Genomic DNA, 144,179 nt, shown 5'->3' with positions numbered 1-144,179 from the left:
GCACCAATTAGGCCAGAGTCAAACTTCACATTAGTATTTGCTATCTTAACATGGGGGGTTGGTTGTCGGCAATGCAATATATGATATGATAGATGATGAACCAGGATGAATTCCGTTAAACACCCACTTTCAACTAGGCCTAATTTATAGCAAACATGGAAAGGCACGGACAGTTAATACATTTAACTGCACTTTTACAATTTATAATCAACATAAAAAAGTTGAACTCAATTTGTAGCCACCCCTCATTATTGTAGCATTTTCATTTTAGCTTGTTGGATAGCACACTCAAATATGCATATTGTGTCTGAATATAACACCGCTTGTAACTCAATGGGATACGATAACATTTCCAGGAAGCTGTTGCCTAGCACCACCATAACAGTGTAACGCAATGCAGGAAATATTGGGGGGTGCTAGTAAAGCCCTACAGACAGGCTGCAGCACAGCACATGGACCCAAACACATCATGGAGCACTCTAGAGTAGACAGACTATGGAGATTCCAGGCAATTAGAATAGTCCCAGCAGGCAAAACGGCTTGTAATGATCTCATGACGTTATTGTCAGGTTTTATACTGGTTGTGAAAGTATGTTTTGTAAACGTCTTTTTAGCAACCAGAAAATGACATCTTTATCGGGTTGGTAATTTGGTGACATCCTCTCAACCAGAAAACCAGTTTACAACCAGAAAGTTACATCATGATATGTGCCTGATTTTGCCTGCTGGGGTAGGGAAAGTCTTATTTTTCTTAGCTTATAGCTTGTAGAACTTTGCAGCAATGTTTAAACGGATGTGAAGAACAAAGGTTAATTTAACAGTGCAGTGACCACTGGGAGAACGCCTGGGTTTGCTCATATTCAGAAACATGCTGAGGTCTCTACTACGGCTACTCTTTTAGGCTTTTTTTTCTATAGCCTTTCTTCTCGTTGGCTTAGACTTTAACATTTCATACATTTTTGGGATGTTAGGGTGATATCATAGTATTATTTAAATTCTCATAATGCAAGTTCAGATTGTAATTAAAGCAGTTACATGATATAATGTATTTTTTATATGCACTTTTACCTTCTAAAATTGCATGAATTATTGCCAGCTTGCATAGACTTCCCAGAATTAGAGGTTGGAATAAATTATAATTATAAAATTGGCAGTATTGCGGTCTTTTTTTTATTGTCGAAATGGGGCCCTTGAGGTTCTGCACTGTCGTTTCAAGAAGTTGCAACAACAACTTTACAAAAAGCGTTATCAGGGACTTTTGCACCATGATATGGCTGTATTTAAATTAGGTCCATGGCATTGTGTGGTTGTTTTAGCAGACTTTCACTAGCAGCACTATTGCATTTCCATTTGGTGCCAAACTATTTTATTAGTGCTCAACACTGTCTTGCACATTCCTGAAGAACATCTTGACTCTAAGCAAGTGTAATCATCTCATTTGGAGGGGCTCCAAACCAAGGTCTTGCTAGACCAACAAATCATCCTTCCACATTCTGAGATGTTGTGCACAGTCAATGGCCCTTGAATGATTTTCACAGCACAGGAACTGTTTATTCTCTCTTCTTCTCTCTCGCTATCCCTCTCACCCTCTCTCTGTTACAGGTTGGAAGAAAGTGCATGTTCTGAGAGAACCAGCTGCACCAAGAGCCAGAGGTAAGCCTCTATCCCAAGTTTCAAAGAGCCCTGTCATTCCATTTAGCATGGCTACTATTAGAGAGGGATTCGCCAGGGGTGGCTCACATTACCACCACATGCCAGTTACTTAAACAGCTTGAAAACTTTACAACTTTGACATCGAGAGCAAAAACAAATGAGTAGAGTGATAACTCAATGATGCTGTTTTTCTGTTGTTGTTTTTTTCCTTTTGAAACAAATATCCAGATCTCCAGGTTGCCAGGTTAACCAAAAGGGCCCTGCAGATTTGGAGGAAGAAAGGGAAGGAGGGGAGGGGAGAATCCTGCTTTAGGTTTGTGACATCACATCCAGACCAAACAGGGCTGTGCATCTGGTTCTTGTTTAAGACTCCTTTTTTTTCTCCCCTACCCCTCCTCAATCTTTTCATTTTTCCCTCTTTGGAGAAAGTGGGAGGAGGAAAAGAGAGGTGGCAGTGCTCCAGGAGCTTGGGAGTTTGTTCCATCTCAACCTTAGTGTCAGTGCCACAGTTCCTCTGCAGAGTGATCGGGAGGGTGTCAGTCTGTTTCTGAAGTGCTGAGTTTCAGTGTGTGCCGATAACAAGGCTCCTCTGCAGTCTATCAGCCCCCATCTCCACCACGCTCATCTGCCTTCCTTCAGGGGGAGCTGGACAAGCCAGCCGCACAGAGAGGAAATACCAGGAGGATAATGAGCTAAAGGCCTTTGTCCTTTTGCAGATTTTTGTTTTTACCAAAGACTGTGGAATACAGCTATTTCAGCTCAGGGTAAGTGGTAAACTTGAACTTGTGTGTGTCTGAAACTGGCCATGGTAGTGTGCCTCATTATAACGTGAGCATGCAAGCACATCTTGCAAAGTCATAGGTTTTCTCTGAAACGTTGAGTTTTCGCTCATAAATATCAGACACCATGCGTTTGAAGGCAGAGTGATACCTACACTTAGAGGGGTTGAGGAGTGGAAGGTTTAGAGGTGAGCTGCAGTTACAGTGGGGCGAATGAGGAGTGCTTAAAGGGCAATTCAGTCACTTTTCAACCTCATATTCATCATCTCCAGCACCAAACCAGTGTCTACATATGTGGAAACAGTGCTTTTCTATGATCTATAGTTTAAAAGATATGATCATATAAATGTTTTGTGACATCACAGGGTAGTATAAAAAGTAAAAGACTGTGATTTTCAATCTTTATAGGCCAAGGGAGGGTATTTTCTTGCTCCCCACATCACAGCAAATAGTGTTTGAAAAGCACAGTTTTTAAAATGTTTTAACTTTTGATGTCATTGGGGTAGAACTTTTTAACTTTATATATTGTTTTCTACAAAACTATGAAATTCGACCGTTTTCACATATGTTGACACTGGTGTTGTGCTGGAGATAATGAAAATGAGTTTGAAAAGTGGTGGAGTTGCCCTTTAAAGATAGGGCAAAATTTTGATTTTTGCCTAAATAGACATACCCAAACTAATTATATAATTATTTTTCATGAGATGGCCAAAAACAATAACTGGTAATGTTGAATACCTTTCTGGTATTTAAAAATATATATTTAAATTGCTGAGGTGTACTCACTTTTGAGTACACAAGCTCAAGTACATAGTCCAAATATAATGAAAATATAAAAACCAATATTTTTTTTTGCTATTCAAAAAAAGTGGAGGAATAGGTCTTGAAATTACTGAAATGCTTTCTAAATATAGTAACATTCCAATTATAAATGATTTACTATAAGACTTCACCTTTCTTATAGCTGTAAAATAAATATGATCATACTTAGTGACAGTAAAATATTGGCACCATTTCATATAACTGACAGATATTTTTCTTCTAAACGTCCTCTGAGCGGCGCAGAGACACCATTCAAATGTGTTCAGATTCGTTAGAACTTCAGCGTTAACCACACATTAATTTTATCCATCTGTGACCAAGAGAAAGTGGTCTTGTTTAAATTCTGTGAAATTGAGTATTTTTTCATGTTGAGAGTTCTAGATCCGAATGCGACTATCACAGGATTCGCTAGACTAACACCTTTCATATGCCGTCTCCCAAGATGGGCTCCATCGCTCAGAGGAAGAGCAATACTATTATTTGTCTGGATAGGCCAGAAAATATGACACTCCCTATGCAAATGTGTGGAAACCTGGCACTTCAAGTCAGCTCCGCTGAGAGAGTGGTAGTGGAGAGCAGACAGGTGGGGCTTTCTGGCACTATAAGGCACAGGACCCTACAACGTTCACAGATCGCTTTGTACACCAAAATGTCAGTCGGAACGGATCCAGAACCGCTAAAATGCATAATCTCTGCAACTCGACATTGAGTGCTTGTTTCAAATTAGTTATCTTTTGCTCACTGTGGAAACACCCTGAAATACCAGTATCAAAGTGAAATCCAAGTGCAGATAATTTATCAGACCAGAGTTGTGAACATATAAGGAACCGCATTCCACAAAGTGGGGCAGTCATGTTCTCCTCCACAGAGAGGTTTATGACATAATTCCAATGTAGTGTTCATTTAAGGCTTTATTGGAGCCCTGTGTAAGCAGGTATATCAAAACAGCAGCACTGAATTAAAGATGTGTTCTCCAAGAAGCTCATGTCAAAGTGTCCCAGAGTCACTTGTTCATCGTTTGCTTTTTTTAATATGCATATTCTTTTAGCATTTGTCCATTTAGCGTAACATAAGCGGCCACCAATAGCTGTTTGTATAAATAAATAAACTGTATTCCAGAGTGACTTGACATAGAAACGTCAGGCTTACTGGAATAGATTGTGTCCCCACATTGGCGATTGAGCACCACCGATCGGTGGCGGTTGAGTGTAGGGATGTTTTCAGCTCAGCCCCAGCTCCAAACAACACCCTCTGTAGCGAATGGGTCAGTGGAAAGTATGAAGAAAGAGTGTTTTCCACACTACCAGCCAGATGGACTGAGAAACCTGGGGGAGTTTGGTCCTTCCATATGAAATCTAGAGTCGGGGAAAACCAGGTGTACATCATTAATCTTTACCCTCACCTCCATGGCTGTCCAAGTGTAGACACTGGAATTCAGCTCTGCCTTCATCACAATGTTTTATGACTTGCAGAGGGATATGATCAGAAAATAAAAAGAAATGTTTATTCCTTCCCCCTAGTGAACGCAGAATTGAGTTGCATTGAAAATAGTCATAAATACTTGTGTTATGAGCTACTGCACCATGACTCATTGATGTGGCCATTTCTATTATTTAAAAAGCAATATATTGTTGAAACTATATGTCAGTAGAGGCACGAAGAAAAAATTAAATACTGTATTTAAAAAGTGAAGCCAGTGAAGTTAGTCATGAGTATGTTTTTGTAAGTGCTCAATCTTTTCCATTTCACTCCCGAAAATGAACTCCCTACGCAGTTGTACTCCCACAGCCAGGATTTTTGGGAAGCTCTTATCATGAGACACTGGCAGAGTAGCATTAGGAAAAATCTTATTGAAGGAGTTGTTTTGTAAATCAGCCTAGCTATACTTTAGTGCTCCTCTGTGCTCTCCAACAAAGTCTCTGTTTTTTCCATGCTGCAGCACAGACATTTGGGGGGTTTTGGAGCCATTTTTAAGGCACATATGAAAGAGTTGTCACCAAGGGTAATTTATTTCAGAGTGAGCATTTTCTCCAAGTTTCATGACTTCATGATTTACTACAACTGATGCCATTACTCATCCAAACGGTGAATGTCTAGATGCATGTGTGGCTAATTAGTTCTTCCATCAACATTTTGGAACTCCATTAAACTATATTTAGTTTGTAGATCATGTGCTGTGCTTTTGTGTCTTGTAGAAAGAAGTGTCATTGTAATGTAAAGCTTTGCAGTCATCACAAAGTCTTGAGAAACCATATGCCAAGGCCTGTATTCACAAAGCATCTCTGAGTAGGCGTGTTAATGTAGGATGATCTCTAAAAGGCATAACTTGTTCTAGATTAGCTCTCCTACTCAGACGTTTGGGAATACGGGCCCAGGTTTTGACAATGTGCAAAGAACATGGAGTTTCTTGGTGATTATCACCTGCTTGAACATGATGGGACTGTTTCTTTGTATCATACTTTGTATGATTTCTCGTACAAACTTAGTTTGTACATAGCAATGGCAGGGTGTAAGGGTTCAAAGTCAGCCAGCCTGAAGCATTAGGATACACATCTGCTAGGTGTCAGACAGGCTAACAGGGACCAGCTGTGTGAAACTCGCCTGCCTGCCTGGCGCTTGTCCTCTTTTAACTTTCATTGATCCTTCATCTGCAGCACATACTGTATGTCATATCCTGCCAGATGGTGAGAGAGGCCTTTTGGCCTACGATTGGCTCATTCACAGGGGACAGACTTCAGGTGTTCTTAGTGGGCACAGTTGAGGGTAACGTTGAGAAATTGAATGCAAATGAAAGACATTTAATTGGGAAAATAGCAATGTCCATTCTAGACCCTCAATTTCTCCCTGAAACTTTTCTTGTTTTTATTTTCTGTTGTGCCAGCAGAGTACTCCTCAGAACTCATTGTAGCCGAGAGGCCTGATGAAAGATGGGGCTCCCTCCTAGAATTATAGGTTCTTTACAGTAAGATCATGTTTGGAGAGCTGCTGGTGTAGTGTTAATGTGTGAACCCCACGTTACATTGACCCTGCAGCAGGATTTGTGGGAGACAAGCAGCGGGTGGGAGCTAGGCCATGAATTGCACAGATCATGGCCTTTTAGTGTAATAGAGCCCAGTGGGGCCGCTTAGCTAAAAAATCGGAAACAATCGTGATTTTTTTGTGAAAAGCACAAAATTGTAGATGTAGATTTATGTACCCTGAAAGTTTTTGATATGGCGCCACCCTAGATTTGGCCCCTGGGGGGGGTGTGGCCGTAATTTCTCAAAATGGCCACCAACAGTAACTAGAGCTGTGTTCGAATACTCATACTACCTGCACTAACCATACTATTTGTGATGTAAATTGAGAATGCAATATGCATATTGTTCGTAGAATGTATATAGTTAGTATGCCAAAGTTCCCGGATGTTGTACTACATTCACCAAAATACGAAGTATACAAGCAGTGGACACTATTTCCGTGCTTTTAGGGCCCATAATGCAATTCTTCAGAAAATGGCTTCACAACATTTTCAGATTTGAAGAAAATGGCGGAAAATTTGCAGCCGAAGTCCGACAAGAGCGGATACAAATTCATTGCTTGAACTAATTATGACAAATGTTAAGAAAATATTGAGTAATGTCATAAAGTAATGACTTCAAAGAAGTTACGTTACACGTTATGTTGGCTGACAATTTGTTAGCTATGCAGCCTTACGAACCACATAGCATATCATTACAGCAGTTGCTTGCATGTACCGGTATGTCAGGCCTTTTTTGAGATAAACACACAAAATTTGGCACATAAATAGATTTATATAGCTTTAAAAAGATTTAGATATGGAGCCCCCAGAGATTTGGCCCATGTGGGCTTTGGCAGTCATCTTCTGAAATGGCCACAGACGGTGATACAATTTGCAGTTCAGAAGGCATATTTTGAGATTAACACACCATATTTGGCACAGAGGTAGATTTGGGTACCCTGAAAAGATTTGGATATGGATCCATCACAGATTTGGCCCCTGAGGGCCTTATCAGCCATTTTACTTAAAGGCTGTAGACTGTACCATTATTTTGCAAACCTTTAATCTACAAAAAGTCATCCCTATAATTTTTTGATTTTTAAAAGTAATATATTTCTGCCATATACAGTACTTCTTGCCCTGGATCTCCTGAAAACCAAATGGTTTAACAGTAACACACAGTATATTAAAATGAGTACAGAGGGAAATGTAACATTTCTAGGATGAGTGTAGCGGAGGGGAGTTGAAATGTTCTAGTGATGAGGTAGCCCTGCCTGCGACTTAAAACTACCCTCGGCCAAAGACAGAATATTTTTGGGGTCTAATGGTTAAGACGTTTGGTTACGGAGCGGAAGACTGGGCGGTTCACATCATACCTGTTACATGAGCATGTAAACAAATGGCTGCTAAAGCTACTTTGCAATGCCAATAGAGGAGCAAATTCAGACTAACTACAGCTGTAATTGGGAAAATATAGCAGCCATTAGGTTGGAAAAGTTCACAATTTCTGTGGAAAATCCTCTCAAGCTGTGTTTCAGTTAGAACTTTTTACTTTCAACTTATTTCATGAACAAAGGTATGACAACTTCTAATTCTGTAATTGGAACAAATTAAAGGCTATGTCACGGTTTAGTATAAAACCAACTCAGTGGCCTTGTGGTTAGAGTGTCTGCCCAGAGATTGGAAGGTTGGGAGTTCGATCCCCAGCTGAATCATACCAAAGACTGTAAAAATGGGACCCGATATGTCTCTGCTTCAGGGGCCACCATAGCATTAAGAAGATAGATAGCATCCTGCCCAGGGGGTGTACTTGTACAATTATCCGTTCCGGCTCGCAAGCCAAGGCTTGTTTACTTGCACAGTTTAGTACACCATGGACTTTTGGTGGTGACTGATCTGAGGCAGGATCAGGTAAAAGTGTACTTCCTGCACGCTAAGGTACTAATAATTGGGTCAGTGGAGCCAAATACAGCAACGGACAGAATTGTTAAATGGTGTTACTGTATGCGGTCATTTTGAAGAAATGGCTGCCACGCCCCCCAGGGTCCAAATCTGGGGTGTATCGATACCAAACTCTTTTCAGGGTCCATAAATCTACCTCTGGTCCAAATTTGGAGCCTTTAGCTTAAAATAGTGTTACCGTTTTGAAAATGTCTGCCACGCCCCACAGGGGCCTAATATGGGGTGGCTCCATATCTAAATCTTTTCACAACATACAGTGGGGCAAAAAAGTATTTAGTCAGCCACCAATTGTGCAAGTTCTCCCACTTAAAAAGATGAGAGAGGCCTGTAATTTTCATCATAGGTACACGTCAACTATGACAGACAAATTGAGGAAAAAAAATCCAGAAAATCACATTGTAGGATTTTTAATGAATTTATTAGCAAATTAAGGTGGAAAATAAGTATTTGGTCACCTACAAAAAAGCAAGATTTCTGGCTCTCACAGACCTGTAACTTCTTCTTTAAGAGGCTCCTCTGTCCTCCACTCGTTACCTGTATTAATGGCACCTGTTTGAACTTGTTATCAGTATAAAAGACACCTGTCCACAACCTCAAACAGTCACACTCCAAACTTCACAATGGCCAAGACCAAAGAGCTGTCAAAGGACACCAAAAACAAAATTGTAGACCTGCACCAGGCTGGGAAGACTGAAACTGCAACAGGTAAGCAGCTTGGTTTGAAGAAATCAACTGTGGGAGCAATTATTAGGAAATGGAAGACATACAAGACCACTGATAATCTCCCTCGATCTGGGGCTCCATGCAAGATCTCACCCCGTGGGGGTCAAAATGATCACAAGAACGGTGAGCAAAAATCCCAGAACCACACGGGGGGACCTAGTGAATGACCTGCTGAGAGCTGGGACCAAAGTAACAAAGCCAACCATCAGTAACACACTACGCCGCCAGGGACTCAAATCCTGCAGTGCGAGACGTGTCCCCCCTGCTTAAGCCAGTACATGTCCAGGCCCGTCTGAAGTGCATTTGGATGATCCAGAAGAGGATTGGGAGAATGTCATATGGTCAGATGAAACCAAAATATAACTTTTTGGTAAAAACTCAACTCGTCATGTTTGGAGGACAAAGAATGCTGAGTTGCATCCAAAGAACACCATACCTAATGTGAAGCATGGGGTTGGAAACATCATGCTTTGGGGCTGTTTTTCTGCAAAGGGACCAGGACGACTGATCCGTGTAAAGGAAAGAATGAATGGGGCCATGTATCGTGAGATTTTGAGTGAAACCCTCCTTCCATCAGCAAGGGCATTGAAGATGAAACGTGGCTGGGTCTTTCAGCATGACAATGATCCCAAACACACCGCCCGGGCAACGAAGGAGTGGCTTCGTAAGAAGCATTTCAAGGTCCTGGAGTGGCCTAGCCAGTCTCCAGATCTCAACCCCATAGAAAATATTTGGAGGGAGTTGAAAGTCTTTGTTGCCCAGCGACAGCCCCAAAACATCACTGCTCTAGAGGAGATCTGCATGGAGGAATGGGCCAAAATACCAGCAACAGTGTGTGAAAACCTTGTGAAGACTTACAGAAAACGTTTGACCTGTGTCATTGCCAACAAAGGGTATATAACAAAGTATTGAGAAACTTTTGTTATTGACCAAATACTTATTTTCCACCATCATATGCCAATAAATTCATAAAAAATCCTACAATGTGATTTTCTGGATTTTTTTTTCTAATTTTGTCTGTCATAGTTGACGTGTACCTATGATGAAAATTACAGGCCTCTCTCATCTTATTAAGTGGGAGAACTTGCACAATTGGTGGCTGACTAAATACTTTTTTTCCCCACTGTACATGATTGTTTTGCTAAGCTGCCCAACTACAATGAGGGATAGAACCAGTAACATTGTTATTGGTTACAACACGATACCAGAAGTCGTGATGGAAAATGTCTTTGGCATGATTCTTCTTCAACTAAATTAGCTTTGGGCTAATCGATCCACAAAAAAGTGATAGGGTTATGAAATGTGTGATTTGTTATAGGGGTCAGGGAAACCCACTGGGCAACATTGATTCAACCTTATGTTCATTTTGTCACTCTTTTTTTAGATTTAGTCTAATCTTAGTCATTTTGACACAAATATAATTAAGTTTTAGTCACATTTTTGTCATTTGAATAATGCTTTAGTCTAGATATTGTCAAAATGAAGAAAACAGTGGGACATTTTGGTCCTTTCATTTTAGTCACAGATAGAAATGTCCATGAATAGAGCCGATGTTATTCATTATTCAACATGTCAGAGAGGCATGTTTGTTCTACATAACATATTTCTATCTGAACGTTCCAAAACGTTGCATCCTGCTGAACGAGCCTTATGTTGTTAGCAATAGCTAGCTAATGAGGTAACATGACTGAACAAGGTGTAGCCTAATGGGCCGGTCTGCAAGTAGCATAGTTTTAGTACGGCCTGCGATATGCTTTATGAATGTAAAAGTGCTGGTATTTTGGGTAATAATTTTTTTTTGTGGTAATGAATGGATTCAAAACATTTTCTCTGAAGAAAAGATGGAGACTTGGCTAGTATGTTGGCTACAGAACCTGGCTACGAAATGCAGTGGAGAAATTGTGAGGGTTGAGCGAGACTACAAATTAAAAAACATTTCTATACTCAAGGTAGAGAAAAACATAGCTAGACTGTTGTTTTATTATTAAACTTAAAGCTACAATACTGTATGTAACTTTTTGGGCGACCCGACCAAATTCCCATAGAAATGTGAGTTATTGATCTTTCATTCCTGTTGAAAGCAAGTCTAAGAAGCAGTAGATCTGTTCTATGTGTTTCGTTTTCGCGTCTTTTACTTTCGGTTTTGTACACCAGCTTCAAACAAACAGTTGAATATACAATATTTTTGGTTATGGTAAATATATTTCACAGCGGTTTAGATGGTACAATGATCCTCTACACAATGACTGCTTGTTTTGTCACATAAACTGAAATTAGGCGAACTATTAGAATTTTATCAACCAGAAAATGGCGGAGCGATTTCTGCATAGTGCATCTTTAATGCTGCTATGGTTTTTTATTTTGTAAAGCAGCTTGTGTTTCTTAAGCAGGCAAATTGTATCTAACTAGAAGGCTGGTGGTGACTGGTTAGCTACGGGGAAGCAAGAAAGTCGCTTGCGTGATGTGTATAATCAGAGGCGGAGCCGAAACGGAGCCTGTCTGCCCACACTCAACGCTTGCTCCCCCAAAGCTTACTAGCTGATGAAGGCTGTGAGTGCCGGGTCCTTCCCACTGCTGAACAGAACTGCACTGCACATTTGTGCTGCTAATATTAATTGTGCGTATCACTGAAAAGCTCTCAATCTCTTCAAAAACTCTTGTCCAGTCCATTTAATAGTCCGATTTCAGTCACAGAGATAATTTAGTCTCGTCTCATTTTAATAAACTATTTTTTTCTGGGTCTATTTAGTCAGTTATAGTCTAGTCAATTGCCACTGAAAAATAGGTGTTTGACTCATATTTTAGTCACTATTTTTGTTGATGAAATTAACAGTGATTCAACCAGTGTGTGCTATTACATTTTTTTAAACATCTCCCACAGCATCCTGAAAAACATGGGTCGTCACTTTTTGCTCTCCACAATAGTGCAATTATCTCAAATTGAAAGCTAATTTGGGCAATCTGATTATGTCAGTAAAGTGTTCATGAAGATGAAGTATGAGCCAAAACTTGTAGCTACCCCAAACATCAGTTTTGTCCTAAAAATGGGTTTCACGGCAGAATGAATCACAGCCACTTTTGAAAACTGGTTTGTGAATGAAGACAACAATTGTGTTTTTTCTATGCTCACACTGTTTTTATCTCTATATTTAGCTTTTTGTGTTTCTGGCTCATGATGACCTGTGCAATAAGGAAATGAGTGTGCTCCATGTTTTTCTTAGTGGCAGCTAGGCAGAGTGGAAGCCATAGTGATGACATGATGACATGTTGGTCAGCCTAGCTGCCTCGGCAGAGACACTTCTCGGCACAGAAGTGGCTTTCGAGTGACCCTGAAAGGACTTCAGCACATGAATTTTGAGCACAGCCATCTAGCAGCTTATAAGCCTAATCTTTTCTCTCAGTATTTTTATTTGAAGTGGATAGGTAGATAGATGAGTAGGTTAGACAATGGGAAGGGTCTGGGCTTGTCCAGACTATGTAAGCTTTGTGCGCTTTGACTGGAGGCCTCAGAACACACTGTAGGTGTAGTATGTATTGTAGTTGAATACTGTACTGGCTGATAACCAGTATTGGCCAATAACAAATTAGACTTCTGTGTGATGACATGTATAGCAAAAAGCATGAATCACAAACCACTCATGTTTTCTGTTACCCATATTAGCGTTCAGTACAGTCAATTCATAGATCCTTTTTAGATTGTGTTTTTTGGACATGGACGGTTGAACAAAAGGTTGTCCAAACAGAAAAACAGCTTCCATCTCAAGGCCATCAGACTGTTAAATAGTCACCACTAGCCGGCCTCCGCCCAGTACTCTGCCCTGAACTTTACTCACTGTCACTAGCCGGCTACCACTGGGTTACTCAACCTTGCACCATAGAGGCTGCTGCCTATGTACAGTGCATTCAGACCCCTTAACTTATTCCACTTTTTATTACGTTACAGCCTTGTTCTAAAATTGATTACATTGTTTTTTCCCCCTCATCAATCTACATACAATTCCCCATAATGATAAAGCAAAAACAGGTTTTTAGAAAGTTTTGCAAATGTATTAAAAATACAAAACTGAAATATCACATTTACATAAGTATTCAGACCCTTTACTCAGTACTTTGTTGAAGCACCTTTGGCAGCGATTACAGCCTGGAGTCTTCTTGGGTATGACGCTACAAGCTTGGCACAACTGTATTTGGGGAGATTCTCCCATTCTTCTCTGCAGATCCTCTCAAGCTCTGTCAGGTTGGATGGGGAGCGTTGCTTCACAGCTATTTTCAGGTCTCTCCAGAGGATGTTCGATCTGGTTCAAGTCCGGGCTCTGGCTGGGCCACTCAAGGACATTCAGAGACTTGTCCCGAAGCCACTCGGAGCTCTATGGACAATTCCTTCTACATCATGGCTTGGTTTTTGCTCTGACATGCACTGTCAACTGTGGGACCTTATAGAGACAGGTGTGTGTGCCTTTCCAAATCATTCTAATCAATTGAATTTACCACAGGTGGACTCCAATCAAGTTGTAGAACCATCTCAAGGATGATCAATGGAAACAGGATGCACCTGAGCTCAATTTCCAGTTGAAGCTCGCATCCGTTACAAGACCATGGTGCTTGCCTATGGAGCAGTGAGGGGAACGGCACCTCCGTACCTTCAGGCTCTGATCAGTCCCTACACCCAAACGAGGGCATTGCGTTCATCCACCTCTGGCCTGCTGGCTCCCCTTCCTCTGCGGAAGCATAGTTCCCGCTCAGCCCAGTCAAAACTGTTTGCTGCTCTGGCACCCCAATGGTGGAACAAGCTCCCTCACGACGCCAGGACAGCGGAGTCACTCACCACCTTCCGGAGACATTTGAAACCCCACCTCTTTAAGGAATACCGGGGATAGGATAAAGTAATCCTTCTACCCCCAAAAAAAAAAAAACCGAAAAAAAAAACAAAGAAAAACATAATATAAAATAATAAAAAAAGAAATACAATAAAATAAAATAAATAAAATAAATAAATAAAAAATTATGGTTATCCCACTGGCTATAGGGTGAATGCACCAATTTGTAAGTCGCTCTGGATAAGAGCGTCTGCTAAATGACGTAAATGTAAATGTAAATGTAATTTCGAGTCTCATAGACAAGGTTCTGAATACTTATGTAAATAAGTAATTTCAGTTTATTTATTTTTAATACATTTGCAAAAAATTATATTATGGGGTACTGTGTTTAGATTGAATTTTTATTTAATTAATCAATTTTAGAATGAGGCTATAACATTACAAAATGTGGAAAAAGGATAGGATAGGCCTTGACTAGAATGCAGTATATACACATATGAAGTGGGTAAAACAGTGTGTAAACATTATTAAAGTGATCAGTGTTCCATGTCTATGTACAGTGCCTTCGGAAAGTATTCAGACCCCTGGACTTTTTCCACATTTTGTTACGTTACAGCCTCATTCTAAAATTGATGAAATAAAGTACAAAGTACTGAGTAATTGGTCTGAATACTTATGTAAATGTGATATTTCAGTTTATTTTTAATAAATTAGCAAAAATGTATAAACCTGTTTTGACTTCGTCAGTATGGGGTATTGTGTGTATATTGAAGTGGATTTTTACAAAAAAAATCAATTTTAGAATTAGGCTGTAACATTAAAAAAATGTGGAAAAAGTAAAGGGGTCTGAATACTTACCGAATGCACTGTATACTATTCTGTACTACGTATTCTTCAGCTATACTACATATTCTATCCATATATACACACACACACACCTAATATTTCTTAATTCCATTTGTTTACTTTTTTAGATTTGTATGTATTATTAAACATTACGTCACTGTTGGAGCTAGGAACACAAGCATTTCGCTACACCCACAATAACATCTGCTAAATATGTGTATGCAACCAATAAAATGTGATTTAATTTGAGGACCTGACCAATTCACCAGCATTGATGTTATCAACACTGACTGCTAGACTACACTGTCAACTGTGCAGTGGGGTCTGGATAAACAGAAGGCAAAGCGGAGTGTAAACAAGTCGTCCAGATTCTGCTCTCAATGCTCAGTGTTGCAGTTATGAGAGGGTAGTGTTTATGATTTCATTGCCTGGTATTGTGGATGGCTTAGATTCAAAACGCAACTGACCTAGGCTTTAGGTCTCTGTAAAAAGGGAGTCTTTCAACCCATTTGCTCTCGGGATACATTTACAATTCATTTAAATAGAATTGAGGACAGATTTGGTGTGATCGGATGGAAACTGGGTCCTGACATTTTTCCACAACCAGTGAGAGCCAGAATGGAAACTGTGTTTTCCAGGCCCTGGTGTGTTTCAGACTTGGGCCCAGATTTATTAGTGTTTCTTTAAAGTGCATTTCAGCCTTTAGCTCACCCTGATTGTAACCTTTTGAAAGATATAGGTGCTAGAGGATAGATAATCCTGTGTAACAAAAGTAGCCCCACTGTAAGTCTGTCTTCGCATTACCTACTTTGAGTTTCAGCTACTTTGTTTGCGCTCATCAGAATTTCCTCCTCATCAGAAATTTTTCCATGCTCCAGCAATATAATGCTTAATTAAATCAATACAGGAAACCCGAGTATTGGCATCAGCTGATATTGCACCACTTATATTAATCCCGCTGCCTTAGTATTTAGTCAATCAGGTTCTGCACACACATTATCTGACGGCTGCCGTGCGCTTTTGTTCCTGCCGCTATGCTATGGCTGTAACGTATACTTTAGGAGTCAGGAAGCCGGTGCAGAAGGGGAGTTTAATAATGAGAATAAGCAGATAAACTAAACAGGAGAAGCGTACTGAACGTGAACAAAACCAATACTGCCTGAAGACAGGCTACTGATGGCTAAATAAAGGGAGAGTAATCAAGGTAATGATGAAGTCCAGGTGTGCATAACGATGGGGAGCAGGTGTGCGTAATGATGGTTGCTAGGACCGGTGGTTAGTAGAACGGCAATGTCGAACGACGGAGAGAGGGAATGGGAATAGGCGTGACAGTACCGGTGGAGGAGTGATGAAGTGAGTTCTGGGCATATTCCGCCCAGGGAAGGAACCGGTCCTAGCAACCCACATTACGCATACCTGCGCCCCATCGTTTAGTTCTGGGGATATTCCGCCCACTCCTCCTGCCAGTCCTGGCAATGACTCCTTAGGAACCTCCCAAGCTCCTGGTTGGTCCTCTCCACCTTCCTGTTGGACTGAGGCCGGTACCCGGATGTGAGGCTGACCCCGACGTGAATTGGGGATCACGGTCGGAAACGATGTCCTCCGGAAGGCCATAGTGCCAGAAGACCTGCTGGAATAGTGCCTCAGCAACCTGTAGTGCGGTAGGTAGACCAGAGAGGGGGATCAAATGGCAGGATTTAGAGATCCTGTAAACAATGACCATAATGGTGGTAAAACCATCAGAATGGGGAGATCAGTTACAAAGTCTATGGACAGATGAGACCAAGGCCACTGAGGCACGGGAAGGGGAAGTAGTTTCCCTGCTGGAGTGTGCTGGGGAGATTTGGATACATACAGTGCATGAGTTGACATAGTGGGCGACGTTCTGGGCCACCAGTATTTATTGGCGAGGGATTGGATGATGCGGGTGATACTTGGGTGTCCAGCGGCGTGGGATGTATGTGCCCAGGTCAACAGCCAATCTCTCACGGTAGCAGGAGCGGGTTCCTTCTATAGAGCCTGGCGGATGTCCACATCTACGTCCCAACGATTCGGGAGGACAGATTGATAGGCTGGAGGGCACTCTCAGGTCCTCCGTTTTCCTGGTCCCCAGGCGGTGATTCTCATCCTCGACCAGGAGATGGTGGGGTTATGAAGTTGGAGCCACGGGAGGCCGAGGATGACTTTGTACGGGTGCGTTGGTGATGAGGAAGGGAAGGCTTTCCTGCTACATGGGTCCCACGGTGAGGGTGAGTGGTGCTGTGATGTGCGTAATTGTGCAGGATCCCAATGGTTGCGTATCCAGGGCTTGGACAGGAAAAGGAGAGGAGAGCGGGTATGAAGTTAAGTTCAGGGAGGAAGCGAGGAACTGGTCGATGAAGTTCCCAGCAGCACCAGAGTCCACTAGAGCTGTAGAGACAACACTTGAGGGACAGCCAGCCAGTGAAACGGGAAGCAGAAAGGGTTTGGCGGAAAACGATAATAATGGAATACTCACGCTCCTCTGCTCTAGTGGACCCCGGGTTGGGACGCACCGGACAAGCTGGTGCCCTTCCTGGCCGCAATAGGGACAGAGCCCCAGGTGTCTCCGGCGATGCCGCAGAGAGGTGTGTGGCCCCTACCTCCATGGGTTCAGGCTCTGCCTCAGGACAGCCAAAGGAGGGAGGCGAGTGACGAGGTGGACACCGGAGCTCCCGAAGAATGTTATCCAGACGGATGGCCATCGCGATGAGAGCGTCCAAGGATATGTTGTCATCCTGACATGCCAACCCCATCTGGACCTCCTCGCGCAGTCCACTGTGGAGTGCCGGCTCATTCTATCCTCTGGAGTCTGCCACAGTCTGAAAGGTGAGGGCGTACTCCGCAGCATTCTGGGCACCCTGCTGGAGTTGGAAAAGTTGCTCACCTCCCTCTCTGCCCTCTGGAGGATGGTCAAAGACTGCCCTGAACCTCTCATAGGAACCCAGCTCCTCCTCTCTCCCAGATGCCGTAGCCCACTCCAAAGCCCGTCTGGTCAGCAGGGAAATGACCGTGGCAACCTTGAACCTCTCGGTGGTGGGGGCTCCCGTCTGATAGGTGAAATAGAGGGAGCACTGGAGTAGGAAGCCACAGCATTTTGATGGAGTACCATCATACTTCTTCGTAAGGGACAGTCGGGCATTGCTGACCAGGGCGGACAGCTGGGTAGGCTGGGGGACCGGCTCACTGTGACGACCTGTGGAAGGAGGCCGTCAGTCAGAGGTATGGAGAACCTCGCTGGTGGTGTTGAGGCGGTGGAGAACGCGGAGGACCTCCTTCATGGTCGTACCCAGTAGAGCCAGCTGGTCGTGGTGTTGGTGGAGTAGATGACCCTGTTCCTCGACCGTCCGGAAGATGGTGTATTATCTGCTGCTTCCATCTTCCTATGGTGAGGGTGAGTGGTGCTGTGATGTGCGTAATTGTTCCAGATCCCAATGGTCGCGTATCCAGGGCTTGGACAGGAAAAGGATAGGAGAGCAGGTATGACGTTAAGTTCAGTGAGGAGGCGAGGGCCTGGTCGATGAAGTTCCCAGTGGCACCGGAGTCCACTGGAGCTGTAGAGACAACATTTAAGGGACAGCCAGCCAGTGAAATGCGAACCAGAAAGGGTTTGGTGGAAAACAATAATGGAATAATCACGCCTACCCTGAAAGATGGAAGGTCACGGGGCCGCCCCTCTGCTCTGGTGGATCCCGGGTTGGGACGCACCGGACACCGCTGAAGCTGGTGCCTCTCCTGGCCGCAATAGGGACAGAGCCCCAGCTGTCTGCCACGGAGAGGTGTGTGGCCCCTACCTCCATGGGTTCAGGCTCTGCCTCAAGACAGCCGAAGGAGGGAGGCGAGTGGCGAGGTGGAAGAAGAAGGTTATCTCCCGAAGAAGGTTATCCAGACGGATGGCCATCGCGATGAGAACGTCCAAGGATATGTTGTCATCCCAACATGCCAACTCCGTCTGGACCTCCTCACGCAGTCAACTGCGGAATAGAGTGAGGAGCGCCGGCTCATTCCATCCACTGGAGGCTGCCACAGTCTGAAAGGTGAGGTCGTACTCTGCGGTCTTGGCACCCTGCTGGAGTTGGAAAAGTCACTCACATCCCTCTCTTCCCTCTGGAGGATGGTTGAAGACCGCCCTGAACAGAGCCTTGAACCTCTCATAGGAACCCAGCTCCTCCTCTCCTCTCTTCCAGACAGCCGTAGCCCACTCCAACGCCCATCCGGTTTAGCAGGGAAATTACCGTGGCAACCTTGGACCTCTCGGTGGTGGGGGCTCCTGTCTGATTGGCAAAATAGAGGGAGGGACAGTCGGGCATCACTAACCTGGGCGGACGGCTGGGTAGGCTGGCTCACTGTGACGACCCGTGGTAGGAGGCCCTCCGTCATAGGCATGGAGAACCTTGCTGGTGGTGTCGCGGCGGTGGAGAACGCTGAAGACCTCCTTCATGGTCGTACCCAGTAGAGCCAGCTGGTCGTGGTGTTGGTGGAGTAGATTACCCTGTTCCTCGACCGTCCGGAAGATGGTGTATTATCTGCTGCTTCCATTATTTTTTCAGAGGCAGTATTCTGTAACGTATACGCTAGGAGTCAAGATGCAGGTGCAGAAGGTGAGTTTAATAATGAGAATAAGCAGCTAAACAAAACAGGAGAAGCGAACTGAATGTGAACAAAACCAATACTGCCTGAAGACTGAGGCTACTAAGGGCTAAATAAACAGAGAGTAATCGAGGTAATGATGAAGTCCAGGTGTGCATAACGATAGGGAGCAGGTGTGCGTAATGATGGTTGCCAGGTGTGCGTAATGTGGGTTGCCAGGACAGGTGGTTAGTAGACCGGCGACGTCGAATGCCGGAGAGAGGGAACGGGAGTAGGCGTGACAGTAACATATATGTCTGTTTTCTGCTTTCCCACCACCCACCCCCACCTCCACCAGTTTGGGCTCTGCTTTTGGTTTGGTCAAGGGGATTTATATAGCGTACCTTGCTCACTTCCTGCAATTATGATTATCTTAACATGATGCACGCTCTGGCAGTGTGCTACCCTAAAGGAGCAAAGCCTAATACCAAGACTAATGTAAGACTAATTTATTGCATATATTGTACTATTTTTCTAATAAATGGTTAAACGAATACATGGCGTTTCCTGTCTGAGCTGTTGTAATATCTCTTTGAGAGCTGAGCACTGATATACACTACATGACCAAAAGTATGTGGACACCTGCTCGTCGAACATCTAATTCCAAAATTATGGCCATTAATATAGAGTTGGTCCCCCCTTTGCTGCTATAACAGCCTCCACTCTTCTGGGAAGGCTTTCCACTAGATGTTGGAACATTGCTGCAGGGACTTGCTTCCATTCAGCCACAAGAGTATTAGTGAGGTCAAGCTCACTGATGTTGGGCGATTAGGCCTGACTCGCAGTCGGTGTTCCAATTAATCCCAAATGTGTTCGATGGGGTTGAGGTCAGGGCTCTGTGCAGGCCAGTCAAGTTCTTCCATACCCATCTCGAAAAACCATTTCTGAATGGACATCACTTTTTGCACAGGGGCATTGTCATGCTGAAACAGGAAAGGGCCTTTCTCAAACTGTTGCCACAAATTTGGAAGCACAGAATTGTCTAGAATGTCATATGCTGTAGTGTTAAGATTTCCCTTCACTGGAACTAAGGGGTCATGCCCGAACCATGAAAAACAGCCCCAGACCATTATTCCTCCTCCACCAAACTTTACATGTCAATGTTTGTCAATGGAGATTGCATGGCTGTGTGCTCAATTTTATACACCTGTCAGCAACACGTATGGCTGAAATAGCCAAATCCACAAATTTGAAAGGGTGTCCACATACTTTTGTATATACTGTATAGTGTATATCATATCAATTCTGTTTTATTTGTGTTACTTTTAGCAAAAAGGGTTCCAAAATGATTATTCAGCTGTCCCCATGGGAGCACCCTTTTTAGTTCCATGTAGAACACACTGTGGACAATCCGACGTCTGCATTGGCCGTGATTTATGGTGATGCAGCCTCTGCAGAAGTCAGGGCATTTACACTTCTAGAGCTTTGCATAGCTTTTGAGTAGAGCTTTTGTGAAGGAAGTTGTAAAGGAAGTTTGCGTTTATACAGGACCTCCCGCCCCCACCTACCGTCAACCAATCATGTCAATGTGGAGCTATACAGAGCATTGTTACAAAATTTGGGAGGCGCACAGCGATGCGGTACAGAGCTCAATTTTGCCTCTGCATGCATCCGGAGGCTCCGCAATTGCGTCACACCCTCCATACGGAACCTAAGGCCACATTTTCGCATCAAGCATAAATTGGCTCTAACGGTGTACTAACACTTTGCTGTACCTCTGTCTCTCGCTAGAGGGCACTGAAGCTCATTTGTTCCAGAACTAATCAAGGATAATTTGTTCTGACCCTGGACCTGTAATCACAACATACTCTTGAAGGATACTTACTCATGGCCATGGTGCATTAAGGTGCAGCAGGGGGGACATTTTTGGTGATAAAAGGAACACTCTGTTGAATAACAGGAGGTGGTGAACTTGTCCAACAGTGTTGAGGTAACGATGCAATATCCCAGTAAGCAAAATTAAGTTTACAAATAAGTATTTTAGGTTAGGTTCATTTTAAGTTCTGAATGAAGGTTAAAGACATTGAAAATACATATTTTGGGTCATTGATTCTATCGCCAAATTTGAACTACACATACATTCTCAATGTAAGCATTATATCGCTGTTACATTCCCCAACAAGAAACCGACAATTGTCGCTCAAACAGAAGGGGAAAATAACAAAGAGTCACTAACAACCAAAACAAAACAGGTAGGGCTTTCGAAGGGGTTCTCAAAGACACTTATGGGGGTGTCCACTGAAAGTTGCAACAACAAGAAATATGTGTCCACTACTAAATATCACCTGTGCCAGCACAGGTGAAACCAACAACTGACTAATAAGGCGACAGGTGTAACACATCCTGACCAACGAGGATGATTCCAATCAGGGGAAGCAACACCCAACAGAACCAACTTCGAAATCGAGCAAAACCCCAAAGCCTTCTTGCTACGACTGTGATATGTTGTTGTTTCTCTACCTTTGTTGAATGCATTGACTGTAAGCAAAGATCGTCTATTATAATGACAAGATATTTGAGTGACCACTTTAACAATGGAAATACATGTCCTTTAAGATGGAAGGCAGGCGGGAGGAGGTGAGATCAGGTGGGACCATTCTAGCCAATGAGAGTGCAGATACGCGTGTGAATAACAGGCCATAAAAATAGATAGAGGACTCATCTTTGTATCTGTGCCATCATAGCGTCCGTGACATCTCCATTTTAAAGTAGTCAATTTTCTTCTTAATTTTCTGATTGCTCCCAACTCATAGGGATCCCCACCCAGTTGGCTACTTTAAAATGGTGGTAGCCCTCAATGGCAATGTCCATGCTAAAATGGGTTATATGCATAATGAGTCCTATCTATCTCTACGACAACAGGCACAACTCCGATATAAAGTCGTTTTTTGGGTAAGTTGCAGAAATGCCTTGTGCTTCCACTTATATCAGTGCATACGTAGCAATCTAAGCCTCAAGTAGCAAATTAGCAATAAAACAATTTTGTTGACCAAATTCGACACTCTCTCATTAACTTCGTGGGCTTGTTTTAATGGGCAGATATTGGGTGGAGTAAAACCTCTCACCTCGTCTTTTCCTCTCTGCTGTAAGTTGCTATGGATAAGAGTGTCTGTTTTAACATTTACATTTTGGTCATTCAGAAAACACCTGCAAAGTATGCTGTGTATTATTCTAATGAGCTCCGTCCCCAAACAAGTACAAATGTGGTCGGTCCAGACCAAATCTGAACAAATCATAGACGTCTAGACTGTTTCAAAAGTATGGCACAGTTCAGTACAGTAGAGCAAAGTAAAGTACAGTAGAGTACGGTACAGTACAGTAGTGTTTTATTCAATAGAGTAGAGCAGCCTTTCTCAAACCCCGGGCCGTGGACCGGCGTCGGTCCGTGGAGGAATGCTTGCCGGTCTGCAGAATATTTGTCTTGAATATGATTGTTTTTTGGGGGGGTCTGGGGCATATTTAACTTGAACAAAATCCTTGCTGTAGGCCTACTTCCGCAATATGCTGAACTATGCATGCTGCAGTAAACAAATTTGTTGCCATGATGAAGTATAGCTACACCAAACGCACACACACACACACAAGCTAGCCCTGCTGCGCATCCTGCACACACTCTCACTCTCCCTGTTAGCTAACCAAACGGCCATAAGCCATGGCCTGCTCTAAGCAAAAGTGACTAGATTCGTATTTAAATGCAAAAGAAGTGGACCCAACAAATGAACCTGAGTCAAAAAAGTATCCTCCATTAACTCGTAAGTACAATCCATGCTATATCAAGTTTGGATTTGTTTCAAATGACAGCTGCACGCCAAAACTGGTCTGTGTGATACACTAGTTATACAAAAGTATGTGGACACCCCTTTAAATTAGTGGATTTGGCTATTTCAGCCACACCCATAAAATCAAGCACACAGCCATGCAATCTCCATTGCCAAACATTGGCAATAGAATGGCCTTACTGAACAGCTCAGTGACTTTCAACATGGTACCATCAGAGGATACCACCTTTCGAAACAAGTCAGTTCGTCAAATTTCTGCCCTGCTAGAGCTGCCCCGGTCAACTGTAAGTGATGTTATTGTGAAGTGGAAACGTCTGGGAGCAACAATGGCTCAGCCACAAAGTGGTAGGTCACACAAGCTCACAGAACGGGACCGCTGAAGCGCGTAGCACATAAAAATTGTCTGTCCTCGGTTGCAACACTCACTACCGAGTTGCAAACTTACTCTGGAAGCAACTTCAGCACAATAACTGTTTGTCAGGAGCTTCATGAAATGGGTTTCCATGGCTGAGCAGATGCACACAAGTCTAAGATCACCATGCGCAATGCCAAGCGTCGGCTGAAGTGTTGTAAAGCTCGCCGCCACTGGACTCTGGAGCAGTGGAAACGCATTCTCTGGAGTGATGAATCATGCTTCACCATCTGGCAGTACGACGGACAAATCTGGGTTCGGCAGATGCCAAGAGAATGCATAGTGCCAACTGTAAAGTTTGGTGGAGGAGGAATAATGGTCTGGGGCTGTTTTTCATGGTTCAGGCTAGGCCCTTTAGTTCCAGTGAAGGGAAATCTTAACGCTACATACAATGACATTCTAGACAATTCTGTGCTTCCAACTTTGTGGCAACAGTTTGGGGAAGGCCCTTTCTTGTTTCAGCATGACAATTCCCCACCATGCACAAAGCGATGTCCATGCAGAAATGGTTTGTCGAGATCTGTGTGGAAGAACTTGACTGGTCTGCACAGAGCAATGACCTCAACCCCAACGAACACCTTTGGGATGAATTTGAACACAGACTACGAGCCAGGCCTAATCGCCCAACATCAGTGCCCAACCTCACTAATGCTCTTGTGGCTAAATGGAAGCAAGTCCCCGCAGCAATGTTCCAACATCTAGTGGAAAGCCTTCCAAGAAGAGTGGAGGCTGTTATAGCAGCAAAAGGGGGACCAACTCCATATTAATGCCCATGATTTTGGAATGAGGTGTTCGACGAGCAGGTGTCCACATACTTTCAAATCAAAATATATTTTATATTTGAGATTCTTCAAATAGCCACCCTTTGACTTGATGACAGCTTTACACACTCTTGGCATTCTGTCAAACAGCTTCATCTGGAATGCTTTTCCAACAATCTTGAAGGAGTTCCCACATATGCTGAGCACTTGTTGGCTGCTTTCCTTCACTCTTCCATCCGACTCATCCCAAATCATCTCAATTGGGTTGAGGTCGGGGGATTGTGGAGGCCAGGTCATCTGATGCAGCACTCCATCACTCTCCTTCTTGGTAAAATAGCACTTATACAGCCTGGAGGTGTGTTGGTCATTGTCCTGTTGAAAAACAAATTATAGTCTCATTAAGCCCAAACCAGATGGGATGGCGTATTGCTGCAGAATGCTGTGGTAGCCATGCTGATTAAATGTGAATTCTGAATAAATCACAGACAGTGTCACCAGCAAAGCACCCCCAGACAATAACACCTCCTCCTCCATGCTTTACGGTGGGAAATACACATGTGGAGATCATCCGTTCACCCACACCGCGTCTCACAAAGACACTGCAATTTGAACCAAAAATCTCCAATTTGGACTCCAGACCAAAGGACAAATTTCCTCTGGTCAAATGTCCATTGCTCGTGTTTCTTGGCCCAAGCAGGTCTCTTCTTCTTATTGGTGTCCTTTAGTAGTGGTTTCTTTGCAGTAATTCGACCATGAAGGCTTTATTCACACAGTGCCTTCTGAACAGTTAATGTTGAGATGTGTCTGTTACTTGAACTCTGTGAAGCATTTATTTGGGCTGCAGTTTCTGAGGCTGGTAGCTTTAATTAACTTATCCTCTGTTACAGAGGTAACTCTGGGTCTTCCACGCCTGTGGCGGTCCTCATGAGAGCCAGTTTCATCATAGCGCTTGATGGTTTTTGCGACTGCACTTGAAGAAACTTTCAAAGTTCTTGAAATGTTCCGTATTGACTGACCTTCATGTCTTAAAGTAATGATAGACTCTCATTTCGCTTTGCATATTTGAGCTGTTCTTGCCATAATATGGACTTGGTGTTATACCAAATAGGGCTATCTTCTGTATACCCCCCCTACCTTGTCACAACACAACTGATTGGCTCAAAAGCATTAAGAAGGAAAGAAATTCCACAAATTAACTTTTAAGAAGTCACACCTGTTAATTGAAATGCATTCCAGGTGACTACCACATGAAACTGGTTGAGAGAATGCCAAGAGTGTGCAAAGCTGTCATCAAGGCAAAGGGTGGCTATTTGAAGAATCTCCAATATAAAATACATTTTGATTTGTTTAACACTTTTTTGGTTACTACATCATTCCATATGTGTTATTTCATAGTTTTGATGTCTTCACTATTATTCTACAATGTCAACAATTGTAAAAATAAAGATAAAACCCTTGAATGAGTTGGTGTGTCCAACATTTTGACTGGTAGTATGTGTTTATATATATATATATATATATATATATATATATATATATATATATACACACATACATACAGTTGAAGTCGGAAGTTTACATACACCTTAGCCAAATACATTTACTCTCAGTTGTTCACAATTCCTGACAATTAATCCTATTAAAAATTCCCTGTTTTAGGTCATTTAGGATCACCACTTTATTTGAAGAACTTGAAATGTCAGAATAATAGTAGAGATAATGAATTATTTGAGCTTTTATATCTTTCATCACATTCCTGGTGGGTCAGAAGTTTACATACACTCAATTAGTATTTGGTAGAATTGCATTTAAATTGTTTAACTTGGGTCAAACATTTCGGGTAGCCTTCCACAAGCTTCCCACAATAAGTTGGCAGAATTTTGGCCCATTCCTCCTGACAGAGCTGGTGTAACTGAGACAGGTATATAGGCCTCCTTGCTCGCACATGCTTTTTCAGTTCTGCCCACACATTTTCTATAGGATTGAGGTCAGGGCTTTGTGATCGTCACTCCAATACCTTGACTTTGTTGTCCTTAAGCCATTTTGCCACAAGTTTGTAAGTATGCTTGGGGTCATTGTCCATTTCGAAGACCCATTTGCGACCAAGCTTTAACTTCCTGACTGATGTCTTGAGATGTTGCTTCAGCATATCCACATCATTTTACTTCCTCATGATGCCATCTATTTTGAGAAGTGCACCAGTCCCTCCTGCAGCAAAGCACCCCCACAGCATGATGCTGCTACCCCCATGCTTCACGGTTGGGATGGTGTTCTTCGGCTTGCAAGCATTCCCCTTTTTCCTCCAAACATAACGATGGTCATTATGGCCAAACAGTTCTATTTTTGTTTCATCAGACCAGAGGACATTTCTCCAAAACGTATGATCTTTGTCCCCATGTGCATTTGCAAACCGTAGTTTGGCTTTTTTATGGCGGTTTTGGAGCAGTGGCTTCTTCCTTGCTGAGCGGCCTTTCAGGTTATGTCGATATAGGACTCGTTTTACTGTGGATATAGATACTTTTGTACCTGTTTCCTCCAGCATCTTCAAAGTCCTTTGCTTTTGTTCTGAGATTGATTTGCACCAAAGTACGTTCATCTCTAGGAGACAGAACGCGTCTTCTTCCTGAGCGGTATGACGGCTGCGTGGTCCCATGGTGTTTATATTTGTGTACTATTGTTTGTACAGATGAATGTGGTACTTTCAGGTGTTTGGAAATTGCTCCCAAGGATGAACCAGACTTGTGGAGGTCTACAATCTTTTTCTGAGGTCTTGGCTGATTTCTTTTGATTTTCCCATGGTGTCAAGCAAAGAAGCACTGCGTTTGAAGGTAGGCCTTGAAATGCATCCACAGGTACACCTCCAATTGACTCAAATGATGTCAATTAGCCTATCAGAAGCTTCTAAAGCCATGACATAATTTTCTGGAATTTTCCAAGCTGTTTAAAAGGCACAGTGAACTTAGTGTATGTAAACTTCTGACCCACTGGAATTGTGATACAGTGAATTATAAGTGAAATAATCTGTCTGTAAACAATTGTTGGAAAAATTCCTTGTGTCATGCACAAAGTAGAGTTCCTCACCGACTTGTTTTAATGACTCCAACCTAAGTGTATGTAAACTTCTGACTTCAATTGTACATATAAATACATATATATATATATATATATATATATATATATATCCTTTAAAAAATATATATTTTCCTTTATTACTTTCCAACCCCACCACCCCTCCCCTTACAGTGAGGGGAAAAAAGCATTTGATCCCCTGCTGATTTTGTACGCTTGCCCACTGACAAAGAAATGATCAGTCTATCATTTTAATGGTAGGTTTATTTGAACAGTGAGAGACAGAATAACAACAACAAAATCCAGAACAACGCATGTAAACAATTTTATAAATGTATTAGCATTTTAATGAGGGAAATAAGTATTTGACCTCTCCGCAAAACATGACTTAGTACTTGGTGGCAAAACCCTTGTTGGCAATCACAGAGGTCAGACGTTTCTTGTAGTTGGCCACCAGGTTTGCACACATCTCAGGAGGGATTTTCTCCCACTCCTCTTTGCAGATCTTCTCCAAGTCATTAAGGTTTCGAGCCTGACGTTTGGCAACTCGAACCTTCAGCTCCTTCCACAGATTTTCTAAGGGATTAAGGTCTGGAGACTGGCTAGGCCACTCCAGGACCTTAATGTGCTTCTTCTTGAGCCACTCCTTTTTTTGCCTTGGCCGTGTGTTTTGGATCATTGTCATGCTGGAATACCCATCCACGACCCATTTTCAATGACCTGGCTGAGGGAAGGAGGTTCTCACTCAAGATTTGACGGTACATGGCCCCATCCATCGTCCCTTTGATGCGGTGAAGTTGTCCTGTCCCCTTAGCAGAAAAACACCCCCAAAGCATAATGTTTCCACCTCCATGTTTGACGGTGGGGATGGTGTTCTTGGGGTCATAGGCAGCATTCCTCCTCCTCCAAACACGGCGAGTTGAGTTGATGCCAAAGAGCTCCATTTTGGTCTCATCTGACCACAACACTTTCACCCAGTTCTCCTCTGAATCATTCAGATGATCATTGGCAAACTTCAGACGGCCCTGTATATGTGCTTTCTTGAGCAGGTGGACCTTGCAGGCGCTGCAGGATTTCAGTCCTTCACGGCGTAGTGTGTTACCAATTGTTTTCTTGGTGACTATGGTCCCAGCTGACTTGAGATCATTGAAAAGATCCTCCCGCGTAGTTCTGGGCTGATTCCTCACTGCTCTCATGATCATTGCAACTCCACGAGGTGAGATCTTGCATGTGCCCCAGGCCGAAGGAGATTGACAGTTATTTTGTGTTTGCAAATAATCGCACCAACTGTTGTCACCTTCTCACCAAGCTGCTTGGCGATTGTCTTGTAGCCCATTCCAGCCTTGTGTAGGTCTACAATCTTGTCCCTGACATCCTTGGAGAGCTCTTTGGTCTTGGCCATGGTGGAGAGTTTGGAATCTGATTGATTGATTGCTTCTGTGGACAGGTGTCTTTTAGACAGGTAACAAGCTGAGATTAGGAGCACTCCCTTTAAGAGTGTGCTCCTAATCTCAGTTCATTACGTGTATAAAAGACACCTGGGAGTCAGAAATCTTTCTGATTGAGAGGGGGTCAAATACTTATTTCCCTCATTAAAATGCAAATCAATTTATAACATTTTTTACATGCGTTTTTCTGGATTTTTTTGTTGTTATTCTGTCTCTCACTGTTCAAATAAACCTACCATTAAAATGATACACTGATCAATTTTTTGTCAGTGGGCAAACGTACAAAATCAGCAGGGGATCAAATACTTTTTTCCCTCACTGTACATGAGGCCGAACAGCATTCCAACAGCAAATGCTACGTTGCCCAGATCCTGCAGCACCTTGACGCCTTCAAGGACAATCCCAGTGTCCTCTGGTTCCTCACTCGTGGCATTGTCTTCGATAATGTATATCCCCACAGTAGTGTCCTTAATGGCTGCCTTGGTGGACTCTTCATCCATGCCCTGAACAAGGCACAAAGGCAAAACTTGTCAATCATACAAAATGAATCATTCGTTTATTGAAGTGTTTATAGTTAGGGACTCTAGATTGCAAAAAGTATAGCTCATGAAGCATAAGAGCATGATACAGACAGAAATAAATTGTTGAGTATGTCTGACTTCAACTTAGGCCCTGGAACAAGTAGAGTGCCACTTTCAAGGTAAACTGAATTGGCCTGCTGAAGTTTTAGCTCAGCATCATAGGAGAATCGAGGCAAACAGAACAATGTAGGCCAAGAGGACCGTGAGCTAGTAGACTCTGGAGAAGACAGTACAGTGGGGGAAAAAAGTATTTAGTCAGCCACCAATTGTGCAAGTTCTCCCACTTAAAAAGATGAGAGAGGCCTGTAATTTCCATCATAGGTACACATCAACTATGACAGACAAAATGAGGAAAAAAAATCCAGAAAATCACATTGTAGGATTTTTAATGAATTTATTTGCAAATTATGGTGGAAAATAGGTATTTGGTCAATAACAAAAGTTTCTCAATACTTTGTTATATACCCTTTGTTGGCAATGACACAGGTCAAACGTTTTCTGTAAGTCTTCACAAGGTTTTCACACACTGTTGCTGGTATTTTGGCCCATTCCTCCATGCAGATCTCCTCTAGAGCTGTGATGTTTTGGGGCTGTCGCTGGGCAACACAGACTTTCAACTCCCTCCAAAGATTTTCTATGGGGTTGAGATCTGGAGACTGGCTAGGCCACTCCAGGACCTTGAAATGCTTCTTATGAAGCCACTCCTTCGTTGCCCGGGCGGTGTGTTTGGGATCATTGTCATGCTGAAAGACCCAGCCACGTTTCATCTTCAATGCCCTTGCTGATGGAAGGAGGTTTTCACTCAAAATCTCACGATACATGGCCCCATTCATTCTTTCCTTTACACGGATCAGTCGTCCTGGTCCCTTTGCAGAAAAACAGCCCCCAAAGCATGATGTTTCCACCCCCATGCTTCACAGTAGGTATGGTGTTCTTTGGATGCAACTCAGCATTCTTTGTCCTCCAAACACGACGAGTTGAGTTTTTACCAAAAAGTTATATTTTGGTTTCATCTGACCATATGACATTCTCCCAATCCTCTTCTGGATCATCCAAATGCACTCTAGCAAACTTCAGACGGGCCTGGACATGTACTAGCTTAAGCAGGGGGACACATCTGGCACTGCAGGATTTGAGTCCCTGGCGGCATAGTGTGTTACTGATGGTAGGCTTTGTTACTTTGGTCCCAGCTCTCTGCAGGTCATTCACTAGGTCCCCCCGTGTGGTTCTGGGATTTTTGCTCACCGTTCTTGTGATCATTTTGACCCCACGGGGTGAGATCTTGCGTGGAGCCCCAGATCGAGGGAGATTATCAGTGGTCTTGTATGTCTTCCATTTCCTAATAATTGCTCCCACAGTTGATTTCTTCAAACCAAGCTGCTTACCTATTGCAGATTCAGTCTTCCCAGCCTGGTGCAGGTCTACAATTTTTTTTTCTGGTGTCCTTTGACAGCTCTTTGGTCTTGGCCATAGTGGAGTTTGGAGTGTGACTGTTTGAGGTTGTGGACAGGTGTCTTTTATACTGATAACAAGTTCAAACAGGTGCCATTAATACAGGTAACGAGTGGAGGACAGAGGAGCCTCTTAAAGAAGAAGTTACAGGTCTGTGAGAGCCAGACATCTTGCTTGTTTGTAGGTGACCAAATACTTATTTTCCACCATAATTTGCAAATAAATTCATTAAAAATCCTACAATGTGAAAATGTTTTCCTCAATTTGTCTGTCATAGTTGACGTGTACCTATGATGAAAATTACAGGCCTCTCTCATCTTTTTAAGTGGGAGAACTTGCACAATTGGTGGCTGACTAAATACTTTTTTTCCCCACTGTATGTGATCTTGTTGCTACTGTGCTGTACTGTGCTGTCCAAACATAGACGTCTATGATTGGTTCGGATTTGATTAGGTCCGGACCAAATATCAACGTCCGTGGACATTGAAATCAAGCCCGCTTCTGACTGCACCAAAAAAAGACGGCTGGTCAGGACGGCGTTGTTCCGTTCTTAGTGGGATCAGTGATGACTTGCTCAGACTTAGCCAGAAATCACATCCTATTGAGGCGAGAGTGTTTTATCATCTGAAAGATACAATTATTTCCTTAAATGTCTTAATTTTCACACATAAAGAACAAGTGTGAATTCCCCAACTCCTGAATTTGCCCCCATTATTGCGTAACTTCCCTATTTTCCCATCTATACCAATACATTTCAAATGTTCTTAATATCCTCACACACACTTTTCTCACTGTAATCTGTGGATCATTCAGCTGCCGTCCGCTGTGAGTTGGCTGCAGTAGCAGCCAGAACACTGTGTGAGGGCACTTAGGACTGTAAAAAGAACTCCCCTGGAACTCAACTAAGGGCATATGACTCGTTCACCTTCATCATTAATGGTGGATACCTTCCCAGTCATGGGCCATGTATGCCAGCCGAAGCGATTTACTTTTTGGGGCCCTTCTGTTTGGTGACAACCTTTATTTGTCTAGGCGAGAAATTCCTAATTACAGAACAGCTCAGTTGCCAGTTGGGATTGTAAATATGGGTTTATGGTTGGATTTTACAGTGAAAGGGGGCTGAGGTTTGGTGTCACGCGGAAAACAGCTAAGTCTGTATGGTGCTGTATATAGCTCTTTCTGTACGTAAATGTCTGCAGCATGACCGTGACATTATCGATAGAAATTCCAGAGCTTAGAATACCTCTTGAGTGTGCTATGGTTCCCCACCATACAGTATCTATGCAGGCTTCCTATTTTTTTTTTACTATGGGGACAGTGATGGGTCGACAATACCAGCTCTGTGTGAATGGTGCTAAAATGAGACCCTTGGTGTGAATAGAAGTGCTCTGACAAGTTATCCACTGCTTGGGGGATCTAGTGATGTGTGTGTGTGTGTGTGTGTGTGTGTGTGTGTGTGTGTGTGTGTGAATCTCGGGTTGGTCAGCAGCCTACAAGGCATATGATTACTGTGTTTGTAAACACATTCTCAGAGATCCAATAAATTCCTGAGTTCAGCCAATTTGGCATATGTCCTTCAGTCATGCCATTTCCATGATGGTCTACTAGAATGCAGACCTGGGTTGAAATACTATTTGAAATAATTTCAGATACTCTATCTGTGCTTGATTGAGCTTGCCTGGCTTAAGGGACCAATAGAATAGTTCCAAAACGGTGAACACCGCCCATCTGGCACTGCAAGCAGGCTAGAGCAAACTCTCAAAGTATTTGAAAGATGTCAAATAGTATTTGAACCCAGGTCTGCTAAAATGGTGGCTGGATGACTTATCACTGGCAAGGAGAAGCCACGTGTGCATAAATCTTCTAAGGCCTGCAATACTGAGACGACAGCAGTCGCGCCTTCTCTTCATAATGACCTAGCCTAGAGACGCATACAGTCTTAGAAAAAAAGGTGCTATCTAAATTAAGTGGTTTAAATGTTTCAATTACCCCTTTAGGCTAATTGAGCATTAATAAATTGGCGACAGCTGTATGCCCTTAACTTATCTGTTTCATGTCTCAGATACACAAAAAAGGTTATATCTGGAACCTTAAAGGGTTCTTCTGCTATCCCCATAGGAGAACCCTTTGAATAACCCTTTTTGGTTCCAGGTAGAACCCTTTTGAGTTCCATGTAGAACCTTTTCACAGAGAGTTCCACATGGAACCAAAAAGGGTTCTACCTGGAACCAAAAAGGGTTCTCCGATGGGGACAGCCAATGAATCCTTTTGGAACCCTTTTTTTCTAAGAGTGTATTGTCACAACATCACAACTGTACCTGATTCAAACCACAGCAAGTGCAGTAATGTTTGTGAATGAGAGTCACATATGTTTAGCAATGATCAAATAATCCTAATACTGTACATACACTGAAAAGTGCAGGTGTCTTATTGTGCTGTCCATGTGAAACTCTCCCTGGTTTGACCTTAATGTTTCTTTGTAAAAATAAAGGCACAACTTGACTGTTCCGACAAATGTTTTTTTAGTCACAGAGAAAATGTCAGGTCTGCTGAGTGAAAACTTGAACATTGTGAAAATTCTTTGTGCGTTTACTGTGAACACTGAGGCTGTACCAGCTATAAGTTACAGTTTTAACAGGGGTCAAGTAGGCTACTTTGGCTATATGATCATAATGTAGAGTAGGCCTACCAGAGTGGTCTACCATCAAAAACAATGGAGAAAATGCATCCCATAACATTTTAACATGGAAATAGCTGTTCTATCATTCAGCCTACAGTAGCAGCCAATGTGTGGTGTTCAATGTAGGCCTACATTCCATGAGACTTTTGAAAAAGACATGCACGGCTTGATATTAACCTGTTTATCCACTCAGGAGGTGAATGAACATGTTGTGTTGTTTGATGCAAGAAAGTACTTTACAAAATAAAAAGCATCATTATTCCCATACCATTATTACAGAGAATCAGACAAATGATGCTACCCTCTGCCTATTGGCTACTTAGCTTATTCAACCCTGTCTCAAAATACAACACTGCCCCTTTAAGACAAAAAAAAAGTTATTTACCTGTGCTGTTGTAGGAAGCAATCACTACCCCATTGCTGACCACAAATTATCTATAACTGGGCTAATAACTCACTAACTAGCAAAGGATATTAACAAATGTGCACACGTCGCTACATGTAGCTCTCGCTTTGATCTCAAAATAAGCGCATCTACTCACGACTGCTCATGCTGTAAACACAGTCAAGTTCAACGTGAATGGCACAGATCCATTTATGGCAATGGTCTATTTGCATATAGGCCTACTGCAGCTCTGATTGGTTATGGCACACCAGTCTGTGTAGAGTACGGGCCTGAGTGTGCCTGTCAATGCAATATAATCCTACTAAGACGCGTTCTGCCTACAACAAAATCTCTTGCATAGTTAGTTTTGTTTCGGTATGTTGCATTGAAAGTGGCTAATATTGCGTTGATTCGATCACAATTCCCACAGTAAAGGGAAACGTTGTTAGGTGTTAACTAACGGGAAAACTCTGGAAAGTTGAGTGAAGTTCAATCTTGTGCTTCTCTGCATGGGCTGATATTTCTTCTGCGCAGCAGTCCCGGGGAGCTAGACGCAACATTGCACACACTTTTTCCCATTATGAATATGAATATTTGATTGAACGTTTTTGTCAGTGTGACCTTTTCATTTCACTTGACGTTACTTACCATCACAATAAGGGGGAAAGCTGACTAAATATAAAACACAAACCCCACAGTGAAACTGGACTTTCCAGTCCAACAACCCTCCTAAGTACACAACAGTAGATAATTACTAATGTGGACTGGCTGTGTGAACAGGTGGTTTAGATCATGCCATTCTAGGCTCTACAAGTCAAAGTTCGAGCTCCAGTTCAAGCTCAATATCGCCCATGCTGCTACTTATTTGGACATAGAGAAATGAGCACCAATGACAGCACTCTGAGAGAGACATAAGCTAGTTTAGTGTGGGTGTTGTTTTGAACCCTGAACTGGAGGTATTTGCTGGCAAGTGCCTGTTGTTGATGTGGTTAAGGGAAAAAGCCATTGAAAACTCCAATGTTAGACAGACTTGGCTAGCCCTAGCTGATGTTGTGGTAGCAGTGGATCACATATTTTTGCACATAGCTCCATGTGATGGTAGTATGAGGTATGTTTTTCTCCAATGGTGAGTTAAAGAGTAAAAATAACTCTAAACATGCTGTTGACATTAGGAATTTAACGTCAAACCATGTGACGACAGTGGGAAAGGGTGGAGAACAAAAACAAGGAGGAAAACAGATATATGGAGCAACTCCAGAATTCTGTAAGATTGGATTTGCTGGTGAAATGGATTTCATCTGAAATACTACTATACACTTAGTTTGCTTCAATTGCCCTGAGTTCTTCTTCCAAAAGTTCATATGGCAAGGACAGTGCAGACAAGCCTTCATTTTTTTGTCAAACTGATTTGGGATGGTATGTGCGTGTCAGAGTTTGTGTGAGTGAGTGGTCTATCCCAGACCCAAAGGCCACAACTTAATTTAGAGTTTTCAAGGAGCTTTATAATGTCCCTGTCAGAATGAAAATAACTCAGTCATTTGCCTTATACTGTAAGTTCTTTCATTTTTAAATGTATGCCCATTTCACAATGATGATGGAGGATTATGTTGCATTGTATTTGATTAATTAATACTGAGATTATAAAGCTTTGATGATGGAAATGTTAAAGGGAAACGGTCACATTTAGGACTCCTTCACAAAATTGCAACATTCATGTCTTCCATTGCTTTACCTACTGTGATGTCATATACATTATTTTCAGAATTATACCTGTCATAGATACTGTTACCTGTTGTGATGCTGAAAAGAATATAAACCTGCTATGACACTTCCTGTTCTATTTCATTTGCAGGTGTTCTTTTTGGTGCTTGGTAGAAGATGAGGAAACACCGGTTGTTACCGCTGTGCGCTCTTCTTGGCATCCTGTTCGCAGGACTTCTGCCCAAACTTGATGCCCAGGGACAGGAAGGTAAGCTTGACTCACTGTTTTTTTTCTTCAATTCAACTTGCAGGCCCTTGTGGTGCCCTCTCTTAGGCCCCTGTCAAAAATGATGTATTTGTCAGCCAAGCTCAGTATCGGTTATTATTTTGCACTTCAGATATCCATTGATCTTAGTAGCACCTGGAAGGCCTCATTATTTTATATTATTTTATATTTTTTTGGTACTTTTTACCCCTTTTTTCTCCCCAATTTTGTGAAATCCAATTGGTAGTTACAGTCTTGTCCCATCGCTGCAACTCCCGTACGGACTCGGGAGAGTCGAAGGTCGAGGGCCATGCGGAAGGCCTCATCTGTAACTGTGACCATCCAGGTTATTGAAAAATCTGTGGATCTGTACAAGTGCTGTTGAGGATCATCCTTGTTGTTTTCAGCACAAATAATTAAATTGACAAAAATGTCAGACATTTAACAAAATGTAAGAATGACAATGCTAATATTGTTGTTAAGCTAGAGTTGTATTTATATTTATGGGTTGAGGTTCCGCCTTTCTTGAAACAAGAAAAGTTTGGGAACAAGTCAAAAGTGTCTAGTTCCCTGCAGGAACTTAAAGGGCTTTTCATGGTATGAATGAGAAAAACTCAATATGAGATCTACTCAGGAATCACTGTAGCCTTAGAGCGCAAGTCCAGTGTCATGTTTTGGAGCCCTGGCCTCACAGTTCCGCCTAGTTTATGGTAGCATGTTGGCAGGTGAGGTGAGCTAAGGTGTACTGCCTTAATATTTTAGCACCAGTTGATAGGCCTAGTTTCCAGCTGTACTGTTGTTCGGTACATTAACAGGGTCGTGGTTACAGTCATACCACTGGACTTGCTCTGTCACGGCTCGGTGAGAGTCCTCAAAACCAGGTTTCTTCTTTTGAAGATTGCGCACAGGGCCTGGCTGCCGATATATACTTTCTAGTGGATTCATCCTGGAGCATGGGACAAGAGAACTTTGAGCACGTCCGACAGTTTCTGTACAGCGTGGTTAAAGCTCTGCACGAGGGTGGCGGTGGCAGATTTCAGTTTGCCCTTGTCCAGTACAGCGGCTCGCCCAAAACTGAGTTCCAACTGAACACATACCCATCTCCGCTGGGGGCCCTGGCCCATATCCGGGCCATGGCCTACCGAGGGGGCGGCACCCGCACGGGCCTGGGCCTGGACTTCCTCATCCGGGCCCATCTGAATGCGGCGGCTGGCAGCCGCGCTGGCATGGGTGTGGCCCAGGCGGTGGTGATCCTGACAGACGGGCGCTCCCAGGATGACGTGGCTGAGCCGGCGCAGGTGCTGCGGCTAGCAGGCGTGAACATGTTTGCGGTGGGAGTGCAGGACGCCGTGGACTGGGAGCTCAGGGAGATGGCTAGCGTGCCACAGGACGTACACGTGTTCAGCGTAGACTCTTTCCAGGCCCTGAGGGGTATTATCCAGGACTTAGTGGTGGGCTTGTGCGGCGCAGTCACCCAGGCCGGGGGTGCCCCCATGGCTGTCGAAGCCAAAGAAGTGCCTCGAGATGTGACAGGTAACAACAGGGGGCCTGTGTCACTACCATACTAATGCCCACATTATCATGTCAGAAGAAAGTAGCTGCAAATGTGTGGCCATGTCTGGATCGCGTCCTGTATTAACACAATTAAGGGGTATTTAACATGATAACCCTCATTTACCATCCACTGTCCGGCACCATTAACATCACTGTTTCTCATCATATTTTATTTGCCCGTAACACTATAAGATCACCACCCAGGTTTGCATGTTATTGACACTGAATGCTTCTCAGAAGAGGGCTTTTGATGGCACTGATGGCTGCTACGCCTCTTCCAAGACAGATTGACCAAATTTATAAAGCTTGCGCATGAACTGAGAACATGCCATCTCAGTCAATGGGAATATCCATTGCTTTTTTGATATGGTAAAGACATCACCATTCGTTTGCCAGTTTAGTTTGCTACATCAACATTGACTATGCAACAGTTACAAGCAGGATATTCAAACAATTCAACGTTCATGACAGACTGTTACAGGAGGATTATCATCTATTTACATGACACAGTAACAGGATATTCAATTCTATCATCTCTTTATTTGTCTATCTCTCTTTTCTTTATCATCAAATAAAGACAGATATGCAAAACACCTTCAGTCCATTATATTTGCCCTACAAAAATCACAACTGCTTTTGTCTCATTTAAACAAATCTCCATATATTAGACCCTTATAGCTTAGATCTTTGAAAAAGCGAATGAATAGCGGTGACAAGCTGTCTCTCCAATACGGCCTCCCGAAACACGGCGTGCAGCTTTTAACAATGGCTAACCACCCACCCACTGCTTGTGTGTCTTGTTTATGTTTGTTTGTGTTTAGTCTATGGTTTATCAGTAACTGTCAAACATGTGCATACTATTCTACAACTGAAACAGTGATGAACCTGCCTGGACTCATCCTTGACTTGCAGCAGAGCCTAGATCGAGAGATTTCAAGTTTTATCTAGCATAATATTGACAGGGCAAACACAGTGTAATATTAACAGGGCAAGTAAAAGATAACAGCTTAGCACAATGTACAATCAAATATTATAGAATAGTTATTTATTCTCTTAATTAACGGGAAGGGCTCTTAAGCATCAAGGATGGGCCACAGGGTCATGACTGGTACTCATTACTCTGAGGTCTGTAACATGAGTCTGCATGGAGTGGCTGAATTCAATGGAGTTGGCAGGAGGTTATGTTTAGGTTAATTATCATAGAACCCAAGCTGATATAAGACAGATAAAAAGGAGAAACTGACATTTTATGTTATACATGTTATACATATGTTAAAAAAAAACAATTTTAATATAATTATCATATTATGAGTATATTTTAAGTACAGTGCTACATTGGTAATGTTCTGTTGGGGTTGTTCATTTTCGCACTGAACTAAATTTTTATTTAAATAATCATAAATAACACATTTTGCAGAAAAATACATTTGTGGAGTATTTTAGCAAGCTACAGGGTCATGCTCAGAATAATTTGCATCCATCATCACTTCAGCCCAAGATCTAATCACTCCTTGGTTCAGCCTACATGCAGTATAATGTGCTTTTGTGATGTTTTTTTTAATGATTGATTGTGTTCATGAATGTTACATGCAATGATGTGCCAGCATGTTGTCTTTCTCTCCCTTTCTCTGTTTTAACGCTTTCACGTTGCATTTTGTTTCTGTTTTGTCTCTCTCTCTCTCCCTTTTAAGCACAAGAGTCAGCTGACCTTGTACTCTTAATTGACGGATCTGAGAACGTTGGAGAGGCCAACTTCCCCCGCGTGCGCGATTTGGCTATGAAAGTCATTGAGGGCCTCGATGTGGGCAGGGACACAATTCGGGTGGCTGTGGCTCTGTACAGCGTGGACCCAAAGGTTCAGTTCTTTCTAAATAACTATGACACCAAAGCCGCTGTCCTGGACGCTGTGAAGGCCCTTCAGTTCAAAGGCGGCGATGAGGCTAACCTTGGAGCCGCCTTGGAGGAAGTCGCTGAGAGGCTGTTGAATCCGGCATCAGGGGGCAGGGGAGAGGAGGGGGTGCCCCAAGCTCTGGTGGTGATCAGTGCTGGGCCGTCCAACGACGATTTCAGTGCGGGTGACAGGGCTCTAAAGGCAGCAAGCATTATCACGTTTGGCGTGGTGGTCGGCGGCGCGGCTACCGCCGAGCTGGAGACTATCGCCACAGACAAGAGCTTTGTTCTGACGGCCCCCGATTTCAGGGCAGTGGCAAGCATGGGTGACCAGTTGCTACCATATATTAACGGGGTGGCCCAGCGCACCATTGTCATTCAGAATGAATTCACAGAAGGTAGGTAACTTCAATGCAAGGTAGGAGTGGGTGCGGGGTTCATGGAAAAAAATATTTCGTGTGTCTTGTAGCTGATTCCATACTTGAGGTAAGAATAATAAATCGCTGACAGCTAATTTGAAGGGGTTATATGTGATACATTCATGACACCTTTATGAGTGTTTCAATAAGACATTTATTCAACATTATTCAAGAGACATTTTCTAAATGAAAGTCCCTTAGAATAGTTCTTTAGCTTGTTCAATTTACCGACGCAGTGCCCAACCCCCTTACACCACACACAACAGGCTGGTAGCAGCACAGGGTCAGCCTCAGAGCACTAGGTTAGCCGTTGCTATTGCTTTGCTCAAGGCCACAAATGGCAACAAAACAAATAGTAATTTAACCTTTTCACACGTACCAACAAACGGGTGTGATCACTCTACAGTGGTCCCTGCAGCGTTCCTCAACCCAGTGTGATTAGAACGCTTATTTAGAACGTCCAGTTTCGATTGATGCAACAGTCAGCATTTGAGCTAACCACACTGTTTTTTAACAGAAACATTTTGCACAAACACAGTCCTTACAAAGTAATGTCCTGAATGTGACCAGTTTATTTTTGGATGCAATGTTCAGACATTCACAGAAGTAGCGACAGCATACACAATCATCCAAACTGGAAAATATAGGCTACGTTAGTCCTAGCGCTAACTGAGGAAAGATTGACGTAACACAAGCGGTCATATTTAGATAACTCTCGGCTGTCAGAAACCACAATATGAATTAGCTAATAGCAATTACTATTTATAATTCATCACATCGCGGGTGAGCTCACCATTGATCAAAATAATTGAGCACACTTTCTAGAAATCGAAAGTAATCCGTCGATGGGTAGTTTGTGCACGCCACAATGTTTTTTCTTCTTCGCGTCAACCAAAGATAATAAGACGAGACAAGATGAGTTTGGTCTGTTTGCAGTATGCATGTTGAATGGGGTGTGTCGTCTACGATCATTCACTTCCCTTCATTCACTTCCGGAAGTTTACCCTTCATCTCATTATAACATCTTTGGTCTGACAGACGTTTACGTGACACCCAGAATGCATTGTATAATATCAACAAACATGGCGCCACACATAGATGGCAAATAGCTTAGCATTAGCTCATTGTAATCAATACAACCTTCAAAAAAGTATTTTACACAAATCATAGGTGTCCATTACAACCTATGCATTAATCAGAATGCATTATTTGTCACCAGTACTTGAAAACATTACAACTGTAAATACATTATGCTCCATACATACAGTTGAATTCTGAAGTTTACATACACTAAGGTTGGAGTCATTAAAACTTGTTTTTCAACCACTCCACAAATGTCTTGTTAACAAACTATAGTTTTGGCAAATTACTTGTGTGCATGACACAAGTAATTTTTCCAACAATTGTTTACAGACAGATTATTTCACTTATAATTCACAGTATCACAATTCCAGTGGGTCAGAAGTTTACATACACTAAGTTGACTGTACCTTTAAACAGCTTGGAAAATTCCAGAAAATGATCTCATGGCTTTAGAAGCTTCTGATAGGCTAACTGACATCATTTGAGTCAATTGGAGGTGTACCTGTGGATGTATTTCAAGGCCTACCTTCAAACTCAGTGCCTCTTTTCATGACATCATGGGAAAGTCAAAAGATATCAGCCAAAACCTCATTCAAAAATGGTAGACCTCCACAAGTCTGGTTCATCCTTGGGAGCAATTTCCAAACGCCTGAAGGTACCACGTTCATCTGTACAAACAATAGTACGCAAGTATAAACACCATGGGACCACACAGTCGTCATACCGCTCAGGAAGGAGACACGTTCTGTCTCCTAGAGATTAACGTACTTTGGTGCGAAAAGTGCAAATCAATCCCAGAACAACAGCAAAGGACCTTGTGAAGATGCTGGAGGAAACTGGTACAAAAGTATCTATATCCACAGTAAAACGAGTCCTATATTGACATAACTTGAAAGGCCGCTCAGCAAGGAAGAAGCCACTGCTCCAAAACCGCCATAAAAAAGCAAGACTACGGTTTGCAACTGCACATGGGGACAAAGATCGTACTTTTTGGAGAAATGTTCTCTGGTCTGATGTAACAAAAATAGAACTGTTTGGCCATAATGACCATCATTATGTTTGGAGGAAAAAGGGGAAGGCTTGCAAGCCGAAGAACACCATCCCAACCGTGAAGCACGGTGGTGGCAGCATCATGCTGTGGGGGTGCTTTGCTGCAGGAGGGACTGGTGCACTTCACAAAATAGATGGCATCATGAGGAAGGAAAATGATGTAGATATATTGAAGCAACATATCAAGACATCAGTCAGGAAGTTAAAGCTTGGTCGCAAATGGGTCTTCCAAATGGACAATGACCCCAAGCATACTTCCAAACTTGTGGCAAAATGGCTTAAGGACAACAAAGTCAAGGTATTGGATTGGCCATCACAAAGCCCTGACCTCAATCCAATAGAAAATGTGTGGGCAGAACTGAAAACGCCTGTGCCAGCAAGGAGGCCTAAAAACCTGACTCAGTTATACCAGCTCTGTCAGGAGGAATGGGCCACAATTCACCCAAATTATTGTGGGAAGCTTGTGGAAGGTTACCCGACATGTTTGACCCAAGTTAAACAATTTAAAGGCAATGCTACCAAATACTAATTGAGTGTATGTAAACTTCTGACCCACTTGGAATGTGATGAAAGAAATAAAAGCTGAAATAAATCATTCTCTCTACTATTATTCTGACACTTCACATTCTTAAAATAAAGTGGTGATCCTAACTGACCAAAGACAGGGAATTTTTACTAGGATTAAATGTCAGGAATTGTGAAAAACTGAGTTCAAATGTATTTGGCTAAGGTGTACAGTGGGGAAAAAAAGTATTTAGTCAGCCACCAATTGTGCAAGTTCTCCCACTTAAAAAGATGAGAGAGGCCTGTAATTTTCATCATAGGTACACGTCAACTATGACAGACAAATTGAGAATTTTTTTCTCCAGAAAATCACATTGTAGGATTTTTAATGAATTTATTTGCAAATTATGGTGGAAAATAAGTATTTGGTCACCTACAAACAAGCAAGATTTCTGGCTCTCACAGACCTGTAACTTCTTCTTTAAGAGGCTCCTCTGTCCTCCACTCGTTACCTGTATTAATGGCACCTGTTTGAACATGTTATCAGTATAAAAGACACCTGTCCACAACCTCAAACAGTCACACTCCAAACTCCACTATGGCCAAGACCAAAGAGCTGTCAAAGGACACCTGAAACAAAATTGTAGACCTGCACCAGGCTGGGAAGACTGAATCTGCAATAGGTAAGCAGCTTGGTTAGAAGAAATCAACTGTGGGAGCAATTATTAGGAAATGGAAGACATACAAGACCACTGATAATCTCCCTCGATCTGAGGCTCCACGCAAGATCTCACCCCGTGGGGTCAAGATTATCACAAGAACGGTGAGCAAAAATCCCAGAACCACACGGGGGGACCTAGTGAATGACCTGCAGAGAGCTGGGACCAAAGTAACAAAGCCTACCATCGGTAACACACTACGCCGCCAGGGACTCAAATCCTGCAGTGCCAGACGTGTCCCCCTGCTTAAGCCAGTACATGTCCAGGCCCGTCTGAAGTTTGCTAGAGTGCATTTGGATGATCCAGAAGAGGATTGGGAGAATGTCATATGGTCAGATGAAACCAAAATAGAACTTTTTGGTAAAAACTCAACTTGTCGTGTTTGGAGGACAAAGAATGCTGAGTTGCATCCAAAGAACACCATACCTACTGTGAAGCATGGGGGTGGAAACATCATGCTTTGGGGCTGTTTTTCTGCAAAGGGACCAGGACGACTGATCCGTGTAAAGGAAAGAATGAATGGGGCCATGTATCGTGAGATTTTGAGTGAAAACCTCCTTCCATCAGCAAGGGCATTGAAGATGAAACGTGGCTGGGTCTTTCAGCATGACAATGATCCCAAACACACCGCCCGGGCAACGAAGGAGTGGCTTCGTAAGAAGCATTTCAAGGTCCTGGAGTGGCCTAGCCAGTCTCCAGATCTCAACCCCATAGAAAATCTTTGGAGGGAGTTGAAAGTCCGTGTTGCCCAGCGACAGCCCCAAAACATCACTGCTCTAGAGGAGATCTGCATGGAGGAATGGGCCAAAATACCAGCAACAGTGTGTGAAAACTTACAGAAAACATTTGACCTGTGTCATTGCCAACAAAGGGTATATAACAAAGTATTGAGAAACTTTTGTTATTGACCAAATACTTATTTTCCACAATCATTTGCAAATAAATTCATTAAAAATCCTACAATGTGATTTTCTGGATTATTTTTTCTCATTTTGTCTGTCATAGTTGACGTGTACCTATGATGAAAATTACAGACCTCTCTCATCTTTTTAAGTGGGAGAACTTGCACAATTGGTGGCTGACTAAATACTTTTTTCCCCCACTGTATGTAAACTTCCGACTTCAACTGTACATACGTACATACTGTATGCTACTGTAGAAACCACAGCACGATATACAGAAAATAAGGCACTTAATTTGATAGGAACGCACACATGTCCGAAGTTATTATTTGTAAGGAAAATAACAAAGAAGGCAATGCGAGCACCAGCCAGAAAATGTGCCAATTCATGCAAGACTGCGCAAATGTCTGCATACTTGATCTGCGGAAACATTGGTGAAGTGCTTGGGCTCTCCTCGAAGAGAGAAGTTTGTCCGGGTCAGTAAAGCCTCAAACATAAATTGTCCGCAACACTGAAATGGGCTACTTCTATGTGAATTAATGAGGAGGCGGAACACACCTCAATTCAAACTGTTGTTAGAAAATACAAATTGTTAGAAAATTGAAACATAGCCTATAGATAATTAGCAGGCAGCGCGTGTTAACTGTCCTGTTGCATAACAATAACATTTTGGAACAGTGAGAGCATTCTGACATCACGTGCATAAAACAACTCATGCTGGGGCGACCATTCGAGATATTTGGAACTCATGTGTGAAAAGGTTAAAAGTGCAATATGTAGACAGCTCCGCCATTTCCTGATTGCTAAAATTCAAAAATGTTCGCCTGATTTCAGTTTGTGCCAAAACAAGCAATATAGTATAGTGTATATAGTGTAGGGAATCATTGTCATATCTAAACCGCTGTGAAATATATTTTCAGCTGTTTGAAGCTGGTGTATAAAACCGAAAATGAAAAGGCGCAAAAAGGGAAGCATACAAAATATTGCACATAGAGCGGATCTACTGCTTATCAGACTTGCTTTCAATGAGAATGACAGATTAACTCACATTTCTATCTGAAATCTGTCAGGTCCTACATAAAGCTGCATAATGGATCTTTAAATATCTAAAATATTTTTGTTGTGCTTGATTGAGCTATGCTGGCAGAATGGAACCAATGGAATAGTCCCAAATGTGGCACACAAGTAACACCTGCAAACATCTGGCTCACTTCCACAAGATGTCCTATTAGCCATTGTATTTGAACCGTCAACGTTCTACTTACTGGCCCGCCTCAAGGTTTGAAGCTACCTGACACACTTTGGTTCTCTGATTTTCTTTATTGATTTATCTATTTAGAATTTTTTTTTAAAGTACTGTAATGAAAATTGACTTTTGTTTTAAAAACGTATCTTGCATAAATGTGTTATGAATGTTTTTGTTGTTATGAATAATACTGCAACACTCAAAAAGTTATCATGACTGGTTTCATGAAGGTGTTAATGTATACGTGTAATTTTTTACCTTACGTGGTATCATGTAAGGTGTTAATAATTCATTGCACTTAATCTAATTGTAAGACAGCAGGTGCTTGCAATTTGGGGGTTAAGGGTACGCTCTTTATTGATCTCAATCTAATAGTTCAATATAATATTAATATTGAAATGGATAACATTTCACAAATATGGTGTGAGGACAATTGTGATGACAGTTATAACAATAGAAAGACAAGATAGCATCTTGACCTGATTTCTAACATTAACCAGCTTGTTGACAATAAATAACAGACCTAACAAGTGCACAAGCATTACTAAACATAAACAAAATGAACTGACTACTGAAATAGTTTATTCAATTGGCTATATACAGCTGACATACAAAAAAGCAACATGATATACACCACCAGTCAAGAGTTTGGACACACCTACTCATTCAAGGGTTTTTCTTTTATTTGGACTATTTTTTACATTGTAGAATAATAGTGAAGACATCAAAACTATGAAATAACACATATGGAATCATGTAGTAAACAAAAAAGTGTTTAAAAAAAATCTAAATATACGTTATATTTGAGAATCTTCAAAAATATTGTGGCTAGCTCAAGTGCTGACTGTTGCGTCAATCGAAACTGGACATTCTAAATAAGCGTTCTAATAACACCGGTTTGAGCGTACGCTGCAGGGACCACTGTAGAATGATCACACCCTTTGACTTGATGACAGCTTTGCACACTCTTGGCATTCTCTCAACCAGCTTCACCTGGAATGCTTTTCCAACAGTCTTGAAAGAGTTCCCACATGCTGAGCACTTGTTGACTGCTTTTCCTTCACTCTGCGGTCCGACTCATCCCAAACCATCTCAATTGGGTTGAGGTCGGGGGATTGTGGAGGCCAGGTCATCTGATGCAGCACTCCATCACTCTCCTTCTTGGTAAAATAGCCCTTACACAGCCAGGAGGTGTGTTGGGTCATTGTCTCGTTGAAAAACAAATGATAGTCCCACTAAGCCCAAACCAGATGGAATGGCGTATCGCTGCAGAATGCTGTGGTAGCCATGCTGGTTAAGTGTGCCTTGAATTCTAAATAAATCACAGACAGTGTCAACAGCAAAGCACCCCCACACCATAACACCTCCTCCTCCATTCTTTACAGTGGAAAATACACATGCGGAGATCATCCGTTCACCCACACCGCGTCTCACAAAGACACGGCAGTTGGAACCAAAAATCTCCAATTTGGACTTTAGACGAAAGGACAAATTCCACCGGTCAAATGTCCATTGCTCGTGTTTCTTGGCCCAAGCAGGTCTCTTCTTCTTATTGGTGTCCTTTAGTAGTGGTTTCATTGCAGTAATTCGACCATGAAGGCCTGATTCACATAGTCCCCTCTGAACAGTTAATGTTGAGATGTGTCTCTTACTTCAACTCTGTGAAGCATTTATTTGGGCTGCAATTTCTGAGGCTGGTAACTCTAATGAACTTATCCTCTGCAGCAGAGGTAACTCTGGGTCTTCGATTCCTGTGGCGGTGCTCATGAGAGCCAGTTTCATCATAGCGCTTGATGGTTTTTGCAAGTGCACTTGAAGAAACTTTCAAAGTTCTTGAAATGTTCCGTATTGACTGACCTTCATGTCTTAAAGTAATGATGGACCGTAGTTTCTGTTTGCTTATTTGAGCTGTTCTTGCCATAATATGGACTTGGTCTTTTACCAAATAGGGCTATCTTCTGTATATCCCCCCTACCTTGTCACAACACAGCTGATTGGCTCAAACGCATTAAGAAGGAAATAAATTCCACAAATTAACTTTTAAGTAGGCACACCTGTTAATTGAAATGAAAAGCTGTCATCAAGGCAAAGGGTGGCTATTTGAAGAATCTCAAATATATAATATATTTTGATTCGTTTAACACTTTTTTGGTTACTACATAATTCCATATGTGTTATTTCATAGTTTTGATGTCTTCACTACTATTCTACAATGTAGAAAATTGTAAACATAAAGAAAAACCCTGGAATGAGTAGGTGTGTCCAAACTTTTGACTGGTACTGTAGCAGGTTTGGTATAGTTTGGTTATCTTGCTGTCTTACTTATATGTAGATGTTGTTTATACAGTTTTCTAGATTTACTGTAAATCTTTTCATCTCTTCCTGTGAAGCAGGAACGTCATTTTATTGCATCAGGTTTTCATTTCATTGGTGGGCCCTATTGTAAAGTAGAAGCTATTCATTTTTGGAAGTAAACTACAGTTACCCCCTTCTCTTAAAGAAGTAGCATAACATTGAACACCTCCAAATTGGCACCATTTCACCATGGTGAAATAAGTATAGCCAGTTATAATTGTAATGGCTTAGCTGATAATAACAAAAGAAGAACAATATTTACATGGCTCAAAGAGAAGGAATATAATATCTATTGTATACAGGAAACTCATTCAACAATTCGAGATGAAGTAGCGTGGAAAAAAGAATGGGGGGGGGGAAATATACTTCTCCCATGGGCAAAGAAATTCAAAAGGGGTGATGATATTAATTAATAGTAATTTCGATCCAAATGTGCAAATTGTACAAATAGATACACAAGGTAGATGGATTATTTTAAATATGTTATTGGACCATAAACAGATATGGCTCATTAACCTTTACGGACCAAATAATGATGATCCACAATTCTTTGACAATATATATAATAAATTATCAAGCCTGCAAGCAACTCAAGACAATATTATTATGGTGGGGGATTATAATACTGTTTTAAATAGCTCAATGGACCGTAAAGGAAATCACACCACAAACAATCACCCACATGCTCTTAAGGAAATTGTGAATGTCATGGATACATTAGAACTAGTAGATATATGGAGGCTTAAATATACTGATCTAGTGAGATATACATGGCGGAGACTGAATCAAGCTAGTCGTCTTGACTTCTTTCTTATCTCATTCTCGTTGGCACCAAAAGTAAAAAAAGTGTTGATAGGGGACAGAATGCGGTCAGACCATCATGTAATAGGCATATATATTACTCTTACTGAATTTCCACGTGGGCGAGGATATTGGAAATTTAATCAAAGCCTATTGGATGATAATTTATTTATAATTAGAACAAAGGAATTTATAACTGATTTTTTCCAACATAACATAGGTACAGCGAATCCCCTTATTGTATGGGACACCTTTAAATGTGCCTTTAGAGGCCATGCAATTCAGTACTCATCTCGAAAACAAAAGCAATTTAGGTCAAAAGAGTTTATACTAAGAAAGGAAATAGAAAGTCTAACAGAACAGATAGATGGCAATAAAAACTGTAACATAGAGGCTCAGAATAAATTAGAGGAAAAACAAAAAGAAATGGAGAAACTTATTCAAGAAAGATCAAGTGTAACATATTATAAAAAATAAAGCAAACTGGATGGAATATGGGGAAAAATGCACAAAATTCTTTTTTAATCTTCAACATAGGAATGCTACCAAAAAGAACTTAATGAAACTGGTTACAATTGACGGAGTCACCCATGATTCACCAAATGACATTTTGAAGGAAGAAACAAAGTACTTTAAGCATATGTTTTCTTTTCAGTCGCCTCCATCTCCTCTAACTGAAGCTAATTGTAGAGATTTTTTTTCTATTGATAATGTCAAATTAACAGCCACACAGAAAGACTCATGTGAAGGTGAAATTACAGAGGAGGAACTTCTGGATGCAATTAAAGACTTTAAGTCTGGGAAAACTCCAGGGTTGGATGGCATACCAGTCGAGGTATACCAAACCTTTTTGATATACTAAGAGGACCGTTATTAGCATGTTTTAACCACTCCTATGTAAATGGTAGATTATCTGACACTCAAGAAGAAGGACTGATCTCATTATTACTGAAACAGGATACAAGTGGAAAATATAAAGATCCAGTCCATTTACAAAATTGGAGGCCCCTTACACTTCAGTGTTGTGATGCAAAAATCCTAGCAAAATGTATAGCGCATAGAATTAAAAAAGGTATTGCCGGATATTATTCATTCTAATCAGACAGGTTTTTTACATGGAAGATACATTGGAGATAATATAAGGCAAGTATTGGAAACATTAGAACACTATGGAAAATATGGGAAACCAGGCCTGCTATTCATAGCAGACTTTGAAAAGGCATTTGATAAAGTTCGACTGGGGTTTATATATAAATGCCTGGAGCATTTCAATTTTGGAGAATCTCTTATAAAATGGGTCAAAATCATGTATAGTAACCCTAGGTGTAAAATAGTAAATAATGGCTATTTCTCTGAAAGTTTTAAACTGTCAAGAGGAGTGAAACAAGGTTGTCCACTATCGGCATATCTATTTATTGTGGCCATCGAGATGTTAGCGATTAAAATCAGATCTAATAATAATATCAGAGGATTAGAAATAAAGACCTTAAAAACAAAGGTGTCATTGTACGCTGATGATTCATGTTTTTTTAAATCCACAACTAGAATCCCTCCACAGCCTCATAGAGGATCTAGATACATTTTCTAACCTCTCTGGATTACAACCAAATTATGACAAATGTACTATATTACGTATTGGATCACTAAAAATACAATTTTTACATTACCATGTAGTTTACCAATAAAATGGTCTGATGGTGATGTGGATATACTCGGAATACATATCCCAAAGGAAATAAATGATCTCACTTCAATAAATTTTAATAGAAAATTAGCAAAAATAGATAAGATCTTACTACCATGGAAAGGAAAATACCTGTCAATTTGTGGAAAAATCACCCTGATTAACTCATTAGTATTATCACAGTTTACCTATTTGCTTATGGTCTTGCCTACGCCTAGCGAACAGTTTTTTAAATTATATGAGAAAAAAATATTCAATTTTATTTGAACGGCAAGCCAGACAAAATTAAAAGAGCATATTTATATAATGAATATGAATTCGGAGGACAGAAATTATTAAATATTAAAGCATTAGACCTATCACTAAAAGCTTCAGTCTTACAAAAGTTATACTTAAATCCGAACTGGTTCTCAAGCAAATTAGTAAGATTGTCTCACCCAATGTTCAAGAAAGGCCTTTTTCCCTTTATTCAGATTACAACCTCACACTTTCAGTTATTTGAAAAGGAAATAATCTCCCAAATGTCACTATTTCTAAAACAAGCCATAGAAAGTTGGTTGCAATTTCAATTTAATCCTCCAGAAACGACAGAACAAATAATGCAACAAATATTGTGGTTAAATTCAAATATACTAATTGACAAAAAACCTTTATTTTTTGACAGAATGTTTAAAAAAGGTATAATCTTTGTAAATGATATCATCGGTAGGACTGGTGGAGTTATGACGCACATGCAGCTAACAAAAACATATGGAAATGTCTGCTCTACCCAAAATTACAACCAAATAATGGCAGCTTTACCGCAAAAATGGAAGAGGAAAGTGGAAGGGGGAGAAAGTAAGGAACTTGTCTGTCGGCCTTGCATTAAAGAACATAATTGGTTAAGGAAAACTGTGATAAATAAAAAAATATATCAGTTTCACTTAAGGACCAAAGGATTGACAGCCGTCCCATATAGATTGCAAAATAGTTGGGAAGAGATCTTTGATGTACCGATCCCATGGCATAGTGTTTATGAACTGACACGCAAAAACGACACCGGATTCAAAAATTAGAATCTTTCAATTTAAATTATTATATAAAATCCTTGCTACCAATAGAATGTTATTTATATGGGGGATACAATCTTCCCAGCTCTGCAGATTTTGCTGTGAAGAGACGGAATCATTGGACCATTTGTTTTGGTTCTGTCCATTTGTAGCTTGTTTTTGGACACTGGTCCAGGAATGGCTAAAGGATTGCAATATTTACCTGGAACTAACCTTGCAGATAGCATTACTGGGTGATCTGAAAAGCCATAGTCAATCAATCAATAATATAATAATACTTTTAGCAAAGCTGTTTATTTTTAACTCTCAATCTGTAGAAGCAATGAGAATAGAAAGGTTCAGAACTTTTGTAAAACATCACAGTACGGTTGAAATATATATGGCAAATAGAAATCCGATATGGATGGTGTTAAGAGATAGATGGGAGGTATTGAATAGAGTTGAAGGATGGGACTAATAACAAATAACAACAAATAATAACAAAGATAGCTAATAATGTAAAGCATACTGTGTCCATAATAAGTATATAGGCTGTATGTTGGGAGCTTTTGGGAAAGAGCACAGTTAGAAAGATATGGCATATAGAAGCAAACCGGATGGACATCATGAAAACGATCGGAGAGGTTGAGAGTAGAAGTAGTTCAGGAGCAAAAAATAAATAAATAATAATAATAATAATGATATGTATGTATGTATGTATGTATGTATGTATGTATATGTATATATATATGTATATATATAATAGAATTATTGTAAAATTAACTGTGTCCATAAGGTGTAGATAGTAAGTATAGACCGGAAGTAGAGGCCTGGGAATTGTTGTTCACTAATTTACTCCAAGTAGGGAAAGGATGGTGGGGTTGAAAAGTAATAAAGGGGAGTATATATATAAAAAAAATATATATATATAAAAAAAAAAAAAAAAAAACATGGGGGATTGGAAGTGATGCAGACAATTACATTGATAGAAGATACAATCTATCTGCAATATTAAGCTGATCCATTCCCCCAAAAAAAAAAAAAAAAAAAAATAAATAAATAAATTGGCACCATTTTCGAATTCCCAGAATGCCACACAGCTGCATTTGCATAATTTGCAGCGATTCAGAAGCCATTTCATACTTCTCCAGATGTTACAACTTTACCAATTTGAATAACTGTCCTAATAATAAGCCATTTGTTAGTGCCTTTATTAAACATGATGCTTTGTGAATGCATTCATTCATGTTAAATATGGCATTAATTAATTAATTACATTTGTAAGTGGATTAATTGCATCTCTACTTAGGCTATCATCAAGAGAGTATCACAGCTTTATTAGCTTTATGTAGCTAATAATAGCTAGCTTTTACATAGCTTACTCTAACATGTTACTGTATTTTCTCTTTCAGCCTTGGAAGTGGGAAAAAGGGACATCATTTTTCTCATTGACAGCACTATGGGCGCCACAATGATCAACTCTCTTCGTGAGTTTATCAAAAAGTTTGTTGACACCATGCCGATCGGACCGGATCAAGTGCAAGTGGGTGTGGCCCAGTTCAGCAACGCTGCCAGGCTTGAGATTGAGCTGAACGCATATGGATCCAAGGAAGACCTGAGTGCGGCCCTGGGCAGACTCAAGCCAAGACCAGGACAAGCGGTGAACATTGGGGCGGCCCTGGACTTTGTGAGGACCAACATGCTGAGGGCTGACAAGGGGAGTCGTATTCAGCATGGCGTGCCCCAGCTGGTTCTGTTAATGACCAGTAAGAAGTCCAGCGACAGTGTGGAGAAGGCTGCTGAGGCACTGCAGCGCATGGGGGTTCTGACCCTGGCTGCCGGCTCTAAGGCTGCCGATGAGCAGGAGCTGAAGCAGATTGCCTTTGATGAGAGCTTGGTGTTCATGCTGAAGGACTTCCGCATATTGCTCCGCAACCCCAAGGTGATTGTCTCTCCCCTCTCCACTCTATCGGGGATTGTGGTGACTGAGGAACCCACAGAGCCAGGTAATGCTCCTATCCTATCATTACTATGATTGATGCTAGCTACTTAAATTTAATTTATACCTAACGTGTAAGGTGACATTTTCTTATCCCAAGACTCCATAAGGCATTTAAAAATAATTGACATCTAATATTTGTGACTCGAATATTAGAATAGATGTAATTGTGTTATATATCTCCCCTGTTATCCCCAGTGGTTGAAATTACAACAGTGCAGACCCAGCGAGTAGTCAGAGACATCGTCTTTATGGTGGATGGCTCTAGCTACGTTGGGGGTGCCAACCTTCCGTACGTGCAGGATTTCATTGCCGGTGTGGTAAACCAGCTGGACGTGCGGCCCGACAGGGTGCGCATCGGCCTCATGCAGTTCACAGAGAACCCAAAGATTGAATTCTACCTGAACACGCACAACACAAAGCAAGATGTGCTGGCCAGCCTTGGTCAGCTCAGGCTAATGGGAGGGTCTGCTTTGAACACGGGAGCAGCTATGGATTACGCCCTTACCAACATGTTCCAGGCCTCGACTGGGTCACGTAAGAGGCAAGGTGTCCAACAGGTGCTTCTTCTGATCACTGGAGGCCCATCCCAGGATGAGGTTAAAAGGATAGCAGACAAAGTGGCCGTGGCGGGTGTACTGACCTTCACAGTCAGTGCTGGCCAGGCAGATGAGGCCCTCTTGAAGACGGTCGCTTTTGTTCCAGACTTGGCTTACCATGAAAGCATATTTGCTAACCTGCCAAGTGTTGTTGAACAGATCATGACTCCTTTGATTACTGTGGTCGGAGATACAGACATTGCAGTAACAGACATTGAAATAACTGAGGAACCTGGTGAGCTTTATGTTGTATTTTAGCTTTATTGCTACATGTTGGGTTAAACAGTGGATATTAAATATTAAAACATTTTAAATGGTATGAAAGACTGCATAATAATGCTATTGACTGAGAAAACTGAAGGTGGTGTTTCCTTTCCTCTTTTCTTACAGCAGTCGTTGGAGGCGAGAGGGATGTTGCGTTCCTGATTGACGGCTCTGATAATGTCCGAGCAGATTTCCCCTACATCCGGGACTTTATCATCAAAGTCATTGAGCCTCTTGATATTGGACAAGATAGAGTCCGGATTTCAGTTGTCCAACATAGTGAGAGGCCAGCTCCCAACTTCTACCTGAATACATATAAGGATAAGGCTGAAGTGTTAAGGGCCGTTAATGATCTAAGACTGTCCGGTGGACGGAGTCTAAACACTGGAATGGCCTTGAAATTCATGAAGGACACCATCCTGTCTCCGGTTCATGGTAGCCGTGCGGCCCAAAATGTCCCCCAGTTTTTGATTGTTTTGACCGGAGGCAAGTCTAAGGATAGCGTGAAGGAATCTGCTGGCGCTTTAAAGACCGATGGAGTGGTACCATTTGGCGTTGGTGTCAAGGATGCAGACCCTAAGCAAATCGAGGAGATTTCTCACAACCCATCCTTTGCTTTCAACGTGAAGGAATTCAGCCAGCTCAATACGGTCCAACAAAGGCTCAATAGCTATGTGAGCCTTCCCAAGGAAAAGCTGAAGGTTGTCCTGGAGGAAGGTAAGCAAAAGCTTTTCTAATGTTCTGTGTTGTGTGAAATGTCTGTCATTGTCTTCGCTCTTGATGATGCTCTTTGTGCTGTGATGTCTGTTTCTTCTAAATGTGCCTTGTTTGTTGTGTCTCAGCCTCTGTTCATACTGATGCTATCTCAGTTCATGCTGATGCTGTGAAAAGAGATATTGTATTCCTGCTGGATGGTTCTGATGGCACAAGGAGTGGATTCCCAGCATTGCGAGACTTTGTTCAAAGTGTAGTGGATAAACTCTCTGTGGAGGAAAACAGAGACAGAGTTTCTCTGGTTCAGTACGCTGACAAACCAGAGGCCCATTTCTATCTGAACTCGCAAAAAACAAAGGATGCCGTTATTCACGCCATAAGTAATATGAGACACAAGGGTGGAAGGAGCGTAAACACAGGGGCAGCTCTCCAGTTTGTGAGACACCACATCTTTACTGCCTCCTCTGGCAGTAGACGACTGGAAGGTGTGCCCCAGATCCTGATCCTTTTGACTAGCAAGAAATCCAGAGATGATGTTAAGGGCCCTGCTGTAGCTCTTAAAGATCTGGAAATTGTGTCAATGGTGGTCGGAGTTGGGGATGCCAATGTCCGTGAGTTGGAAATTATTTCCTTCCAACCTGGTTTCACATTCCAGGTCGCTGAGTTCTCTGAGTTGCCCTCAATCCAGCCACAGCTTGTTGCTACACTTAAAAGAATGTCAAAAGACACAGAAGAATCTGTGGCTCCTGTGACTCATGGAATTCCTGATTTAGTAGGTAAGAACTTCCGCTTGGATATGAGTATGCTAAATACAAGAAACATACCATATTCTTTATCTTTGGAACAATGCTGAAATTGAAGCATGATAAATACATGGATTAGCCTTTTGTAAACATAGTCTCAGTAGAGTATTTCCTACAATGTCGATACATTGTGCATTTTGGTAGAAAGGTGCTAGTATTTAGTTGCATGATTGAGAAACTCTTTGATTCAGAGCATTTATTGGCTTTTTATTCTCTTAAACCAAAAATAATTTCCCCCTATTTCACTCTATTCTCTCTCTTTCTCTCTTACCTCAACCATGTATGGATAAACTATGGCAAACTTGACATCTTTTTGTTGAAAACATGGTTCCATGTTGTTCTTCTTGTGATTATATTTTCTCTGAACGGTAGTTTAGCGCTCCCAAAACCTGCACACAGTGTTCCAGCTTCTCAGTCACCCTTGCAGATATGCATGCAAATGTTTATTAATACAGACAACTAACCACAACTATAATCTTGCAGTAATTTCTTCTGTCAGTGATATTTTTCCACTGATGTCTTGTGTACATATTCAGCTTCAAACATTCTTAACAATGTTTGGTTGTTTTTTACATCTTACATGCCTGTTCTATAATATAATTGTTAGTCAATATATCCCATTTTTATCTATCTTCACCACCTAGTGGATACAGTGAGCAGCAAAAGGGATATAGTGTTTCTCCTTGATGGTTCAGACGACTCCAGAAATGGATTGCCTGCCATTAGAGAGTTTATACGAAGAATGGCCAATGAACTTGACATCGATGGGGACAATGTTCGAGTGGCTGTTGTGCAATACAGTGACGATGCTACAGAGTACTTCCACCTGAAAGCTCACAAAACCAAAAGGGCTGTCATCTACGCTGTTAGAAGCCTAAGGCATAAAGGAGGAAGACCCCGCAACACGGGGGCAGCTCTTCAGTATGTTAGGGACAATGTTTTCACTGCCTCGTCCGGGAGTCGACATCTGGAAGGGGTTCCTCAGATTTTGTTTTTGTTAATTGGTGGAGAGTCAAGTGACGATGTCACAGCTGCTGCATCTGATCTGAAACGCCTTAGGGTTCTTTCTTTTGCCATTGGGATGAAAAATGTCAGTCAAGAGGAGCTGCAGATCATTGCCTACTCTTCCAGATTTCTTTTTAACCTACCAGTCTTTGGTGAACTTTTGTCCATACAGCCAGAGATCCTTGCCTTTGTCCAGTCAAAAATGGGAATTGAGCCCCCCACTATTGTCGGTAAGAGCTGCCATGACTCTGAGTTAAGAATTAAGTTGACTTTCCCAGATGTCAATACTTTTTCTTCTATCAAATATTGGTCTTGACTAGTTTGATTACTTATGTATGCACCATTCTTTGAAGAAAATCAGTGTATCAGTTTAAATTCCCTCAAACTGCCTGCTTTGAATAGAGGCCAGCATCTTTGAATGGTTACGCTATATAGTCCTACTTATATAAACAAAACACCAGAGATGGTGCTGGGATGGTTACTGTTCTGCTTGCATCAAATACATTTCTATTGGCATACAAATCCTCTCTTTCTTGTTCCACATTCCAGAAATCTAATTATATTCTTGATTGTTTAAAATCAGGAAACTATGCTTTTCTGGTCCTTTCAGCGTAAGCTCATTTTTGAGCCAATGATACGGTATATCATTGTCTAGTTGTTTTAAGCTAGTTTAGATTCTCCTCTGTCTTATGCATACAATCTTCCCCTTTCTTCATGTGTTTGATTTCACATCTTGAATTTTTGTCCTTAGACTGAAGCTCTTTATCTACAAACTTTCTTAAATGTTTTGACATTTGAGACCATTTTAAATCACTTTATTTTCACGTACTATTTCTTTGCATGTTGCATAGAGCTATGTAATGACGTGATAGTCATCATAGTTAAAATTTATAATGGAGAATATTTCGGACCATTTTGCAATGGATAGGTCTACTTTACAACATTCTATTGATATGCTGTCCTTGTGCATGCATTAATGCATATATGTAGTGGTTTTATTGTTAAATAGGTCCTTCAATGTTTTCTTAGCTGAATTAGATGCTGCACAGAGAGACATAGTGTTCCTATTGGATGGGTCTGATGATACTAGGAGAGGATTTCCAGCCATGCGTGGCTTTGTTCAAAGAGTGGTGGAGAACCTCAATGTTGGAGAGAACGAAGATCGCGTTTCTGTGGTTCAGTACAGCAGAAATCCAGAGGCCCATTTCTTACTGAGCACATATCCAGAAAAAATAAGTGTTCTAGGTTCTATTCGAAGCCTACAGCACAAAGGGGGTAGACCCCTCAACACCGGGGCAGCCCTCCAGTACGTAAAGGACAACGTCTTTACTGCCTCCTCTGGAAGCAGAGGCCAAGAAGGCGTCCCTCAGATACTGATACTGCTAAGTGGTGGCAAATCTCAAGATGATGTTGGAGGTGCTGCTGCAGCTTTGAAACAGGACAGAATTGTACCATTCAGTATTGGAACGAGGAATTCAGACATACTAGAGCTCCAAATGATAGCACATATTCCCTCCTATGCCCTTTCTGTCCCTCTGTTTGATGACCTTGAAAGCATTCAACAGCAGCTTTTGTCATTTGTAAAAAGGGTCCCTCGTCAGCCAAGAGTGTATCAACCATCTTTAGTAGGTAAGGAGTTTTTTCTCTACCTCCTTCATTAGCCCTTTAATCTGTCACATTTCAGGTTACTACATTCTTGCGGAAAATTCAGGTCATTCATGATACTGCTTTATGCATGTCTTTTGAAAAATGTTGGTATCATTTGCTAGTCACAAATATACATGATCTTTCTTGATCATTTTACCTGTGAATTTCATTTAATTAATGTGCATTTCTAGATAACACTGAATCCAAACAACGGGACGTTGTATTTTTACTGGATGGCTCTGATGAAACTCTAAATGGATTTGAGGCAATGCGTGACTTTGTTCAAAGAGTAGTGGAGAAACTCACTGTGCAGGAGAAAAGAGATCGAGTCTCTGTGGTCCAGTATAGCAAAGAACCAGAGGCCCACTTCTATCTGAGCACTTACACAACAAAGCAAGACGTTGTTAACACTATAAGACACCTGAGGCACAAAGGAGGGATCACCCTCAACACTGGGGCAGCTCTCCAGTATGTCAGGGATAACGTCTTTACTGCCTCCTCCGGAAGTAGACGCCAAGAGGGCATCCCTCAGATTCTGGTTTTATTGAGTGGGGGAAGGTCCAATGATGATGTCAGAAATGCAGTGACAAACTTGAAAGCAATTGGTGTGATGACAATAGTGGTGGGAATGAGGAATGCTGATACACTTGAGCTTCAAACTATTTCAGATGAACCCAGCTATGCTTTCTCTGCTCCAAATTACAATGATCTCCCAAACATTCAACAGCAAGTGTTCTCTGCTGTTGAGAGAGTTGAAATGACCACTCCTAACTTGCCAACAACATTAATAGGTAAGAATGCAATCATGGCAACGGTTATGCTATAGTTGGTCATTTAAGTTAGCATAATATTTATGTATTTCATTTCACAAAACACAAAGGTGTTTGTTGAATTCCCTAAATGTATATTAAAAAAGTTATTATTTGCCATTAACCCATTTTATAAATGGTTATAGATGCAACAACTGACGACAGGAGGGACATCGTATTTTTACTTGATGGTTCTGATGATTCCCGAAGAAGATTCCCAGATATTCAAGACTTTATGCAGAGAGTAGTGGAGAAACTCAATGTAGATGGGAACAAAGATCATGTGTCTGTGGTTCAGTACAGTGACACAGCAGAGGTTAATTTCATCTTGGGTATGCATTCAACAAAAGATGAAGTTCTTGATGCTGTAAGAGATCTGAGGCACAAAGGAGGAAGTCCTCTAAATACTGGAGCAGCTCTCCAGTATGTGAGGGACAATGTCTTTACTGCCTCCAGTGGAAGTAGAAGCCTGCAAGGTGTTCCACAGATACTAATACTGCTGAGTGGTGGAAGATCTAGAGATGATATCAGAACCCCTGTCACAAAGCTCAAAGAAATGGGAGTCATTTCAATCGGTATTGGCACAGGAGATGCAGACACACTTGAACTACAAACAATATCTCATGAACCAAATTATGCCCTTTCTATTACTGATTTTGAAGACATTCCCACAATTCAGCAAGAATTGTTGTCATTGTTAACAGAAGCATCCCATCAACCAGAGCCAACTGCTCCTACCATGCATTTTGGTAAGCTGTGGGCATTTCTATTTTTTTGCAGTGTCACGTGTTCTCTGCATTTAGGTAAATTATCTTATCTATGTCATTGCATGTCCTTTAAGGAAACCATAGACTTGTGTCCAAGATATTTCACCTTTAGATAATAAGATTATTGAGATGTCAGTTGGACAATGGTTTTATGCTAGCAAAGACCTTGATATCACTGCAGTTGCTTTCTGTGCTCTCTTAGACAAAAGTGCCTTTCCTTTCCCTCTGCAACTTTTCTTTACCTTCATTTCAGAATCTGACAAAAAGGATGTTGTATTTCTTATTGACGGATCTGACAACTCTAAAACTGGTATTGAGGGGATTCGCCGCTTTGCAGAGAAAGTAGTGGAGATTCTTAATGTGGAGGAAAATGGTGACCGGGTGGCCCTTGTTCAGTACAGTCGGAATGCCACACCCAATTTCTATCTGAATTCCTACTCTTCTAAAAATGATGTGCTCACTTCAATAAGATCCATGAGACACAAAGTTGGAAGACCCCTCAACACTGGCACAGCACTGCAGTTTGTGAGAGACCATGTCTTTACTGCTTCAGCTGGAGGCAGACGTGCTGAGGGTGTGCCTCAATATCTATTTGTCTTCAGTGGTGGGAGATCTAGTGATGATATAAGGGGACCAGCACAGTCATTGAGAGGGGATGGAGTAAGAACATTTAGCATTGGAACAAGGAATGCTGATACATTGGAGTTACAAATCATATCTTTTACACCAGGACACTCTTTTTCTGTTGCCAATTTTAACAACCTTGACAGCATACACTCTTCAGTGACGGCTGTAATAAATGGTTTTCAGGAAACACCTGAAATTTCAACTGTCCTTGGTAAGATTATTAAGATAGCTTTTTAAAATCACAAATTCACAGTCATTCACTGAGAATCTATTCAAAATCATACTATTAGAGAGCAGCATTGTCATACAATTGAATACAAAATGATGTGATTTCAGTACAGATGTGCAGGATCTATTGGTTGTGCAATTAATATTTTTGCTAATTTCAGACAATTCCACTTTCTTGACATCAGCTATCCAGATGATGGATGGGGTTGATGTTGTATTTCTACTTGATGGATCTGATGAGATGCGAGAAGGTGTCCAATCAATATGTGATTTTCTTGGCCAATTTGTTGAACATCTAGACATCGGGCCAGACAAAGCACAAGTTGCTGTTATCCAGTACAGTAAAACACCTACCACTCATTTCCTATTGAACACATACTCATCGAAGAGTGATATCATGGCAGAAGTACGCAATATCAATCTTGAAGGAGGAGGGCCCCTCAACACTGGGGAAGCTCTTGATTATGTTAAAAACAATGTCTTTAATACCTCCTCAGGAAGCAGACGCCAAGAGGGCATCCCTCAGATACTGATACTACTAAGTGGGGGAAAATCACAAGATGATGTTCTGGTTCCATCTGAGAGTCTGAAGGCGGCTGGAATTGTGCTTTTGACTGTTGGGGTCAAATACGCAGATGGAGCGGAGATGCAGAGCATTGCATACAGTCCTAATCATGCATATTTGCTTAGAGAGTTTTCTGACCTTTCTCTTGTTAGACAACAGTTGCTCTCAGCAGTTGTCTCTCATAAAGATACAGTAAGACAGGGCTTAGGTGAGTGAAACATCAATCATTTTCAAAATATGCAGCTTATGCTGTCGCTTGAAATGTGTGTAATATACCATGCACACTTTGCTGATTTAGTTCAATTTTCATCCTAGTTCAAGGTTCCAGTGTGAAAAGAGACATTGTTTTCCTCCTCGATGGATCTGATGATGTAAGGAGTAGATTCAAAGCAATACGAGAGTTTGTTGCGAAAGTGGTGGAAAAATTTGATGTGGACCAGGGAAAAGATCAAGTTGCTGTACTGCAGTACAGCAACAGTGCAGCAGTGAACTTCAACCTGAATGCATACAAGACAAAAGATGATGTGCTTACAGCAGTCAGAAATCTGAGGCCCAAGGGTGGGAGGCCTCAATACACTGGCTCAGCCCTCCAGTTTGTGAAGGACAATGTCTTTACTAATAATGCTGCAAGTCGACGTCATGAGGGTGCGGAACAGATCCTAGTGCTACTGACTGGTGGCAGATCTAGAGATTCTCCTCAAGGTCCTTCCAGGGCCCTCAAGACTTTGGGGGTTGTAACATTTGCAATTGGATCAAAGATGACTGATTTGGTTGAAATGCAATCAATATCATCTCTTCCAAATTATTCTTATTCAGTCCAAGATTTTGCAAACCTTCAAACCATCCAGCAAAGTTTGGAGACACATCTTGCTCAAGTAAGACCACAGGAGGAAACTAGAGTTGGTAAGAAAAAATGTAACTTTTATATGGGAAATGATGATTTTCGATTTAGAATTATTAAAGAACAACATAGTTTATTGACATAACAGGTCGTATGGTTTTTATATCTATTTTTTTTTATTGTGTATCGGACAGTGGAAACAGTGGAAAGTGATGGAAATAGGAGAGATATTGTGTTTCTTCTGGATGGATCAGATAAAACCAGAAAAGGATTCCCAGCTATTCAGGATTTCCTCCAAAACATCATTGAAAATCTCAATGTGGAACAAAAAAACGACAGAGTGGCTGTGGTACAGTTTAGTAACGGTGCAGTGGCAAATTTCTATTTGAATTCATTTCTGAGGAAGAAAGAAATGTTGAATTCTGTGAGGGGACTCTCACACAAAGGGGGAAGACCACTTAATACTGGAGCAGCTCTGAAGTTTGTGAAAGAACATTTATTCACAACCTCCTCTGGGAGTAGACACTTGGAGGGTGTGAAACAAATATTAATTCTCTTCAGTAGTGGACGGTCAAGAGACGATGTGGATGCACCAGTCTCTGCTCTCAAGGAGCTTGGGGTGTTGGTTTTTGGAATTGGAACAAGGAGCTCTGACAGCAGAGAATTACAGAAGATATCCTATGACCCCAGTTATGCTCTCTCTGTGTCTGAATTTACTGACCTCCCCAACATCCAGCAGCAGCTTCTTTCTGCCATGAGCACTGCCGTTATACAGGTCACAACCATGACACCAACACTAAAACCAGCAATACTAGGTAAGAAAAATATGGTTTTGAACTGTTCCATTTCCTCATTTACATGAGGATAGAGCATTTGATAGCTTAGACATTTTGGGTAGATGTACCTGAGGAATTTCATGTTGGTTTCATTTCATAACTCTGTAGCAATGTTCCCTATGACAGAACTCAGACCAAAGCACAAATTGCCACTTTCTTTGAATAGTTGTTTGCGATAATGAACAGAAGAAGCTTTGTCCTGTTTTCCCTTACCTATGCAACATGTAATATGACTCTTTATCTGAACCTTCACATTCCCTAGTTGAGAGTCAGGCTCCCAGGAGGGATGTTGTGTTCTTATTGGATGGATCTGATGGCACTAGGAGTGGATTCCCAGCAATGCGTGACTTTGTTCAAAGAGTGGTGGAGACACTCAGTGTGGATGAGAACAAAGATCGCGTTGCCGTTGTCCAGTACAGTAGAGATCCATCCACCCAATTCTATCTGAACACATACACAACAAAGGGAGAGATTCTCAACACTGTAAGAGGTCTGCGACACAAAGGCGGGAGACCCCTCAACACTGGAGCAGCTCTCCAGTATGTGAGGGACAACGTCTTTACTGCCTCCTCCGGAAGCAGACGCTTGGAAAGCGTTCCACAGCTACTGATTCTGTTGAGTGGTGGAAGGTCCGTTGACAATGTTGACATTCCAGCCTCTGCTCTGAAGGAGCTTGGGGTCTTGGTCTTTGGAATTGGAACAAGGAGCTCTGATAGCAGAGAATTGCAGAGGATATCACATGATCCCAGTTACGCTCTGTCTGTCTCAGACTTCACTGACCTTCCAAGCATCCAGCAGCAACTTCTGTCCTCGGTGGAGGCAGTAGTTATTGATGTTACTCCAGAATTACCAACAGTTTTAGGTATGTGTTATCACTGTGAATTAAGAGTCAGGATGTGTTAGCAAAATGGCAGCTGAGTCTTAGAAACGACTATATCATTTGGCCAAAAACACCACATTTGATCAGTCTGCTTGACATAATCTATTTATTTTCTCAGTTGATCATGACACCGCCAGAAAGGATGTGGTATTCCTTCTGGATGGTTCTGATGGCACAAGAAATGGATTCCCAGCAATGCGTGATTTTGTTCACAGAGTAGTAGAGAAACTCAATGTGGGGGGAGACAAAGACCGTGTTTCTGTGGTCCAGTACGGTAGAGATCAAGAAGTTAATTTCTATCTGAACACATACACCATGAAGGATGACATTCTTGACATCGTCAGAGGTCTGAGGCACAGAGGAGGTAGATCCCTCAACACTGGGGCAGCCCTCCAGTATGTAAGGGACAACGTCTTTACTGCCTCCTCAGGAAGCAGAAGCCAAGAGGGTGTCCCTCAGATGCTGATACTGCTGAGTGGCGGGAGGTCCAATGATAATGTTGATATACCCGTTTCTGCCCTGAAAGAGAGTGGGGTCTTGATCTTTGGCATTGGAAACAGAAATTCTAGCAGAGAGGTTCAAAGGATTGCCACTGACCCTAGCTATTCCCAGTCTGTTTCTGAATTCTCTGATCTCCCCAGCATTCAGGAGAAGTTTTTCTCCTCACTCATTACTGTACACGTTGACACCACACCCATATCCCCAACAGTCATAGGTAAGACCGGATGCATTATCTAGGAAAACGAAAACAACAAACACATATTTCAGTTTCAGGTTTGATGAAGCAATGTTGACATATATTTTCTGTTTTGTTTCTGATACTCTTAGTGGACCTAAGCATTGCCAGAAAGGATGTAGTATTCTTGCTGGATGGTTCTGATGGCACTAGGAATGGCTTCCCAGCAATGCGTGACTTTGTTCAAAGAGTAGTGGAGAAACTCACTGTTGTGGAGAACAGAGATCGAGTCTCTGTGGTCCAGTATAGTAGAGAACCAGAGGCCCACTTCTATCTGAACACTTACACAACAAAAGAAGAGGTTGTTGACACCATAAGAGGCTTGAAGCACAAAGGAGGGAGACCCCTCAACACTGGAGCAGCTCTCCAGTATGTCAGGGACAACGTCTTTACTGCCTCCTCCGGAAGCAGACGCTTGGAAAGCGTTCCACAGCTACTGATTCTGTTGAGTGGTGGAAGGTCCGTTGACAATGTTGACACGCCAGCCTCTGCTCTGAAGGAGCTTGGGGTCTTGGTCTTTGGAATTGGAACAAGGAGCTCTGATAGCAGAGAATTGCAGAGGATATCACATGATCCCAGTTACGCTCTGTCTGTCTCAGACTTCACTGACCTTCCAAGCATCCAGCAGCAACTTCTGTCCTCGGTGGAGGCAGTAGTTATTGATGTTACTCCAGAATTACCAACAGTTTTAGGTATGTGTTATCACTGTGAATTAAGAGTCAGACTGTGTTAGAAAAATGGCAGCTGAGTCTTTGAAACGACTATATCATTTGGCCAAAAACACCACATTTGATCAGTCTGCTTGACATAATCTATTTATTTTCTCAGTTGATCATGACACCGCCAGAAAGGATGTGGTATTCCTTCTGGATGGTTCTGATGGCACAAGAAATGGATTCCCAGCAATGCGTGATTTTGTTCACAGAGTAGTAGAGAAACTCAATGTGGGGGGAGACAAAGACCGTGTTTCTGTGGTCCAGTACGGTAGAGATCAAGAAGTTAATTTCTATCTGAACACATACACCATGAAGGATGACATTCTTGACATCGTCAGAGGTCTGAGGCACAGAGGAGGTAGATCCCTCAACACTGGGGCAGCCCTCCAGTATGTAAGGGACAACGTCTTTACTGCCTCCTCAGGAAGCAGAAGCCAAGAGGGTGTCCCTCAGATGCTGATACTGCTGAGTGGCGGGAGGTCCAATGATAATGTTGATATACCCGTTTCTGCCCTGAAAGAGAGTGGGGTCTTGATCTTTGGCATTGGAAACAGAAATTCTAGCAGAGAGGTTCAAAGGATTGCCACTGACCCTAGCTATTCCCAATCTGTTTCTGAATTCTCTGATCTCCCCAGCATCCAGGAGAAGTTTTTCTCCTCACTCATTACTGTACACATTGACACCACACCCATGTCCCCAACAGTCATAGGTAAGACCGGATGCATTATCTTGGAAAACGAAAGCAACAAACACATATTTCAGTTTCAGGTTTGATGAAGCAATGTTGACATATATTTTCTGTTTTGTTTCTGATACTCTTAGAGGACATAAGTATCACCAGAAAGGATGTAGTATTCTTGCTGGATGGTTCTGATGGCACAAGGAATGGCTTCCCAGCAATGCGTGACTTTGTTCAAAGAGTAGTGGAGAAACTTACTGTTGTGGAGAACAGAGATCGAGTCTCTGTGGTCCAGTATAGCAGAGAACCAGAGGCCCACTTCTATCTGAACACTTACACAACAAAAGAAGAGGTTGTTGACACCGTAAGAGGCCTGAAGCACAAAGGAGGGAGACCCCTCAACACTGGAGCAGCTCTCCAGTATGTCAGGGACTACGTCTTTACTGCTTCCTCTGGAAGTAGGCGACTTGAAGGTGTTCCACAGATTCTGATACTGCTGAATGGTGGAAGGTCCTTTGACAATATAGATAGACCAGCCTCTGCTCTCAAGGAGCTTGGTGTCTTGGTGTTTGGAATAGGACCAACGAGCGCTGATAGCAGAGAATTACAGAAGATATCCTATGACCCCAGTTATGCTCTCTCTGTGTCTGAATTTACTGACCTCCCCAACATCCAGCAGCAGCTTCTTTCTGCCATGAGCACTACCGTTATACAGGTCACAACCATGACACCAACACTAAAACCAGCAATACTAGGTAAGAAAAATATGGTTTTGAACTGTTCCATTTCCTCATTTACATGAGGATAGAGCATTTGATAGCTTAGACATTTTGGGTAGATGCACCTGAGGCCTTTCATGTTGGTTTCATTTCATAACTCTGTAGCAATGTTCCCCATGACAGAACTCAGACCAAAGCACAAATTGCCACTTTCTTTGAATAGTTGTTTGCGATAATGAACAGAAGAAGCTTTGTCCTGTTTTCCCTTACCTATGCAACATGTAATATGACTCTTTATCTGAACCTTCACATTCCCTAGTTGAGAGTCAGGCTCCCATGAGGGATGTTGTGTTCTTATTGGATGGATCTGATGGCACTAGGAGTGGATTCCCAGCAATGCGTGACTTTGTTCAAAGAGTGGTGGAGACACTCAGTGTGGATGAGAACAAAGATCGCGTTGCCGTTGTCCAGTACAGTAGAAATCCATCCGCCCAATTCTATCTGAACACATACACAACAAAGGGAGAGATTCTAAACACTGTAAGAAGTCTGCGACACAAAGGCGGGAGACCTCTCAACACTGGAGCAGCTCTCCAGTATGTGAGGGACAACGTCTTTACTGCCTCCTCCGGAAGCAGACGCTTGGAAAGCGTTCCACAGCTACTGATTCTGTTGAGTGGTGGAAGGTCCGTTGACAATGTTGACACGCCAGCCTCTGCTCTGAAGGAGCTTGGGGTCTTGGTCTTTGGAATTGGAACAAGAAGCTCTGATAGCAGAGAATTGCAGAGCATATCACATGATCCCAGTTATGCTCTGTCTGTCTCAGACTTCACTGACCTTCCAAGCATCCAGCAGCAACTTCTGTCCTCGGTGGAGGCAGTAGTTATTGATGTTGCTCCAGAATTACCAACAGTTTTAGGTATGTGTTATCACTGTGAATTAAGATTCAGGATGTGTTAGCAAACTTGCAGCTAAGTCTTTGAAACGACTTTATCATTTGGCCAAAAACACCACATTTGATCAGTCTGCTTGACATAATCTATTTATTTTCTCAGTTGATCATGACACCGCCAGAAAGGATGTGGTATTCCTTCTGGATGGTTCTGATGGCACAAGATATGGATTCCCGGCAATGCGTGATTTTGTTCACAGAGTAGTAGAGAAACTCAATGTGGGGGGAGACAAAGACCGTGTTTCTGTGGTCCAGTACGGTAGAGATCAAGAAGTTAATTTCTATCTGAACACATACACCATGAAGGACGCCATTCTTGACATCATCAGAGGTCTGAGGCACAGAGGAGGTAGACCCCTCAACACTGGGGCAGCCCTCCAGTATGTAAGGGACAACGTCTTTACTGCCTCCTCAGGAAGCAGAAGCCAAGAGGGTGTCCCTCAGATGCTGATACTGCTGAGTGGCGGGAGGTCCAATGATAATGTTGATATACCCGTTTCTGCCCTGAAAGAGAGTGGGGTCTTGATCTTTGGCATTGGAAACAGAAATTCTAGCAGAGAGGTTCAAAGGATTGCCACTGACCCTAGCTATTCCCAGTCTGTTTCTGAATTCTCTGATCTCCCCAGCATCCAGGAGAAGTTTTTCTCCTCACTCATTACTGTACACGTTGACACCACACCCATGTCCCCAACAGTCATAGGTAAGACCGGATGCATTATCTTGGAAAACGAAAGCAACAAACACATATTTCAGTTTCAGGTTTGATGAAGCAATGTTGACATATAATTTCTGTTTTGTTTCTGATACTCTTAGAGGACATAAGCATCACCAGAAAGGATGTAGTATTCTTGCTGGATGGTTCTGATGGCACAAGGAATGGCTTCCCAGCAATGCGTGACTTTGTTCAAAGAGTAGTGGAGAAACTCACTGTTGTGGAGAACAGAGATCGAGTCTCTGTGGTCCAGTATAGCAGAGAACCAGAGGCCCACTTCTATCTGAACACTTACACAACAAAAGAAGAGGTTGTTGACACCGTAAGAGGCCTGAAGCACAAAGGAGGGAGACCCCTCAACACTGGAGCAGCTCTCCAGTATGTCAGGGACTACGTCTTTACTGCTTCCTCTGGAAGTAGGCGCCTTGAAGGTGTTCCACAGATTCTGATACTGCTGAATGGTGGAAGGTCCTTTGACAATATAGATAGACCAGCCTCTGCTCTCAAGGAGCTTGGTGTCTTGGTGTTTGGAATTGGAACAACGAGCGCTGATAGCAGAGAATTACAGAAGATATCCTATGACCCCAGTTATGCTCTCTCTGTGTCTGAATTTACTGACCTCCCCAACATCCAGCAGCAGCTTCTTTCTGCCATGAGCACTGCCGTTATACAGGTCACAACCATGACACCAACACTAAAACCAGCAATACTAGGTAAGAAAAATATGGTTTTGAACTGTTCCATTTCCTAATTTACATGAGGATAGAGCAGTTGATAGCTTAGACATTTTGGGTAGATGCACCTGAGGCCTTTCATGTTGGTTTCATTTCATACCTCTGTAGCAATGTTCCCTATGACAGAACTCAGACCAAAGCACAAATTGCCACTTTCTTTGAATAGTTGTTTGCGATAATGAACAGAAGAAGCTTTGTCCTGTTTTCCCTTACCTATGCAACATGTAATATGACTCTTTATCTGAACCTTCACATTCCCTAGTTGAGAGTGAGGCTCCCAGGAGGGATGTTGTGTTCTTACTGGATGGATCTGATGGCACTAGGAGTGGATTCCCAGCAATGCGTGACTTTGTTCAAAGAGTGGTGGAGACACTCAGTGTGGATGAGAACAAAGATCGCGTTGCCGTTGTCCAGTACAGTAGAGATCCATCCGCCCAATTCTATCTGAACACATACACAACAAAGGGAGAGATTCTCAACACTGTAAGAGGTCTGCGACACAAAGGCGGGAGACCCCTCAACACTGGAGCAGCTCTCCAGTATGTGAGGGACAACGTCTTTACTGCCTCCTCCGGAAGCAGACGCTGGAAAGCGTTCCCACAGCTACTGATTCTGTTGAGTGGTGGAAGGTCCGTTGACAATGTTGACACGCCAGCCTCTGCTCTGAAGGAGCTTGGGGTCTTGGTCTTTGGAATTGGAACAAGGAGCTCTGATAGCAGAGAATTGCAGAGGATATCACATGATCCCAGTTATGCTCTGTCTGTCTCAGACTTCACTGACCTTCCAAGCATCCAGCAGCAACTTCTGTCCTCGGTGGAGGCAGTAGTTATTGATGTTACTCCAGAATTACCAACAGTTTTAGGTATGTGTTATCACTGTGAATTAAGAGTCAGGATGTGTTAGCAAAATTGCAGCTAAGTCTTAGAAACGACTATATCATTTGGCCAAAAACACCACATTTGATCAGTCTGCTTGACATAATCTATTTATTTTCTCAGTTGATCATGACACCGCCAGAAAGGATGTGGTATTCCTTCTGGATGGTTCTGATGGCACTAGAAATGGATTCCCAGCAATGCGTGATTTTGTTCACAGAGTAGTAGAGAAACTCAATGTGGGAGGAGACAAAGACCGTGTTTCTATGGTCCAATACGGTAGAGATCAAGAAGTTAATTTCTATCTGAACACATACACCATGAAGGACGACATTCTTGACATCATCAAAGGTCTGAGGCACAGAGGAGGTAGACCCCTCAACACTGGGGCAGCCCTCCAGTATGTAAGGGACAACGTCTTTACTGCCTCCTCAGGAAGCAGAAGCCAAGAGGGTGTCCTCAGATGCTGATACTGCTGAGTGGCGGGAGGTCCAATGATAATGTTGATATACCCGTTTCTGCCCTGAAAGAGAGTGGGGTCTTGATCTTTGGCATTGGAAACAGAAATTCTAGCAGAGAGGTTCAAAGGATTGCCACTGACCCTAGCTATTCCCAGTCTGTTTCTGAATTCTCTGATCTCCCCAGCATCCAGGAGAAGTTTTTCTCCTCACTCATTACTGTACACGTTGACACCACACCCATGTCCCCAACAGTCATAGGTAAGACCGGATGCATTATCTTGGAAAACGAAAGCAACAAACACATATTTCAGTTTCAGGTTTGATGAAGCAATGTTGACATATCATTTCTGTTTTGTTTCTGATACTCTTAGAGGACATAAGCATCACCAGAAAGGATGTAGTATTCTTGCTGGATGGTTCTGATGGCACAAGGAATGGCTTCCCAGCAATGCGTGACTTTGTTCAAAGAGTAGTGGAGAAACTCACTGTTGTGGAGAACAGAGATCGAGTCTCTGTGGTCCAGTATAGCAGAGAACCAGAGGCCCACTTCTATCTGAACACTTACACAACAAAAGAAGAGGTTGTTGACACCGTAAGAGGCCTGAAGCACAAAGGAGGGAGACCCCTCAACACTGGAGCAGCTCTCCAGTATGTCAGGGACTACGTCTTTACTGCTTCCTCTGGAAGTAGGCGCCTTGAAGGTGTTCCACAGATTCTGATACTGCTGAATGGTGGAAGGTCCTTTGACAATATAGATAGACCAGCCTCTGCTCTCAAGGAGCTTGGTGTCTTGGTGTTTGGAATTGGAACAACGAGCGCTGATAGCAGAGAATTACAGAAGATATCCTATGACCCCAGTTATGCTCTCTCTGTGTCTGAATTTACTGACCTCCCCAACATCCAGCAGCAGCTTCTTTCTGCCATGAGCACTGCCGTTATACAGGTCACAACCATGACACCAACACTAAAACCAGCAATACTAGGTAAGAAAAATATGGTTTTGAACTGTTCCATTTCCTCATTTACATGAGGATAGAGCATTTGATAGCTTAGACATTTTGGGTAGATGCACCTGAGGCCTTTCATGTTGGTTTCATTTCATAACTCTGTAGCAATGTTCCCTATGACAGAACTCAGACCAAAGCACAAATTGCCACTTTCTTTGAATAGTTGTTTGCGATAATGAACAGAAGAAGCTTTGTCCTGTTTTCCCTTACCTATGCAACATGTAATATGACTCTTTATCTGAACCTTCACATTCCCTAGTTGAGAGTCAGGCTCCCAGGAGGGATGTTGTGTTCTTATTGGATGGATCTGATGGCACTAGAGTGGATTCCCAGCAATGCGTGACTTTGTTCAAAGAGTGGTGGAGACACTCAGTGTGGATGAGAACAAAGATCGCGTTGCCGTTGTCCAGTACAGTAGAAATCCATCCGCCCAATTCTATCTGAACACATACACAACAAAGGGAGAGATTCTCAACACTGTAAGAGGTCTGCGACACAAAGGCGGGAGACCCCTCAACACTGGAGCAGCTCTCCAGTATGTGAGGGACAACGTCTTTACTGCCTCCTCCGGAAGCAGACGCTTGGAAAGCGTTCCACAGCTACTGATTCTGTTGAGTGGTGGAAGGTCCGTTGACAATGTTGACACGCCAGCCTCTGCTCTGAAGGAGCTTGGGGGTCTTGGTCTTTGGAATTGGAACAAGGAGCTCTGATAGCAGAGAATTGCAGAGGATATCACATGATCCCAGTTATGCTCTGTCTGTCTCAGACTTCACTGACCTTCCAAGCATCCAGCAGCAACTTCTGTCCTCGGTGGAGGCAGTAGTTTTGATGTTACTCCAGAATTACCAACAGTTTTAGGTATGTGTTATCACTGTGAATTAAGAGTCAGGATGTGTTAGCAAAATGGCAGCTGAGTCTTAGAAACGACTATATCATTTGGCCAAAAACACCACATTTGATCAGTCTGCTTGACATAATCTATTTATTTTCTCAGTTGATCATGACACCGCCAGAAAGGATGTGGTATTCCTTCTGGATGGTTCTGATGGCACAAGAAATGGATTCCCAGCAATGCGTGATTTTGTTCACAGAGTAGTAGAGAAACTCAATGTGGGAGGAGACAAAGACCGTGTTTCTATGGTCCAATACGGTAGAGATCAAGAAGTTAATTTCTATCTGAACACATACACCATGAAGGACGACATTCTTGACATCATCAAAGGTCTGAGGCACAGAGGAGGTAGACCCCTCAACACTGGGGCAGCCCTCCAGTATGTAAGGGACAACGTCTTTACTGCCTCCTCAGGAAGCAGAAGCCAAGAGGGTGTCCCTCAGATGCTGATACTGCTGAGTGGCGGGAGGTCCAATGATAATGTTGATATACCCGTTTCTGCCCTGAAAGAGAGTGGGGTCTTGATCTTTGGCATTGGAAACAGAAATTCTAGCAGAGAGGTTCAAATGATTGCCACTGACCCTAGCTATTCCCAGACTGTTTCTGAATTCTCTGATCTCCCCAGCATCCAGGATAAGTTTTTCTCCTCACTCATTACTGTACACGTTGACACCACACCCATGTCCCCAACAGTCATAGGTAAGACCGGATGCATTATCTTGGAAAACGAAAGCAACAAACACATATTTCAGTTTCAGGTTTGATGAAGCAATGTTGACATATAATTTCTGTTTTGTTTCTGATACTCTTAGAGGACATAAGCATCACCAGAAAGGATGTAGTATTCTTGCTGGATGGTTCTGATGGCACAAGGAATGGCTTCCCAGCAATGCGTGACTTTGTTCAAAGAGTAGTGGAGAAACTCACTGTTGTGGAGAACAGAGATCGAGTCTCTGTGGTCCAGTATAGCAGAGAACCAGAGGCCCACTTCTATCTGAACACTTACACAACAAAAGAAGAGGTTGTTGACACCGTAAGAGGCCTGAAGCACAAAGGAGGGAGACCCTCAACACTGGAGCAGCTCTCCAGTATGTCAGGGACTACTTCTTTACTGCTTCATCTGGAAGTAGGCGCCTTGAAGGTGTTCCACAGATTCTGATACTGCTGAATGGTGGAAGGTCCTTTGACAATATAGATAGACCAGCCTCTGCTCTCAAGGAGCTTGGTGTCTTGGTGTTTGGAATTGGAACAACGAGCGCTGATAGCAGAGAATTACAGAAGATATCCTATGACCCCAGTTATGCTCTCTCTGTGTCTGAATTTACTGACCTCCCCAACATCCAGCAGCAGCTTCTTTCTGCCATGAGCACTGCCGTTATACAGGTCACAACCATGACACCAACACTAAAACCAGCAATACTAGGTAAGAAAAATATGGTTTTGAACTGTTCCATTTCCTAATTTACATGAGGATAGAGCAGTTGATAGCTTAGACATTTTGGGTAGATGCACCTGAGGCCTTTCATGTTGGTTTCATTTCATACCTCTGTAGCAATGTTCCCTATGACAGAACTCAGACCAAAGCACAAATTGCCACTTTCTTTGAATAGTTGTTTGCGATAATGAACAGAAGAAGCTTTGTCCTGTTTTCCCTTACCTATGCAACATGTAATATGACTCTTTATCTGAACCTTCACATTCCCCTAGTTGAGAGTGAGGCTCCCAGGAGGGATGTTGTGTTCTTACTGGATGGATCTGATGGCACTAGGAGTGGATTCCCAGCAATGCGTGACTTTGTTCAAAGAGTGGTGGAGACACTCAGTGTGGATGAGAACAAAGATCGCGTTGCCGTTGTCCAGTACAGTAGAGATCCATCCGCCCAATTCTATCTGAACACATACACAACAAAGGGAGAGATTCTCAACACTGTAAGAGGGTCTGCGACACAAAGGCGGGAGACCCTCAACACTGGAGCAGCTCTCCAGTATGTGAGGGACAACGTCTTTACTGCCTCCTCCGGAAGCAGACGCTTGGAAAGCGTTCCACAGCTACTGATTCTGTTGAGTGGTGGAAGGTCCGTTGACAATGTTGACACGCCAGCCTCTGCTCTGAAGGAGCTTGGGGTCTTGGTCTTTGGAATTGGAACAAGGAGCTCTGATAGCAGAGAATTGCAGAGGATATCACATGATCCCAGTTATGCTCTGTCTGTCTCAGACTTCACTGACCTTCCAAGCATCCAGCAGCAACTTCTGTCCTCGGTGGAGGCAGTAGTTATTGATGTTACTCCAGAATTACCAACAGTTTTAGGTATGTGTTATCACTGTGAATTAAGAGTCAGGATGTGTTAGCAAAATTGCAGCTAAGTCTTAGAAACGACTATATCATTTGGCCAAAAACACCACATTTGATCAGTCTGCTTGACATAATCTATTTATTTTCTCAGTTGATCATGACACCGCCAGAAAGGATGTGGTATTCCTTCTGGATGGTTCTGATGGCACTAGAAATGGATTCCCAGCAATGCGTGATTTTGTTCACAGAGTAGTAGAGAAACTCAATGTGGGAGGAGACAAAGACCGTGTTTCTATGGTCCAATACGGTAGAGATCAAGAAGTTAATTTCTATCTGAACACATACACCATGAAGGACGACATTCTTGACATCATCAAAGGTCTGAGGCACAGAGGAGGTAGACCCCTCAACACTGGGGCAGCCCTCCAGTATGTAAGGGACAACGTCTTTACTGCCTCCTCAGGAAGCAGAAGCCAAGAGGGTGTCCCTCAGATGCTGATACTGCTGAGTGGCGGGAGGTCCAATGATAATGTTGATATACCCGTTTCTGCCCTGAAAGAGAGTGGGTCTTGATCTTTGGCATTGGAAACAGAAATTCTAGCAGAGAGGTTCAAAGGATTGCCACTGACCCTAGCTATTCCCAGTCTGTTTCTGAATTCTCTGATCTCCCCAGCATCCAGGAGAAGTTTTTCTCCTCACTCATTACTGTACAACGTTGACACCACACCCATGTCCCCAACAGTCATAGGTAAGACCGGATGCATTATCTTGGAAAACGAAAGCAACAAACACATATTTCAGTTTCAGGTTTGATGAAGCAATGTTGACATATCATTTCTGTTTTGTTTCTGATACTCTTAGAGGACATAAGCATCACCAGAAAGGATGTAGTATTCTTGCTGGATGGTTCTGATGGCACAAGGAATGGCTTCCCAGCAATGCGTGACTTTGTTCAAAGAGTAGTGGAGAAACTCACTGTTGTGGAGAACAGAGATCGAGTCTCTGTGGTCCAGTATAGCAGAGAACCAGAGGCCCACTTCTATCTGAACACTTACACAACAAAAGAAGAGGTTGTTGACACCGTAAGAGGCCTGAAGCACAAAGGAGGAGACCCCTCAACACTGGAGCAGCTCTCCAGTATGTCAGGGACTACGTCTTTACTGCTTCCTCTGGAAGTAGGCGCCTTGAAGGTGTTCCACAGATTCTGATACTGCTGAATGGTGGAAGGTCCTTTGACAATATAGATAGACCAGCCTCTGCTCTCAAGGAGCTTGGTGTCTTGGTGTTTGGAATTGGAACAACGAGCGCTGATAGCAGAGAATTACAGAAGATATCCTATGACCCCAGTTATGCTCTCTCTGTGTCTGAATTTACTGACCTCCCCAACATCCAGCAGCAGCTTCTTTCTGCCATGAGCACTGCCGTTATACAGGTCACAACCATGACACCAACACTAAAACCAGCAATACTAGGTAAGAAAAATATGGTTTTGAACTGTTCCATTTCCTCATTTACATGAGGATAGAGCATTTGATAGCTTAGACATTTTGGGTAGATGCACCTGAGGCCTTTCATGTTGGTTTCATTTCATAACTCTGTAGCAATGTTCCCTATGACAGAACTCAGACCAAAGCACAAATTGCCACTTTCTTTGAATAGTTGTTTGCGATAATGAACAGAAGAAGCTTTGTCCTGTTTTCCCTTACCTATGCAACATGTAATATGACTCTTTATCTGAACCTTCACATTCCCTAGTTGAGAGTCAGGCTCCCAGGAGGGATGTTGTGTTCTTATTGGATGGATCTGATGGCACTAGGAGTGGATTCCCAGCAATGCGTGACTTTGTTCAAAGAGTGGTGGAGACACTCAGTGTGGATGAGAACAAAGATCGCGTTGCCGTTGTCCAGTACAGTAGAAATCCATCCGCCCAATTCTATCTGAACACATACACAACAAAGGGAGAGATTCTCAACACTGTAAGAGGGTCTGCGACACAAAGGCGGGAGACCCCTCAACACTGGAGCAGCTCTCCAGTATGTGAGGGACAACGTCTTTACTGCCTCCTCCGGAAGCAGACGCTGGAAAGCGTTCCCACAGCTACTGATTCTGTTGAGTGGTGGAAGGTCCGTTGACAATGTTGACACGCCAGCCTCTGCTCTGAAGGAGCTTGGGGTCTTGGTCTTTGGAATTGGAACAAGGAGCTCTGATAGCAGAGAATTGCAGAGGATATCACATGATCCCAGTTATGCTCTGTCTGTCTCAGACTTCACTGACCTTCCAAGCATCCAGCAGCAACTTCTGTCCTCGGTGGAGGCAGTAGTTATTGATGTTACTCCAGAATTACCAACAGTTTTAGGTATGTGTTATCACTGTGAATTAAGAGTCAGGATGTGTTAGCAAAATGGCAGCTGAGTCTTAGAAACGACTATATCATTTGGCCAAAAACACCACATTTGATCAGTCTGCTTGACATAATCTATTTATTTTCTCAGTTGATCATGACACCGCCAGAAAGGATGTGGTATTCCTTCTGGATGGTTCTGATGGCACAAGAAATGGATTCCCAGCAATGCGTGATTTTGTTCACAGAGTAGTAGAGAAACTCAATGTGGGAGGAGACAAAGACCGTGTTTCTATGGTCCAATACGGTAGAGATCAAGAAGTTAATTTCTATCTGAACACATACACCATGAAGGACGACATTCTTGACATCATCAAAGGTCTGAGGCACAGAGGAGGTAGACCCCTCAACACTGGGGCAGCCCTCCAGTATGTAAGGGACAACGTCTTTACTGCCTCCTCAGGAAGCAGAAGCCAAGAGGGTGTCCTCAGATGCTGATACTGCTGAGTGGCGGGAGGTCCAATGATAATGTTGATATACCCGTTTCTGCCCTGAAAGAGAGTGGGGTCTTGATCTTTGGCATTGGAAACAGAAATTCTAGCAGAGAGGTTCAAATGATTGCCACTGACCCTAGCTATTCCCAGACTGTTTCTGAATTCTCTGATCTCCCCAGCATCCAGGATAAGTTTTTCTCCTCACTCATTACTGTACACGTTGACACCACACCCATGTCCCCAACAGTCATAGGTAAGACCGGATGCATTATCTTGGAAAACGAAAGCAACAAACACATATTTCAGTTTCAGGTTTGATGAAGCAATGTTGACATATCATTTCTGTTTTGTTTCTGATACTCTTAGAGGACATAAGCATCACCAGAAAGGATGTAGTATTCTTGCTGGATGGTTCTGATGGCACAAGGAATGGCTTCCCAGCAATGCGTGACTTTGTTCAAAGAGTAGTGGAGAAACTCACTGTTGTGGAGAACAGAGATCGAGTCTCTGTGGTCCAGTATAGCAGAGAACCAGAGGCCCACTTCTATCTGAACACTTACACAACAAAAGAAGAGGTTGTTGACACCGTAAGAGGCCTGAAGCACAAAGGAGGGAGACCCCTCAACACTGGAGCAGCTCTCCAGTATGTCAGGGACTACGTCTTTACTGCTTCCTCTGGAAGTAGGCGCCTTGAAGGTGTTCCACAGATTCTGATACTGCTGAATGGTGGAAGGTCCTTTGACAATATAGATAGACCAGCCTCTGCTCTCAAGGAGCTTGGTGTCTTGGTGTTTGGAATTGGAACAACGAGCGCTGATAGCAGAGAATTACAGAAGATATCCTATGACCCCAGTTATGCTCTCTCTGTGTCTGAATTTACTGACCTCCCCAACATCCAGCAGCAGCTTCTTTCTGCCATGAGCACTGCCGTTATACAGGTCACAACCATGACACCAACACTAAAACCAGCAATACTAGGTAAGAAAAATATGGTTTTGAACTGTTCCATTTCCTCATTTACATGAGGATAGAGCATTTGATAGCTTAGACATTTTGGGTAGATGCACCTGAGGCCTTTCATGTTGGTTTCATTTCATAACTCTGTAGCAATGTTCCCTATGACAGAACTCAGACCAAAGCACAAATTGCCACTTTCTTTGAATAGTTGTTTGCGATAATGAACAGAAGAAGCTTTGTCCTGTTTTCCCTTACCTATGCAACATGTAATATGACTCTTTATCTGAACCTTCACATTCCCTAGTTGAGAGTCAGGCTCCCAGGAGGGATGTTGTGTTCTTATTGGATGGATCTGATGGCACTAGGAGTGGATTCCCAGCAATGCGTGACTTTGTTCAAAGAGTGGTGGAGACACTCAGTGTGGATGAGAACAAAGATCGCGTTGCCGTTGTCCAGTACAGTAGAAATCCATCCGCCCAATTCTATCTGAACACATACACAACAAAGGGAGAGATTCTCAACACTGTAAGAGGTCTGCGACACAAAGGCGGGAGACCCCTCAACACTGGAGCAGCTCTCCAGTATGTGAGGGACAACGTCTTTACTGCCTCCTCCGGAAGCAGACGCTTGGAAAGCGTTCCACAGCTACTGATTCTGTTGAGTGGTGGAAGGTCCGTTGACAATGTTGACACGCCAGCCTCTGCTCTGAAGGAGCTTGGGGTCTTGGTCTTTGGAATTGGAACAAGGAGCTCTGATAGCAGAGAATTGCAGAGGATATCACATGATCCCAGTTATGCTCTGTCTGTCTCAGACTTCACTGACCTTCCAAGCATCCAGCAGCAACTTCTGTCCTCGGTGGAGGCAGTAGTTATTGATGTTACTCCAGAATTACCAACAGTTTTAGGTATGTGTTATCACTGTGAATTAAGAGTCAGGATGTGTTAGCAAAATGGCAGCTGAGTCTTAGAAACGACTATATCATTTGGCCAAAAACACCACATTTGATCAGTCTGCTTGACATAATCTATTTATTTTCTCAGTTGATCATGACACCGCCAGAAAGGATGTGGTATTCCTTCTGGATGGTTCTGATGGCACAAGAAATGGATTCCCAGCAATGCGTGATTTTGTTCACAGAGTAGTAGAGAAACTCAATGTGGGAGGAGACAAAGACCGTGTTTCTATGGTCCAATACGGTAGAGATCAAGAAGTTAATTTCTATCTGAACACATACACCATGAAGGACGACATTCTTGACATCATCAAAGGTCTGAGGCACAGAGGAGGTAGACCCCTCAACACTGGGGCAGCCCTCCAGTATGTAAGGGACAACGTCTTTACTGCCTCCTCAGGAAGCAGAAGCCAAGAGGGTGTCCCTCAGATGCTGATACTGCTGAGTGGCGGGAGGTCCAATGATAATGTTGATATACCCGTTTCTGCCCTGAAAGAGAGTGGGGTCTTGATCTTTGGCATTGGAAACAGAAATTCTAGCAGAGAGGTTCAAATGATTGCCACTGACCCTAGCTATTCCCAGACTGTTTCTGAATTCTCTGATCTCCCCAGCATCCAGGATAAGTTTTTCTCCTCACTCATTACTGTACACGTTGACACCACACCCATGTCCCCAACAGTCATAGGTAAGACCGGATGCATTATCTTGGAAAACGAAAGCAACAAACACATATTTCAGTTTCAGGTTTGATGAAGCAATGTTGACATATAATTTCTGTTTTGTTTCTGATACTCTTAGAGGACATAAACATCACCAGAAAGGATGTAGTATTCTTGCTGGATGGTTCTGATGGCACAAGGAATGGCTTCCCAGCAATGCGTGACTTTGTTCAAAGAGTAGTGGAGAAACTCACTGTTGTGGAGAACAGAGATCGAGTCTCTGTGGTCCAGTATAGCAGAGAACCAGAGGCCCACTTCTATCTGAACACTTACACAACAAAAGAAGAGGTTGTTGACACCGTAAGAGGCCTGAAGCACAAAGGAGGGAGACCCCTCAACACTGGAGCAGCTCTCCAGTATGTCAGGGACTACGTCTTTACTGCTTCATCTGGAAGTAGGCGCCTTGAAGGTGTTCCACAGATTCTGATACTGCTGAATGGTGGAAGGTCCTTTGACAATATAGATAGACCAGCCTCTGCTCTCAAGGAGCTTGGTGTCTTGGTGTTTGGAATTGGAACAACGAGCGCTGATAGCAGAGAATTACAGAAGATATCCTATGACCCCAGTTATGCTCTCTCTGTGTCTGAATTTACTGACCTCCCCAACATCCAGCAGCAGCTTCTTTCTGCCATGAGCACTGCCGTTATACAGGTCACAACCATGACACCAACACTAAAACCAGCAATACTAGGTAAGAAAAATATGGTTTTGAACTGTTCCATTTCCTAATTTACATGAGGATAGAGCAGTTGATAGCTTAGACATTTTGGGTAGATGCACCTGAGGCCTTTCATGTTGGTTTCATTTCATACCTCTGTAGCAATGTTCCCTATGACAGAACTCAGACCAAAGCACAAATTGCCACTTTCTTTGAATAGTTGTTTGCGATAATGAACAGAAGAAGCTTTGTCCTGTTTTCCCTTACCTATGCAACATGTAATATGACTCTTTATCTGAACCTTCACATTCCCTAGTTGAGAGTGAGGCTCCCAGGAGGGATGTTGTGTTCTTACTGGATGGATCTGATGGCACTAGGAGTGGATTCCCAGCAATGCGTGACTTTGTTCAAAGAGTGGTGGAGACACTCAGTGTGGATGAGAACAAAGATCGCGTTGCCGTTGTCCAGTACAGTAGAGATCCATCCGCCCAATTCTATCTGAACACATACACAACAAAGGGAGAGATTCTCAACACTGTAAGAGGGTCTCGACACAAAGGCGGGAGACCCCTCAACACTGGAGCAGCTCTCCAGTATGTGAGGGACAACGTCTTTACTGCCTCCTCCGGAAGCAGACGCTTGGAAAGCGTTCCACAGCTACTGATTCTGTTGAGTGGTGGAAGGTCCGTTGACAATGTTGACACGCCAGCCTCTGCTCTGAAGGAGCTTGGGGTCTTGGTCTTTGGAATTGGAACAAGGAGCTCTGATAGCAGAGAATTGCAGAGGATATCACATGATCCCAGTTATGCTCTGTCTGTCTCAGACTTCACTGACCTTCCAAGCATCCAGCAGCAACTTCTGTCCTCGGTGGAGGCAGTAGTTATTGATGTTACTCCAGAATTACCAACAGTTTTAGGTATGTGTTATCACTGTGAATTAAGAGTCAGGATGTGTTAGCAAACTTGCAGCTAAGTCTTAGAAACGACTATATCATTTGGCCAAAAACACCACATTTGATCAGTCTGCTTGACATAATCTATTTATTTTCTCAGTTGATCATGACACCGCCAGAAAGGATGTGGTATTCCTTCTGGATGGTTCTGATGGCACAATAAATGGATTCCCAGCAATGCGTGATTTTGTTCACAGAGTAGTAGAGAAACTCAATGTGGGAGGAGACAAAGACCGTGTTTCTGTGGTCCAGTACGGTAGAGATCAAGAAGTTAATTTCTATCTGAACACATACACCATGAAGGACGACATTCTTGACATCATCAGAGGTCTGAGGCACAGAGGAGGTAGACCCCTCAACACTGGGGCAGCCCTCCAGTATGTAAGGGACAACGTTTTTACTGCCTCCTCAGGAAGCAGAAGCCAAGAGGGTGTCCCTCAGATGCTGATACTGCTGAGTGGCGGGAGGTCCAATGATAATGTTGATATACCTGTTTCTGCCCTGAAAGAGAGTGGGGTCTTGATCTTTGGCATTGGAAACAGAAATTCTAGCAGAGAGGTTCAAAGGATTGCCACTGACCCTAGCTATTCCCAGTCTGTTTCTGAATTCTCTGATCTCCCCAGCGTCCAGGATAAGTTTTTCTCCTCACTCATTACTGTACACGTTGACGCCACACCCATATCCCCAACAGTCATAGGTAAGACCAGATGCATTATGTAGGAAAACTAAAGCAACAAACACATATTTCAGTTTCAGGTTTGATGAAGCAATGTTGACATATAATTTCTGTTTTGTTTCTGATACTCTTAGAGGACATAAACATCACCAGAAAGGATGTAGTATTCTTGCTGGATGGTTCTGATGGCACAAGGAATGGCTTCCCAGCAATGCGTGACTTTGTTCAAAGAGTAGTGGAGAAACTCACTGTTGTGGAGAACAGAGATCGAGTCTCTGTGGTCCAGTATAGCAGAGAACCAGAGGCCCACTTCTATCTGAACACTTACACAACAAAAGAAGAGGTTGTTGACACCGTAAGAGGCCTGAAGCACAAAGGAGGGAGACCCCTCAACACTGGAGCAGCTCTCCAGTATGTCAGGGACTACTTCTTTACTGCTTCATCTGGAAGTAGGCGCCTTGAAGGTGTTCCACAGATTCTGATACTGCTGAATGGTGGAAGGTCCTTTGACAATATAGATAGACCAGCCTCTGCTCTCAAGGAGCTTGGTGTCTTGGTGTTTGGAATTGGAACAACGAGCGCTGATAGCAGAGAATTACAGAAGATATCCTATGACCCCAGTTATGCTCTCTCTGTGTCTGAATTTACTGACCTCCCCAACATCCAGCAGCAGCTTCTTTCTGCCATGAGCACTGCCGTTATACAGGTCACAACCATGACACCAACACTAAAACCAGCAATACTAGGTAAGAAAATATGGTTTTGAACTGTTCCATTTCCTAATTTACATGAGGATAGAGCAGTTGATAGCTTAGACATTTTGGGTAGATGCACCTGAGGCCTTTCATGTTGGTTTCATTTCATACCTCTGTAGCAATGTTCCCTATGACAGAACTCAGACCAAAGCACAAATTGCCACTTTCTTTGAATAGTTGTTTGCGATAATGAACAGAAGAAGCTTTGTCCTGTTTTTCCCTTACCTATGCAACATGTAATATGACTCTTTATCTGAACCTTCACATTCCCTAGTTGAGAGTGAGGCTCCCAGGAGGGATGTTGTGTTCTTACTGGATGGATCTGATGGCACTAGGAGTGGATTCCCAGCAATGCGTGACTTTGTTCAAAGAGTGGTGGAGACACTCAGTGTGGATGAGAACAAAGATCGCGTTGCCGTTGTCCAGTACAGTAGAGATCCATCCGCCCAATTCTATCTGAACACATACACAACAAAGGGAGAGATTCTCAACACTGTAAGAGGTCTGCGACACAAAGGCGGGAGACCCCTCAACACTGGAGCAGCTCTCCAGTATGTGAGGGACAACGTCTTTACTGCCTCCTCCGGAAGCAGACGCTTGGAAAGCGTTCCACAGCTACTGATTCTGTTGAGTGGTGGAAGGTCCGTTGACAATGTTGACACGCCAGCCTCTGCTCTGAAGGAGCTTGGGGTCTTGGTCTTTGGAATTGGAACAAGGAGCTCTGATAGCAGAGAATTGCAGAGGATATCACATGATCCCAGTTATGCTCTGTCTGTCTCAGACTTCACTGACCTTCCAAGCATCCAGCAGCAACTTCTGTCCTCGGTGGAGGCAGTAGTTATTGATGTTACTCCAGAATTACCAACAGTTTTAGGTATGTGTTATCACTGTGAATTAAGAGTCAGGATGTGTTAGCAAACTTGCAGCTAAGTCTTTGAAACGACTATATCATTTGGCCAAAAACACCACATTTGATCAGTCTGCTTGACATAATCTATTTATTTTCTCAGTTGATCATGACACCGCCAGAAAGGATGTGGTATTCCTTCTGGATGGTTCTGATGGCACAATAAATGGATTCCCAGCAATGCGTGATTTTGTTCACAGAGTAGTAGAGAAACTCAATGTGGGAGGAGACAAAGACCGTGTTTCTGTGGTCCAGTACGGTAGAGATCAAGAAGTTAATTTCTATCTGAACACATACACCATGAAGGACGACATTCTTGACATCATCAGAGGTCTGAGGCACAGAGGAGGTAGACCCCTCAACACTGGGGCAGCCCTCCAGTATGTAAGGGACAACGTTTTTACTGCCTCCTCAGGAAGCAGAAGCCAAGAGGGTGTCCCTCAGATGCTGATACTGCTGAGTGGCGGGAGGTCCAATGATAATGTTGATATACCTGTTTCTGCCCTGAAAGAGAGTGGGGTCTTGATCTTTGGCATTGGAAACAGAAATTCTAGCAGAGAGGTTCAAAGGATTGCCACTGACCCTAGCTATTCCCAGTCTGTTTCTGAATTCTCTGATCTCCCCAGCGTCCAGGATAAGTTTTTCTCCTCACTCATTACTGTACACGTTGACGCCACACCCATATCCCCAACAGTCATAGGTAAGACCAGATGCATTATGTAGGAAAACTAAAGCAACAAACACATATTTCAGTTTCAGGTTTGATGAAGCAATGTTTACTTATATTTTCTGTTTTTTTTCTTATACTATTAGTGGACCTAAGCATCGCCAGAAAGGATGTCGTATTCCTTCTGGATGGTTCTGATGGCACAAGGAATGGATTCCCAGCAATGCGTGATTTTGTTCATAGAATAGTGGAGAATCTCAATGTGGGAGGAAACAAAGACCGCATTTCTGTGGTTCAGTATAGTAGAGATCAAGAGGTACATTTCTACCTGAACACGTACACCAAAAAGGAGGAGATTCTTGACAGTATAAGACGTCTGAGGCACAAAGGTGGTAGACCCCTTAACACAGGGGCAGCCCTCCAGTTCGTAAGAGACAACATCTTTAGAGACACCTCTGGAAGCAGACATTATGAAGGTGTCCCTCAGATAGTGATTTTGCTGAGTGGTGGACAGTCAAATGACGCTGTTAGCCAAACTGCCTTTGATATGAAAGGTCAAGGAATTCAGAATATTGGCATTGCCATCAGACAGGCCGACACTAGAGAAATGCAGTCAATTACGTCTGATCCACAGCTCATCCTTGTGGCACGAGACTTTTCCGACCTGTCAGGCCTGCATCTGGAGCTTTTATCATCAATTGCTCAAGTTTCCAGTCCTGGTTTGATAGGTAATTTTTTATTTTCTTCTCTCAGTCTATTTAACCAGTTGATTGCTTTGTGATGTTAAAATCTCTTAGATCTACTGGTAGACTCATCTACTCTTTCCTAGCAAGATATTTGCTACATTCTACAAAATAATGTGTAGAAGTATTAAAGCTGCTCATTCATTAAAGTGTCATCAATGAAAATGGGTGACCACTGATAAGATGGATTGTTTAATAGCATCCCCACCTCATTTGTCAAATCCTACAACATCTTGATTAACCCTTCTTTCATATTGCTCTCTCATTCATTTTCGCTTCAACATTTTTAGTTCAAAGATTGTTCTTGAATATTCAGAGTGAATCCTTCCACTTTGCATTCATGCTACTGCTTGGTATTATTACCACCTTTTTTCTACAAAACTTTTTCATTATTTATTTCATTGTTCTCTTCAAATTCTTTCAACATAGTCTTACAAAGGGTATCTTCTTTGCAGCAGTGGCATTTACTTCAGCTCTCTGGAATGCATTCGCTTCAATCAGCTGCAGTTGCTTACCAGAGAAACAGTATATTATATGTATTATCTTATAAAATCATTATTCCTTCGTAAGTTATATGTACATTAATTGAATATCTGTTCCTCACCTGAAATAAAGTACCAAAGAGAGACATTGTATTCCTTCTGGATGGTTCTGATGGCACCAGGAGTGGATTCCCAGTGATGCGTGATTTTGTAGAAAAGGTTGTGGACAAACTCAATGTGGAGGAAACCAAAGATCAAGTTTCGGTGGTCCAGTACAGCAGAGATCCAGAGGTCCACTTCTATCTGAACACTTATACAACAAAGAAAGACATTCTAGACACTGTTAGAAGTCTGAGGCACAAAGGAGGTACACTTCTCAACACCGGCGCCGCCCTCCAGTACATCAAGGACAATGTTTTCACTGCTTCAGCTGGAAGTAGACGCTTGCTCGGTGTTCCACAGGTTTTAGTAATTTTAAGTGGTGGAAGATCCAGAGACTCAATTAGTAATGCTGCTCATGCTCTGAAGCAACAAGGTATCATGGCCATCACCATCGGTTCAAAAGCTACAGACATCGAAGAGCTGCAAACTCTTTCTTTCAATCCTTCTTTGGCATTTACATTTTCAGAATACTTTGATCTTTATAGATTGGAGAATCAACTTTTATCTTCAATGAGAATTACTACTTGGAGACATTCTGGCATTTTGGGTAAGGGATGTCAGAAACACTTTTCCGATAATTACTTATTGAAACTCGTGAATCCCATGCGAATAATGTGATTGTCCTGCCGTTGATTGGCATTGTTTTCCAAAGTAAGAACAATGAATCATTTTCTTCTCCTTAGGAAAACCAGGCTCATAACCATTAATTGTATATTTTCCTTTGATGATATCACTTTTCCTAAGACAAGACAAGATTGTAGAATCTTGGTGATGTATTTTCAGACTTAATTTGCCATTGTCCTCAACCCAGAGGACAATGTGCTCTGTTCGCCTGCAATATATGGCATGTGATGGTAATTCTTCTGTGCTTTCTTATTTGCTTTAATTTTTGCTGCATTTTGAAAAAAAATGCTGAGTATTTTAAGATTCGTGCATCACATCTTTCAAAGTGTCAATCCTGGCTTGACTCTGTGCTGGAAAGGTGTTTTTTTGTCATTTGTTTCACTTGCCCCCTAGCTCTTTTTTTGCTATGCCAAATGGTTATAGCATGTCAACCCCCTGTGTTAAATCCACATATACTATTCTCCCTAGTGGAATCGCGGATTGGACAACGTGATGTTGTGTTCCTCATCGACGGCTCAGACAGCAGTCGCAGTGGGTTTCCTGCTATGCGAGACTTTGTGCGAAGAGTTGTGGAAAACCTTGATGTTGCCGAAGACAGAGACAGGGTAGCAGTGATCCAGTTCAGCAGTGACGCTGTAGTGTACTTCTACTTGAGTTCCTTTTCAACCAAGGACACTGTCATCAGCAAGATACGAACATTAAGACATAAGGGTGGAAGATCACGCAAAACTGGGACAGCTCTACAGTATGTTAGGGAAAATGTCTTTAGCACCATCTCTGGAAGTCGACATCTTGAAGGTGTTCCACAAGTACTGATACTGCTCACAGGAGGACCCTCCAGTGATAGTGCAAGGCAACCGGCTTCAACACTTAAAGATCTTGGCATTTTGACCTTCAGCATTGGCACAGACTCAATTGGTCTTCCCACCACTGCTCATAATTTAGTTTTTCCGATCACTGACTTTGGAGAGCTTCCAGACATCTTATTAGATGTACTGTTCACTTTGAAGCGTACCACTCATATTGGTAAGTAACCTTATTTTTCTAAGTGTCACTTATCTATTCTTTTCATATTGGAAAGACAATTTGGTGACATGCAAAGAACTGTAGAATAACCTAAAGTTAGTCAATTAGTTAATTTGAATTTAAAACATTACTAATGCTTTCATGAGACGTTATACAAAACACAGCCTACATTTATTGTAATTTCTAGCTCAACCTGAAGAAGCAAAGAAGGATGTTGTCTTCTTGGTTGATGGATCTGATGACGTTAGAAATGTGTTCCCAGTTATACAAGACTTTATACTGAGAGCTGTTGAGAAGCTCAATGTGAATGAGAACAAAGACCGAATTTCTGTGGTCCAGTACAGCAAGGATGCCATGGTCAATTTCTATTTCAACACTTATGCATCCAAAAAAAAGGTTTTACATGCAATCAGAGGCATCACACTTAAAGGAGGGAGACCCCTCAACACTGGAGCAGCTCTTCAGTATGTCAGGGACAATGTCTTTACCTCTACCTCTGGCAGCAGGCGCCTGGAGGGTGTTCCACAAATACTCATTTTGCTTAGTGGTGGGAAGTCTAGTGATAATGTTGAACTCTCAGCTATGGCGCTAAAGCGTATTGGTGTGGTCCCTGTCAGTATTGGACTTAGAAATGCTGACTACAGGGAGATGCAGTCAATCTCAAATTCCCCCAACGAAACATTTTCTGTCCGTGACGTGCGAAACCTCCAAAACATCCAGACAGAGCTCTTCTCTGCTATGTCAAGACTTACCAAAGCCAGGTATCCTGATCCTACCACATTCATTGGCCCGGGAGGTAAGACACTAAGAAGCAAAGTCCTTCAGCTGAAGTGTTCCATCATTATTTGCAAAAGGATATTGAACACTGTTGTAAAACATGCTTTTGAAATGTATTAGCCCACCTGCTACATAACGAGCAGTGGTTGATAAAAAAAAATTGTTCTCCCTTCCTTTTAGCTGAGTCCCAGGGCCCCAAGAAGGATATCGTCTTCCTTGTCGATGGCTCAGATGGCGTCGGACGGGAGTTCCCCATCATCCAGGAGTTCATCCGCTGGATCGTGACGAACCTCAACGTGGGAGAGAACAAGATCAGGATTGGTGTGGTGCAGTATGGCGACTCCCCCAATGCAGATTTCTACCTGAACTCCCACACAACCAAGGAGGGGGTTATGAACGCTGTCAAGGGACTGAGGCAGCGAGGCGGCCGGGAACGTAACCTGGGTCAGGCAATGGAGTTTGTCAGTAGTGAAGTGCTGAATGTTCAACGTGGCGGCAGGAAGGAGGAGGGTGTCCCACAGTTCCTGATTGTCGTCTCCGGCGGAAGGTCCACAGACGATATCAGTCGACCTGCGACATCACTGAAGCAGTCAGGCGTTTTGCCCTTCAGCATCGGGACCAGAGATGTAAACCCTCAGGAGCTTCAGGTTGTCTCCTACGTTCCCAATTTTGCGTACACTGTGGATGACCTCCCTGGCCTGTACACAGTCCAGGACACACTGATCTCCACACTCACAGAGTTGTCAGATGACGACATTGCCAGGCTGCGCCCTGTATTCCCAACTGTGGATGGTAATACCCTCTCTTGCTGTCATTAATGTATGTTTTATAGGATTCATGTCTGTTTCATTCAAAATAGTTAACATTGCACAGTGGTGGCTAGTGGTTGGCTAAATACCTGGTTGAGCATGTGTCAAATTGTCAAGAAAGCATCATGATTGATTGTTGCTCTCGAGAATCCAAGGCAATCTGATTATCCCAAGGGTTCTCAGCTATGAGCACCTCTTACCGGTGGGACTATGTGAACTAAAATCCCGACACTCATTTAGAAACGTCAATAATCATCACTTGCGATACAGTTTTTTAAACATATGGAACTTATCTTTCATATCAGTGAGAAATAATCTTTCAAATAAAAAAGATACACTTACTTTAGCAGGTTTGCACAGATCCATATGGCTGTGTGCCTCCATCCGACGAACTACACTTCCGCTACACTTCCTCCCCAGTTACACTTACACACAGGTGTTTGAGCATGCTAGATAGCTAATTAGCACAAGTGGTCATCTCTGTCTTCCATCTGTCGTCCGTAAACAAATGCTGTAACATGGCCGTGTGGGAACACTAAACCTATAAAAGTGTGTAGTAATTTAGTATTTCGTTTTTTAAAGATTATTTCTCAATGATATGAAAGATACGTTCCTTATGTTTCCAAATCCGTACCGCAAGCGATGCGGTCAGAAGATACCTTCATGAATAGACACTAAAGGTAGTTCGCTTCTATGAATGGGCTAGATGGATTGTACAGAATCATACATGTTGTATGCTGAGTTTTCAAACTAGTTTTCTTGAGAAGAGGCCTATTTAAAACCTCATGAGTAAGCATTTCACTGTAAAGTCCTCAGCTGTTGTATTCGGGTTGTATTCGGTGCATGTGACCAATACAATTTGATTTGAATTAATTGACTGGTGCTTGATTTCGGGGACTAAGCCGTATTAAAAAAGATATAACTTCATAATACATACTATTGACTTCTATCCCATTATAGCAAATATAGGCGAATGATCGCTTCAAGTGGTCAGCTCAGGAGGTTTTACATTTTTGCATGGGAAAACCTAATCCACCAATTACTGCACGTGGCGCCACTGGTGTTCTGAACAGGATAACCATCAGTTTAGAACGGGCACTCGGCTCAAGGGTGTACCTATGAGGTATCAGCAGGGGCACAAAAATAATTATCTCGTAGCTAACACACAAGTTCAACCGAATGAAGTGCTGGTACAATACTATTTCTTCAAAGAAATACAGTCTCCGGAGACCAAAAACAACAATTCTGCAAAATGTGCTCATGTGGTAGAGTGTTTACAGCTTTGATTGATTGATGTTAGCTAGCAGTGGGTTAAAAAGGAAAACAACAGGTTATTTTAGTGGGGAGTTTGTCAAAGCAGCACAACAGAGCTAGCTGTTTTTCCATTCACTGTTAACTGGGTTTCAGTCATTGGCATCACCGCCTGTGATACTGCAGTTTAGTTGAATATCGATTAAAACTGTTTCTCAAATGTTCATTACTAATAATGTATTATTAATAATAATGATAGATTAAAACTAGATTAAATCTAGTGTCCTCTAATGCCCTAAGGAGCGGGCCGTCATTGACATTGCAGCTCAACTTGTGTTGCTAACAAACACATTTGATTTGCCTGTCTTCTCCCACAGTCACCACAACCATAGTATCCACTGGCGGAGAAAAGAGGGATGTGGTTTTCCTCATTGACGGCACAACAGCTGTGCGCAGCGAGTTCCCTGCCATCCGTGACATGATCGGGAGGGTCGTGGAAAAGCTGGACGTGGGTCTGGATCGGGTCAGGGTGTCAGTGGTGCAGTACAGTGACGACGCCAAGATGGAATTCCTCCTGAACGAGCACTCCACCAAAGACGAGGTCCGCCAGGCCACGAGGAATCTTCGGAGCAGGGGTGGAAACCGTCTGAACACTGGCCGTGCCCTCGAATGGGTCTCCAAGAACATCTATCAGAGATCAGCCGGTAGCCGCATCGAGGAGGGTGTGCCTCAGTTCCTCATTCTAGTCACGGGGGGAAAGTCCAACGATGACGTCTCTGGACCAGCCAACCAGCTGAAGATCAACATGGTTGCCCCTCTAGCCATCGGGGCAAAGAATGCCAACCCTGACGAACTGAGGCAGATCTCCCTGAAGCCGGAGTTCGCCTACTCCATTAACAACTTCGGGCAGCTTCCAAGAGTGGAGCAGCAGCTTATTGCTTCAGTCAACACCATGACCACCACTGACATCTTTGTTCCTCCTGTTTTGGATATTGGTAAGAGATTTTAGATTATTTAACCCAATGCAGTTTCTAAATAGTGCTGACCCATCAAATATATTTTTGAATGTAGCTTGGTTTCCATCCAATTAGCGACAGGTTTTAATTGGAATATTCTAAAATCTGCATAAAACAATATGAACATTTTCCCACCAGAGATGTGTTTCCATCAAACTGACTTATTGCAGATAAAAGGCTGTACGTGGTGACATAGTGCACATAAAAATTACCTTTGCGGTTAAATTCCCATGTACCAAATAAAAGATACAAGTTAAATGGTTTTCCATCGCATTTTCAACTCTACTGATGGTTTTGTAACAAAACAAAATACGTTATATAGTGAATGTGTCCACTCTGGTCTTGGCACGTGCGCTCTAGCCAACAGCTCCCAGATACAGTGCAGGTAGGCTACCTACATGATCAGATTATTATGGATAAGAGCGAGATTATTTTTATTTGTCAAACGGCAGCCAAGCATCTATCATCATGTCACCAGAATAAGACCCTCGATATTTATTGGAAAGGAGCATCAAGCTCATCACTGTGTACTTTCACCACCCTGTGAAGTTAATTTATTTCATCTGTAGCCTAATAAATCAAATCAAATCATGCTTTCCCAAGTCGTAGTGGAAGGAACACACAACATATCATCTCGTGACTCCAAGTTTACTTTTGATATGATGGTTATTATATCAATATTTGCGCATAAAGGTAAACTTACACATCCATTTCTCACATAATTCAATTTACAGACACAAAAAGATCCCACATTGTCTAGCGTATTTTGTTTTGTCGACATTTGGAAAGTCTACCGACAAAATAGCTGTTTCCATCAAGCCTGTTCTGACATGTTTTATCCGACATGTACTTTACTCGCATAAAAAGGTTGGATGGAAACCTGTTTTCTATGCTTTGTATGATATCACCTCAACTGTTACAATCCGCTTTGTTTACATTTTAAATACATTTTTGCCAACATAAAAAGTGAAACAACACCTGCTTGACTTCTTCTTCTGTTCTACTTTTCAGCTAACCTCAACATGGGGAGAAAGGACATAATCTTCCTCATCGACGGCTCGGACACCACAGGGTCCAATGGCATCGCCCACATCCGTGACTTCATCCTCAACATCGTTCAGCAGCTGGATGTGCAACCTGACCAGGTTCGGGTCGCTGTCGTCCAATACTCCGACAAGGTCAAGACGGAGTTCTCTCTCAACTCCCACAACAACAAGCCAGCTGTGCTCTCTGCCATCAAAAGACTACGCCAGCAGGGTGGCAGATCGTCCGATCTGGCCGAAGCCATCGAGTATGTGATCAGGAACGAGCTGAAAGCCTCGGCAGGTGTCCGGCTTGCGGAGGCCTCCCAGCATCTGGTGGTCCTCACCGGCGGAAGGTCCCCCACTGACGTGTCTGTGTACGGCCCTCTGCTCAAAGGCTCCCGGGTTAACTGCATTGGCATTGGTGCTGGCGGAGCAGACTCCAGGCAGCTCAACCAGATTGCCACCAGCTCTGCTGATGTTCTCCAGGTACCCACTTTCCCCGGCTTGCCTACCATTAAGGAGAGGTTCATTGCCAGGCTCAATGGGACAATCCCTGAGGAGGCCCCTACAGAAATTGACGACCCAAGTAAGTGAAACCACACATCAATACATTCTCGCCTTATTCTGTATAAGAAGTGTACTGATGAATACCAAATAATAGCCAAATAAATACTGTAGATAGTATTCAACATGACACCTATCTCTTTCTCTGTATCCCTTTCCGTCGCTCTCTCTCTCTGTTTTCTCTCTTTCTCTCAACTTCAGGCCTCCCTAAAGCCAAGGTTGCTGACATCGTGTTCTTGGTGGATGGCTCCATCAACCTTGGCAAGGACAACTTCAAGGAAGTTATGGAGTTTATTCTGAACCTTATAGACCTCTTCTTCACCGAGCGTGACAACCTGCAGATTGGCCTGGCGTACTATGCCACCGACGTCACCGATGTCTTCTACCTCAACACCTACAAGACCAAGGACGACATCATCAGCGCCCTCAGTCGCATTGAGTACAAGGGTGGCCGCAGGATCAACACGGGCGCTGCCATTCGCCATGTGCAGGAGAACCACTTCATCAAGGATAAAGGCAGCAGGAAGGATGAGGGCATCCCCCAGATCCTGATGATCGTCACCGGTGGAAGGTCATCCGACGATGGCAAGACTGCCGCTCTGGGGTTGAAGGCCACTGGCGTGCGCATCTACGCCGTTGGCGTGGGCGACATTGAGGACGAGTTGAACAACCTGGCGAGCGAGGCTTCCACGGTGGCCAGGGCAAGCACGTTCTTGGAGCTCTCTGAGCTCAACGAGCAGATCCTGGAGACATTGGACGACGAGGTGAAGGGAATCAAGCTGTGCACTGGCGTGAGCCAGGAACCCTCAAAAGGTAAGGACCACAGATATTTTACCCTATCTTTCCCGTAGTGTTGGTGTTAGGAGGACATATCTTGGCAGATGTACTTCACTTCCTCATGCTTGTTTTACTTACATCCTTTACTTTCATATAGAACATTGATAAAAAAATTGCTATGCTTTAGAATGACTCAGGTAATAGGAGACAGCATATCGATTGTAAACATCTGGTAATCATCTACATTACAAGTCATGGTACAGAGAAGCTCTAAACACCAACCACCAACCAACCTCCCCGTATCTTCTCTCTCTCTCTTTCAGCCTGCAGTCTGGAGGTGTTGGTGGGCTTCGACGTGTCCTCGCAGAACATCTTCCAGGCCCAGAGGATCCTGGAGTCCAAGATGGGTGCCATCCTCCAGAGGATCACCAAGATGACGGGCATCAGTTGCTCGTCGGGCCAGATCCCCTCAATCCAGGTGGGCATCCTGGCCATGGATACTGCCTCGGAACCTGTCCACCTGGAGTTCACGGACAACGCCGACATGCTGTTTGAGGCATTCCGGGCCCTGCGCAATCGCGGCCCCTATGTCCTCAATGCCAAGACCATCGCCGCATACGGTTCGAGGTTCAAAAGCCGAGCCGCGGACGCAGTCAAGGTGTGTCTGCCTGTCTCTTTTTTTTAAATAAATGTAATTCATATCTTCACACACAGGGAACGGTGTGAGTAGAGTAGATTGAAGTCTGTAATTTAGCTTTTTTGGTTAAGTTTGACTTGAGACTAAAGCAAACCAATTGAAACAAATGCCATTCATGATTAGTCAAATGAATTGATTGCCCCCCCACGCACAGGTTGTGATCCATCTGACTGACGGTCTGGATGGCCAGTATAATGAAATGAAGAGACGGGTTGAAGAACTTAAGATTTCAGGTGAGGATAAGTGTTATGGCTGGATTATTGGATTGTTATGGTTGTTGAAACTACTGAGAAAGATCCTGGACAAAGGGAATTAAATATGTGTTTTGTGCCATGCTAGGTGTGAACAGCTTCATCCTGGTGGGTCTGGAGCGGGTACCCAGGTTTGAGGAGGCCGTGCTGCTGGAGTTTGGCCGTGGCTTCAGGTACACCAGACCCCTCCGAGTCAATGTCATGGACCTGGACTACGAGCTTCTGGAGGAACTGGTGAGTGCTGTCACTGTCACTCACTACAGAAACGTTAAATGTTCTCGTACTTATACCTGTACCATACAGTCCAACTCAGCCATGTGACCCAACTTTGCCACACAAATTATTTTAGGAAAGAACCTGGAGAAAGACTAAGGACTAATCTACAGTATGACACATTGAACATTAGGAAGACAATTGAAGTCACAGTCAAGTCACAGATATGCAGTTTAGGATTGAGTGGACAATCAGCCAATTTTGGCTGTACACAGAACAACTTTTTGTCCCATCTTAAATTCCAACTTTACATTTATTCCAATTTTCAGGACAACATTGCTGAGAGGGAGTGCTGCGCAGTGCCATGCAAATGCACCGGCACAAGGGGAGACCGAGGAGCAGTCGGGCTTGGAGGACCCAAGGTTACTAATGTTCTTTGTTATTATTACTTGAACTTAAGTACTGTATACTAATGTACATTCTTAGAAAAAAGGGTTCCAAAACGGTTAATCGGCTGTCCCCATAGGATAACTATTTTTGGTTCCAGGTAGAACCCTCTGTGGAAAGGGTTGTACATTTAACCCAAAAGGGTTCTACCTGGAACCAAAAGGGTTCTAACTGGAAAAAAAAATAGTTATTCAAATGGTTTTCCTATGGGGACAGCCGAATAACCCTTATTGGTTCTAAATATATGTTTCTTTCTAAGAGTATACTTAAGTGTGTAAAAATGTGTAGGAAAATATTTCTATAGAAGATGAAAGGCCTTGTGAATGACTATTATGATGAGTTAGTTATACATTGGAGATATATGCATAATATGCTTCTTATCTTGCAGGGCGGTCCAGGTGGAGCAGGCGGAGCAGGTCATCCCGGAGATGAGGGAGGACCCGTAAGTCAGATTTCTGTTCATATCTGAAACATATTTAACCTTACAAACATATGTTCAGCTTTCTTCCTGTATTCTTTAGTATGACTGTACCCTCAGGCCACACTATGCACCTGCTCTGAAGTTGAATAATAATAATAATAATAGTTGGATTTACAGTATATAGTGCCTTTCCGATGCTTAAAGTGCTGTAACACATTGCTACACATTGCACCACCAATGTGTAGCACCCTAGGGTGATGAACGGCAACCATCATCAATCTCAATGCTATTCGATGTTTTGTAACATGACATCTCTCTCTTCTCATCCTGTGACAGGGAGACAGAGGTCCTCCTGGTGTCAATGGAACTCAAGGTTTCCAGGGCTGTCCTGGACAGAGGGGCATCAAGGTAAGTACACATTTTGCACTACTGTATCAATCAAAAGGTTAATTGATGTGAAATCGTAATGGAATGTAATATATTTTTGCATAAAATATGTAAAAATGTATCCCTCTTTTTTCTCTTGATCAGGGTGGTCGTGGGTACTCTGGAGAAAAGGTGAGTTTTTTTCAATTGAAAAATCACTACTTTTGTTCAAATGATAATAGATAACCCCCAACAACCCTTGTCTTCTGTCAGGGTGAATTTGGAGAGATCGGCCTGGATGGCATAAACGGAGAAGAGGTAAGAAAAACGTAATTTATTTTACAATAAGATTTTTTTTACTATGGCATGTGCTGAAAATGTATCCTAAAGTTGGAAGGTCATACAGAACTTCACGCGAACAGTTACAGCTTTTGACATATTGGCTTCATGTCAGAAGGGTTTTTGAAATCCTCCCTTTAATCCACAACCTTACAAAGCAAAATGTACTGTAAATCTAGCTTTGAATGCTTATGCTTACAAGACAGACACACGCTTGAATGTGTGGCTGACTGATTTATTCCTTTACCCCAGGGCAAGAGTGGAGTCGCTGGATCCCCAGGAGACAGAGGGAACCCTGGGAGAAGGGTGAGTCCTCATGTGGTCATTGTAACCTCATAAACATATTTTTTGGCTACTTTTCCATGCTTTCAATCATTTTCATTATTCTGATGTGCTTACCACTCAAAAATGTTTGTTTCTGTGTTCAGGGACCCAAAGGAACTAAAGGACAGGAAGGAGACATCGGGGACACCGGTATCAGAGGAGATCCTGTAAGTATCTTTTAACCTCTGAAATACAGTGCCGTAAGGGTTGGTGTGAGGTGTGACCCAGGTGCGGTGCAGGATAGACAGTAGGCAGTAGGCAGAGATGGTGAAACAAGGATCTTTACTGGTGGTCCCGAAGCCAGGATACAAAACAACGGACTTAACACGATAAAAGAAAGGTGGAGAAAATAAGTCTCCAAAAACAGTCTGACAGCCAAAATACGAAATAGTAACAGGGAGAACACTTCTCCAATCAGACACTGATTAGTACTGCTGAGCATAGAGAAACTAGCAGAGAAAACGGAGCAAGGGAACACAGGGAAGTGAGGGCATAAATACACAGGTGAACAGGTAGACACAGGTGACACCAATAGAATAATGATTAGTCCAGTCTGTGAGTAAGGAGTTGCCTAAGGTTGTCGGAGGATGACACCTAGTGGGTCGCTCCGGAACTGCGACCCCCTCCTGTAACACAGTACAGCCTGATTCCAGATTACATTTACATTTTACATTTTAGTAATTTAGCAGACACTCTTATCCAGAGCGACTTACAGGAGCAATTAGGTGCCTTGCTCAACAGATTAGTGCTTGTTTTCATTACAGAATGATTTCATTGAGGGCCAGGGATGGGAAAACTGATCCTGGTTCAATCGTCAGTTGGTATTACCTTATAATGATTGTAATGATTGGGATTCTTATGTTAGATATAACAGAGAAACAAACCAAACTAGTCAACAAAGTATTTTTGTAGTACATCATTAACAGCCAAACTGATTCTGACTCTGATTCCATTTGCTTTCTGTTTGCTAGGGAACCACAGGTCAAGATAACAATGTGGCTGGACCTAAAGGAGATCCAGGCGATGTTGGCCCAGTGGTAATGTCTTCCTCTCACCAAGCTAGAGTGTGAACTGCCTGTGGGGATTACAGTGTTTGTATAGGAAATGAACTATCAAGTATCCTTGTATTCTTGATGTTTTGTGTGCTGATTTTCATTTACACAGTGAGTAGGAGTGAGCATGTTCATCACTAATTTCCTGTTTAAGCCGTCACTTCCTGTTTCTTTCACTGGTGTCAATTCCTGTTACTGTCATTGATTTACTTTGTCTTGAATCCTAGGGAGAGCCAGGGGAGGATGGTAAGAAGGGAGGCCCCGGTGAACCAGGCAGGACGGTATGACCACTCTCTCTCTTCTTCTCTATTACTAAAAAAGGTGTTATCTGATATTTGGCATAATATTTATTTAAACCCAATAGTTCACTTACCTATGCACCACCACATTATGAGGTAACTCAGTAATAACAGTGGCTGTATAATTATTTTATTCCCTGTTTGGATTGAATTAGGGTTCTGATGGTAGAAGAGGCCCACCCGGACAAGCTGTAAGTGAACCCTGAACCTGACCTCTGAACATGCCCAGTCTTGATGCCTTGCATTAGCAAGCCTAATGTTGCATAACCAGGCTACATTACTGTACCTGCTATCAGGGTAGCCAGCCCTTCCACTTAGCATCCCCCTCTCCATTATTTTCTATGATCAAACTTAGCATATCTAGCTAGCGACTGTCTTTTACATACACTGGGCTGACTTAGCTAAGTGTTAGCTACTCAATTATCTACAGTAAACTCACTTAATCTAATCTCAACAAACTGATCATGTTTTACTGAGGTCTAATCATACACTGTATTTAACCGAAACATGGGTTTCTCCTATGTCATAGGGAAACCCTGGCAAACCCGGAGGTGATGGTGTGCAGGGAGAGCCTGGTATCGGAGGATCCAGAGTAAGTGCATCCATCCACTCTGTGTTTCTAGACTTGTTGACAGAACATTGTGTAGTTTGCGCTGTGCATGTTTATCCTCCCTTGCCAAAAAATCTATTACTGTCATTACACTTTTATTGGTATCAGTCATTACATGGCTTTTCTTGGTAGCCATGTTTATACTGAAGCTAAGTGGCTGAACTAAGTCCAACAGGCAATTGAACTTCAGATTCAAATCACACTCACTTTCTAACTATACACAGTTTTTTATCCACCAAATCTATTGGTCACTTTGATTCTACAGGAGACCAGTCTCTGATGTAGACGTGTGTTTGTGATGCTTTGTCCTATTCAGGGCCAAGCTGGACCAATCGGTGCACCTGGAACCAGAGGCGAGGACGGGAACCCTGGACCAAGGGTAAGTGAATTACCATAGCCATTTTAAATGTGGCACACTTCTGATATTGCGATAATGGCAGGTTCTGCAGCATGTTAGGACCTCAGTCTCTTCTTTGGATCAAGACATACAGATGTAGGATCTTAATTTGAGCCAGTTTGCTACAGCAGAAAAATTATCCTGCAGCAACAGGAAATGTGAATTATTATGTGGATTATAATTAATGGACATTTATTGTAGGGTTTGATAAATTTTTCGTTAGGGCAAATCAAGTCTGACATTTTAAAGTGGAAATGACAAACAAAAACATTCTCAGCAACAGAATTTGATTTGATTTGATTTGATTTGAAATATTTGACATCTGTAGGCTTCTCAAAGAAACTGTGCCAATATTACCCCCTAAAACTTTGGTCCTAGTTATAGTAGATTGTAGATCTATCTACCCATTCATCTTTTACCTAATTGTTTGTGCCACTGAGTGATGAATTACCATAGGGTTTTGTGTCCTCTGATATTAGACATTTTTTGTATGTTGACATTTAAGTTTGGACTTTGAGCTGTACTGCACAGCGCCATATAACTTGATGAAAAGGCATCTAATTGGGAATAACAGTAAACACAAGCAACGTGCGGTCGGAAAGAAACAACACTTGGAGGAAACGCAGACAAAAAGAATGCATGTGCCTCCCAGCTGACATACAGGAACAAAATGCTGACACTGTTAGCACACATTTTACATGTATCTGATATCAACAGTGTCTGTAGGAGTGAATCTGCTTTGTAATCATGAAATACGACAACAGACGTTGCTTCAGCATCGATGTAACCTGACAGTGCCATGGGTGTCAATGGTGAGAAGATTTTCTCTGATTTTTCTATGTTTTATTCAAGGGTCCAGGAGGAGCCCAGGGACCCCCCGGAGACAAGGGCAGGAGAGGAGCTCTTGGTCGCAAGGTACTGAACTGATCATCATTGGCATCGCTCTAGTCTAGCCTATGCCTCACAGTCATCCCAGACTTGTTTAGGTTACAGTATATTCACAATGGCCTAAGCCTTCCACTCTCCCGTTACTGGACACACATACACAGCCTATTAGAGTCAACACAGAATGCTCCCTAACAAAACATCCAGGCCCTGTGTCACATCTACTTCAAATAACGGGGGTGAATGCAATAAATCTGGAGGAAATCTCTGCGCGACTCAGAAGGAATGTTGTTTCGAAGTGTGCTCTCTCTCTCTTTCTCTCTCTTTCTCTGACTCTCTCTCTCCTCTCTGTCTCCGTCCCTCTCTCTCTCTCTCTCTCTCGCTCTCGCTCTCTCTCTCTCTCTCTCTCTCTCTCTCTCTCTCTCTCTCTCTCTCTCTCTCTCTCTCTCTCTCTCTCTCTCTCTCTCTCTCTCTCTCTCTCTCTCTCTCTCTCTCTCTCTCTCTCTCTCTCTCTCTCTCTCTCTCTCTCAATCTCTCTCTCTCTCTCTCTCTCTCTCTCTCTCAATCTCTCTGCTTCTTATTGTTTGTATATCTGTATCTTTATAGGGTGAGCCAGGAGAGGCCGGACCAAAAGGCATCGTGGGACCTCTGGGACCTCGTGGTGAGCCTGTAAGTCATTACATCACATCCTGTCAGCTCAACACAATTGACACCTAGGGAGGAGTAACAGACTGACTTTTAATCAGATCGTAGACTACATGAGGTCTACATACATTGAGATGATACAATAAATATACGTAATATATCATAATTTACAGTATGTTATTGGAGTTGGAATCATCTTTTTGCCTTCTTATCCTATGAAGTGGATACATTTATGAGATTAATTGTTTCTATTGTAGCCCTATGACATGTCCTTAATATGAGCCCAGGCTTGTGACAGTGTGACACTTTGATTGCATCCAGATTCTCTACTCTTCTCCTGAAGTGTGCACTTGCACCCTCCCCACCACAGATTTAAGCATTGGATTAGTGTAAGTAAGCAATAAACATTGGCTGTAGGGTTTCCACCAATGTTAAAGGGATAGTTCACCCAAATTACCCTGTAAGCAGTCTATGGACAAGGTAAGACAGAAATCCATGCTTTGGTTTTGTTAACCTGGCCACGGTCCAGTGTTAAATGTGGTCCTCTGTAGCTCAGCTGGTAGAGCACGGTGCTTGAAACGCCAAGGTAGTGGGTTCGATCCCCGGGACCACCCATACACAAAAATGTATGCACGCATGACTGTAAGTCGCTTTGGATAAAAGCGTCTGCTAAATGGCATATTATTATTATTATTATATTTTAAATCCATGAGATGGAGTGTGCAAGTACACACTTCAGGAAACGGGCAGAGAATCGGGACTCAACTTTAGACATCCTCCAGGCTCTTGGGCCTCCTGATGGCAATCTGGACATCACAGTCATGGCCAGTTCAAAGAGCAGAAAGATGTATGTCTGTCTCTGAACTCCTCTCACTTCTTAGAACCTGGAGCATGTGTCTTTAATCTCTTAACTGGTATCATTTTACTGAAGGGCTCCCTAATGCCATACATTCTGTCTCGTTTCATCAGCTTCTTACGTGATCTGTCCCAATGCAATGAGTTAGTACATGGTACTAGTGCATGGTGTCCTGGGACTGTATTGATCAGTTTAGATCAGTGCATATAGTTATATTTCTCAACTATTATCTGTCTGTACATTAGACCTGGGTTCAAATAGTATTTGACAGCTTTATTTCAAATACATTGAGTGTTTGCTTGTCTGCCTTGAGTGCCAGATGGGTGGGGTTTTAACTTTTGGGACCATACCATTGGACCATTCCTTTGCGCCAGGCAAGCTCAATCAAGTGCAGCTAAAGTATTTGAAAGATTTTGAATACTATTTGAACCCTGGTCAGCTGTACATAGTGACATTGTTCATTATTTAGCACACATGATACTGTTAGCTAACTATAAGATTGGGTCATTCACTTTGCAGTAAGCTCAGTATTCTCTTCTTACAGGGCGAAGATGGTCGAGATGGATTTGGTATCGCAGGGCCCAAAGGAAGAAAGGTAAATAATCATACATTTGACAAAATACAATATGTCTCTGTGTCCTTCATATTCATCTGTACTAGTTAATTAATGTCATCATGTTGTATGTAATGTTGTCTCCAGCTGGAGCAGCCTACTACTAATATCCAACAAATTCAACCAATCAATCAATACATCAATGTTCTATGTTATAATGAGTTTGCATGTCTTAAATTGCCATTATCAACCATTGCGCAAATGAACTGACAAGTGTCTTCCTTACAGGGTGATGAGGGCTTCCCAGGATTCCCAGGACCAAAGGTAATGTCAAGAACATCATCACTGTCACAGCTTATTCAGTTCAATTCAAGGATTGTTGAAATGAAGAAAAGCACGCTGTTTCACTCAAATGATCTCAGGTGGTAATATAACCTCTCTGTAGAGAGTAGCCTCTCTCCAATTGAGCACTTATGATACACGGGTTGTGTTCATTACGTCACACTGCAAAATGTTTTGCCATGAAAAACGAAAATGAGCATTTCATATTGGTCAAATTCAGATAGGTGTCTGTCTTATTGTTCCCTGTGATGGTTCCCACACTGATGTTTCTGTCACCATACAGGGAGCGGCAGGTGATGGCGGAACCAATGGCGGACCAGGACCCATAGGAAACCGTGGCCAGAGGGTGAGTGCTTTAGCTGGGGTGGCAGACTGGGATGAGGGGTGCTGTGTGCTCTGGGTGTTTCTTAACTGATATTATAACTAAAACAACCACTGTGATATGTGGTTGTTTTACCTACCTTGGTTGAATGCACTGACTGTAAGTCGCACTGGCTAAGAGTGTACATATTACTGTACATATTACTTCAACTACCTCAACTAGCCAGTGCCCCCGCACATTGACTCTGCACCGGTACCGCACTGTATATATAGCCTCCCTACTGTTATTTTATTTTACTTCTGCTCTTTTTTTCTCAACACTTTTTTTTTGTTGTTATTTTATTTTACTTTTTTATTAAAAATAAATGCACTGTTGGTTAAGGGCTGTAAGTAAGCATTTCACTGTAATGTCTGCACCTGTTGTACTCGGCGCATGTGGCCAATTGATTTCATTTGATTTGAGTGTCTGCTAAATGACCAAATAGAAATGTAAAAATTTCAAGGTAGAATGTACCATACAGTATGGGTAAATGAAATCATTCTAAAATATTTGACTTTTAATGCTGTTGTATTGCTGTTCTAGGGTGTTTCAGGGGAAATCGGTACTCCAGGTCAAAAGGGAGAGGTTGGATACCCCGGGCCTTATGTAAGCACTGACTTTTACAGTGGGTCCCTTTCTCAGACTCATATTTAATCCTGGTCCTGGACTGAAAAGCACTTTCAATGGAGATTCTCCACTTTTAGTCCAGTAGTAGGCTTAATCTGGATCCAGGAAACCAGCAGCATGTGTTCACAACACTATATAAACTTCATATAATCTCATTGGCTCTGCATAATACTCCATAACTGCATAGAGATTAATTGATAGTCATGACTTTATAGTCTAAGACATTATTATATATTTACCCATGAAATGAAATATCATGACCTCCCACATAATGTCACATTATAAAATCACCATACGTAATTCTGTAACATTCACAGTCTTTGGAGGATTGCCTGGTAGAATATGTATTGTATATAACATCATTACAAACCATTCATTGTTTATATAATGGACACAAAAAATGGTGTTGTTATCTGGAGCAGTGCCAGGCCTGAGAGCATAGCCTAGTGCTTTGTCTCCTTCCAGCTGTGTCCATTTGTTCAACTCTGCTGTTTGTCTTCCCACAGGGCCAGAAAGGACCAAGAGGACCTGGCGTTGTGGTAGGAATCCATTTATCAGACAGAAGACATTTTGTATAGGAAAATTGACCAAAGTTTACATGTGTGGAATATCTACAGTACAATGTCTTAATATCGGTTTGAAATTGTCCTTTTTTCTCCTTAGCAATGTGACCTGGTGAAGAAAATCAGAGACAACTGTCGTAAGTATAAAATGCTTACACTGATCAGCATGTAATATACCTTATTTAACGTATTAATTGGCGCCGGAACCGTATGTTGTGTAAACCCACCTTAGATACACACTGCATAACCGACCTCCCTCCCCTGGCCCCACCACTTCAACATTTATTGACATATGAGTATGAATGCCCCTAAACTTGTTTTCTTTTTCTTTTTATTCTCAGCTTGCTGCTATGGTCAGCAGGAGTGCCCTCTCTACCCCACCGAGCTGGCCTTCGCCCTTGACGTTTCCGATGGCGTGGGTCGGCCCGCCTTCAACAACATGCGTGACGCCGTGCTCCGCCTAGTCGGCAACATCACCATCTCCGAGAGCAACTGCCCGCGCGGCGCCCGCGTGGCCCTCACCCTCTACAACAACGAGGTGACCACCGAGATACGCTTTGCTGATGTGCTGAAGCGCCGCTCCCTGGTGCAGCGCGTGGAAGGCCTGCAGGCATTACAGACGCGCAAACAGCGCAGCCTGGAGACGGCCATGAACTTCCTGGCGCAGAACACCTTCAAGAGGGTGCGCAGCGGCTTCCTCATGAGGAAGGTGGCCATCTTCTTTGTCAACGGGCCAGTGAAGGATCAGCGGGCGGTCAGCGCCGCGGCCCTCCGCCTCTACGACTCCGGCATCGCCTCTGTGTTCCTGGTCAACAAAGAGGATGGCCAGCTCACCAGAGCTCTGAAGGTAATGCAAAGGATGCAGAAATAGACCCCTCTTACATAGGGTAAAGTTTTGCTCTGATACCATAACACAAAGTAGGGAATAATTTGGGCTTTGCTCCATTGTCTACACTATCATAGTACTTAGAAGGAAGCAATGTATTGGCATGCAATGTGGAAGTATAGATATTGGAATGTAGCTGGTACCTGAAAGCAGTGAACAACACTTAAAAATGAAATTACAGAGATTTCTCATTGTCAGCTGACCTGGCCATGATTTTGAATTGTTATTGCCTCCTCCCTGTGTGTCAGATGAACAACACTGGGTCAGCACTGGGTCAGGTGATCGTACTGCCCAATCCCGGAAGTGCACAGTACAACTCTGCTATCAAAAAGGTCATGAGCTGCCACATCTGCCTGGGTAAGAGCTTTTCTCATATCCTCAGAGATTGACTTCACACAAATGCTGCATTGAATTGTTATAAAAATTGATATCCAACACCCAATACATTGTGCATTCTTGTGTTCTACATTTTGAATGGAACACTATTTATTTATGAGGGTGTAACTGATTTGTTCACACTTTCTTTCTGATCATGATTATTATATTGTAAGCTTATTGGATGCACATTGCTTCTTGGTGCCATTGACAGTTGCATACAAAACGAAAATAGCTTTCCAAACAAATCCAGTGAGACATAACATGCAAAATGCTTGAGACAATTTCTGTGTTCCTTTATTCTCCAGACTCCTGCGCTCCAGATCAAATGTGTGACTACGTCCCCCCTCAACAGTCGAGAGACAGGAGGTCCTCCACCACCGATGTGGACATTGACATGGCCTTCGTCATGGACAGCTCCGAGACCACCTACCCCACTGTCTTCACCGAGATTAAACGCTACATTGTGCACATCGTAGAGCAGCTGGAAGTCTCGTCAGAACCCGTGGCATCCATCCACCACGCCCGTGTGGCCGTAATCCAGCAGGCACCCTACGAGTTCCTGCACAACGGTAGCGGCTCGCCAATCCGCGTGGACGTGGGCCTGACCGACCACCGCTCGGCCCAAGACATCCGCAACTTCCTGCTGGACAAAACGCCCCAACTGGAGGGCGGGCGGGCGCTGGCGGCAGCCATCGAGCACACGGTGGAGCAGGTGTTTGAGAGGGCGCCCCACCAGCGCGACCTCAAGGTGCTGACATTGTTTGTGACAGGCCCAGTGGAGGAGGATGAGGAGCGGATGGTTGCCGTGGCCACCGAGGCCAAGTGCAAGGGCTATTTCTTGGTCATCCTCGGTGTTGGCGAGAAGCTGGGTGCTGGGGACGCCCGCGTGCTGACTCGCATGGCCAGTGAGCCCTCCGACGTCTTCTTCAAGAGGCTGACCAGCACCTCGCACTTCTATGACAAGCACATTCAGAACTTTGGCCGACTGCTGCCCAAGTATCTCAGCAGTAAGTGCATTCTTTCACACCGTTGCTATCTTTTGAGTACTTGTTAGATTTATGTCCACCTTTATTCACTGATAACAGGTTTTTCATAGAAAAAGCTAATTCAATAATTAGATTGAATGCACATACTTGTCGACACATTGACAGTCGTTCTGGTTGACATTGTGGAAACCACTTACAAACACCTGTAATGGCCTTTTAGTCAGGTTGATACTGTAGGTAAACATTGTCCTTTTCCTCTTGTGTCTGCAGTTGAGAACGCTTTCTACATGTCCCCTGAAGTCTCCAAAAACTGTCACTGGTACCAGAGTGACCAGCCATTCCCCAAGTTCCCCTTCCCCAAGTCACACCACAGCCAAGAGTGAGTATTCAGATCATGTTACATGATATATGATACATTTGTATAATATTTATGACATTGTTCATCATGATTGTCATGTAAATCACTATACTTTATGTATTGGTAGAATTCAGAGGTTGGTGACTTTAAACATTTTGAAGAATGGGAGACCCACATTATAGGCACGGACTGCAAAGAGACAACAAAGCGTGCTTCAAAAATCGTCAAAGACAAATTATTTTAACCTCAAACATTTAATAAAGACATTTATAGTAAAATATATAATGGGGAATGGGAATGAGAAGGCTCCTTACACAGTGTTGGGAAGGGATCACAGCAGTGATTGAATTAGGGTATGAGGCATGAGTTGAGGTGTTCAGAGGCTTGACTTCAGTGTAGGAGAGGGGTTGAGGTGTTCAGAGGCTTCAGTGCAGGACAGGCTCATCATGGATGGATGGTGTTGGATAAGAGCTCAACTCTTCCACTGAGGGCAGGACAGGATTTGACTGGGAAGACAAACAACAAGAACACAACACAGTTAGACAAAATAACTAAGAATGAGTTAGTCCAAGCAAGGAGTAAAATCATTGATGTGTATGTTGTCAGGAATCATGAATTTGTCCAAGGTGTGGAAATGCTGGATACAAGGATAAGGCGAACAAATTCTATATTTTAAAAGGTTTAATAGACAAACATACAGACAGACAGACAGACATGTGCACCAGGAGACAGACACGATCCTCTGAAGAGTCTCGCATTGATGTGTAATAATGTGATTGTGTTTGTGTATGTGATTGACTCTACATACAGTAATGAGAGAATGTTGACAGGGCTACTCACAGTGCTTGGATATGAAACATTCAATGTGCCAGTGGATGAGAGGGCACATGAGACATGGCTTCAGTTCATATCAAAGAGTTGACACTAGTAGTGGAGTAGTCATCCCCTCTTAATCAGAGAACAGGAGGGAATTTAGCTTTAAATACAAATAGAAGATTAATTCCATTACAGTAGCGCCATCATAGGTTTGTGCAACAAGTTTCTCCATTAAGTTAAACGCAGACATCTAAGAATTAACAATGTCAAACACAGACTGCACATTTCACCCACATCAAAGTAGCCCAAAAAACTTTCCTGAATAAAGCCCTGATCATCCACATACCTGATGATAACTAACTGAGTGACAGCTGATGTCTGTGGTTTCATCCATTTGCCATGCGAAAAAATCTCTTTTTTAATCTCACTTTTAATAGTTGATGCGATGGAAGCTGTCAAATCATTCTGAATTGATTTTGACAATCCAGAGAAGACAGTAGAAACGTCCATATGCTCAGCAAGTAAAGCATCATAATGTGCAATTACCTCTGCAAGCTCCTTATTAGCGGAACTTTCCCTGCCCTTGTTAGCGGAACTTTCCCTCTCATTGTGCCCCCTTGCTTCCTCCCGCAACGAGCCATTGTTTACAATGGCCAACTCTTACATGCCCAAAAATGCAGTATCCCTGTTTCTTCTTACCTTCTTGTTGTGTTGTGCAGTTTGAAGATGCAGACCTTCATCCATTACATGATCGATACAGCTTGTTCCCAGAAGCTTGAATCTGATCTGGGCAATGAAAGGGGTTCTTCAATAAGAAATCCACTTCATTGTCAATAGCGTTAGCTAGCCATTCTGTCTGAAAAAACTGCGCTCTGGTAGCTAGCTAGCTAGCTAGCTAGCTAACTACTTGCTACTGAAGTTAGCAGGGCAAATTGAAATAAATGGCACTAACTCTAAATATTGTTCTAAATCCAAGAAAACTAAATATAATCTACCTCCTCCGTCTCCTGTAGTTTGAAGAAACTAATTTGAATTGAATAATTTTCTAAAAAAAAATCAACTATCACTTTTCACTATCTCAATCTCAATCTGTCCAACAATGTCACCAACTCACCAAGCTTCTAAACCACACATGCAAATTAATAGGTTTATTCTCTGATCCTTTGATTGGATGGACAACGTGTCAGTTCATACACCAAAGGCTTTGATTGGTTGTAGGACGTCATCTGGAAGTTGTCATAATTACCATAGGTCTATGGAAGGGGGTGAGGAGCATGAGCAATATATGTTTTGTATTGAAGTCAATGTAGCCAGAGGAGGAAGGAAAATAGCTGTCCTCCGGCTACAACCCTAGAGGGTGCTGTTGAAACTACTGTAGACCTTCATTGCAAAACAGTGTGTTTTATTCAGATATTTGGTGACATATATTTAAGGTTTCATTATATTACATTTTTCTGAAATTCACTGAGTAAGATGGTCCTCCCCTTCCTCCTCTGAGGAGCCTCCACTGGTTGAATCTCATATATTCTGTGTCTATAATCCACTCTATGTGTAGGAAATATCAAAAACTCCACGAAAATCACCAGGCAGTCCATCCAAGAAAGCACAAAGGTAAGACATGAAATATAAAATGAAATAGCAGGGTTTACCTGTTAAGTGTGTGTTTTTGTTTTTTGACTGTGTTTTTGTTGTCTGCTTGTGTGTTATTTTTGCGTGTGTGTTAATACCACCCGGTTTGACCCCTAGACCAAGACTCAGAGGAGTTGCACGTAGCCAACGTCACTTCCAGTGGCTTGACCCTACGCTGGGCCAGCCCGGACCCCAAGCTCATGGCCTACTTCGAGGTGGTGGTGACGCGCCTGCGCGACCACACACTGGTGCTGAAGAGGAACGTGACAGGGACGGAACTCACTGTAGGCGGCCTGGAGAGCGCCCAGACCTACCACGCCATGGTGACCACACACACCGCCCAGGGCCACATTGCGGCCACCCACAAAGGCATTATTACCACCAGTAAGTCCATGAACACACCACAGCGATTGTCTGGTGTGCTTAGGTTACCTGTTTTACCCTGTAACGGTGATGTCAACCTGAAATTCATAGTCAGTGATCACAGTTTTGCCAGAGCGATTGATAGTTATGTGTATACTGTATAGTAGGCCTATTTTATTTGGAAAAATAAGATTTCAAATTGATTGTTATTATGATAATTAAATGAGTATCGGTTTATTGTTGTGGAACATCCAAGCAATGATAAAAGTGTTTTTTCCTGTTTAATCAATATCTTTTTGGCTTTCATATATTTTATTGGAATTTGTTCCTTTTTTTATTGTAAGACAAAACTAAACAAGTCACCTGTTGGCAGACAAGCCACACTACAATCCATAAATATTGTTTTAACTGAATCCACTGACCGTTATTATGTAATGTCTGATTGGACAGAAGCAGCAGCAGAGCATAAGGTTGCTGCCCCAATGGAGGTGACTGGTATCATAACCACTACACCACTGGACAAATCAGAGATTGGTGAGTGACACCTGTCGTGTGTGTGTGTGTGTGTATGTGTGTATGTGTGTGTGTGTGTGAGCGTGCGAGAAAGAGGGTTGGCGTGATTTAAACCAGGTTTTCTTTAAACAGTTAGCTGATTTATTAGGCATTGAGGATAATTGATTTGGCCCATGGAAAAGAGCCAGACTCTACTTTTGAGAAGCTTTCCCTTTTTGTTTGCCTGGTTCAGAGATGGCCTTTGTTTCTATCTAATGGCTCTAATGAGAATTCAATGTATTTGGATTTCATTGGCAGCATTGTTGTTACTACAATTAATCCAACAGTATGGTGCAACATCACTCTTCAAAGCACATTAAGCTTTTTCACACATAATGCTCTATCATTTTCAAGTTAAAAGCCCACTCATATATTATTCATTTAAAATATCAGACACGTCTGTAAATATCACATAGTGGGCCTTTAAGAAAAGCACAAATGTGCTTTTAATATACACGGAGTGTACAAAACATTAGGAACACATTCCTAATATTGAGTTGCACCCCCTTTTGCCCTCAGAACAGCCTCAATTCGTCGGGGCATGGACTCTACAAGGTGTTGAAAGCGTTCCACAGGGATGCTGGCCCATGTTGACTCCAATGCTTCCCACGGTTGTGTCAAGTTGGCTGGATATCCTTTGGGTGGTGGACCATTCTTGATACACACGTGAAACTGTTGAGCATGAAAAACCCAGCAGCGTAGCAGTTCTTGACAGGTGACATCAATAAGGGATCATAGATTTCACCTGGATTCACCTGGTCAGTCTATGTCATGGAAAGAACAGGTGTTCCTAATAATTTGTACACTCAGTGTTGCCAAGAAGTCTGGAGGAAAATATTACTTAATAAACAACAGAACTGTTCACCTGACAGACAATCTCTTAAGTATTATTTTAGCGCCTGTAGCTTTTACAGTGAGAGACAGAAAACCATCTTAAAACAAATAGTTTGCAGGGCCATCAGAGCTGCTAAATTTGTTATATATGCAGGCCATTTTTAGGTGCAAAACCTACAAAGTCTAAAATGTCTTTGTGGAAAATAACTCCATTGATAAATATTTATTGCTCACATGTTGAGCCTTGGAGTGAGGCCACTGCAAGCTCTCCCTTATGGTAGAAACATAAGGTAGGAATAGCTAAGAGATGAGGTAATCTACAATAGTTGTCATAGTGACTGCTGATGTTTTATTTATAGACATACTGTTCATGATATACGTACATGTCATATAATATATACTGTATATATTATATACATGTATACATCATCAGCATACATCATACTTGATTGAAGCCAGTCATATTATTGCAATACTATACAATGATAACGCCATGTCGATAGGAACATGCTATACTAGCACTGTGTAATGTGCAAAGCAGAAAGGACTTTGTGGTAGGGTGGTTTTGACAGGTACGCTTGCGTCCAAGACTGTGGTTTAATTCATGTACTTCCTCAGCATTACCCGAGAGGTACTTGTGGAGATGGCTCAACAGGATTAGGTACAGATGGTGGTTTCGCTGCATATCACGGAAATCACACAGCCACAGACCTAATAAATTACTAAAATGTACTAACATTAACATATATTAACTCTGATAGCAACATGGTTTAGGGAGGAGCAGCTGATTGACTATGGCTATTATCCTTTCATCTCAACAATTCACCAAAAGAAACCTATGCTACTGTACAACTCCTACCTTTTCCACTCGACTCACAATGAACAACTTACTGTTCAAAACTACTCACAATGTTAATGGCAGATGTACAAACACTGTAATATGCAATAGTCCTACTAATTGATTTTTCCTCAGAGTTTTCACGAGTTTCATTTACCAGCAATGAGATACATTTGATTTCCTCACAAATGTTCTGCTTTCACTTTTGAAACACTTCTAGCCAGTAACAATTTCATTACATATTAATTACTTACTGTTTAGTGATGGCTGACAACTCGCTCACAGTAATTCATACTGTATATGCTTTTAGATGGGTGATGTTCATCTTAACCAAACTTATACCTCTCTCCTCTCTCTTACCCCTCTTGTGACTGGTCTTGTTTTTGCATGTTCTAGCTAACGAGCTCACAGACCCATGCTCTCTTGACTTTGACCCTGGAATGGCGTGCAAAAACCATCAGGCTAAGTGGTTCTTTGACAGAAAGAACGGGATCTGTACCCAGTTCTGGTACGGTGGTTGTGAAGGCAATGGCAATAGGTTCGAGACTGAAGCCCAGTGCTTGAAACGCTGCCTGAGGTCAGGTGAGTGGTCCTTGTTGCCAGGTTTTCTGAAAGCTTGCAGAGGCTCTTTGCACCTGACTGGTATAATTTGACAAACTAACTAAGTAGCCAATTGTAGACTGTCATTTGCTTGATAACAGCTTTTGTAAGCAGTCCTGATAGCTAATGTCATGCTTTTGAAAGTAAATGCATATTATGTTACCTGGTTAGCTAGCTGATAAGCTATACTACATGGTTAGCTAGCTGATAAGCTATACTACATGGTTAGCTAGCTAATAAGCTATACTACCTGGTTAATTAGCTGATAAGCTAACCATTGGTATTGTGTATATTGTTACTTGAGTGTTATTTAATGTGACATTCACCAAAGTCACCTATCATGACTGTACACGACATCTATTATATCATGCTATCACAGTGTAAAAACAGCTCTATGACTGATTGTTCAATTAAAGTGTTATGGGATGTTGAATATCAGTTGGTAAAAGGTTGACTTTAGAAACTCTTGTTTTTTCCCTGTTCTACATCACCAGAACCTCAGCTACAAGTGGAGCAGCAGCTCGAGACTGAAATCCTTCCAGCTCCCGGTAAGTAAAGCTATTAATATACACTGAACAAAAATTTAAACGCAACAATTTCTAAGATTTTACTGAGTTACAGTTCATATATGGAAATCTGTCAATTGAAATTAATTAATTAGGCCCCAATCTATGGATTTCACATGCCTGGGAATACAGATATGCATCTGTTGGTCACAGATACCTTAAAAAAAACTGGTAGGGGCGTGTATTAGAAAACCAGTCAGTATGTGGTGTGACCACCATTTGCCCATATGCAGCGTGACACATCTCCTTCGCATAGAGTTGATCAGGCTGTTGATTGTGGTCTGTGGAATGTTGTCCCACCCCTATTAAATGGCTGTGCGAAGTTGCTGGATATTGGCGGGAACTGGAACACGCTGTCATACACATCGATAAAGAGCATCCCAAACATGCTTAATGGGTGACGTCTGGTGAGTATGCAGGCCATGGACGTACTGGGACATTTTCAGCTTCCAGGAATTGTGTACAGATCCTTGCGACATGCGGCCATGCATTATCATGCTGAAACATGAGGTGATGGAGGAGGATGAATGGCACGACAATGGGCCTCAGGATCTCGTCACGGTATCTCTGTGCATTCAAATTGCCATCGATAAAATGCAATTGTGTTCGTTGTCCGTAGCTTATGCCTGCCCATACCATTACCACACCGCCACCATGGGGCACTCTGTTCACAAAGTTGACATCAGCAAACCGCTCGCCCACATGACGCCATACACGCTGTCTGCCATCTGGCTGGGACAGTTGAAACCGGGATTCATCCGTGAAGAGCACACTTCTGCAGCGTGCCGGTGGCCATTTAAGGTGAGCATTTGCCCACTGAAGTCGGTCACGACACCGAACCACAGTCAGGTCAAGACCCTGTTGAGGACGACGAGCATGCCGATGACGGTTTCTGACAGTTTGTGCAGAATTTCTTCGGTTGTGCAAACCCACAGTTTCATCAGCTATCCGGGTGGCTGGTCTCAAACATTCTGCAGGTGAATAAGCTGGATGTGGAGGTTCTGGGCTGGCGTGGTTACACATGGTCTGCGGTTGTGATGCCAGTTGGACGTACTGCCAAATTCTCTAAAACGACGTTGGAGGCGGCTTATGGTAGAGGAATTAACATGTAATTGTCTGGCAACAGCTCTGGTGGACAGTCCTGCAGTCATCATGTCAATTGCATGCTCCCTCAAAACTTGAGACATCTGTGGCATTGTGTTGTGTGACAAAACTGCACATTTTAGTGTGGCCTTTTATTGTTCCCAGCACAAGGTGCAGCTGTGTAATGATCATGCTGTTTAATCAGCTTCTTGATATACCACACCTGTCAGGTGGATGCATTATCTTGGCAAAGGTGGAATGCTCACTAACATGGATGTAAACAAATTTGTCCACAAAATTGGAGAGAAATAAGCTTTTTGAGCGTATGGAACATTTCTGGTATCTTTTATTTCAGCTCATGAAACATGGGACCAACACTTTACATGATGCATTTATATTTTTGTTCAGTATATAATATACACGGAGTGTACAAAACATTAGTAACATCAGCTCTTTCCATGACATAGACTGACCAGTTGAATCCAGGTGAAAGCTATGATCCATTGATGTTGATGTCACCTGTTAAATCCATTTCAATCAGTGTAGATGAAGGGGATGAGACAGGTTAAATAAGGAGACAATTGAGACATGGATTGTGTATGTATGCTATTCAAAGGGTGAATGGGCAAGACAAAACATTTAAGTGCCTTTGAACGGGGTATCACATTTACATTTACGTCATTTAGCAGACGCTCTTATCCAGAGCGACTTACAAATTGGTGCATTCACCTTATGATAGCCAGTGGGACAACCACTTTACAATTATTATTTTCTTTTCCATTTTTATTTAGTTTTTGTATATTTGTACTTTTTTTTTATTCATCATATTTTTGTTGTTAATGTGTTTTTTAAAATATATATATATATATATATATATATTTTTTTTAAGTACATGTTTAATTTTCATTTGTTTTATATATATATATATATTGTTGTTGTTTATTTATTTTTGTTGTTTATTTATTTGTATGTGTTTAAAATATATATATTAGGTAGGGTTTCAAGTGTCTCCGGAAGGTGGTCAGTGACTCCGCTGTCCTGGCGTCGTGAGGGAGCTTGGTTCCACCATTGGAGCGCCAGAGCAGCGAACAGTTTTGATTGGGCTGAGCGGGAACTGTGCTTCCGCAGAGAACCAAGGTGCAGAGAGCTCTGCAGAACATTCCATGGTAGTAGGTGCCAGGCGAACCTGGTCCAGTACAACATTGGTGCCGAAAGACCCATAAAAGAATGCACACCTCATCGTACCTTGACACAAAAGGGGTATGGCAGCCGACGACCTTACAGAGTTCCACTTCTTTCAGCAAAAAGAAAGAAACTGCGGTTGCAGTGGGCTAAGGAACGAAAACACTGGACACTGGAGTATTGGAAAAATATTGCCTGGTCTGATGAATCCTGGTTCCTGTTGTGTCATGCTGATGGGGGGACTAGTGTATGGAGAAAACCACACGAGTACATGCATCCATCATGCTGCGTGTCAACATTGCAGGCTGTGGAGGTGGTGTGATGGTGTGTTTTCATGGCACACAATGGGCCCCTTGATAAAAGTGGAGTAACGTTTTAAATCTGAACATCATTGCTAATCAGGTGCATCCCTTCATGTCAGCAGTGTATCCATCTGCAAATTAATTTTTTCAGCAGGATAATGCCCCATGCCACAAGGCTTGTCCAGGAATGGTTCCACGAAAATGACAGTGATTTCAGCTTACTGCAGTGGCCTGCCCAGTCACCAGATTTCAATCCAATTGAGCATCTGTGGGATGAGATGGAACGAGCTATTCAGAGTAGAGATCCACTACCAGCCAACTTGACACAACTGTGTGAAGCATTGGAGTCAAAATGGGCCAGCATCCCTGTGGAACGCTTTTGACACCTTGTAGAGTACATGCCCCAACGAATTGAGGCTGTTCTGAGGTCAAAGGGGGATGCAACTCAATACCAGCAAGGTGTTCCTAATGTTTTGTACATTCAGTGTATATGCCATTTAGCAGACGCTTTTATCCAAAGCAACCTACAGTCATGCGTGCATACAATTTACGTATGGGTAGTCCCAGGAATCGAACCCACTACCCTGGCATAACAAGCGCCATGCTCTACCAGCTGAGCTACAAAGGACCACTATTCTCAGGCTATGGTGGAAAAAACCTGCTTCACATTTAGCTGTGGTCTCTCATCTTAATTCAATACAACCTGATCCATTCCAACTACCTCTGTAGAACATATGACCGTCTTTGATTGCTGTTTAGTACGTCGTCCAAATGCTTTGCGGTTCAGCTGACATAAACGTGAAAGCATTTCCTCCTAAACCAACATGTCTAGGTTTCAGGCAGGCAACCCTGTCTCTCAACTCAAACATGATTTCAATTCAGTCCTCTTGCCCAGATCTGTGGAAAACGCTGATATAAAATCTCTACTGTAGCAGGTTATATACATTGCATAACACAATTTCCTCGGTCTGTGTTCACTTTGCAAACAATGATCCCCTTTGTGTCTGGCCACAAACCCTCCGATGCCTCTGAATGAATTATGGACGAGTGAAAAGCCAAGCATGGAAAAGGGAAAGTTATACTTTTGTCTTCCCTGAGACCGGGCCAAGTCATAAGCGTTGAGCATATTAATGAAGAGGGCTGTTCTTTGCATGGTTCATTGTGGTTTGGACTAGTGAACTTTGCAAAAATGAGCCTGATTCAGTGGTGCACTGTCAGAATGTCAGTTTTCCTAGGTCTTGGCCTAAATGGGCAGCAGAGAGTTCATATTATGATCTGTAGTACTGTAAACTAGATTCAAGATCTTGAGTTTGAAGAAGGAATGGTTTGTGGTGGGGAGTGCTTTCTCTCAAGTTGTATATCATCTTCACCTCTTTTATGTTGCAATTTATTTCCTATAGGATCAACTATTTGCATCCACATAAACACATGGACAAATATCCAACATAAACAGATGCATGTCGATGGATAACAGATGTCACAGTTCTGTGTTTTGTGTTATCCTGAAATTAATTCCAACTTGGCTCCACAAGCTAGTCAATTATAAAAATACAACAAAAACTGACAACATGTTTGACGTTGGATGTCATTCGATTTTCATTCCCACTGCATGAAGCATGTTCTGTACACACTACACCTGCAATAACATGTCCTTAGCTACACCATTGTATTATATCCTAACAGTGTACCTTTTCAGAGCACGTGTTCTGCTGTGTCTTTGCTTTGCTCTGTGCACAATACTTTGGCTAAACGGCTTAACCCGGTTTCGAATCCTGTCGGACATTCATTAATTGGCCTGCCTATTCTATCCTCCCTCACAGCGACAGGAGTGGAAATCTGTCAGCTCCCCAAAGAGGAAGGCGCCTGCGCAAAGTTTGTCCTAAAGTGGCACTATGATGCCCTCAGCAAGAGCTGCACGCGCTTCTGGTACGGAGGCTGTGGCGGTAACCAGAATCGCTTCGAAACTCACGAGGAGTGTGAGAAGGCCTGTGGAAAAGCAGGTGGGTCTAGCTAGTCATCATATCTGTGTGTCTGTGTCTGTGTCTGTCTCTGCCAGTGCCTGTCCATCTATCTGTCCATTCATCCATCTAGTCTGTCTATTTGTACAATAATGATATGTAGTTGCTGGTGTCTGCCTGTCTGTCGATCTGTCGATATATCCATCTATTTAATCATTGGTCTGTACAGTATACGCTGAGTATACAAAACATTAAGAACTTGTTAAATCCACTTCAATCAGTGTAGGAGACAGGTTAAAGAAGGATTTTTAAGCCTTGAGACAATTGAGACGTGGATTGTGTATGTGTGCCATTCAAAGGTTGAATGGGCAAGACAAAAGATTTAAGCGCCTTTGAACGGGGTATGGTAGTAGGTGCAACTCAATTTTAGGAAGGTGTTCCTAATGTTTGGTATACTCAGTGTATTTATCTTGTAATCTGACCATCGGCTGTCTACTCGCCTCGTTGTAGGTAGATATACACTATATATACAAAATTATGTGGACACCCATACAAATTAATGGATTTGGCTATTTCAGCCACATCCGTTGCTGACAGGTGTATAAAATCGAGCACACTGCCATGCAATCTCCATAGACAAACATTGGCAGTAGAATAGCAATATTGAAAAGCTCAGTGACTTTCAACATGCCACCTTTCCAACAAGTCAGTTCATCAAATTTCTGCCCTGCTAGAGCTGCCCTGGTCAACTGTAAGTGACCAGAGACGCATACAAAGCTCTCCCTCGCCCTCCATTTGGCAAATCTGACCATAACTCTATCCTCCTGATTCCTGCTTATAAGCAAAAACTGAAGCAGGAAGCACCAGTGACTCGGCTAATAAAAAAGTGGTCAGATGACGCAGATGCTAAGCTACAGGACTGTTTTGCTAGCACAGACTGGAACATGTTCAGGGATTCTTCAGACAGCATTGAGGAGTACACCACATCAGTCACTGGCTTCATCAATAAGTGCATCGATGATGTCGTCCCCACAGTGACCGTACGTACATACCCCAACCAGAAGCCATGGATTACAGGAAACATCCGCACTGAGCTAAAGGGTAGAGCTGCCGCTTTCAAGGAACGGGACTCTAACCCGGACGCTTATAAGAAATCCCGCTATGACCTCCGACGAACCATCAAACAGGCAAAGAGTCAATACAGGTCTAAGATTGAATCATACTACACTGGCTCTGACGCTCGTCGGATGTGGCAGGGCTTGAAAACTATTACAGACTACAAAGGGAAGCACAGCCGCGAGCTGCCCAGTGACACAAGCCTACCAGACGAGCTAAACCACTTCTATGCTCGCTTCGAGGCAAGCAACACTGAAGCATGCATGAGAGCACCAGCTGTTCCGGACGACTATGTGATCACGCTCTCCGTAGCCGATGTGAGTAAGACTTTTAAGCAGGTCAACATTCACAAGGCCGCAGGGCCAGACGGATTACCAGGACGTGTACTCCGAGCATGTGCTGACCAACTGGCAAGTGTCTTCACTGACATTTTCAACATGTCCCTGACTGAGTCTGTAATACCAACATGTTTCAAGCAGACCACCATAGTCCCCGTGCCCAAGAACTCTAAGATAACCTGCCTAAATGACTACCGACCCGTGGCACTGACGTCTGTAGCCATGAAGTGCTTTGAAAGACTGGTCATGGCTCACATCAACAGCATAATCCCAGAAACCCTAGACCCACTCCAATTTGCATACCGCCCCAACAGATCCACAGATGATGCAATCTCTATCGCACTCCACACTGCCCTTTCCCACCTGGACAAGAGGAACACCTACGTGAGAATGCTATTCATTGACTACAGCTCAGCATTCAACACCATAGTGCCCTCAAAGCTCATCACTAAGCTAAGGATCCTGGGACTAAACACCTCCCTCTGCAACTGGATCCTGGACTTCCTGACGGGCCGCCCCCAGGTGGTAAGGGTAGGTAACAACACATCTGCCACACTGATCCTCAACACGGGGGCCCCTCAGGGGTGCGTGCTCAGTCCCCTCCTGTACTCTCTGTTCACCCATGACTGCATGGCCAGGCACGACTCCAACACCATCATTAAGTTTGCCGACGACACAACAGTGGTAGGCCTGATCACCGACAACGATGAGACAGCCTATAGGGAGGAGGTCAGAGATCTGGCCGTGTGGTGCCAGGACAACAACCTCTCCCTCAACGTGACCAAGACAAAGGAGATGATTGTGGACTACAGGAAAAAAAAGAGGACTGAGCACGCCCCCATTCTCATCGACGGGGCTGTAGTGGAACAGGTTGAGAGCTTCAAGTTCCTTGGTGTCCACATCACCAACGAACTATCATGGTCCAAACACACCAAGACAGTCGTGAAGAGGGCACGACAAAGCCTATTCCCCCTCAGGAGACTAAAAAGATTTGGCATGGGTCCTCAGATCCTCAAAAATTCTACAGCTGCACCATCGAGAGCATCCTGACTGGTTGCATCACCGCCTGGTATGGCAACTGCTTGGCCTCTGACCGCAAGGCACTACAGAGGGTAGTGCGTACGGCCCAGTACATCACTGGGGCAAAGCTCCCTGCCATCCAGGACCTCTATACCAGGCGGTGTCAGAGGAAGGCCCTCAAAATTGTCAAAGACTCCAGTCACCCTAGTCATAGACTGTTCTCTCTGCTACCGCACGGCAAGCGGTACCGGAGTGCCAAGTCTAGGTCCAAAAGACTTCTCAACAGCTTCTACCCCCAAGCCATAAGACTCCTGAACAGCTAATCATGGCTACCCGGACTATTTGCACTGCCCCCACCCCATCCCTTTTACGCTGCTGCTACTCTGTTAAGTATTTATGCATAGTCACTTTAACTCTACCCACATGTACATATTACCTCAACTAGCCGGTGCCCCCGCACATTGACTATGCAACGGTACCCCCCTGTATATATAGCCTCCCTACTGTCACTTTATTCTATTGTATATATAGCCTCCCCTACTGTCACTTTATTTTTTACTTCTGCTCTTTTTTTCTCAACACTTTTTTGTTGTTGTTTTATTCTTACTTTTTTGTTTAAAATAAATGCACTGTTGGTTAAGGGCTGTAAGTAAGCATTTCACTGTAATGTCTGCACCTGTTGTATTCGGCGCATGTGACCAATAAAATTTGATTTGATTTGATAAGTGCTGTTATTGTGAAGTGGAAACGTCTAGGAGCAACACCTACTACTTCGCTCAGCCGCAAAGTGGTAGGCCACACAAGCTCACAGAATGGGACTGCCGAGTGCTGAAGCACGTAGCACGTAAAAATTAGTTTGTCCTTGGTTGCAACACTCATTACCAAGTTCCACACTGCCACTGGAAGCAATGTCAGCACAAGAACTGTTCGCCGGGAGCTTCATGAAAGCCTAAGATCACTATGTGCAATGCCAAGTGTCGGCTGGAGTTGTGTAAAGTTTGCTGCCATTGGACTCTGGAGCAGTTGAAACGCATTCTCTGGAATGATGATGAATCAAGCTTCACCATCTGACAGTCCGACGGACGTTTGGGTTTGGCAGATGCCAGGAGAACGCTACCTGCCTGAATGCAAAGTGCCAACTGTAAAGTTTGGTGGAGGAGTAATAATGGTCTGGGGCTGTTTTTCATGGTTCGGGCTAGGCCACTTAGTTCCAGTGAAGGGAAATCTTAACGCTACAGCATACAATTACATTCTAGATGATTCTGTGCTTCCAACTTTGTGGCAACAGTTTGGGGAATGCCCTTTCTTGTTTCAGCATGACAATGCCTCCGTGCACAAAGTGAGGTCCATACAGAAATGGTTTGTCAAGATCGGTGTGGAAGAACTTGACTGGCCTGCACAGAGCCCTGACCTCAACCCCATCGAACACTTTTGGGATGAATTGGAACGTCGACAGCGAGCCAGGCCTAATCGTCCAACATCAGTGCCTGACCTCACTAATGCTCTTGTGGCTGAATGGAAGCAAGTCCCTGCAGCAATGTTCCAACATCTAGTAGAAAGCCTTCCCAGAAGAGTGGAGGCTGTTATAGCAGCAAAGGGGGGACCAACTCCATATTAATGCCCATGATTTTGGAATGAGATGTTCGACGAGCAGGTGTCCACATACTTTTGGTCATGTAGTGTATTTATAGGGCCTAAGCATCTGCGCATGACTGGTTGACGAGAATAAAAAATTAACAGTTTAGCTTTCCTATGGGTGGGTAAACAGAGGATAATGTACAGTTTATACATGATCGATCATGGATGTTCCATCTGTCAATCCATCTGTCAATCCACCTAAAATGTATTTCTCAGGGACATTCATGCTATTGCAAATATTCTGTATGTGTAAATAAATGCTCAGTGGAGTTTTCCTTCAATCTTGTCCTGAGGGCAGCTCTGCCTCGAGGGCAAAAGGCATGGGATTGGTTGGATGAAAGCCGTGCAAACCTCGGGTGGAGCTCACAGCGACGAGTGAGAATGAAAGGAAAGAGAAGAAAAGGCTCGCTAGGTGGTAGGTTGGTGATAGAATGGGGGTGTAGCAACGTTTCCATATGCAAAGTTATTATTTCGAAACTTACCACAACCTCTAACCTTTACCAATAACATGTATTTTCTAAACTTAACCCAACCCCTAACCCTTACCTTAGCCAATTGGGATTACGTGTCTAAACTTAACCAGTCACATTTCATGACTAACCTTAACCAATCACATTTGTTTCTGCCCTCGAGGCAGACCTGCCCTCAGAACAAGATCAAATAAAGGAAACTCCAAAATGCTGGGAGAATTGGTTTTGTTTTAAAATCATGTCTTCTTTCCTGCTTTTCACCAACAGCATCTGTCAACCAAGGAGTCATTGCCGCAATAAGAACATAGAAGGACATTGATTCATTGTCAACGTATTCCTCTTCTGAGATTCGGAGGAAAACCAACTAAAATGGCCAAAGAAAAGCTATACCAAAGGAAAGGTGGCTGCACTGGATTCCATGAACAGGATTTGATCAAAAACAATCTTGAAGTAGTCTTTTTCACAAAAAGAAAGCAACACAATTTGCTGCATGATTTTTCCTATTGGTGCTACAAAGTGTTTTTTTGTTTTCTCTGATGGAGTTGCAGAGTACATCCAGTGTTTGTAATGTAAAATTCTGCAACAGTTACACCATATGTTCTTCATAAAATAATAAACTCATGAGAATAAGGTTTTTATTATTAAAATGTATGTGAATGAACATCTTGGGACAGAGTTTATCAATAAATCCTTATTTACACTTGCACATACAAACACACACACACACACAGGTCCACAATGACTTTGAAAGGGTCATCATAGGTTTATTTTACTTCACTATATAAGTAAGTAAGCATTTCACTGTTAGTCTACACATTGTTTACGAAGCATGTGATGAATAACATTTGATTTGATATATCACCCAATAGACTTTCCCTCACCATGCCAAATATTCTCCTAGTTGCAGAGTTCGTGCTGATGTTAACACAAGTCCTATCTGGCAGTGTGTATATAATGACAGTTAAACCAATTTCTCAGCGTCGAAAGGAATTCATCATGTAATGTAATTGCACTTCTGGAACCACTGCCTCAAACACATGTTCCAGTTTTTGAATATGGAATGTACTTGTCAAGCTGTTAAAGTGTTTTTTGTTTTGTTTTACTGAACTTTGTGTTTAATCTGGTAACGGGGGAAATAAAAATGAATTAGACTTTCTAATAAACTTGAGCATTGAATTTCTTATTTTTGCTCTCTTGAATCACAAACTGTGCAACACGCTGTGTATCTAACATCAAAACACAGAATCAAAGAGCAAAAGACTGGAGAAAACGCAGAGGGAAGGAATTAAACCAATGAAACTCTATTTTTGAACATAGGAATCAAATGGACTGTACTGTGTAAAAGAGGAAATGCAGGGTCTGGGCTGTAAGGCTGAAGGAAATCTGGTACATGACTTAGTTTGAGAGCAAAGCCCTTGTAAAGTACTGACTGGTCCTTGGGACCTGTGAAATGTCAGAGTGACCAAGAAAGAGACAAAGGCAAAAAGCAAAAAATGAAAATCTTCAGCACAACAAATTCATAACATATTGCATGAATTGGATTCGTAACATACCACACGAATAGCAACATTCGTATGATATCATACAAATTGTTACATTTGTAACATATCACACAAAATGAATGGCCTAGTACACAATTGGATGACTTAGTAAACAAATAAAGGGGGCCAGTTTTGGCTCGAGAGCACCACTTTCAAAACTACTGTCTGAAATTATACAAAAGTTTGAGAGTGCATCTTTAACCGAGTGAGAGATCCTGTACTGAAAGTATGTGTGTGTGCATCTGACACTGACACAACATAGGATAATTTGGATAATTTGTGAGAGGAGTAGTAAAAGGCCCAGCAAAGCACTTACCGGCAAACAGAAGTCACTTGAGGCTAGGGATTGATCATCTAACCACTATAGAAGTCCGGATGATGTACTCTAGTTGACATGGGCCTACTAGGCACCATTTAAGTATTATATTCCACTGTTGAAGATATAATTGCCATGGTATGATTGGCTTACTATTGTACTCATTAAGTTGATGCATTCATCTTCTAAATTCATGTTAATTGTGACGAGAAAGTATTTATCTGTGGTCTATTATTAATTTTCATCACAACATCAACTTGTTTTGACCTCTCGCTAAGTAGGACTGGTACACCATACTTCATACTTCCGAGGCTATTTTACCTTCTGATTCTTAACCTCCCATTGTCCTAGGGTCAAATTGACCCGCCACTGTGATGAACCAACTTTATTTAATTTTTATATTTTTGGGATCATTTGTGAGAAGGAGGCAGTGAGACTTTAAAGAAAGTATCACTGCCTCCTTCTCACAAATGATCCAAAAAATATAAAAATTAAATAAAGTTGGTTCAACACAGTGGCGGGTCATTTTGACCCTAGGACAACGGGAGGGTTAAAGGGATACTTCGGGATTTTGGCAATGAGGCCCTTTACCTACTTTGTGCTAGTTAGCAACTTCCTTCAAACTGCACGCAGAGACATAAAAATGGTATCCACGAGTTCATCTACCTCTGGGAGAGTAGATAAAGTGCCTCATTGCCAAAATCCTGAAGTATCCCTTTAAGTGGATGAAAGAGACACGGGTCCTTTCCTGTCATAGGCAGAGAAAATGCTGGCCTTGTCCAAATAGTTTACAGGGAGCCGCTCACCTTTGAAACACTGTAAATCTGCACATTTTGTGTTTTACTTTCATGCTGGCTGCAAAGATTACCCAGAGCAGAAACAGGTCACGTCCAAGGACCTCAAAATGTTCTGGGGATTGTGGAGAAAAAGGAGGGAAGAGGAGAGGTGATATACACTGCTCAAAAAAATAAAGGGAAAACTTAAACAACACAATGTAACTCCAAGTCAATCACACTTCTGTGAAATCAAACTGTCCACTTAGGAAGCAACACTGATTGACAATAAATGTCAAATGCTGTTGTGCAAATGGAATAGACAACAGGTGGACATTATAGGCAATTAGCAAGACACCCCCAATAAAGAAGTGGTTCTGCAGGTGGTGACCACAGACCACTTCTCAGTTCCTATGCTTCCTGGCTGATGTTTTGGTCACTTTTGAATGCTGGTGGTGCTTTCACTCTAGTGGTAGCATGAGACGGAGTCTACAACCCACACAAGTGGCTCAGGTAGTGCAGCTCATCCAGGATGGAACATCAATGCGAGCTGTGGCAAGAAGGTTTGCTGTGTCTGTCAGCGTAGTGTCCAGAGCATGGAGGCGCTACCAGGAGACAGGCCAGTACATCAGGAGACGTGGAGGAGGCCGTAGGAGGGCAACAACCCAGCAGCAGGACCGCTACCTCCGCCTTTGTGCAAGGAGGAGCAGGAGGAGCACTGCCAGAGCCCTGCAAAATGACCTCCAGCAGGCCACAAATGTGCATGTGTCTGCTCAAACGGTCAGAAACAGACTCCATGAGGGTGGTATGAGGGCCCGACGTCCACAGGTGGGGGTTGTGCTTACAGCCCAACACCGTGCAGGACGTTTGGCATTTGCCAGAGAACACCAAGATTGGCAAATTTCACAGATGAAAGCAGGTTCACACTGAGCACATGTGACAGATGTGACAGAGTCTGGAGACGCCGTGGAGAACGTTCTGCTGCCTGCAACATCCTCCAGCATGACCGGTTTGGCGGTGGGTCAGTCATGGTGTGGGGTGGCATTTCTTTGGGGGGCCGCACAGCCCTCCATGTGCTCGCCAGAGGTAGCTTGACTGCCATTAGGTACCGAGATGAGATCCTCAGACCCCTTGTGAGACCATATGCTGGTGCGGTTGGCCCTGGGTTCCTCCTAATGCAAGACAATGCTAGACCTCTTGTGGCTGGTGTGTGTCAGCAGTTCCTGCAAGAGGAAGGCATTGATGCTATGGACTGGCCCGCCTGTTCCCCAGACCTGAATCCAATTGAGCACATCTGGGACATCATGTCTCGCTCCATCCACCAACGCCACTTTGCACCACAGACTGTCCAGGAGTTGGCGGATGCTTTAGTCCAGGTCTGGGAGGAGATCCCTCAGGAGACCATCCGCCACCTCATCAGGAGCATGCCCAGGCGTTGTAGGGAGGTCATACAGGCACGTGGAGGCCACACATACTACTGAGCCTCATTTTTACTTGTTTTAAGGACATTACATCAAAGTTGGATCAGCCTGTAGTGTGGTTTTCCACTTTAATTTTGAGGGTGACTCCAAATCCAGACCTCCATGGGTTGATCAATTTGATTTCCATTGATATTATTTGTGTGATTTTGTTGTCAGCACATTCAACTATGTAAAGAAAAAAGTATTTCATAAGATTATTTCATTCATTCAGATCTAGGATGTGTTGTTTAAGTGTTCCCTTTATTTTTTTGAGCCGTGTATGTTAGGGGTCACTGACCCCTTCTCCAACTCAGCACAGTAACTCCAGATGTCCTGCCTCTGCAATAGTTTTGATTGCCAAGACAGGACTGTACCCTTCACAAAAACGTTCCTAAAAGCTCCAAAAAATTAAGTCATATTGCAAATGAGACATTTGGATCAGGGAAGGAAGGGAAAAGCATCCAACTACCCCGATCACTTTAATGTTGATTGCCATGCCAACTCGAATCAACAAGCAACAGTGTCACAACGTTTTGACTGAACGCTCCTTTAACCACTTTGGGAGTATTTACTGTATCAAAAGGTAATCACTTTTTTAATTGGGCCTTGCAAGACAGTCAAGACAAGCCCATGTTTGATTATGCTTTTTGTTGGTCTTTGGACTAGGATGACCACATTTAAAGTACTCGAATGCGGGACAACGGGATGATTTTGCGGGACATTCGCAGGACAGTGAGTGTAGTAACCTAAGTGAATACATTTTTGGGGAAGCGTTCCCACAACTTTAGAGAACATTCCCTTAAGAGTCTCATTACGTCATTTAATAACGTTATCATAGGAATGTTTCCGTGATGGGCAAGGAATGTTTCCAAGAGACCATCCCGTTAATGTCAAATAGTTCTTACCCAGAACATGGTTACCATGTTCTCAGAATTTAAGATTTAATGTTCTAGACAAGTTTCGTGGGAACATTTCTGTGTATCAGTTGTCAGGATGTCGCCTGATGGTCCCAAAGACACTTTCTCCCCCCAAGAAGTGTTTCATTACACCTTGTAACTGTTGCCGAGCCAATGAAGGCCCTGATTGGTGAACCACTGACAGCTCTTTGTCTGTTGGAAAGGTTAGCGATACTCTCACACACAGTGCTTTGAAGTACATATTTGACACACTTTGATGTATGTGATTACATTGTGCATTTATACAGTAATTATTATTCTACATACTCACCTGGGATTTGAACATCAAAACCTCTTGGTTCAAGGTACTCCGATCATCCCGCTACACCACCATGTCTGTGTTAGGTATTGGTTAATCTGACTATTCTCATCATTGATTTGATTGACTTATTTCAGCAATTTAAGGGCTTTCTGTATAGTTGTCTAATGTTGGTGGGAAATGGTAATCTGTTTTAATTATACTCCTGATTCACTATTATCAATAAAATAGTTTTTCTTCAGTGTACTTTTAACAGAGCTGAGATTTACTTCAAAGTACAGTCACCCTATTGCTTACACCTATCAAGTCTATATATATAGGGCAGCAGCCTCTAAGGTGCAGGGTTACGTAACCGGGTGGAAGCCGCCTAGGGATGGCTATTTAACAGATAGAAGCAGTTTTTTTGTCTCTCGGTCCCAGCTTTGATGCACCTGTACTTACCTCGCCTTCTGGATGATAGCGGGGTGAACAGGCAGTGGCTCGGGTGGTTGTTGGCCTTGATTATCTTTTTGGCCTTCCTGTGACATCGGGTGCTGTAGGTGTCCTGGAGGGCAGGTAGTTTGCCCCCGGTGATGCGTTGGGCAGGCCGCACCACCCTCTGGAGAGCCCTGCGGTTGCGGGCGGTGCAGTTGCCATACCAGGCGGTGATACAGCCCTACAGGATGCTCTCAATTGTGCATCTGTAAAAGTTTGTGAGGGTTTTAGGTGCCAAGCCAAATTTCTTCAGCCTCCTGAGGTTGAAGAGGCACTGTTGCATGGGTGGACCATTTCAGATCGTCAGTGATGTGTACGCCTAGGAACTTGAAGCTTTCCACCTTCTCCACTGCGATCCCATCGATGTGGATAGGGGCGTGCTCCCTCTGCTGTTTCCTGAAGTCCACGATCAGCTCCTTTGTTTTGTTTACGTTGAATGAGAGAATATTTTCCTGCCACCACACTAGGGATGAGGGGTTAGGGTTTCTTCTGGACAGGGCCTAACTATACTGCCCCAATAAGCACATCCCCTAGAGATATCCCTTATTGGGACAGTCGTTAGGGCATTCGTCATTGGTGCCTGGGGTCGGAACCTGCTAGGGGAATCACCCTACTCTCACATTCTTAGCAATATACAGTATGTTAATGTCATTATTTGGCAACAGTTACAACACATCTATCTGATCTAATTAAAATGAGTTTCTCACTGACCACGTTTACATGCACACCAATATCCCGTTATTATTCGGGATACTCAAGTATTCTGTTTTTGAGTTGACGCATATAAACCTCCTATCCCGTTTACACAATAACTCCAAAACAGTGGAAAGATTGGTCCTGTACAAAATGCCCAAATGTCATCAGTTTGAAGGAATGAAAAGCTGAGAAAACGATGAAACATGTTTCTGATAAGACTTCAGTTAGTCTTGGGTGCATATTTTATGTGGTTGAAATACTGTCTGCTTGCATAACAGTGTCAAAGATAACACATTACATGTCCATTTGCATTTTCTCAAGAGACGCTGAAAGAAAGTAATCATATTTCTCCACTCCTGTTCCAGAGACAAAATTAACATATGTTGTATAATTTTACTGCAAGAAATGCATAATTCTGCAGGAGTTAATGTTATATTATGCTACATGTGAGAGGTTATAAGCCTACAGTCAGTGTCCATATTTCAGTTACTATTCCACTTACCCATATGAACTTAAATGAGGAATATTCTGTTTATTAATGGATACAGGGATACTAGTGAGCAGGATATCAAAGGTGCATTTAAACAGCTAATCCCAAATAAGACCTTAAGCAGGATATGAGCTACTATCTGGAATAATGTGTGCATGTAAATGTAGTTTAGTTTGTTCTAAATGGTATATGTGGTGTAGATTTAAAAAAGACGATAGAGTTCTCTTTGAGATGCTCAGCTATATATAACTAATAAATACTGATAATTTATGAGGTAGTGAAAATGTGGTCAAAATTCGTGCTCAAGGGGAGATCCTACAGATTCCCATCTTTCATTAGCTAGGTTTCTATCTAAATGCAGACAGATTGTCATGTAAATATTCTAAAATCTGCATTAAAACAATATGCTAATTTTCCCACCAGAGATATGTTTCCATCAAATTGACTTGTTGCAGATAGAAAGCTGTGTGTGATGACGTACTGCATATAAAAATTACTTTTGCAGTTAAATTCCAATGTTACTGGATAAACAAATACAAGTTAAATGGGTTTCCAATGCATTTTCAACTCTACTGATGGTTTTGTCACAAAAAATGTAGCGCTATATAGCAAATGTGCCCACTCTGGTATTGGCACGTGCGCCTTAGCCAACAGCTTGCAGATACAGTGTGGGTATTGCCTACATCAGGAATGCCCAACCCTGTTCCTGGAGAGCTATCGTCCTGTAGGTTTTTGCTCCAACCCTAATCTAGCACACCTGATTCTAATAATTAGCAGGTTGATAAGATAAATCAGGTTAGTAACACCTGGGGTTGGAGCGTAAACCTACAGGAGGGTAGCTCTCCAGGAACAGAGTTGGGCAACCCTGACCTACATGATGAGACTGTTATGGCCAAAATAAATAGTTATTTTTTATTTGTCAAACGGCAGCCAAGCATCGATCACCATGGGGCCCTGTGTAGCTCAGTTGGTAGAGCATGGCACTTGCAACGCCAGGGTTGTGGGTTCATTTCCCACGGGGGGCCAGTATGAAAATGTATGCACTCACTAACTGTAAGTCGCTCTGGATAAGAGCGTCTGCTAAATGACTAAAATGTAAATGTAATGTCACCAGAATAAGACCCTCAATATTTACTGGAAAGGAGCATCAATCTCATCACCTTTTACTTTCACCACCCTGTGAAATTCATCATATTAATCTATAGCCTAATAAACTGCAGGCTTTCTCGAGTCGTAGTTGGAGTACCACACAACATGTCATTGTGTGACTCCAAGTTTACTTCGAAATGATGTTTATTATATAAATATTTGCTCATAAAATCGTTTCCACCGCCATTCCTCACATAATTCATTTTACCGACACAAAAAGATCCCACCTTGTCTAGCGTATGTTGTTTTGTCTACATTTGGAAAGTTTACCAACAAATATGCTGTTTCCATCAGGCCTGTCATTACATTTTTTATTCGCATAAAAAGGTTGAATGGAAACCTGGTTAAAGAGAAACTAATTTTAATTAGCTCAGATAGGTGTGTTGTAATATTTTGCTAAGAATGTGAGAGTAGGGTGATTGCTCTAGCGGGTCTCGAACGCCCTAAGCACTGTACCAATAAGGTATATCTCTAGGACATATGCTTATTTAGCCAGTATAGTTAGGCCCCGTTCTGCCCAGAAGAAACTACTCCCTCCTCCCTAGGGACTTGTGTAGATGTGAAACAACTTGGTAGGTCTAAGGCTGTAAGCAATAAGGTGAATGCACTTTGAAGTAAGTCTCAGCTCTGTTAAAAGTACACAAAAAAAACTTTTATTGATCATAATGATTCAGGAGTAACATTAAAACAGGTTAACATGCCCCACCAACATCAGACATCTATACTGAAAGCCATTAAATGCTGAACTAAGTATAAATAAATCAAACCAATGATGAGAATAGTCAGATTAACTGATACATGATACAGACATGGTGGGGTAGAAGGAAGATCAGAATACAGTGAACGAAGAGATTATGAGTTCAAATCCCAGGTGAGGACATGTTTAATAATTACTGTATAAATGAACATACGTCAAATATGTAAGTTAAAAGCACTGTGTTTATGTGTGAGTACCCCTAACCTTGCAACAGACAAAGAGCTATAAATTGATCAGTGGTTCACCAATCAGTGCCTTGATTGGCTTGACAACAGTAACAAGGCGTGATATGTAATGAAACATTCTTTGGGACCATCAGGCGACTTCCTGACAACTGATAAACATGAATGTTCTTGCAACGTTGCCATGAAACATGTCTAGAACATTAATATCTTTGTTCTGAGAACATGGCAACCATGTTCTGTGTATGTTTGGTGGGACGTTGATGGAATATTCTCCTAACCCTCAGAAAACTGGACACGAATGTTCTTGAAATGTTCTCATGAAACGTGTCAAGAACATTAAGATCTTATGTTCTGAGAACATGGCAACCATGTTCTGTGGACAGTACCAGTCAAAAGTTTGGATTTAAGGATTTCCCTTTATTTTTTATTATTTTCTACATTGTAGAATAATAGTGAAGACATCAAAACTATGAAATAACACATATAGAATCATGTAGTAAACAAAAAAGTGTTAAACAAATCAAAATATATTTTTGATTCTTCAGAGTAGCCACCCTTTGTCTTGATGACAGCTTTGCACACTCTTGGCATTCTCTCAACCAGCTTCATGAGGAATGCTTTTCCAACAGTCTTGAAGGAGTTCCCACATATGCTGAGCACATGTTGGCTGCTTTTCCTTCACTCCGCGGTCCAACTCATCCCAAACCATCTCAATTGGTTTGAGGTCAGGTGATTGTGGAGGCCAGATCATCTGATGCAGCACTCCATCACTATCCTTCTTGGTCAAACAACCTGGAGGTGTGTTTTGGGTCATTGTCCTGTTGAAAAACAAATGATAGTCCCACTAAGCGCAAACCAGATGGGATGGCGTATCGCTGCAGAATGCTGTGGTAGCCATGCTGGTTAAGTGTGCCTTGAATTCTAAATAAATCACCAACAGTGAAACCAGCAGAGCACCCCAACACCATCACACCTCTTCCTCCATGCTTCATGGTGGGAACCATACATGCGGAGATCATCTGTTCACCTACTCTGTGTCTCACAAAGACACGGCAGTTGGAACCGAAAATCTCAAATTTGGAATCATCAGACCAAAGGACAGATTTCCACCGGTCTAATGTCCATTGCTCGTGTTTCTTGGCAAGTCTCTTCTTATTATTGGTTTCCTTTAGTAATGGTTTCTTTGCAGCAATTCCACCATGAAGGCCTGATTCACACAGTCCCCTCTGAACAGTTGATGTTGAGATGTGTCTGTTACTTAAACTCTGTGAAGCATTCATATGGGCTGCAATTTCTGAGGCTGGTAACTTTAATGAACTTATCCTCTGCAGCAGAGGTAACTTTGGGTCTTCCTTTCCTGTGGCAGTCCTCATAAGAGCCAGTTTCATCATAGCGCTTGATGGTTTTTGCGACTGCACTTGAAGAAACTTTAAAAGTTATTGAAATTCTCCGGATTGACAGACTTTCGTGTCTTAAAGTAATAATAATGATGGACTGTAATTTCTCTTTGCTTATTTGAGCTGATCTTGCCATAACATGGACTTGGTCTTTTACCAAATAGGGCTATCTTCTGTATACCACCCCTACCTTGTCACAAAACAACTGATTGGCTCAAACGCATTAAGAAGGAAAGAAATTCCACAAATTAACTTTTAACAAGGCACACCTGTTAATTGAAATGCATTCCAGGTGACTACCTCATGAAGCTGGTTGAGAGAATGCCAATAGTGTGCAAAGCTGTCATCAAAGCAAAGGGTGGCTATTTGAAGAATTTAAAATCTAAAATATATTTTGATTTGTTTAACACTTTTTTGGTTACTACATGATTCCATATGTGTTATTTCATAGTTTTGATGTCTTCACTATTATTCTACAATGTAGAAAATAGTAAAAAATTAAGAAAACACCTGGAATGAGTAGGTGTGTCCAAACTTTGACTGGTACAGTATGTTTGGTAGGACATTGATGGAATATTCTCCTAACCCACAGAAAACTGGGTACATGAATGTTCTGGGTATGTTCCGTTTGCCATTAAGGGAATATTCTCCTAACTCTAATGCCAAAACATGCAAAAAAGGTTCTCAGAAGGTTTTTGCTAACATAAATAGAATGTTCCCATAACTAACAGAAAACTGGACACTCAAACATTAGGGGAACATTACGGGTAACATTACAAAAATGTTCTCTCTCGCTAGAATTGTTAGCTGATAGTATAGTACTGTTATTGTTATACTTATACATGTAATCTGGAGAAGAGTATAAAGATGTAATGGTGTACACTTTCTGAGGAAGCCTTGTTGGCCGTGTGGGACTATTGTACTTCCAGGAAAATGTCCTCATGGTTACTTGTCACATAGCACTTAAAATACGTGCTTGGGGACTTTATGTAACCATTCATTTAGCATACATTTACTGGTGAACGGTATCCACTCAAATTAGCTGCTGCCAATTAGAAGTGAGACACTAGGAACCAAATGGAAGCAAAGGGGCCGAAACAGGGAGAGACTAACCTGACTTTGTCCAATAAGAAACCTTTGTTTTCATTGCAAAACGTTTTCAGTTTTAAAACATTTTGTTACAGTGTGCACTAATGAATACACCCATGGCATTCCCACCAAGTCTCTCCGATCATTAAAACATGCACTGCTGGAGCTGTTTCAATGAGTAGTGTGGTGTATTCTTCAGAATGTTTAGGTTAGATTTGTAAAACAAAAAAAAACTGTCAAACTGTTCTAAACATATGTGTTTTGTGTGCATTTGGTGTCTGTAAGTGTGTACAAATACACAAACACACACACACACACACACACAAAAACCGTTATGCACTCTGACACATACACACATACTGGATACAAGCCTCATTCTGTTTTACAAATGGATTTATCATGCAAGCTTTTCGTGCTTTCTCGGCATGCTCTTTGTTTGTAAAACGATCATAACATATATATCCCCGTCCCAATTACAACCCATTAATCTGCAATCTACTGTTTGCATTGATTAACACTTTAAAGCGGTGATAAATAACCAGCACGCATTCCAAGTGTCACCTTTTATCACTCATCGAAGAGGGGCTCACACAGCTTGAAAACACATGGCTCCCACTGCGGTTATTTGAACTTGATAAGCAGCGTGTGAATTTTAACATCTTCTCCTGTGCTGCCACAGCCGAGATCGAGTTAAGGAGCTTCTCCATGATTCTCCAAGAGGTGTGGTTTGTCCTGGGAGAGAAGAACTCTGGCAGTGCAAACTTCTAAGTTGTCAGCCATCCATGTACAACAGAAACGAGGGCCAGGCCAAACTGGCACCAACTGTGTCAGAGTTTCCTTTGGGCACGAGGAGTGACTAAGTGGCGTACTGCTGGGCCTTCAGTGTGGGCCATAGAAAATGTCATTTTCCTTGTCACTGTGACACCACCGTCTGCCAAATTAATTAAATCCACCCTCAGCTCCATTTACCGCACAAATCATGGTTTTGGTTTCCGTTTTACAATAAAAGTTACAGGGGTCACAAAGAACCCTGTCTAAAACCATACATTTAGTTAAAATAATTATGTCTAAAACCATGGTAGCCTACTGTTAACCTTATTTTGAAAGGTCGGTGTGGCGAGTTTGTGTCATCATGCTGTCATAGAGCTCCACATTTTGGTAATTTGGTAAATGCTGTGATTAACGTTGGTAGGGGACAAAGTTACTAACCTATTGTGGTTAATCAACAGAGGCAGTAGCAAGGCAAGTCCTGTAATGATACAAACCTGCCATGAACAGACTCAAGTCAAGTAAAAAGAGCACTGATCAGTGGAGCATTTCTGGGTTCATGAACCACTTGTATTTGCCTCATTACTTTGTTGTGTTTGAAGGCTCGTGGCTCAGCTGTGATGTCACATGACTGAGACTAGGAAAGGACAGGGCTTTCTCAGGCATTGCACCAAAGAAATGTCATTGGCCATTTAGTTGAATCAAGGGAATTATTTTATGTATAAGTATGGTTCCGAGTTTTTCCTCACCATGTGACCTGACCAGCAAAAACTATGGCACCTAAATATAAGTATCAATTGAATACTTTGGTTTCAAAGCTTGGCGATTCTCTACATGTTTTTAGAAAGTAATTTCTGTATGGTCAACTATTGGCATTAGATGAATTCATCACTAGGTTTCTCATGAGCCTCAAGCTGCTGTACACTTTGATGCTCAGTGCTCAAGTTTCCTGTCTGCACGTGTCATTATCCCTTTTTCACCATGACAGATTAATGTGTTCTTAATTGAAACCATTTAGACTGAGTATAAGAGAGATCTCATTGAGTCTACTTTACCAAACTGACTCGGTTGGCTCTGCAGTATGCTGGCTATGCCAACGCAGTGGTCTGTTCCCCTCTGCTCAGACTAATGAGTCATAGAGGGTCAAGACTGCCAACATAGACATTGTTAGAGGGAAGGTAAATTATATTTCAGTTACAGGGCAAGAACTTACAGTACTGAAGCAGATCTCAAAGGTGGTGTGACTTTGAAAATCGTGGAAACCAAAGGTTCGATCAAACATCAGTGTCTTTCCTCAACTTTTTGTTTAAGGCTGGAGAATCCACATAACACTCCTCTAGAGCGCAGAAGTGGAATGAAGCAATGTCTTTGCTCTGAAGGAAGCAAAGGCCATTAAGCAATACTGTGCAGCATCAAGGTAAAAGTCATTGTGCGCTTGTGGTATGTCAGTGTCAGTCCATGCTCCAGTTGATTAATTTGTTAAGGTTAAACTGAGAGTGTGGGAAGAGATATTCTGCCTTGGTAGTAATGTCTGTGGTTGATTGGGAATGGGAAAGAGAGAAATAAAGAAAGGAGGAGACAGCTCTACACCAATGTGCTCAGCAGCACCACATATGCCAAAGCTACAACGGTCGGTAGTGACTCATTCCTCTGGCTCTCCGTCTTGCCAAAGGAGCCATAAAAGCCTGGACCCTTAATGGGTTTCACATTGAGGAGCCTTGCTGTAAATACACTTAATGTATCTGAAGGGCTGAGTCACAGTGGAAACTCTCTCCAGACTCCAAACTGTTTCTCTCTCTCATCGATCCCCTTGGGGCCAGGCATTCTGTGGCACAAATGAAAACAGTCGGTCAGCCGCCATTGTCCTCCTGGACTTCCCCGATGCTGAGCGTGCAAGTCGGCAAATCTCCCAGGACTGGCCACTGCCATAACCCTGCCAAGTAAAACAGTAAGATGTGGGGAGGGTTTGGAGATCTGAGGCAAAAGAGGTAGCGAGGGTCACTGTACTATTAAATGTCAAGTGAAAGAAGATTCTGACTAGAAACTTCATACGGAGAAAAGGAATGCTGTATTCTGCTGTGAACGTATGACTTCGTTATAATACTAATATATGCATAAACACAATGCAACCATACACCTGGAATGATATGTAACCGTGACACTTTATGTAATTGTCTCAAAATACGTTTTTGGGGCAGTATACAGTTTCAAAAACTGAAGTGAATACTTAACCTGCTATGGTTAAAATCTCAGGCTGGATAGAATGAAGAACAGACAAAACCCCTGTTGAGTAGAGCTCAGCGAGAGAGAGAGAATTGTATCAACCATCGCAAGTATTATCCCTGAAGAACCTTGAGCTTCAACTAAGATACCATATCTTGTCATCTAGGGAAGAATCCTGCTGAATCTCTAGAGCCAGGGAAAGCGATTAAAAACACATTCTGATAAGAGGAAATCATTACTCATTACAATCTTCAGTGTCTCCTGAGAGAAGCTCAAATGTTTCCACTCAGATGTTCTTCTTATCATCAGACCACCTGAAATATTACCAAAAACTTGGAATTATTTTGGAGCCTTTGTTTATTTTGAAAAGATTCACAAACTGTACTGCATATGAATATTAGTAGGCAGATGATTGAATGACAATGGATGTTGGCTGGCGTTGAATAATTCATTTTTTAAAGAGTGTGTAGGGTCCTATCGCCGCATATACAATGCTTCCTTTCAGCTGAATCCATTCCACTTACATGTTCTAGCCCTAATCATCAGAAATGCTGATCCAGGTGCATCCCAAAGCTATAAACCCACATCATAGGTCTGTGTTTCTACCCCAAAGCCTAAGTTCTGTAAGGGAAAGAGACCTACTTAGCATTCTTTCCAGACTGAGTCACCCAAGGGTTTTACAAGCAGACTCAGACCTGATATTAATCAAATTGAAGACCTAACCAGACACAGATCATCTGATATATTCTTATCTCATTGCTCCCTCTTATCAGAGGGAAAATATTTGAAGAATTGTTGTTAAAATAACAAGGCTAAAAAACAGCCATGAATGACCTGTTAGCTCATAGGGCATTCATAGTGCCATGTGTATTTGGAGACATACACTATATATACAAAAGTTTGTGGACACCCCTTCAAATTAGTGGATTCGGCTATTTCAGCCACACCCGTTGCTGACAGGTGTATAACATCGGGCACACAGCCATGCAATCTCCATAGACAAACATTGACAGTAGAATGGCCTTACTGAAGAGCTCAGTGACTTTCAATGTGGCACTGTCATAGGATGCCACCTTTCCAACAAGTCAGTTCGTCAAATTTCTGCCCGTCTAGAGCTGCCCCGGTCAACTATAATTGCTGTTATTGTGAAGTGGAAACATCTAGGAGCAACAACGGCTCAGCCACTGTGTGGTAGGCCACACAATGATGGCACAGGAGATGGCTGCCGTTTTACAGCCCTCTAAACAATTGTACTATTATGTGTGTTTTTTCGCATTATTTGTAATTTATTCTGTACATAATGTTTCTGCCACCGTCTCTTATGACTAAAAATAGCTTCTGGATATAAGGACAGCGATTACTCACCTCGTATTGGACGAAGATTTTTTCTTCAACGAGTCGGACGCTAAGGATATCCTACAGACACCCGACAAGGCCCAAATCCCCCTCATTCGCATGAGAAAGAGACAGATATATCATGGACGTAGGTTGGGATGCCTTGTAAGGATCCGACAGCGAGCGAGTAAACTGCATCTTCCATCAATCCTATTAGCCAATGTTCAATCATTTGATAATAAATTGGACGACCTAAGATTAAGGTTATCCTACCAACGGGACATTAAAAACTGTAATATCTTATGTTTCACCGAGTCGTGGCTGAACGACAACATGGATAACATACAGCTGGCGAGATATACGCTACATCGACAGGATAGAACAGCTGACTCCAGTAAGACAAGGGGTGGCGGTCTGTGTATATTTGTAAACAACAGCTGGTGCAGAAAATCTAATACTAAGGAAGTCTCGAGGTTTTGCTCGTCTGATGTAGAGTATCTCATGTTAAGCTGTTGACCACACTATTTACCAAGAGAGTTTTCATCTATATTTTTCGTAGCTGTCTATTTACCACAACAAACCGATGCTGGCACTAAGATTGCACTCAATGAGCTGTATAAGGCCATAAGTAAACAGGAAAACGCTCATCCAGAGTCAGCGCTCCTAGTGGCCGGGGACTTTAATGCAGGGAAACTTAAATCCGTTCTACCTAATTCCTGCCAGTATGTTACATTTGCAACCAGAGGAAAAAAAAATCTAGACCACCTGTATTTACTCCACACACAGAGACGCGTACAAAGCTCTCCCTCGCCCTCCATTTGGCAAATCTGACCATAACTCTATCCTCCTGATTCCTGCTTATAAGCAAAAACTAAAGCAGGAAGCACCAGTGACACGGTTAATAAAAAAGTGGTCTGATGATTCAGATGCTAAGCTACAGGACTGTTTTGTTAGCACTGACTGGAATATGTTCCGGGATTCTTCCAATAGCATTGAGGAGTACACCACATCAGTCACTGGCTTCATCAATAAGTGCATCGATGACGTTGTCCCCACAGTGACCGTACGTACATAACCCAACCTGAAGCCATGGATTACAGGCAACATCCGCACTGAGCTAAAGGGTAGAGCTACCGCTTTAAAGGAGCAGGACCAGTTGGTCAGCGCTCTAACCCGGACGCTTATAAGAAATCCCGCTATGCCCTCCGACACCGGCTCTGACGCTCGTCGGATGTGGCAGGGCTTGAAAACTATTACAGACTACAAAGGGAAGCACAGTCGCGAGCTGCCCAGTGACACAAGCCTACCAGATGAGCTAAATCACTTCTATGCTCGCTTCGAGGCAAGCAACACTGAAGCATGCATGAGAGCATCAGCTGTTCCAGATGACTATGTGATCACGCTCTCCATAGCCGATGTGAGTAAGACTTTTAAGCAGGTCAACATTCACAAGGCCGCAGGGCCAGACGGATTACCAGGACGTGTACTCCGAGCATGCGCTGACCAACTGGCAAGTGTCTTCACTGACATTTTAAACCTGTCCCTGACTGAGTCTGTAATACCAACATTTTCAAGCAGACCACCATAGTCCCTGTGCCCAAGAACACTAAGATGCCTAAATGACTACCGACCCGTAGCACTCACGTCTGTAGCCATTAAGTGCTTTGAAAGGCTGGCTCACATCAACATCGTTATCCCAGAAACCCTAGACCAACTCCAATTTGCATACTACCCCAACAGATCCACAGATGATACAATCTCTATTGCACTCCACACTGCCCTTTCCCACCTGGACAAGAGGAACACCTACGTGAGAATGTTATTCATTGACTACACCATAGTGCCCTCAAAGCTCATCACTAAGCTAAGGACCGTGAGACTAAACACCTCCCTCTGCAACTGGATCCTGGACTTCCTGATGGACCGCCCCCAGGTGGTATTGGTAGGTAACGACACATCTGCCACGCTGATCCTCAACATGGGGGCCCCTCAGGGGTGCATGATCAGTCCCCTCCTGTACTCCCTGTTCACCCATGACTGCATGGCCAGGCACGACTCCAACACCATCATTAAGTTTTCCGACGACACAACAGTGGTAGGCCTGATCACCGACAACGATGAGACAGCCTATAGGGAGGAGGTCAGAGACCTGGCCGTGTGGTGCCAGGACTACAACCTCTCCCTCAACGCGATCAAGATAAAGGAGATGATTGTGGACTACAGGAAAAAAAAGGGGACTGAGCACGCCCCCATTCTCAACGACGGGGCTGTAGAGGAACAGGTTGAGTACTTCAAGTTTCTTGGTGTCCACATCACCAACAAACTATCATGGTCCAAACACACCAAGAATGTCGTGAAGAGGGCACGACTATTCCCCCTCAGGAGACTGAAAAGATTTGGCATGGGTCCTCAGATCCTCAAAAAGTTATACAGCTGCACCATCGAGAGCATCCTGACTGGTTGCATCACCTCCTGGTATGGCAGCTTCTCAGCCTCTGACCGCAAGGCGATACAGAGGGTAGAGCGTACGGCCCTGTACCTCACTGGGGCCATGCTTCAAGCCATCCAGGACCTCTATACCAGACGGATTCAGAGGAAGGCTCTAAAAATTGCCAAAGACTCCAGCCACACTAGTCATAGACTGTTCTCTTTGCTACCTCACGGCAAGTGGTACGGAGTGCCAAGTCTAGGTCCAAAATGCTTCTTAACAGCTTCTACCCCCAAGCCATAAGACCGCTGAACAGCTAATCAAATGGCTACCCGGGCTATTTGCCATTGTCTCCCACCCTCCCTTTTTTTACGCTGCTGCTACTCGCTGTTTATTATCTATTACCTATGCATAGTCACATTACCCCTACCTACATGTACATATGACCTCAATTACCTTGACTAACCTGTACCCACGCACATTGACTCGGTACCGGTACTCCCTGTATATAGCCTTGTTATTGTTATTTTATTTTTGCTCTTTTATTTTTTACTTTAGTTTATTTAGTAAATCTTTTTCTTAACCCTTATTTTTTTTTAAACTGAATTGTTGGTTAAGGTCTTGTAAGTAAGCATTTCATGGTAAGGTCTACAGCTGTTATATTCGGCGCATGCGACAAATAAAATTTGATTTGATTTGATTTGATAAGAAAGAGAGTTCCAAACATAGAATTAGGAATTAGGATCTCTATGGTTCCAAACCTCTCACCACTAACAGCTATTTTTATGTTTTCCCCTCCCCACTCAGACAACTCCCAGACAGTCCTAGCAAAATGATTGCTTGAGAAATTGCTATTTGTTAAGAAGCAATTTATGTTTCATTTTGACCATAATAATTGAAAACAATCAGTAAGGTACTTAATTGTTACCGAGAAATGATTTGATATTGAGATAAAAATGACTGCATTGGACCTTTAAATATTAATTTCACTCTATACATACACAATGTTAAGCAGTGGACTTTGAAAAATAAGAAAGAGATGTAGAAAGGTATTTACATTTTATGTCATAAAACTATTATTTGTTTATCTGATTACAGTGTACGGCAGGGTAACATTTAACACAATACACAGTACACTTCGTAACAAGGCAGGGTTACATTTAACACTATACAGAGTAGACTTTCTAACAAGGCAGGGTTACATTTAACACTATACACAGTAGACTTTATAACAAAATGTTTTCTGTGTGTAAGTTATAAAACCTCTAACCTTGTGTTGGTAGGGTTATGCAGATGGAGTCGAAAAGCGAACACACAGAAGGCTGTTGTATAAAACACCTGTCTCCGGATTACATCTTCAAACTAAGGGAAACCATGGCATCCGTGACAGAGAGGGAGAAGCATCCATCCATGTATATGGGTAAGAGAGTCTAGCTAGCTACAGTTTCAGATATTACACGTTTCTAATGGTCAGAAAGTCATTTTCATTTCAAGTTAAAGTGAACTGTCAGCTAGCTAGCTAACGTTAGCTGGCTGGCTAGCTAGCTAACGTTACATGTATGATCTGTGTATTAATATTATTCATATCTCAGAGCCATTTGCATTACTAGTTATAGCCTAATGTTAGCTAGCTAACATTGAACCTGGTTGGTTAGCTACCTGCAGAAACATGCAGGGTAGTAACATTATGAGTTGGGATTATGGTTCATTGTTTAGCTAGCTAGCTACATGTCTAAACAAAAGACTCCACTATGCAAGTAACTATTTCAATAGAATGTTTATGATGTCACTGTGACAACTGTCGATAGACGTAGCTGGTCAATTCGATCTCGCTATCTACTCTGATTTCAGAGCACTCTCATCTGAGTGTGCCAGAGTGCAGAATAACTGACAAATTTACGAACGCTCAACACCCATTGAATATGGCCGGTGTCAGTAAACGTTGGCAAAAAAGCGTAATTAAATTGTTGCCAGTAGCACAGTTGCAGTCACCAACGCTCTGGATAACATAAAAAACAGCCTAAACAGGTCTGCTAGGACCATTAAAATGGTCAGAGTGAGCTGTTCTCTCATTTGTGTCTGGAAGTAGCTAGCAGCTAGCCAACGTTAGCCAGTTAGCTTGGGTGCTTGACTGCTGTTGTTAGGTCAGATCGCTCAGATCAACCCTACTTTTCGGCCAGAGCGTCCAGTGTGCGCTCTGAACGCTCCGAGAGCGAAACGCTATGAATTTACGAACGGCCAATCTGACAACACTCTGAATTTATGAATGGCCAATCTGAAAACGCTCTGAGTTTACGAACGCCCAGAGCACACTCTGGCACTCCAGATTAAATTGACAAACACACCTGTAGTATAAGCCAGGCTTTAGTCTTGAAATCTTTGGTTGTTTAGTACATAACCTCACATGTGAATCCTTAAAGAGATGGGTGGGGCTAAAGCTTAAAAGGGTGTGAACGATGCTGAATGGGTGTAGACAAAAAAGAGCTCTCCATTAGGTACCAAAACTTTCAAGGGCCCTTTTCTCAAAAGTAAGGTTACAAGTTGATCAACTTTCAAAGCAAAAATACTTTCCCATTGTTCCTCAACTGTAGTGTATGATATACCATTTTCTAGCTCTGAGTCTCTACTTTTATCCAATGTTAAAAAACAAATTTTCACATTTTGCTTCATAAGACCAAATCGAGACGGTCGGTCACATGTTCAATCATTAAATCAACTACTTGTTGTTCAATGTTCATTGAAAATAATACTCCCATTTTCATGAAGTATTTTATTGAATGTCACTCATTCTATTGCACTCTATTCTAAACAAATCTTCATTACCAGTTCATATCAGTAGGTGTCACTGTGCACTAGCTAGTCGAAAAAGACGACATGATGGCTGCCTGTCTCTGTATTTGTGAAAGTTATGGTGGGGCTAAAATTAATACATTCTCTCTGTCTGCATTCGCCATCCATCTTATGGTTAGACAAATGTGTTAATATTGTCTGTGTAGATGGCTCTGTGGCGGAATTTGCACCACAAACATTTATGAATAATCACCAGGAGTGGAAATAAAATAATAATGTGTCAACACTACTGCACTAACAAACTGGCTAACTAACCTTTCCAGGAACTTCCGTATCCCTTGGCCTTGGGTAGCAGCGGCAGGTCATTTAATCTTCTGCCAAACACATGTATTCAGTGAGTTTAAATTATTAACGTTAGCTGCTGGCTGCATGATTGCATCAATATTAGCTAGCTATTTAGCTAGGCTAGTAAAGCTGACGATAGTAGTTTTGTTAGCTAGCTATAGATTGGATCATTCTAGCTAGGTTTTAGAGGACGACTAAACTGCTTTTATTAACAGCTTTTATTTACACATATCTTGTTGTACATGAACATTTGTGTCGCTCTCTCAACAGGCAGGCAGTAGAGGAGAGTGAGCGAAGAAAGAATGTGTGAGTGCAGAGTCAAACAACGAGGTGCTGGTGCAACCAAACATAGTTGTTGATAGGCATGGTTGATAAGGTTTTGTAGGCTGTAGCTAGGAGACCACTGTGACTGACAAGTGAATCCACCTGTGTGGGGTTTACTGTGTGAAATCCCAGGGACAGGGTTGTATTCATTAGACAAAATAGAGGCAAACGGGCTGAAATTGGGGGAGATACTATTTCAACTGGTCCAATAAGAAATGCCTGCTTTCTTTTCCAATGCAATGTGTGAACTAATGAATATGTCTGGTAAACGCGTTCAGTGCTGCTGCTTTGAAAGTGGTGCAGCGGCGGCACACCAGATTGAAAAGTACTGGGACAAAAGCTGTCTCGCTACACGTTTTCCGGCAGCTCTGTCTTTAAATGTTAACTTGGATAAGTGCAAATGCATGTTGCCTCAAGGCTCTTAGTAGATCATCAAGATCCTATTATTTATACATGTGGGTAGAAATGCCCTTGAACAGAGAGGAACCATAGCAGACAAATAAAAGAAAGAGCACTGCTCTTTTTCCACACAGCCTCTATTTGATTTTTTTT

The 144,179-nt window shown here is 42.6% G+C and overlaps 1 protein-coding gene across 5 annotated transcripts; it reads left to right on the top strand.

The window, feature by feature from the left end:
- Nucleotides 1-35,660: 35,660 nt before the first annotated feature.
- On the top strand, nt 35,661-123,035 carry LOC121550741 (collagen alpha-3(VI) chain). 5 transcript variants are annotated; one of them, XM_041863101.1, is made up of 44 exons: nt 35,661-35,786; nt 39,029-39,625; nt 52,431-53,024; nt 53,216-53,851; nt 54,007-54,597; nt 88,450-89,061; nt 90,707-91,324; nt 92,357-92,956; nt 93,136-93,747; nt 94,035-94,369; nt 94,563-94,641; nt 94,748-94,893; nt 95,202-95,294; nt 95,708-95,761; nt 96,077-96,148; nt 96,272-96,298; nt 96,380-96,424; nt 96,698-96,751; nt 96,874-96,936; nt 97,741-97,806; nt 98,049-98,102; nt 98,276-98,311; nt 98,650-98,712; nt 99,047-99,109; nt 99,980-100,042; nt 100,619-100,681; nt 102,058-102,108; nt 102,355-102,390; nt 102,692-102,754; nt 103,313-103,375; nt 103,903-103,935; nt 104,060-104,096; nt 104,301-104,806; nt 105,094-105,202; nt 105,529-106,230; nt 106,480-106,588; nt 108,939-108,994; nt 109,130-109,396; nt 109,826-109,909; nt 111,996-112,181; nt 112,694-112,747; nt 117,153-117,332; nt 121,701-121,817; nt 122,140-123,035. In XM_041863101.1, exons 1-44 carry the CDS (start codon nt 35,696-35,698, stop codon nt 122,178-122,180), a joined length of 9,021 nt encoding a protein of 3,006 aa, XP_041719035.1. In that variant the 5' UTR covers nt 35,661-35,695; the 3' UTR covers nt 122,181-123,035. The 5 variants fall into 5 exon arrangements, with proteins under 5 accessions (XP_041719035.1, XP_041719055.1, XP_041719050.1 ...); XM_041863121.1 differs by lacking the exon at nt 39,029-39,625; XM_041863116.1 differs by lacking the exon at nt 111,996-112,181.
- The last annotated feature ends 21,144 nt before the right edge of the window (nt 123,036-144,179 follow it).

Source organism: Coregonus clupeaformis, chromosome 4 (genome assembly GCF_020615455.1).
Source record: "Coregonus clupeaformis isolate EN_2021a chromosome 4, ASM2061545v1, whole genome shotgun sequence".
Taxonomy (NCBI): domain Eukaryota; kingdom Metazoa; phylum Chordata; class Actinopteri; order Salmoniformes; family Salmonidae; genus Coregonus; species Coregonus clupeaformis.
This window is presented reverse-complemented; position numbering and strand designations above follow the sequence as displayed.

Excerpts from the sequence above, each read along its gene's own strand:
- LOC121550741 (XM_041863101.1), top strand. The coding sequence starts at position 35,696 with ATGAGGAAACACCGGTTGTTACCGCTGTGCGCTCTTCTTGGCATCCTG. Across the intron at positions 99,110-99,979 it reads ACGGGAACCCTGGACCAAGG|GGTCCAGGAGGAGCCCAGGG; the intron begins GTAAGTGAATTA and ends GTTTTATTCAAG. Across the intron at positions 121,818-122,139 it reads AAGAAAAGGCTCGCTAGGTG|CATCTGTCAACCAAGGAGTC; the intron begins GTAGGTTGGTGA and ends TTTCACCAACAG.